Source organism: Phaseolus vulgaris, chromosome 8 (genome assembly GCF_000499845.2).
Source record: "Phaseolus vulgaris cultivar G19833 chromosome 8, P. vulgaris v2.0, whole genome shotgun sequence".
Lineage (NCBI taxonomy): Eukaryota > Viridiplantae > Streptophyta > Magnoliopsida > Fabales > Fabaceae > Phaseolus > Phaseolus vulgaris.
In genome coordinates, this window is record NC_023752.2 from 50,896,685 (window position 1) to 51,040,863 (window position 144,179).

Below are 144,179 nucleotides of genomic sequence, written 5' to 3' on the forward strand. Positions count from 1 at the left end.
AAAACGATCCTTCCTCAAGTGAAGCCAAACCCAATCGCCCTCATCAAACAACAATGCTTTTCTCCTTTTATTGGCAAGTTCAGCATACTTGCCAACCTTCTTCTCAATTCTCTTCTTGATGTCTTTATGCAAAGTTTTCACAAAAGAAGCCTTTTCATCACCATCTTTGCACAAGACATCTCCAAGAAGGGGAATAGGAAGAAGATCAAGAGGTGTTAGGGGATTAAACCCATAGACCACCTCAAAAGGAGAATGTGAGGTGGTAGAATTTACTACACGATTATATGCAAACTCAACATAGGGTAGTAAATTCTCCCACACTCTAGGATTCCCCGAAATAAAACATCTCAATAGTTGTCCTAAAGTTCTATTCACCACCTCGGTTTGACCATCAGTTTGTGGGTGGCAAGTGGTAGAAAATAAAAGCTTAGTCCCAAGCTTGCCCCACAAGGTCTTCCAAAAGTGACTCAAGAATTTAGGATCTCTATCGGACACTATAGACCTAGGAATCCCATGTAAGCGAACCACTTCTTGGAAGAAGAGGTTTGCAATGTGGCATGCATCATCCACTTTGTGGCAAGGAATAAAGTGAGCCATCTTTGAAAAACGATCCACTACCACAAAAATGGAGTCCTTTCCCTTTGATGTCTTGGGTAAGCCTAAGATGAAATCCATAGATATATCTACCCAAGGCATTGAAGGGATAGGAAGAGGAGTATATAGACCATGGGGATGCATTTTAGACTTAGCTTTGCGGCAAGCTATGCATTTATCACACAAACTATGAACATGTTTATGCATATGTGGCCAAAAGAAATGTTCATGCAACACATCCAAAGTTTTAGCAACCCCAAAATGTCCCATCAAACCCCCCTCATGAGTTTCTCTAACAAGAGATAATCTAATAGAGCATTGAGGAACACAAAGACGTTTTCCTTTAAAAAGAAAGCCATCTTGAATAAAAAAATCTTTGTGTCCTCCCTTAAGACACTCTTGATAGATGAGAGAAAAATCAAGGTCATCATGATAAAGTTCTTTAATGTGATCAAAACCAAGATATTGAGAGGTTAAAAGATTTAGCAAGGTGTATCTTCTAGAAAGAGCATCCGCCACAATATTTATTTTGCCTTGCTTGTGTTTGATCACATAAGGAAATTGCTCAAGGAATTCCACCCACTTAGCATGCCTCTTGTTAAGTTTGTTTTGGCTTTTCAAATATTTAAGAGATTCATGATCACTATGTATCACAAACTCTTTGGGAAAAAGATAGTGTTGCCAAGTAAACAAAGCCCTAACAAGTGCATATAATTCCTTATCATAGGTGGAATAATTGAGATGACTTCCCTTCAATTTCTCACTAAAATAGGCTATGGGATGGCCCTCTTGAAGGAGAACAGCCCCAATACCTATGCTTGAAGCATCACACTCAATCTCAAATGTCTTAGTGAAATTAGGAAGGGCCAAGATGGGAGCATTAGTCAATTTTTCTTTCAAAGTGTCAAAAGCATTTTGTTGTGCTTCTCCCCAATGAAAGACCACATCCTTTTTCACTATGTCATTGAGTGGTGCGGCAATGGTACCAAAGTTTGGAACAAATCTTCTATAGAAAGAAGCAAGTCCATGAAAACTTCGGACCTCATTCAAAGATTTCGGTGTAGGCCAATTTTGAATGGCCACCACCTTTGTTTTTTCCACATGGACCCCTTTACAACTCACAACAAACCCTAGGAATTCTATATGATCAAGAGCAAACATACATTTAGCAAGGTTAGCATACAAATGTTCCTTCCTAAGGGTTTCTAAAACTTGCCTAACATGCAACCTATGGTCTTTCAAAGATAAGCTATAAATGAGAATGTCATCAAAGTAAACAACAACAAACTTACCAATGAAAGGTCTAAGAACATGATGCATGAGGCGCATGAAAGTACTTGGTGCATTAGTTAGGCCAAAAGGCATGACTAACCACTCATATAAACCAAAGTTGGTCTTAAAAGTCGTCTTCCATTCATCACCCGGTTTGATACGGATTTGATTGTAGCCGCTTTTAAGATCAATCTTTGAAAATATTTTTGAACCATGTAATTCATCCAACAAATCATCTAGTCTAGGTATGGGATGCCTATACTTAATTGTTATGTTATTGATGGCCCTACAATCCGAACACATTCGCCATGTGCCATCCTTTTTTGGCACTAAGATGATAGGCATAGCACAAGGACTCATGCTATCTTGCACCCACCCTTTTTCAATCAAAGCCTCAACTTGTTGGCGAATTTCCTTGGTTTCACTTGGATTGGTCCTATATGCTGGACGGTTTGGTAAAGAAGAGCCCGGTATCAAATCAATTTGGTGTTCAATCCCTCACAAAGGTGGAAGTCCATTTGGAGGATCTTGAAACACATCTTGGAACTCTTCTACCAAATTTTCCAAGCAATGAGGACTATCAACAAGTGAATCTACTCTAAGAGTTCTAGGGATGGCTAAAAAAAGAGGATGATGAGCCACTATTGCCCTTTCAATGTCACGCCTAGACACAAGGAGTGTAGGCTTAGAACTCTTATCTTTGTTATCTTTTTTATCTTTTTCACTCTCCCTCTTTTTCTTCATGATAACTTGGTCCTCATGGACTTCTCTTGGAGAGAGAGATTTTAAAGTAACCTTGTGACCATGGAATTCAAAAGATAGTTTGTTGGTAAAGCCATCATGTAAAACTTTTCTATCAAATTGCCAAGGCCTTCCCAAAAGAACATGAGTGGCTTCCATGGGCACAACATAACATAATACCTCATCTTTGTATTTTCCAATGGAGAAATGGATGAGGACTTGTTTATTGACAATTATTTCTCCTACTTCACTAAGCCATTGTAATTTGTAGGGCTTTGTATGAGAGATAGTAGGCAATCCAAGCTTATCTACTACTCTTGTACTAGCCACATTTGCACAACTACCCCCATCCACTATCAAGGAACAAATGTTGTTTTGAATAAGACATCTTGTATGGAAAATATTTTCCCTTTGACTTTCATCAAAAGGTTGTGAAACTTGTCCAAGAAGTCTTCTCACAACTAACAAGTCCCCTTCAAGTGGACCACATGATGTGATTCCACTAGCCATATAGAGAATGATTCTTGACATTCTTAGGAATCACCTTGAGCTGGACATTATTTAGGCACTTTTCTTAGAGTTTGATCAATGTTCTAAGACAAGAACTCACCAAAAACTAGTACCAAATCCCAAACTCATTTGGATGTTCCACATATTGTCAAATTGAACCAAAAGAGATGGAGGAAAGGCAAAAACACTAATTAACAAAATAAAACAGCAAGGTACCGAATCAAAATGCTGGAATTAAAGAAGAAAAGATGAAGAACAGTCAAGAACACAAATGAACCATAACTACACATTAACAAGCTGAAATTGCCGAACCAAAACAACTAGGAAACAAGCTAAGACAAGGAAATTAACAAGAGAAGAAAGGAAGGAGAAGAGAATGCTCATGAAGATGGAAGAAAGGTTGGATGATCACACCACTAGAAGTATGGATGCTCCTAGATGAGTGTGCAAGCCGCCACTTGAGGAAACCATGATCCTTCAAGATAAGACTAGAGAAGAAGGCTCAAAAGCTCTCCAATGCTCACTCCAATTTTGAGTATAGTTTCTTTAGATAAATTCAAATCTGAAAAATACAAAGAGAGCACCTCTATTTATAGCCTAAGGTGCTGAAATATAAGCTACACAAATTCAAAAACTCCCTCCAAAAAGCTTCTAGAATTTGCGCCTAAAACAAAGCATGAGGAAGGTGTGACCTCTTCCTTCACTTTGGCACCTCCTTTTCTACTCCTACACCTATCTACTAACACACCCCCCCTAAGACTCCTAACTAAAGACTAAAAGATGCTATAACAAAAGAGGTTTCTAATGTTTCCCTCTAAGCACCTTCAACTAAAGAAATTACAAAAAGAGAAAATAAATGTCCCCTAGCTCCTAAAGCTTTGAACATGCTTCTTGTAATCCTTTGAGGTGGGCATTGACCTCCATGGGCGTCCTCCATTTGTGCCTCTACCTCTTCTTGATCTTGTTGATTGGCCTCCATGTCCTCTTGAGCTTGATCTCCTTCACAGGGGGGCTTGTGTACCGACCAGGTCATCGGGTGTGATGACGTGTCTAGCACGTGACTACGTGGGGCATGTTTAGCAGAACACGTGGACTAGAGAAGCTAGTATAGTCGCCGCTCGTGGAAGCGGCGTGCTACAGCTTACATGGTCGGTTGTCGCCGAGATTGTATGACATCGACATGTTAGACAATGGGCGACCGGGTGGTCTGACATCGCCGCGAGAAGCACATCGCCGGATTTCCTAGCAGGCTTAGTTAAGGCTGCTGGGAACTCAGAAGAGTAAGTGCAAGCGTGTAAGTCCAATAAGATGATTGTTGCGCTACCATGGGGCATGCAGGTCGGGTAGGTTAAAGGGAACAGCTTGCCCATCAGCGACAAGATTCCCAGAGTGGACATTCGCTGGTGGCAAGGTTCCCCCAGCTAGAACATGCATGCGATGTCACAGAGATGGTGCACTTTGTTGCATCAGACACTCTCCTTGTCGGGGGGTGTTCCAGAGCGTATTACGTGCTAGATTACTCCTTGAATAAGAGACTTAACCGCGCGATTGGTTACTACACAGAAATAACGTTCAAGTTACCCCAACCCAGATGGCGACATGTGTAGGGCTGGATGCTACCTGCTATCCCAGTCCAAATGATGACACATGTAGGGTTGGATACAGTGTGGAAGTGGCGCTCGAATTACCCTAGCTCAGATGATGACACGTGTAGGGCTGGATGCTACCTGCTATCCCAGCCCAGATGGTGACACGTGCAGGGTTGGATGCGAGTCACGCGTCCAAAAGCATAATGGCCTGGAAAGAGAAAAAACCTAGCTATAAAGGTAAACTTAACAGAATTTGCAGAGGTACGTTTTTCATTACGGCTCATTGCTAGGGTTGTGTGCACTTTAGTACGGCTCTACAGAGTATATTTTTCTCTAAGTTTTGGGTGTTCGTATAACTGACTTGAGCGTCGGAGCGCCACCGTGTGTTTTGCAGGTTCTGAGAGAGGCTTTCATGGTGTGGACGAGAAGGGCACGTGGCGTGAAGCTGGTGAGCAAGATCGTGACGAGGCAACGCTCTTGCGCTAGGTCAACCGGCAGGAACATAAAGTTACCTAGTTTTAGTGGGGCTAGTGACCCAAATATATATTTATGATGGGAAGCTAAAGTGGAAAAAATATTTCATGTGTATGAGGTTGAAGATGACCAAAAAGTTAAGTTAGCTTCCCTAGAATTCGTAGATTATGCCATGTAGTGGCGGCCTCAATTTGTAATGGACATTGGTTTGAACAAGAGGTCAGTCGTGGTCTCTTGGTATGATTTAAAGGAATGCATGCGCACGCGATTTGTTCCTCCTCACTATAGGAAGGAACTTTTGTTGAAGCTCCAACAACTTCAACGTGGACCTAGGAGTGTAGATGAATACTTCAAAGATTTAGAAGTAACTTTGACAAAGATTAATACGCATGAAACTAAAGAGTCAAAGATTGCTAGATTTATGAGTGGATTAAAAAGAGAAATTCAAAATGTTGGTTCACCTAGCCATCAAAGTTGAATCACAACTTTTTAAGAAAACATCTTTCAAACATACTCATAATGATGGCATCTATGACTCATCTAGGAAGGGTAAAAATAAATTTTCAAAACAAGATAATCCTTCCAAAGAATCCACCCCACAAACTTTTAAAAATCCTTCTCCTTCTAAGAATAAATCGCCAATTAAAACCTCAAGTACAAAACTTTTTAAATATTTAGGTTTTGGGCACATAGCTGCCAATTGTCCAAACAAAAGAACCATTATGGTTAAGGGGGACAAGTAGTAAGTGACCATAGTGATCAATCTTCTAGGTCTAACTCCCCTCTGATATGATTCCACTAGCAAGATGTAAATGATTCTTTGACATTTTATGGAATCAACTTGAGTTGGAGAATGAATAGGCACTTTTAATAGAATTGGATCAATGTTCTATGTTTCAAGAACTTACCAAAACTTGTACCAAATACCAAACTCACATGGAAGACCCATTTCTTGCCAATTGAACCGATTAAAAGGTGCACAAATGTAAATGAACCGAATAGAAAGCTTAAGAACAAAATTGAACCGAACAAATCAATAAGAAATGAAGAAGAACCAAATGAATTCAACCAAAAAGAAGATGAACCGAAGCATATTAAGACAAACTAAAATGCCGAATGAAAATGCTAGAAAAGGAACCTAAGACATGTTTTAGCTTCATGTGAACATGGAGATGAAATGAAAAAGAGGAAGAAGAGAGGAACTTATGAGAATGGAGAGCTTGGTTGATGGTCACGCCACTTGAAGTGTGAAGGCTCCAAGATAAGTGAACAAATGCCGCCACTTGAGAGAACCAAGGCACTCAAGATAAGATAAGTTAGAGGAGAAGACAAAGTTCTCACTTAATGTTTTTACAAAAGAGGCGTCTAATGTTTCCCTATAATTTTACCAAAGCTTCTAGAATTTCCTAGACTAAATCCTAAAGATGCTTTTACAAAAGAGGTGTCTAATGTTTCCCTCTAATCACCTTTTATTACACAAGAAACTATCAAAAGAGAAAACAATCTTCCATTATTTCCTAATTCCTTGAATTTGCTTCTTGTAAGCCTATGAGGTGGGCTATTGACTCCTTGAGCGTCTACCACTTAGGCCTCTACCTCTTCTTGTCCTTGATTATTGGCTTCCATTTCTTCTTGATCTTGATCTCCATCACCCTCCCCCTTCAAAAACCCCTTGTGAAAATGAATGTGAGATACCTTGTGAATGTGACATATTGGTGATAAGGCAAATGTTGGGGACAATTCCAAAACCATTGGATGACACCCAAAGAGAAAAATATTTTCCACACCCGCTGCCTTATCGACAACAAGTTATGTTCGATGATAATAGATGGAGGGTAGTTATGCTAATGTGGCAAGTACAAGAGTAGTGGAGAAAATTGGATTACCCACTATCTCTCATACAAAACTCTATAAACTACAATGGCTTAGTGCCAAAGGTTAAATCATGGTTACTAAACAAGTCCTCATAACTTTTGCTATAGGAAAGTATAAAGATGAGGTTTTATGTGATGTTGTGTCAATGGAAGCCACAAATATTCTATTGGGAAGGCCATGGCAATATGATAGACAAGTTTTACATGATGGTCATACCAATAAAATGTCTTTCAACTTCCAAGGGCATAAGGTTATCTTAAAACCCCTCTCTCCCAAAGAAGTTAATGAGGACCAAATTAAAATAAAAAACAAAAGAGAAAATGAAAAAGATAGAGAAAGAAAAGATAAATTGGGTCATAATATCTCACCTTACACTGCAAAAACAATCATATTGACCCGTGTCGAAACGCAAACTGCACCTCCAAGGTGTTCTTCTTCCTTATCTTTTTCATTACCTAATAAATCTAAATACTTGACATCTTGGACAAAGAAGTTTCTGGATCCAAATCAAACACCTCCTAAAGGTTCTCACCTTCTGAAAGGATTATCTTCAAAAATTCATTTCATCCCCAAACATTCTTTCCAAAAATGGCTTATATCTACAACTTACCCATATGAACTCCCAAAGCTTCATGAACATAAGTTTACTTCACATACCCCACCTCACAATATTTTATATGTGAACAAACTGACTATGTTATTTGCAAGAGTTTTATATTCGAGATCGAATTCTCTCCAACTTGGAGAGCATGATACAATCCAAGTAGCCAAGAAGGCAACCAAGGACTTAAGAAATAATTCACACTATGAGCAGTCATCTCAACAATCAAGTCAAGGTCCCACCAAATATCAGACGGACCTCACTAGAAGAAGAACTTGGCATAGACCAAAACATCAACTATTCTTTCTTCTGGTCTTCTTAAAAGACAAAAACATGTTTGTAAATAATTTTGGCTCACTTTTGGGGTCCAAATAGCAAAATAGACTAAAGTACGTTCACATCATTAAAGGAAGTGTACTTAGCGAAATGGGTTTGTACCAAGCCCACTTTTTCAAGACAAGGCACCTAGAATTAGGGTTTTTAACCTACCTTCTAGAAGTTATGCCTAAAGGTACGGTTTTGACCATGGTTAACACCCTAGGCAACCCCTCTCCCTTTCCATTTCTACCCTTCACCCATCTTGTCCATCAAGGGACCCCTTCCTATAAATAGGGTGTCTTGCCTCATGTATTTTCACCTAGATTATTTAATATAGTAAAGAAACTTTTCTTGAGTGATTAGTGAGCTTTGTCTCCTAAATTATTTGGGTCTTATCTTGAGTGTGTGAGCATTTCAAGTGGCAGCTCTTCCTTCACTTATCTTGGAGTTTCCCACCCTCCAAGTGGCGTGATCATCTTCACCATTTCACCATAAGCTTCCTTCATCTCATCTCTTTTTCCATCCTTCCTTGCGCCATTTATGTTACTTGTTATGTTCTTGTTTATGTCATTTCCTTGTGGTCATCTTCATTCACTCTTTACTTCACTTGTTCTTTAATTTCCGCCCATTCATCATAATCACCATATACTTTTGTTTTTCCTTTGTCCTCTAGAAGTGAACTTTCACACTTACTTAACCACTTGGTTAAGTTCGTGTCCAATGGGGATCTTCTTTGAGTTCTCACCTTGCATTGATAAATATCAAAATTCATAAACAAGAGCAACCACTTAAAATGTGCAATCCTAAAATCAACTCATACCATCTTCTAAAGACTTGACTTTATTTTATAACCAGTTGTTTAAACAATCGATTATTTAACAAAGCCAAATCATTAGCTACCTCATATCTTTCTTTAAAAGCATCGAGAAATTGACTATAATTTTCAAAGTTTTTAGAGGAGTTAGAACCTACACTACTCATGTTAGAAGCATCCTTAGCCATCAAACATAGATTTGCCTCCATATCTTCACTTAATGTTTGGCTTGAGGAAGAGTCATCATTCTCTTGTCATGCAATGTATTCCCTTCTTGTTTTTCCTATTTTCTCCTATTTTCTTTCAAAAGCTTTTTCTTTGTTTACAACATTTGGACATTCAATTTTGATACGTTCGTGCTTCCCACAACCAAAACAAGCATAATTTGAAGAATTAAAAACATTTTACTTCTTTCAAATATATCGTTTGAAGATCGTGCCTTGTCCTTGTTATTTTTTTCATGAACTTACCAAATTTTTTTGTCAACATGTTAAGTGTCTTAGTATCACTGCAATCATTGGATTCTTGATCAGTTTTCTGGACAACAGATTTCAAGGCATTACCTTTGACTTGTTTTTCTTCAGTTTCTTGCTTATTTAACTTCTTCATTCCTAGTTCATGCTCTATAAGTTTTCCAAACAGTGATGCAGTGGTAAAGGTGGTTAGATTCTTTGACTTAGAGATGGAAGTGACCTTTGGTTGCGATGGCATGTCTAAGCATTTGAGAATCTTGATGTTCAACTCCTATTTATCAAAGATATTGTTGAGCATGGGAGCTTTGATGTTTCAAATCCAAGATGAAGTTTGAAGCCTTGCTGCTTTTGGTTTGGGTTTAGATTAGAATGTTCAGAATCCATGTAAAGATCAGTTTTTGTCACTTGCACAAAGCTTGCCCAATCTGTTTTAAAAAACAAAGTGTTTTTCTAAGCAAAGGAAAAAATAACCGGTTGAATTATCGATATAATCATTTTTTTGTAACTTAGCTGGCTTATAGGTTTTTAAACTGTTTTTGACTTGGTTATGTAACTGGATTCAATCGATATAATCGGTTGATTGTGACTTTCTCTAACAGTTTTTTGAAAACCTGTTTTAACTGTTTTGAATGTGATCAAAATTGTTTTAGCCCATAAATGCTACCTTGAACGGTTAGTTTATGGGTGCTATAAATATATCCTTTCTTTCAAATCAAAATATACAAGTTTTACACAGATTTGAGATCAAAGAGAGATTGAGATTTGTTTTTGAAAGAAGTTTTCAAAAGGTTTGCAAGATTATTGTTAAGCTTTGCACTGGTACAAGATTTGATCATAGGACCTCCTGGTTTCTGTAATCTCAGGTGTTTTCTATTCCTTTTCAAAATTCTTGTAATTGTACTTTCATAAACTTGTAAGTGTGTGAAATCCTGCAAAGTCAGAGGATGTTCTGACTTGAGGTGTGTGGTGTTGCAATGAGGGTGAGTGGGTCTTGTGGTTTTTAAGGTCACCTCTTTGTGGTGTGTTGGTGTAATCTGGAATTCATTATTAGTGGAACTCGGAGGTTGTTCTGAGAACTGGATGTAGCTCAAGGTTGAGTGAACCAGTATAAAATTTGTTGTGTAAATCTCTCTATCTCTAACTCCTTATAATTGTTTGTGTTACTTTTTTTTCTGCTTCTGGTATAAACAACCGATTAAAACACAATTTCAATCGGTTACAAAAGAAACAATCAAGAGTATTGATCTTGAACCCTATAAGAAACACACACTCTTAATCACACAATAAAAGTTCAAAAACCGTATATGAATTTGCTATAATAGAATATAATGAAAGAATAAAGGTTTGAATACACCTGGATTTTTATAGATGAAGCAAAATAAAATTGCAAACCCAAAAAACCTTTTATACAACACAAGAATGATTTTAAAACTTTTCGATTTTTCACTCTTATGAAATTCTTAGTTTGAAAATGATCAAAACACTTCATTTTATAAGGTATTAATGATAGCAAAAATAGTATATTCATTTAATAAAAAAACTTTTATTAAAAAATCTGATTAATTAATTGATTTTTGAAATAATTGATTGTTTTCTTTTAATAGAAAAAATCAACATATTTTAAACCAAATATTTTATGGAAATAACTTGTTGATTTCGCTTTAAAAAAAACAAAACATTTTTAAATCTTTAAAAACTTTAAGTATTTTCAACTTATTGATATGATAAATCAATCTATTAAAAATAGTTACTATAATAAAAAAAAACCTTTAATAGAAGTAATTTTAACTAAATAAAACATGAAAATTGATTAAAAAATACAACAAACTTAGAAAAAAAAACTTTTCAAGGAGATAGCTTTCAAGTGACCTGGATCATAATGTAATGCAAAGTTATACATTAAAATCTAGCTAAACACACACAGATTGGATTCATCAAAGCTTCTTGGTCAACAATTAATAATAATTACACATGTTTTTTAGGCTTAATTACCTTTTTGGTTCCTACTTTAAGGGCCAAAAGTCATTTTGGTCAACTGGTTTTTTAAAAAACTATTTTCGTCCTTAGTTTTTTTTTAAATATGTAATTTGGTTTCTTATGTTAAATTCACATGAACGACATTAAGTGGTGATTATGTGCAAACATAGTGACACATTTATGAACAAACGGACTTCTCGTGTAATTTGAGTCATAGTTGGAGTCATCTTTGAATGTGCTATAAAAAAGAGAAATTCAAGTTAGAGTTTGAGTTATTTTTTAATCATGGAATCTATTTTTCCACCATTGATTTTGAACACATCACTTAACATCCATTGTCCTATTTGCTTCTTATTAAATCATCTTTTTTTCAAAAGTCTTGAAATTGGATCCTAAATCTTTACACAAACATAACCCTAAATTGAGATAACGCTATTGGTGCGGGTTTATCCTAAATTAGGAGCGACGACCACGACTCTTTGTTCTATGTATCATAGCAAAAGAGGTTGGCTCTCTAGATGCAACGGGGGGAGGCGCATGAAGGAGAATGTGATGGCGACTATGGCGATGTAGGTGAGTTTTCCTAGAGGATAGAGAAGAGGGTTTAAGATTTGTGAAATGTGTTTTCTTTAGGTGAGGGTGAAGATGAACCTCTAATTGGGGAGAATGGATGGAGGGAAGAGAAATTTGTTGGAATACAATCCTGATTACACGTGAATTCCATGGCTTCATAATTGTGCTATTATGTATGTCACATAATCACCACTTAACAGTTTTCATATGAATTTAACATAAGGAACCAAATTGTATACTTTTAAAAAAAAAATGAAATTGTTTTTATAAAAACTAGTAAACAAGAATGACTTTTGATCCTTAATGTAGGAATAAAAAAAAATCAAATATTTTTTTATTTTTATAATTATTTTTCTTACATATTTCTCCCTTAAATAGTCTCGTTAATTTTGTTTAAGTTCTAACATTTTCATTATCTCTAAAGACAAAGTGAAAGACTTTTAGTTCATTCTTACTCATTAAGTGTCAACTAAAAAATTTTATATCCAAAATTCTTTAATGGTGTTGATAACAAAATGATAGTATTTTAAGCACTTGAAGTCTAACATAGCTAGTACTAATAATTAAAAATGTTAACTTTTATCTAAAAAAATTAACAAATGTTTATTCAAGAAGTCATTTTCATAATTCTTTCGTTTTGTTTCTTAGAAAATGGTTATTTATTGTGTATCTTTTTGTACAAAAAAAGACAGAATCTTGTCACCGTCTATTATTTATTTAGTGCTCCCGAGAGGATTAATCAAAATTAGGGACATTGGCCCAATGATCTTAGCATGGCTTATAAAATGAGAGTTGCATATTTTGAAAAGCATTATAATGTTAAACGAATTTACAATAAAGTTGATTATTTATAAGTATGAAAGTACTAGGGAAACAAAACTTAGCATAAAATGGTATTTAATCTTCCTCAAATAATGTGTGAAAAACCACACCCTTGCCGCAATTCGATGAACTTGTAATTATATTATCCGATCTACCATATGGGCCATTAAATATTAACTTGAAGTGTCTACATTTGTGAGATACATGTGGTACCAAATATTAATCCTTTCACGTAGTAGCTATAGCTGTCCCCTCTTCACTTTGTAGACTTCATTTAAAACATATATACATATTCATGAAACCATAAAATCTCTGTGAAAATAAGCCAAATAACTGTTTGGGAAAAATGAAAGTATTGTCTTTTATGCTTGGTCAGCAGAAAAGGAAATGTACTTACCCTCTATTCTCACTTTTAAGGCATCACCTTATGGGACCTATCAACATGTGTTTGCATTGCAAGCATTAATTTTATGTTGACATTAAACCTTCACAACCTTAAGTAGGACCTCATCTTCAATGGGCAATTAGCAAGGACAATTACAAGCTGAATAGTTACTATAATCATTTCTAATCACACATTTCTAGTTTGCCTCACTAATTACATTTTACTTGTGCTAAACTTCTAATTTCACCAATATATATGCTAATAAACATAATTAGCTAAGTGGGTATGCACTTAAACCTAAACAACTCATTCATTATCACTTTATAATATATTTATTTCTATTATCTATACCCTAGTTTACTATATCTTAGGAAAAAATGTATATTATTCAAACCAATCTAGTTTATTAATTTGACATGTTATTAACTCTTTTTTATAAATTTAAAATATAAATACATGTATCATGTAGATACAGTTCGGTATATTGCATTATCTTTTTTTTTATCAACAAGAAAAAATAAACAAATATGAATCACTTAATGGGTGACTCAACCCTTATACAGAAAAAAAAAATGTAGGACCTCACTCCACATCAAACTCCAAAATATATACAAACATAAATAGTTCACCAAACGAAAGCAGTCTCCAACCGTGAAAAACCTTTCTTTTTTAATCCCCTATGCAAAAGGCACAACACCTTAACAAACCACGAACACAACAAAAACAAAAACAAAATACATAATATTTGCACGATACAAATACTCTTAAAAAGAATCATTTTAATCTAATGTAAGGAGTTGATGCTCCTATTGCAATGAATCCTTTTACTCCATCCAGATAGTTAGACTGTCTACAACCAATATGCAAAACACACAACTTCTTCCTTCCTAAAACAAGGTTTTAACAATACATAACAAAGTAAAGTAAGCAAAATTGTTTATAATTCATACATACCATGGGTTCCAAGCACCAGTCAAAATAAGTGAACTCTTCATCTTTTTCTTTACTAGTAATCCAAGCTCAAACTTTTCTTTGTGCCACTGCAAACACCTCTAAATGGTTTACTCTCTCATTTTTAAAGACACGCATATTTTGATGTTTCCAAATTTCACCTAGAAATTGTAATCCACACTCCTGTCCAAATTCTGGATAATGGTCATTTACCATTTGTAGGGCCAAACATCATGAAGTGTACACTAAAATCAAAATTACTCACAAACAAGCTTCCCACCCAAGACAAACACAAACCCCAAACTTTCCATACAACCTTACACTTAAAAAATAAATGTCAAATTGTCTCCTATAATTTAAAAATCACACAACCCACACAAGCTATTTTACCAGTAATAACCATATAATAAAAACAATCCATTTTAGTGTGGTGTTATTTGTATTATGCATGTTTAGTTGTAAGATTGAAAACTTATTTTTACCTTGGCATGCATGCATATCCACGCATAGAAAATCATGTGTGATGTATACTCTATAAACGGGGTGCGTTTCCTTTGTAATTAAAATTATACTTTTTTATTAGAATTGTTTAAATCATGTTATCTATTAATTTTCTTTAAAGAAATCACACTCTATTTCTTAATCAAAATATTAATATGTATTATACTTTAATATTTTCTTTAACTTGGAACTTCTGAGGAGTAGTTCAATTTACACTGAAATTTTTCGCAGCTTCGACAATTTAGTTTTAGAAAACACGCTTGTAATAAGAGTAGTTTTTGAATTATTACTATTGGCTTGAGAATTTTATTATATAAAATTAAGCATTTTTCTATGACATTTCTAACCTAAAAAAATTTATGTTATTTTTTGTAAAATAAACAGTTTAATAGTAAAGTTTATAGAAAATAAACAGTCATAAACCTATACTTATCATTGGAAAGAGGTTTATTAAATTGTATTAAAACAGATTAAAGAATATCATATATCATCCCATAAAAAAGGTATATTCTAGCTCTTTTTATCTTTATAAAAATTTAGGGTTTAATTTTTTTTTTAAATAATTTGGTCCAAACATACTAAGTAACATTTTATTTATAATTGCATAGTAAAAAATAACTGTATCACTTCAATTTAAATACTATAAACTACTTTGTTAGAGACACACATTTATTTAAAATCATCAACCATGGATGGCCAATTTCGTGCAACATTAAATCAACATTGCATTTTTTCCTTAGTGATAGAGCAGTGTCTCTTTTTGTTCATCCCTGTATTTATTTATTTATTATCTTTGGTTTGATAGAGAGAGGTGGGGGCTTGAAAACCATGGAAATTTGTGGAAGATTTGATGACTGAGATCAAATTGATTTTGTTCACAAAGTTGGTCCAATCCTTATCCAACCTGTTTTTGGTTTTATATCATTCACTCAGATGCTCCTCGACAATGCAAAGCATTGCCTCTCCAAGTAGTTTTTCATTGTTTATTTATTTTTCCTATCATAGAGAAAGATTTTCATATACATTCTTTGATCATGGCTTGCAGGCAAAGTAATATATTTTTATTTTCCCTTATAGGCCAAGCAAAATCTCATCTTAGATTTCAATCTTTACTATGAAACATTTTTTCCACCAACTAATGCTTATATCATTAAATAATGTACTGAAATATGAGCCAACAATCAAAATGATCGTGCATATTTTAATTCTTTTTTTTTTCTTTCAAGAAAGTTTAAGAAAAGGTTTGTTATTTTAAAGTTATGACAAATGACAGATTACAAACCTTGTATTCAATCAATCAATAATCTTGTATGACCAATTAACAAACAAGGTGACATGGTGTCTGAAACTTCGACCAATAGTTACCCAAGATCCCTTGTGATGCAAAATTTCACTTAAGATCCCCTGTGTTTTGTAGCCCTTTGACCACATATCATGATTTTGGATGACTAATAATGAACAACGTTAAACAAATTGAATGGTGAAAATGGAACTGAATTGGACCACAAAAACTCTATCCCACTTCCACCTAGGATGCTCAGTTTCTTGGATTCAATAAGCAAGCAATAGACACATGTGTCTGAAAGAGACTTTCGGACACAGATTTCTAACCCCTTTTGTTCTATACATCTTTGAAATTCAACTTTTTTTTTTTGCTTTCAAAAATTTCCTCAAATGACCATGGCCATGCCCAACTAATAAAACACACTTATCCCATATGCTTCGTGTCAGTGTATATGCAAAGTTCAAAGCCTATATTCTCACACTTTTTTAAATTTATTTTAGAATTAAATATGTTTTATTTTTTTATTTTTTTTTTAATTTAAACTTTAGACTCCTTGAATATTTATAATAAAAAAAATCAACATAGATGGTATTATTATAACAACCAACCATATCGATAATAAATGTCTATTGTAGTCCACACTATCAATAATTTATTTTAATAATTTTGTTACTATAAATATTCAAAAGGTCTAAATTTTAAATTAAGAATTACTAAAATTAATTTGAGAAAGAAGAAACTGAAAACATATTTAACACTTTATTTTATATTTTTTTTACAAACACCATCTTCCTAGTCTCCTTGGTTGTTTGAGATTCGAGCTTCATGCATTCACACCACAACCCCTTATTTTTTTAATCATTAACTACTTTTCTCTTAGTTTTCCGTTATCTTCTCCTACATGCCCGAGGTCTAGTCAAATGCTTCTGGTAAATTTTTCGGATAATTATAATAGTAATACAAAATCTAAACTTTAAAAGCATGCATTATATATTAAGTTAGATAATTTCTAGTGTATATGGATATCAATGCTGTGTGTGGATGCAGATGGCCACAGTTAGTTCTATACTTATAGTATGTATATATATTTGTCGTGCATGCGTGGTTGCCCACCTTATCATGTGTGTCCAAATATACGATCGTTCAATGCAAAATCACGTTTCTTCCTCACATGCCTAACAATAATTAATCAACTTGTCACGTTCCAAAATTAAGGGCAAAAAAAACCTTCAACTAAACTTGAGTTTGTCGAATATGTGAAATTGAAACCCTGAAAAAACTAGTTCAATTAGGTTACCCTTAGCCAAGTTAACAAGAGATACTTTAACATACATAAAAGTTATTTTTGTCCTGTAGTTTATTATCAATCGGGTCTATTAAAATAAACACCAAGAATATAGCTTCCGGAAAGAAAACTTCCGGGAAGAGTTAGAGAGAATTGAAATGCAATGAAAAAAGTAATAAATTAAATTGAAGATAAATATGTTGGAGATCCCACTTCGATTAGAAATTAGTGTTTAATTGTATATAAGTAGGTGCAAACCTTACCTCATTGAACTGGTTTTATAGAGTTGAGTTATGCTTAAAAACTCACTTTGTAACAAAATATATTTTTCAATTTTGTGGTGAAATTGGTTTTTCTTTTTAATTTAAATTTTATATTTTTTAAATATTTATATTGAAAACTATTAGAATGAGTTTTTATTAATTATTTTCTTCACATAACATATTGGAAATTTGTTTATCATTTAAAAATTTAACTTTAAAATACAAATATAGGTTTAAAGTTTGACTAAAAAGTAAAATTAATTTTTGGTGTGAAAGTATAAAGAAAAAAAAAATATTTAAGCCATTAAGTTGTAAGATGTTTAAAAAAGAATATCATAGGTTTATTGGTGTGAGAATTTGCACATGGTGAAGTTACTGAATTGAGTAGCCCATTATTGTGAGAGGAAATTAATAAAGAATTGATAGTGATGAAGTTAGTTTTATTGAAGAGAAGTGTGGTATTTTGTAGGAAATAGTAGAATGGTAAAAATGGTGATGGTTGGCAGATGCAATAATGGAAGAGTATTATGACAGTAGCTTGACAATGAGAAGCAGCCACAACATCCGCCGAATCATCTGTGTCTCCGGAATCACAACAAACCCTATGCTTCACTCACTATTATGTTATAAAATAACCTTATATGCCTCAACGGCAAAGTCGTACATTTTTGTCTTCATATTTTTTATATATCTCATTTCAATTTTCAATTCTTATATGTTTACTTTTTTTTTTCTTCTTCTATTTATGATCCCTTTGTGCTCACTAGAGAACCACCTATTTCAACCTAAACCCTTCAAACTATCCGTTTAACTCAACCTCTATGACTTTTTAATTTCGGATATTCTTCTAGTTTTATTCTATAAGTTGTCGACTGAACAAGTTGTGTTCATGTACTGGTTACACCCCCTCATCCATGTCGATTATTCATTTATTATTTATTGTGTCTTGTACTGAGAATGAATAAAGAGTGGAAGATTAAAATAACAAAAAAAAAATATCAAGGATAGAATGAAGTATTGTTATGGTCAAAATCTGAATAAGGTAAGAACTTATGCAACACAAAAAAGGCTTCCCAAAAAGGATCGGATTCAAGAGAAAATTTGTGTGGGAATCGGACATTAAAAGTTTTACAAACATTTATATACACCCAAATATTTTTGTAAAATAAAAAGAAGAAAATGTATATGTGCCTCCAAGCATAGTTCAACACAAGGATAAGCTAAAAAAAATAACTGCAATAAAACTCATAAATTATAAGCTTATACAATTTAATATTGAAACACATAATCACATACATCATTTGTATTAGAAGCATACACACATACATACGAATCACACATAGATCCACATAATCAAGATATTCATTAAGAAATATCTACATATGTCTTTCAGAAGACCTATAGTAAACATTCTCCACTAGAGATTTATCACCTGACCCATTTTAGAACCCTAGGTATGCAAACCTCGACTATATGTAACAAGGTGATTTCAAAGTATATCCTTATCCAGACTTCAACATCCATTTTGATTCACTCTTTCAAACTCCAACATGTGGTTTAACATTAAATAAACCTCCTTCGACTTCTCATCACTAGATATCTTAGTTTACATTACTTATATCATTAGTGAAGTTACGAAATCTATGTTATAACATAGATTTTTGCTTAATACCAAAACACAACCATGGTTTACCTATCTTCCAATGTTTGTGATCTCAAAAATCACATATCATACACAAGTATGTCATTAAAGCAATAATCATCAAAAAAACAAAATTAAATAATTTTAGCATATAACAAACATATACACAACACGTATATTTAGAGAGACAACGAAAAGATCTCTTAAAAAAGGCATTAAGCATGTTTAAGTTATAATTGTTCCATTGAGCAAGGATATCAGATGAAGTACTCATTAAAATAACTTAGATGATACATTCGCTTAAGCGTATTTGTTTCCGCTCGAGTGAGGGTATCAAATGATACTCTTACTTAAGTGACTCAAGTGTAGTCTTTGCTTGAGTGAGTATGATTTTAATGAGAAGGGTATTAGTCGAAGCACTCATTGAAGTGATTCAGACAATACATTCACTTGGTGACTCATACGAAGTCTTCTTAAGTCAACACAAAGATACTTAAAAGTAATTAGCACCCTACACGTTTCAAAATATACTTATATCTCGAGTCATAAGACTCTTCATTTCAAAACAATGATTGTACCTAAATTTCAAGACTTAATACAGATTAGAGACTCAAATTTGGACGAAAAGAGAGGCTTTAGTTCTACAATTAAAAACAAAGGTTCTAAACTTAACATGATCACGAGGAATGCCTAACACACATAACTAACGTCACTTAGCCTCTATGTGTTACAAGAAACATCATGTGCAGATGCAAATAATGTTTTTCAGTTCTACATGCAACTAAAGAACACCAAACATAGATGCAATTGATGCAATTGATGCTCTTCAATTTCAGCAAGTAAACTGTAGAACATTAGATGCAACTGCAACCGATTTTCTTCACATGTTATGGGAGAACATTAGATGCAAATACAATGGGTGTTCTTAAGTTTCTTCTAGAGAGCTTTACTCTTACATGTAACCCTAGAACTTCATACTCAAATGCAATTCAAGACCTTCAAACTTAGCGTGCAAATAAAGGTCATACTAAAAGGAATTTTACAAAAGAAAGACTTCATTTTTAAACTTTCCGATTAAGACTTAACTAAAGTAGATTCCTTTACGTTCTTGAGAGCTACAAAATTAAGTGAGAAGACGTTCAACACCTAAAGTCTCTAACGATGATCATGTTTAGTTAACGATTTTTAGAATCTTCTAGCTATTGTGAGGCGTGATCATATTCTTAAAGAACGGAGTTCAAAGAGATGAAAATAGAGAAAAAGATTAAAAAAAGAATAATTTCAAAAAACATAAAAGAAAAAAATTAATATGTAAATGAGAATAATAGAGAAAAGAAGGACCTTACAACTACATTAACTAGTTACTTGGTTTTATTTAACCTTCAAATAATTATATCCAAGTGATAGATAAACACACTTTATTTTGTTCTCACTAAATAATTTTTCGAAGGAAAATAGCTTTGAAAATTTGGAAGAAAGAAATTTAACTAAAACAATTAAATTAAAGTTCATTATAATGTATGAGGTGAGATTTTCAAGAAGTGATTTTTTCAGGGAAAATAATTAGATACTTTAGTTGGTAAACTTTGAGTCAAATATAGTTTAATTAATAGAGTTTGTAAATTCAAATAAAAATTGAAAATTTTAGAAAAAAGAATTTGCAAAGGGGTTAAATTGGGTAACTTTTGATAGTGATATTAATTGTTCAAATGTTTTAATTATTATTACCATTCACATGGAGTGGGATCCTCTCCAGGGCTATCCATCCCCTGTGCATGTTTATCTCTTAAATAGTTATGTCCATGGAGTTGTGGGTTGCAACAATAAAGTCTTAATCATAAAAAATAAAATTTCAATTCAACTACTACTATTAAAATCCTTTCTCTTAATTTCCTTAATTTATTTCTTCCTCAAGATCCTATAAATATAAGAAGCTTGGTTTTGTATTATTTTTTTAAAAGAAAATAAAGGAGAGATTCAATATTAAATAATAATAAAATATTCATATGGGCATTGGCATGGGATGGGACCAAGTGTTGCCTAGGGAAATGGGTGAGTAATGCCATTGAGTGACTCTTTTGTTTGGCACTTTTTGCAACCAAATTCTTTTGTACCTACCGTTGTTAATTAAATTAAGTTTGCATTACTCAAATTATTCAAATTGTTCAAGAAGAATGGCAGAGACAAAATCAGCTGATTCAGAAATCAAAAACATCAAAATATAAATCTTTCTTTCAAAATTAATGTATTCAATGTTAAAACTAATATAACTAGCATTTCTGGTTTCTTAAATATTGACCTAACCATTGTAAGAATTAATATACCTATTGTAACTTTTTTAACAAATATTAAGAGTTTACTTTAACCACCAGATTTTAATTTCTAATTAATTTACTTAAAATCATTGTTTCTAAAAATTTAACTCTATTATTAATTGATTAGCTTGCAGAATTTACCATTTGTGTAAGAACAGAGTATCAATGCACGCAAATAATTCTTTTTGGGCTGGTACATGACGGGTCAGTTGCAAAATTTTGAACGTGGTTGTTATTTTACACCTTTTTTACTTTATACACTCCCAATAGTTTTGAAATTTATCATGATATCTAAACCATCATTTCGCCATAGTCCTCCCTTTATAAAATCTTTTACCCTTTTATCACCTTTTTTTTTATATCTCGTCAAAATACACTAGTTTCTCTATAAAACAAAAAATTATTATTTTTCTATCAAATTTCAGACATGCAAAAATAGTGCTAAGAACAAGAAATCATGTGAGAGAACAATGAGATTAGAAGAAGAGAAGAATAATATGTTTTATCCCATATCGTTAAGAGATAAAAATAAAGTATATAAATTATTACAAATTTTATTTTATAAATTGATTTTGTAAAACTGAGTTTAACTTCTCCTCCTTTCGTCTAATGTTTATTTATAAATAAAATAATTAGTGGTAATTTTATTATGATATTGTAACGTTGAGTTAGTCGTCCACTTTTTCATATAATACTTTAATATTTATTAATTATTTTATCAATAAAATAATTATTGTTAATTTTATTAAATAAAAGTTTTTAGAAGAAGCAAGATTCACAACATTTTACAAATTGTCACTCTCATACGCCTTTTTTTTATATCTTAATTAGTTCCTGTGTTTTAAGTGTATAATTTGTTTCCCTTAAAAAATTCACATGGGATCTAATCTTTGGCGTGTGAATTATTTTCTTCCGAATTTGAGTTTTGTGAACAAAAATTATAATCATAAAAAGAAAATTTAATTGAAAGTGGATCAATGAATCAGATTTGCTTCAACGGCCATGAGAGGCAGAAAGGTCATAAAAAATCTCAAACGGATATATTATCTAATAATGACGAACATGGTCCTCTGTTATATATATATATATATATATATATATATATATATATATATATATATATATGCAAGTGCACAATTTTTAATTACTATTAGGTCAAATAAATTTGAAATGTCTCCTTAGAAGCAACTAAGACAAAAGTATAGTTGGATATCAATTCATAAGAGGGTGATAGAATGAACATGAATTTATTCAAAAACAAAGTTCGAAAAAAAATTTGAGCATGGATATAATAGTTTTGAAGAACAACAGAATTTTGTTCTTAAAATCCAAATTCTCAACATAGTTTTCACAAAATTGTTCGAAACTCGACTAATAAAAACCCAATTCTGAATTGTTTTTTTTAGGAAAAGAATTAAAAGAATTTTAAAAATGTTAATTTTAATAGTATAAATTAATGATAAAAAATTTAATGTTATATTAAAATTAGTAAATTTATTATATTACTATTATTATATTAAATATTTGAAGTTTATAACTTTTTTTCTCAGAGAAATTCCATTCTGAAATAATTGTTAGAATAATTCATTACAATAAAATTTAGAAACTAAACAAATGAATTTAAATTAATTATTTAAGTTAATACCTGAAATTTTAATTTAATTTTGAAATTAATTATGTATAAATTTATTTTTAATAATTTAACATACTATAATATAATAATAAATTTTACTTGTAAATATATTTATAGGTTTCGTATTAAATTTGTTAAAAAAGAATGTATAACACACAACAAAATATCATTAATTGGTACGATAATAACCAAAAGAAGTAAATAATTGATAATTGAATACGAAACAAATGAATAAAAAAAATATGCGTTCTATTTGCATACATATGCATCACAATCATTAAAGTTGTTTAAGTAATACAACATGATATCAATAATAGTTGAGTAAATATTCTTTATAAAAAAATAATTCAATCGTACTTTTATGATTTCTCAATAAAAAAAGTAAAGATGAAAATTCTATTTCCTCACGCTAACTTTATTAACAATAATAAGTTTCAATTAATAAAATAACAGTCACTTAAATAGTAGGTTTGTATGTTTGTGTTAAACACATGCACACTAACAGTCACTTAAATAGTAGGTTTGTATGTTTGTGTTAAACACATGCACACTAACACTCGTAGGCACGTATTAGTGAAAAGTTCAATTAAAAATATATTTATTAAATTTCTGACGATTCTAACACAATTTTAAAAAGAAAAAATACATTAATTTTTTAAAAAGTCAAATTTATTGTATAAATTTTTAGTACGATTATAAAAATAAATAACAAATCATTTTGAACCAGTCATGAAAAACATCTTTCTGCTAAAAAAAAACTCAAACATACTTGTACACATAAATATTTATTATCAAATTATATAATATATAGATTTGTGTATCTGTGTCCTACATTTTAGAGATAATACATATTTTCATGTTCGTGTCCGTGTCGTATCAATGTCTATGTCAGTGTTTGTGCTACATACAATTTTCTAACTAATAATAATTAATTAATTAATTCTTATATAACACTACTAATAGTAAAAATATTAATTTATTATTAATAACTTAAGTTATTAAATTAAAATTTAATATTAATATTTTATATCAATTAATTTTCTAAACATTATTTTAATTTAATAAATATAGGGAATTTAAAATTTTTATTTAAACTCATAAATTAATTTCACACTTTTTAATTAAATATAATACTACAAATTTTAAATAATTTGAATTAATTTACTTTAATAATTTATTTTAATATTTTTAAATTAATATTATTAAAAAAAATTATATTTCTCATAATTTTTTTTTAAGTAAAAAATTAGGTCAGGATTTTTATTCATGGGAAGTCTAATTTTAATTTTTTTACTACCATCATAATAATTAAGGATGGACAAAAATTCCAATTAGACCAAACTGTTCCAATTTATCCATTCAAAATCTATTTATGTAAATTTAGTTTTTATTTGATTTATATTTTATAATTCTCTTTCAGATCAGATTTTTATTTTGTTAATATAGATTTTAAAAATCGAAAAATCTGAATTTTTAATCTTAAAATTTATAAGATTGGACTAGGGTGATCATGGTCATGGATGAAAATCTAATCTAAATATTCCAATAAAATTTAAATTCATATTTATATTTGTTACAAATATAATTTGGATTTTTATAAATTCAAATATTTTAAATTCAAATTTATATTTTTATACTTTTATTTGTATATTGTGCTAACAAATAACACAACAAGTAATTGGTGTGAGAAGAGACATGATCTTCTACAAATTCTGAAGTACAAATTCTATACAGACGAATATCTAAACCACTAACTATATTTTCAGTTTCTAAATTAACTAATTGATGGTTGAGATTCCGCTATAGACACTACAAGAAAAAAAGGGTTTTAGTGGAGGTTATTTAGTGGAGGTTAACATCTTAGGAATTGATTTAATTAATGGAGGTTTTTTTCTAAAACCTCAACAAAATAACGGAGGTTTTTTAACCTTATTTAAATTCCAAAAGTTTATTCTAAAACTTCGGCAAAATGACAGAGGTTTTTTTAACCTTCATTAATTTCCAAAGGTTTATTTTAAAATCTCCGTAAAATAACTGAGGTTTTTTTAACCTTCGTTAATTTCCATAGGTTTATTTCAAAACCTCCGCAAAATAACGGAGATTTTTTAACCTTAGTTAATTTTCAAAGGTTTACTTTAAAACCTCTGCAAAATAGTTGAGGTTTTTTAACCTTTGTTAAGTTTCATTAATTTATTTTAAAATCTCATCAAAATAATGGAGTTTTTTAAATTTTCATTAAGTTTGAAATGTTTATTGTAAAACATCAATAAAATATTTTAAATTTTCTCAAATTTCAATAAATAAATATAATTAAAAATTTTAAAAAAAATAATTTAAAAAATAATTTAAATATATTTGATAACTAAATTCTTAAAGTTTTTGAAAGTGTAAGTTTAAACATATAAATTTTTTTAAAAATATTTTTAATTTTAAATATTTATTTAATTAAAATTAATTAATTTTTATTTATTTTATATAAATATTTTTAATAAAAAAAGAAAAATTATCTTTTTTTTAACTTTTCCAAAGATGTATTTTCAAACCTCAAGAAAATACTCACTTTTTTCAACTTTTGACTAAAAGGTTCATTATTGTTCTCCTCTTCCACAGTAGAGCTATTCTCCTCTTCCATGGTAGAGCTACTTCTCATCCTCTACAATAGAGCTTCTCCTCCTCCACCACGGACCTGCTTCTGCTGCTCCACCACGGTAATTGGTTTCTTCTTCCTTTTCTCAGTACATATTCTCTATGTAAGAAGTGTTTTCTTTCTGTTGAATCTTCCCAAATTTGTTCCTATTGTTTTTCTGGAATGTCTCTTGAATCATATCGCTGCAATCAGTGTCAGCATTCTGTTCACAAAACCTGTTTTTTGAAATACAAAAATGCTCCTCCGTGGACCTATGCTTCTATGGGCTCTGAATTTTCTGTCTGCGTGGATTGCTGGATTCCTAAACACTTGGAAATTTCTAGAAGAAGAAAAAGAAGAGTTATGGGAGATGAAAATGGTAGGATTATACTAGAGAATGGTAGTTCTAGGGTTTTGCCGGGTGGAAATCTGGCGCGGTCAATGGAGGATTTGGTTGAGGATGCAAAACGTGAGGTGGGGGAGAAGGTTGAAGCAGCCGCTAGGGCTAGAGAGGGGGCAGTGAAGAAAGCTTTGGTGGCGAGAAGGGTTGTTGAAATTGCAAAAAATGCTTTGAGTCTTGTAGCAAACGTGGAGGATGATGAGGATATGCGTCCTAGATCAAGCGAAATGATGCCTGATGAAATTGCTGAGTATCTGAAGTTTATGCATGATGGGCAACAAAGTTTGTATGAAGGATGTGGCAAGTATTCTAAACTTTCTTTCTTGCTCAAATTGTACCACATCAAATGTCTATGTAGAATGACTGACAAGGCAATGTCAATGATATTGGAGTTGTTAGCAGATGCCTTTGATTATGCTAAAATTCCATGTTCCTTCTATGAAGCTAAGAAAATCATTAATAAGCTTGGCCTTCATTACACCAAAATTGATGCTTGCCCAAATGATTGCATGTTGTACTATGGAGAAGACAAAGACAAAGAAGTTTGTAAGAAATGTAATGAATCTAGATGGAAAAGAAGAAAGAAGAACAAGACTATTGATGGTACTATGAAAAAGCAAAAGAAAGTTCCTGCTAAAGTTTTAAGATATTTTCCATTGAAGCCACGCTTACAACGAATGTTTATGTCTTCTAAAACAGCCGAGCATACTAAGGCATACTAAGGCATCCGAGGGATTCTGAAGCATGGAAGAACTTTGATCTAATGAATCCTCAATTTTCTTCAGATGCTCGAAATGTTAGACTTGGTTTGGCAGCTGATGGATTCAATCCATTCGGTGATTTGAGTACAAGTCATAGTACTTGGCCTATTGTACTCATACCCTACAATCTTCCTCCTTGGATGTGTATGAAGCAAAGTTCATTCATTCTTTCCATGATCATTCCCGGTAAAAGAGCACCAGGAAATGATATTGATGTATATTTAAGGCCATTAATTGAAGAATTAAAAGAGCTATGGAACAATGGACTTAAAACTTTTGATTCATATAGCAATGAAGTGTTTAATATGCATGCAGCTATATTGTGGACCATTAGTGATTTTCCTGGTCTTGGAACCTTATCTGGGTGGAATACACATACTGGGCTGGCTTGTCCTAGGTGTAATTTTGACACTACTCCTAAGAAGATTCAAGGTAAATTTTGTTTCATGAATCATCGACGTTGGTTAAATGCAAGACACAAATTCATATTAGCCCGCATTCATTTTGATGGAAGTGTGGAAAATAGAAATCCTCCTTTGACAATATCAGGAACAGATGTCTTAAGACAAGTTGAGAATGTCAATATCATATTTGGGAAAGAACCAGAAGTTGAGGAACTGGGGAAAAGACAACGCAAAGATCACCAAGCTATTGATGGCCCTCTACAATGGCGAAAAAAAAGTATATTTTTTGAACTTCCTTATTGGGTAAACAATTTATTGCACCATAATCTAGATGTTATGCACATTGAAAAAAATGTATGTGATAATGTGGTGTACACATTATTGAACCAAGGAAAAAAATCAAAAGATAACCTAAAGGCACGAAAGGACTTAAAAGATTGGGATGTTAGACCTGATCTTTGGCCTGATGAAAATAATAAATGTCTTCCTGCTATATATACATTGACAAAAGAAAATAAGCATACGTTTCTGACAACACTAAAGAACATCACTGTTCCAGATGGCTACTCAAGTAACATTAGTAGATGTGTTGATGTCAAACAATGTAAGCTTGGAGGATTGAAAAGTCATGATTCACATGTTTTGATGGAGCAACTTCTACCTTTAGCAATGAGAAAGACACTCCCTAAAGAAGTGTGCTATGTTTTGATTGATTTGTGTTCATTTTTTAGAAACTTATGCAGTAAAGTTTTAAAAGTGGTTGAACTTAACCAACTACAAAATAGAGTTGTTCTCACATTATGTCACATGGAGATATTATTTCCTCCTGCATTTTTTACAGTCATGGTTCATTTGATTGTGCATTTGGTGGAAGATGCCAAGCTGGGAGGACCTGTCCAGTATAGATGGATGTATCCCATTGAGAGATATTTAGGAAAGTTGAAATCTTATGTGCGTAACAAGGCACAACCAGAAGGCTCAATAGCTGAAGGCTACATGGCTGAAGAGTCTTTAACCTTTTGTTCAAAATATTTAAATGAAATTGAGATTGTATTTAATCGAATAAGGCGTGTTGATGATGAACCAGACACTATATCATCTAGTGCAAGCACTTTGTTTCCACCTGTTGGAAAACCAATTGGGTCTTTTACTTACTTCTCTTTATCAGCAAAGGAAAAGTTACAAGCACATCGTCATATATTGACTAATTGTGCCCAAGTTGACCCTTTCCTTCAGTAAGTACTTTGACTTTATAACTTATTATGATTCATCTGCAATTGAACACTAACCATGTAATTATTATTTATTTAATTTAGAGAATTTAGAGACATTATACGAAGACAATTAAGAAGTCGTACACGGTCATCCTCTGTGATAGATAAGAGGGTTCATAGAGAATTTGCAGAATGGTTTTCTCGTCGTGTATGTATAATTTATATTGTTGACTTTTGATTATATTGAATATATAGAATTGTTTTGATCATATTTTCCTCTTTTTTAGATAAGAAATGAGTTGAATGGACCTCACTCAGATGATTTAAAGTTCTTAGCTATGGGGCCAATTGATTGTGCAAAACGTTACAATGCTTACAATGTAAATGGCTTCAAGTTCCGTACATTGGAGAGAGATGAAGGACTTAAAACACAAAACAGTGGGATATTTGGTACTTTTGGGACAAGGAGTTATGCAAGTAGCATCGACAATCAAATGCAATTTGGGGGTGTGCCTTATTATGGAAAATTGGTAGACATAATTGAGATAAACTATAATGGTCGATTTTCTGTTACTTTGTTCAAATGTAAGTGGGCTAATACAACTACTTCTAGAGGGATTATGACAGATGATCTTTGATTTACACTAGTAAACTTTACACGTTTGATACACATTGGTGATAATGATGATGATGAACCATACATCCAAGCTAAAGAAGCACAAATGGTTTATTATGTAGTGGATGAATTAGCTAAAGATTGGAGCATTCCTGTGCATCTAAAGCCACGAGACTTATATGACATGGGAGAAGATAATGATGTCACTTTTCATGAATGTGAAGCATTTGTACAAAACAATTTTGAAACTTTATTTGTCAATGGAGAAGGGAGTATATCGTTAACAAGGTCCTATTTTTAATTGAACACTTGTATATTATTTTTGTTTAAATTATCATCCTTATTACTTATACATTATTGTTTATACATGCATTATATTATGATTTGTTGAATTTCTATTTAAAAATATATTATTTTTCACATGTATTCATTTAATTATTATGCAGCACCTCATGTGAATTCTCATCCCATAGAGAATAATAATAAGAAGCATCCTCCCCCACATGCACCTCATAGGTTGATTTCTACTACTAAGAACAATTCTGCACCTGAATTTCAATTTGATAATACAAATGAATTTGTCCATGAATCTACATCTGAACCTACACCAAGGTTACAATCTGATGAAGAAAGAGAAGAAAATGTGGGTATTGAGATGCAAACTGAACAATCAAAGCATGTATCACGTAAAAGATCATGGCTTGTTGATGTCATTGGTAAGCTTGAATCAATACATTGCAAACTCACATTGTATTTGTTTTTTATGTTCGTCCTCTTAAACTAACAATAATTTTGACAGATAGTGAAGGCAAAAAGGTTAGGAAACAATTAACAGCAAATGATGTTTGGTTTTTATCTGTTGGTGAGAGGATTCTTGTTAACTGGAATAACGAGAACCAACCAATTGATGACAGTGGAGCATTGTTGAATAGGTTTTTAGGTCATGTTGCAAGAAATGTTAATGCATTTCCTATTAGCTATCAAAGTTGGAGGAAGATTCCCAAAGATTACAAAGAAGATATACTTAAGAAAATCATTCAAGTAATTATTTTTGGATTTTTCGGTGTTTTAATTGATATTATATTGAAATTATCTTAAATTTACTTGTGTAATAATTTTGAAGGCTAAGTTTGAAGTTGAATCTGATGCTCATGTAAGATATATCTTCAAATCACTTAACACAAAGTGGACTGAGTATAGGCAACAACTATGGCAACAAAGAAATGATGGAACACACAATAGAGATGAAATTATTGCAATGTGTCCAGAAGTAATGAATAAAGACCATTGGGCTTCTTTTGTTGACTACCGTTTAAATTCAAGGACAAAGGTAATAAAAACTACTTTATTATTTAAAGTGTTGATTTATTTATATTTAGTTCTTTTACTACATGTATGCTTAGGAAATTGCCAAAAAGAACAAGGATAATAGAAAGAAGCAAACAGTTCCTCATACTGGTGGATCCAAGAGCATTGCACGGAAGAAAGATGAGATGGTAACTTGATTCTCCTATAATTTTTATTATATCATATATCATGATTCATATACTTTTATTACATTTTAAAGGAGAAAGAGCTTGGTCGCAAAGTTAGTAGGGGAGAAGTATGGGTAGCAACACATAAACATGCTAACGGAGAATTTGTGAATGATGGGGCAAGAGAGATTGGGGTAAGTATCATTTTTGTAAAGATGAAAACTCAACCAAATTGGATGTGAGCTTCATTTATAACTTTTTTCATTATTTGTAGGAAAAGATTCAAGCATATGAGTCAAATACATCTTCCCTCTCACATGATATATCAATTGATGATTCACTAGCTCATGCCTTTGGAAATGAAGAATATTGTGGTCGTGTTCGAGGGATGGGATTGGGACCTTGCCCTTCTCATGTGTTTGGATATACTAGAAATTCTCGCACTGGGATATCTTCAACTACTTATAGAGAATTGGAGAATCAGGTTTTTGAACATGCATTTTCTTATGTAGCAATTTTTTAATGTGTATGGTTTTCTCACTCTTTTTCATGATAAATTCTGTTTTAATATAGGTTATTGCATTAAAGTCACAATTGGATGAACAAAATAAAAGATATGAAGAACGTGAAAAAAGATATGAAGAACATGAAAAAAGATTTGAGATAATGATGATTTTTTTCTTTCAAAGTTATCAAGGTCAATTGCCTCCTGAGTTGACTATGTTCAATCGTTCATCGGTAATGTTTAAAAAATTTAAATAACTTGTTTTATTTTTCAGATTTACATTTCTAATTGTGATATATGTTTATATTGTAGGTGTCTGATCAAGGAAGTGTGCCAAAAAATTAGGAAGGCAAAACCAAAACCATAATAATAATGCACCAAACACACTCATTCAACAAATAAAGAATTCATGTGGGATTAGAACGTGATCAAAACCGATCCTGCAGTCATATACTGGTTTTATCTTGTTCATTAATGAGTTTAAACTGGTATTAATGAGTTTAAATTTTGTGGAAAAAATGAAAATTTTGCTGGATTACTTCTTATTTTGCTTTAACTTTTTTTTTTTAATTGGTGTCTTGATTCGTTCATGTGTTTGATGTTGATTTATAGTCTTTTTTAGTTTTTTTTGTTGGATTTGAAAGCTTGGTAGAGTTATGTTTAGGTGTTTTCCTTGTTTTTGTGTTGGCTAGTTTTGACAAGGTTGTTGAATCTTTCTTTTGAGTAGTGTATGAAAATGATTAAGAATGGATGAAAAACTAATTAATGTTTGTGTGGTGTGATGAAAAACTACTTTATTAATGTTGTCTTTAAGCCACATTTTTTTTCTCCAAACATTAGATTTGGAGCATGTCTCCAGGCAATGGAGAACCCAACTAATCTGGGAGGCAAATTCCTCCACATGCTCCATCACTCATAGCATATTTGCATGGCTAACCTAGTCATGTGTAGTTCACATGCCACCTTTAGGTATCTGGAAGGCCATTGCCTTCGCTACTCTTGCCAGCCTCTCTTTCGTCTATGTTCTAACTTCCTTTTCCTCCTTTCCAATTGATTGTTGTTCAAGCCTCCATTTGAACATCTTGAAATAGCATTTTTTACACATGTGCTATTTGTTTCTGATCTGTAATGGCATTTGGATTTGTCCACTCATTTTCTTTGTCACCTACAATTACTTTATTTAATGTAAAAAGTGATTTGTCTCGGTCTCCATCAATTGAATTGTGGTTTCTTGGTCATGGTTTTCATGAGCACTTGTAAGATGGTAGTAAAATACCATTAGAAAGAGTTGAACGATGGAAAAAGATTGATTCTTAGCTTTGTGCCTTGTTGTGCCATTATGTGGAACACAATATATTAGGCACTCTTAGAGCTTGTGTCACTCGTTTCAGAAGAAGGCTAAGAGTATTTTGTAAATAATATTCAACGACTTTATGACTCTGCTCATAAATTGACATCTCTTAAACAAACAAATCATGACATGACTTGTTTTATTATTGAAGTCCAATCAACTAGTAAGGAATTGAAAATGGTTTTAGATGTTGATTCTTCAGAAGAGATTAAGATGAAGTTGGATGAGTTCTATATGGTTAAGATTCTTCATGTCGTGCACCTTGATTTTGATTAAGTTTGAGTCCAAATCCTAATCGGTCAAGAAATTTCATCAATTTCAAATGGTTATAGATTTATGACCACATTTTCCATAGGTACTATCAGATGTGTTGGTTATGTACATGATATGTCATGGTTATAAGTCATTAAATTGATACAAAGTTGAGATTTATTTACTTTGGATGTGCATAAAAGGCTAAGATCTATTGTGCTGAGCCAGCTAGCTAACTTGGGTAGTCCCACCATATGTGTAACCTCTTTTTTTCTTTTTTTCTTTTTTTCAGCAAAGCTAGTTTAAATTGTTAAAGATTCTTTGTCCAGGTAAATGAATAAAAAAAAAACAAATTTCATAATTTTGAAACCTATGGTATTTTTTAAGGAGGTTCTAAAACATTTTATGGACGTTTTGAAACCCATGGTATTTTACGGGGGTTTTGAAACCTATGGTATTTTACGGAGATTTTGAAACCCATGGTATTTTACGGAGGTTTTGAAACCCATGGTATTTTGAAAGGCTTTTTCTGAGGTTTAAAAAAATCTGGGGAACACATTCCCCAGAGATGGTTTAGCGGGGAAACTACAACCTTGGGTAAATGACTTAATGGAGGTTTTAACCCTAGATAATGTAAAAATAAACCCTCGTTAAAACCATTTTTTCTTGTAGTGAGACTGATTACAAAACAATTTTGTTTTGATACCAGAAAATTAATTCTCTTTTTTAAAAATGTTTGAACGTAAGTTGATATTTTTAATTTTAAAATTTTAATATTTTGTACATAGTTTACCTATTTTATAATTCACATTGTTTAAAATACAAGATGTTACAAGTGACTATATTTAATAATCATGTTTAGAATTTGGATACGTGGGAGCCAATTTATAACCTAATATAAACAGATTTATTTGTTTAATTCACAATTGGTTAGTTTTAGAATTTTTTTTGTTTGGTTTTATTTAAAATGACATATTTTCTCACTTTCTTCATTAAAAGAAACACTCTTATCTCTTTTACTCTTAAATATTTTTCCATCCACACTTCACATGTTCTTTATTGGATAATTATATTAGACACTTTAAAAGTGAAAGAAAAATAAAAGTGTTAAAAGCTAATTTGTTCTCTTTCTTTCTTCAACTTCGTCATCCTGCCATGATGTTTATAGTACCATAAATTGTTTCCATTAATTAAATTAAAATAATGATAACTCTCCCAACCATTTTTTTAAAGCTTATGTGACTATATGAGAATTTTACCCATGACATTCATGGTTTTAAATAGTTTTAAATAAGTGTTGAAATATTTTAAACTGATTCATATTTATTTATTATTGTTGATAAAAAAATAATAATTTTAAAAAAAAATAAACAATATAAAAGTTTACAACTCATGTCACGATACAATGTTTAGTAAAGAGCAAAACACTAAGTAAAATACTAAATGAAATGTAAGCAAAAGACGAAGGAAGTCTAATTGAATGCACAAATTTCTAAATTCATAGAGAATAGAACAGAGTTTATAAAACAAGACATATATGAAGAGGTGACACACTTTATATAAAGGCATAAAAGAGCAAGACTTTAAGAGAGTATACGAAGTTTTAGACATGGAATCATCAAAATATACATTATAAAAACAATATTAAATAAAAATCAATTTTACATACGAAAAATAATTAGTTACACTAAATTAGATATTATTCTAAAGACTACAAAAATTATTGGTATCTAAAATTGTTTCTATTATTAATCAAATTTATAAACTTGTTTCTAAATTGATATCTAATTAGCTATCAAAGTTTTAATTACCAATTTTAGAATCTAAATTAATTAGTAGCTAAAATCTTGGTAGCTAATTAAATATCAATTTAGAAACTAGTTTATAAATTTTATTAATAATAGAAATTATTTTATATACCAATATATTTTTAGTCTTTATAATAGTATATAATTTAGTCAATATAGTAACTAATTATTTTTTGTCTCTAAAGTTGATTTCTATTTAATGATTTTTTTTGTGGTGACATTGATTAAATATGAAGATAATCTAAGACAAAAAAAAAACTCACAAGTTGATCCGAACGAATCTCAAAGTTGATTTTGACACAAACAAACAACCATCTCAGTTTGTATGCTCAATTTACTATTGTCAGAGTAATAGAGAAAATTTAGAGAAAACAAATTATCTTTTGCACTACAAGAAAAGTTATTAACATACAATCATGTTTTGAAAAAACTCTAACATAAGAAAAAGTGAAAGCACACGATACAAAAGTTTGATTTAGAACATCCATTAAAGGAAGTTTCCTCATTCTTGAACAAAACATGAACAAGTGAACATACACATACTACATGAATGCTACATGCACAAAGATATTTCCAAACTTCTTAAGACTTATAGAAATAGTTTGTGAGCTAAACAACTACGAAGGAGTTTCATTTTTATAAATTCTTCACTTTGTATATCTTCTCATTGAGAGCTTCCTATTTAGTCTTTCAAAACAACTTGTGTTGCATTTCTAGGATAGACATTGTGTACTCGACACTTAGCTAGAAGTAGCATTGAGTACTTGATGAAGAATGAGAGATAGAGCATCCCTTGACCAAGCCCAACCCTCCAGAATGATGACCCAGACCATGACACAAGATCCAGGGCTAGGTCAGGACCCACAACTTGGAAATGCTTCAGAGCTCATCATTCCTCAGAGGATCACCAGGAGTAGAGCTCAAACCATGGGAGCTGAGCATCAGCTAGTTTCTTTGTTTTTAATATCAGTTGAGTATGGTCCATTTAGCATAATAGGGGGTGTATTTATCATTTTAGCTTATGTCTTGTCCATTAGGGTTAAAATGTAGCCCTAGCTTCTAAAAGTTGGGACTAAAGAACAGTATTGACCTAGGTCAAACCCCTAGGTCGCCCCTCTCGTATACCTATTCTACCCCTCCCCCATATTGCCCACCAAGGCGCCCATTTCTATAAATAGGGTGTCTTACCTCATGTATCTTCACCTAGATTTTGAATATTGTAAAGAAATTATGCTTGAGTGATTAGTGAGCTTTTTGTCTCCTAAATGATTTAGGTCTTATCTAAAGTGTGTGAGCATTTCAATCGACAACTCTGTTGAATCAAGTGTGTTCAAGCTTTGAAGAATCCAAACCCTTTGAAGGTTGATGGAAGGCTGGATGTGCTTGTTGTTGCTGAGCTGTCTTTAGATAGGATCTGGGGTAGATTATTTGTATAAATCCACTCTTGATTGAATCCAAAGCTTAAGCATTCTCAAACCTTTTAAAAGAAAAGTGTTTTTCAAACTAAGTGAAAAACAATTTGTTTTGTCGAAACAACCGATTGTTTTATACTTAGGTGTTTTTAGAAAGGTTGAAAACTGTTTTTGATGGTTGACTTACTGTCAAACCAAAACAACCGATTGATTCGAGCATTCAACCGATTGTTTGTTTTGGGACCATAACAGAAAACTGTTTTGTGCTTTGACTGAGCATTAAATGATTTTATAACTGAATACGCTCCAGTTTTAAATGCTTTGACCAGTCTTTGAATGCAATAAATAGTTTGTTCAGATTATGTAACAAACAACAACTTAGTTTTAATCAAAGAAAAACATATTTGAGTTTTTTCAATGATTTTGCTTTTGAAGAGTTGGAGATTGCTTTTAAGATTGCTTGGATCAAAGAGAGTGTAAGATAGGATTTTTCATCTTGTATTGATATCAGATCTTTTCTGTAACAAGTGTAATCCTTTGTATCTTTGAAGAAACTTTGTGTGTGAAGCTGAGAAGTGTTGTGTGTTCTTGAGGTTGTCAAGATCAGCATTCTTAGTGGTGTTTCTGCTGAGCCAAAGGAAGTGTGTGTCTTGAGGGGATCAAGGTCACTTCTTTGGTGGTGTTGTAAGTAATCTAGGGTTGATTGCTTAGTGGATTCCCCAGTGGTTTCTGGGAAGACTGGATGTAGCTCTTGGTTAAGAGTGAACCAGTATAAACATGTGTGTTCAATCTCTCTATCCCTTGAACTCTTTAAATTCAATTTTATATTTGTGAACTGGTATAAACAACCGATTGTTTCTGCGAAACAACCGATTGTTTTTCTGGTGTTGTGCTTATTTGCTTTGTGTTTTTGGCAAACTGAATTCTGATTCAAGTTTTCTCGAAGTAATTTCATTCTAGACTCAAAAGTTTGCGAAAACCCTCTTTAAACCATTCACCCCCTCTCTAGTTTAAAGCCATACATTCTAACAGACTCTTCCTTCACTTATCTTGGAGTTTCTCACCCTCCAAGTGACGTGATCATCTTCACCATTTTTCACCATAAGCTTCCTTCATCCATCTATTTTTCCATCCTTCCTTGCGCCATTTATTCCTTGTTTATGTCATTTCCTTTTGGTCATCTTAATTCATCCTTTACTTTCATTGTTCTTAAATTTCGCCCCTTACATCATAATCACCTTATTTTTGTGTTTTTCTCAATGCCCTTCTGAAGTGAACCTTCACACTTACTTAACCACTTGGTTAAGTTCGTGTCCAGTGGGATCTTCTTAGGGTTCTCACCTTAAATTACTAATCTCTCAAAATCATAAAGAAGGGCAACCAATTCAAATGTGCACCTAAAATCAACTCACATCAGTACTTATACTTAATCTAAAAAATGATTTTTGTACCGACCAGTCCTCGGTCATCGACCTCAGAGGGGACCTTAGACATCGGACGTAGTAAAGATGGGCCATGTAAGGTGGGTCCCAGAAATCATATCAGTTATCAAATGAAACACCTAGATATAAGAAAGCCTGAGCCACAAGGGATCCATGCATGTGGGGTGTATGGCGCATCCGGACGTGACAAAAGTGAAGAACCCTTGGAGGCGCTAAGGCCCATTAGGGTTAGGGTTTCCAAGGGTAGCCTGCATGCATGGCACGTGAATACTTAGGGCACCCATAAAACAGATGGCCACGCAGCATTGGTGCATGAGTTGGTACCTTGGCGACCATTCTGTTAGTCGTTGCACTCTAGTAAAGGGAAGTCCTATGTGCCCGATTATGCTAAGATTGTGTAATAGTGACACAGGGACATTCTCTAAGGAACCCTAGACATGAGTAACAGAACATAGGTCAACCCTAGTTTCAACCTATATAAAGGGCACTAAGAACCCTAGCAAGGTACACGGTTTCTAAGACTGAAACTACTTTATACACTTATTGTTTCTTTGCCCCAGTACTGACTTGAGTGTTGGAGTGCAAACGGTCGTCAAGGTGCCCTTTTTCTTTGTAGGTGAGAGATTTTTCAACCAAGGAAGTTCGATCAAAGACTGTCGTTCGAGTCAACCGGCGAGAACAATTTTATATAGTCGTTATAAACCAAAAATAACAATAACAATATTTACAATCAAAGTTTTGATACTTACAATCAAATTTTGATTAGTAAAACTTTTTGCATATAGAAAAGAAAAGTAAAACTAACCTAGATTGAGGTAGACTAATATAAACTAAAGTGTTCTATATTATTTTCTATTACTCTGTTTATCTGCTTTTTATGATACCACACCATAATGAATTCAATTTCATACCATTTTCATCATACAATATCATTCAAAACGCGATCCACAATATATAAAATCTTATTTAACATAAAAAAAATAATACTTAAATACTAAACCATCAAAATCTAATATTGTTACAAGTTTAAATAATATATAAACAAACAACACAATGTATAAACACACAACATCCCTGTAAGAGAAATTGAATATTGGGACCAAGTCCTCTCCACATTCAGATCTTCTAGCCTAGAGTGTTATTTAAAAAATTAGAATTAGCTTCTCTTACCTTAATTGCTTACTTTCCAAACAACTTCTAGAACCTAAGGAAAAACAGGTAACAAAGGATCTTTAGAGCAAAAATGAACTTATTATGTTTAAAAATCTGACCAGGTAAAAATGTTTCTTAACTCGCCAGCTACAACGTTGTCCGATCAGATTTTAAAATAGATAAAAAATTGGGAGAGGAAATTAAGAAAAAAGAGAGAGAAGAGAATATGGAGAGAAAGAAAAGAAAAAGGAAAAAATGGTGGTGAGGAGCTTCTCAACACTTTTTCATATGCTATTACAAATATATATATATATATATTAATTACAATTTTTTCCAAAAAATGCATAAAAGTAATAACTTAAAAAAGAAAAGGAAAAAAAAATTATATGTTTACTTAAAATGTATAGTTTTTGTAAAAGGAAAAACTAGGTTGTACAATAATAAATTGGTATTTTTAAACTTTTGTATGATTAATAAATTTTAATAAAATTCTTAAAATAGTAAAAAAATCAAAAATATAATTAATAGAGTTAAAAAGAGAGACATAAATATTTGTATACTAATTTGATTCTAATCAAATTTACATTCAATTTTAATTATGACAATCCTAATAAAATTGTTTTATTATTTTGAACATTATATTATAATTACACTTCTTAGGTGAAATATAAAACCACTCAAGATGTATATATAGATCCTTGAAAACCTATAAGAAACGTTACAAAAAAACTATAAAGATTAAGAAAAAAATATCACCTACGGTGATATTTTAAAATGACTAAATACAAAAGATTATACGTATTTCCCATCAAATGTTTTTAAGACAAAACTCTTATCAAGGGTTTATGATCAAAAGTTTTTTCTTTGTTTTTTAAAAAGTTTTTGAAAACGAAAATATGTTTGTATACGTTCTAATTAATTTTCTTTGAAATATAAAAAAAAAAAAACTTTTTCTAGTCAAAGACAAAATAAACATGATATATAAACTAATGCTGACACAATCTAATACATGAATCACACACATCCACATATATGTAAACAAATAACATTCATAAGATAAAAGGTATACCATCGAAATCACTAGCTAAAAAATCTTCAATTTTCAAAATTCTTAATCTAACATTTTTAAGTTTGTTGTTTGATTATTTTAAAATTTAAATTATTTCACCTTCAAAATAATTAAATTATATTTTAAAAATCATATAAATAATACTATCCATAGCGATTAATAACGGGCATTGATTTTTGTAATTGTTTTCCATATGCACATTTTTTACCTCTTTACCCTTCATATTCTTATCTTCATTAACCAAATTTTCAATTTTAGTGATTTACGAGAAATGATCCATAATAAGTAGTCATAATAAGGAATTTAAATTATTATTGTAATTTAATCCCAACAATGAATAAAATTAAAATATTTTATAATTGTTTATATATATTTTATAACTGTTTATATATATATATATATATATTATTAAAAATTTACTTCGTAGTAAAAATATTATTTCAATAATAGTTTTATAGAAAAATTATATTTATTATTTTTTACTATTAGAAAATAAATGTGGACATACAAGCTTGATAACCCCTATATTTCTACTAACAATAAAGACAAATGTGTGTCCAATTCTCATTAAAATAATTAGGTAGTATTGGTACTTAATCAAAGTGAATAGTCTCCATCAATGTTGGAATAAGTCTAGAATTATTTATCATGTCTAATAAATACTTGTCTTATTTAATCTACAAATATCTTTGCAAGATAAATTGTGTAAGTTAAATATTTATTAGTATGTTATCTTATAATAAATATTTATTTTATTTTATCTTAAATTAGTATTTAACTTGTTATGTACGGAATACACATTTATTTATAAACTTAGAAATCAAATATTTTATTTAGAATGTATAATTGTTTGAAAAAATTTAAAACGTGAAACATATTTTCTTTAAACTTATGTTTAAATTGAATACGAAGAGAAACTTTTAAAATTATTCTTTTGAAAAAATAGAACTTTTATTTTTATGCTTCATTTTCTCTCCCATGAAATTAAATAAGAAAAACTTGCAAATTTCAAATGTTTTATTTTCTTCTTGTTTTCTTTTGGTCAAAATATACAGAACAAATAAAATAGCGTAATGAGCAAGGTTGTTTAAAAACATAAACTGGACCAAACTAAAACGCATAAAAAATTGCACCGCACATTAAGTTTATAATAATTGAACTATTCCCAAATTAAATTACTTAAACTAAATTTTAAATTACCACATGAAATTAAAAAAATATACTTTAAAATAACGTATCCGTTGAAAAATAATTCAAACATTTTTAAAAACAATTCATTGTTATTCAGTTTACTCGATCTGTTATATAATTTTAGGTTAGTCGAATCAATTTTTGAAATAAACTAAATTTATGCATCTTGAACGATTATTTAAACACAAGAATGAAAGAAGGCAAGGGAAGCGAATACAACAGGTAGAAGTTCCATTTTGTTCATTTCTTTTATACAAAAAAAACATCATAATCAGATATCTTCAATACTAAGCATGGCATGCAGTGCCAGGTACTTTAAAAAAACTGTCCCAGATGCACTGGAAGGCTATCTGTGATGTTGGTTTTGTTTACCATATCGAATGCTTTATGCCAAGGCCATTGCAAGTCAAGATAAGGCCCTTGTAACGATTAAGATAATCCTACATAAAAAGATGAAAGAGTTATTCTTTGTAAATAAAACATTCTTTCAAAACACAATTTCTGCTTGAAGAAAACAAACATTGCTTACAATGATATTGTAATCATATTCGTAACGCATCCCATTTATGTCATATTCTCTCCTTTTGACTGGATCACTCAAAACTGTGCAATAAAGCCAAATAGGTGTTAGATTATAACTACAGAACTCATACAGACTCATCTACTCAGCTAATAGAAATAAAGGTACAAAGATAATAGAGAATTGGAGTATATAATCAGCAAGTAGTAATATCTCATTAGATTTAAATAGGAATTCAGACAATACTCATCAGAGGGGAATTAGACTACAACAGTAATATCATATTTATAGAACCATTCACCAGCTACAATCTCAACCATGATCTATCTTCTCAGGCATCAATGGACCATCTTCCCTATTGGTCATGTGCCTATTATTAGACTATAACCAATGGCTAGGTTGGTAGAGAAACACATATGTAAGAAGGGGTAAAGCTCTCATGATCCCATCTCCCTACAAATTAAAAAATCCACCAGTTGTGTTGTCAATTCTTAATCTAACAAGCATCCCTGATAACAAGCCAAAACCCTGACAAGAAGCATCACTTTAACAAACCAAAAGAATGATACACAAATTAGAAAACTTTAGAAGGGTGGCTCATTGCATGAAGCTCCCACCAAATGGAGTTTGGAGAGGGTAAACATATGCAGCCCGGACCGCACACGTGAATTTCTAGGATTTGAGTCATCTACATCACCATCACATCGTATAAAAACTAACTATATCAATTCCGGATGTGGTAATAATCAAGTGGTAGGGTACATTGCAAATGCATTCATAAGCTTCAAACTTCAAAGCACTAGTATGCTTTCCAGTTAAAAGGAGGAGGTTTCCATAACAGGCATATAGAAATTTGAGCAAATTAGGGGTAATAAGATGAAATTGGAGATTTACATTGAGGATAAATTGTTTAACCTTATAACACACAGAAAACAAACTCAGTCAAATGAACCATTCTAGTTCTAAGCATGATTGCATATCTTATACAAGGCTAGATATTATAACAGAGCCAATCAAACTCAAGATTTACATTTGACTTCTTTAAATGAATAAGCCAAGGTAGACTAACATCTTTTCTTGTTCTTGTCAAGCTTGAGCTTCTAGTGCTCAGCTTGACTCATCTACTCCTCCAGCTTCTAGTATGGGAAAAGACAAAAAGGATTTGTTTAGAAAAATTTCTTCATGAACACTTGCAGGTGAAAAAAAATTAAAAATCATTTTAAAAAAAAGCTACCATAAGTAAACTTCGCCAAATTTATGCATAAACTAATTTTAGCTCATAGATAAATTAATTTACTTTTTTTTATGATATACAAAAAATTACTCAAAAATGTCGTATCAAGCATGTATAATCATCATATCATAAAGCAAATAACAGTTTAAAACTACAAACAACGATGGCATCCTTATCCCTAACCCTAAAAACAAATACATAGATACATACATACCCTGGTAGGCCTCGTTTATGTCTTGGAATCGCGAGGTAGTGGAATCCTGGTCTTTCTGCTTGTCCGGGTGCCACTTCTGCGCGCACAACCACACCCACATTAGCCCCAATCGGAAACCCCGGCAAAAGGAAAACGCTAATAACACAACACAACAGAACACACCAGAGCGAGACGAATGTAATTGGAGCGAATATCATCATCCGTGGCATCATAATCCACTTCCAGTATCTTATAATAATCCTGCCCGACACAACACAATACGCTGTTACAAAAACAACCCATATTCACAAAACAAAGTTTGAAGAGTTACGTTAGTGTGTGCAGCACCTTGGGTTTGGCGAGGGCGGAGAAGAATTCGAAGTTGAGATGAGAATCGGGTTCGGGTTGGTCGGATTTGGGGATGGCGTCTTCGTAATCGCTCCATTCCCACATCATGTTGTTGAGTTTGTTTGTGAGCGTTAAGAAAAGAGCTGAGAGAAACGAAGAGATAAAGTGAGTGGAAATAATTGAATCGAGTGCTTCTTTTCTTTGTCTCTGTGTGTCTCGGCGTGCCGCGTATGTCTCATTTACGCCGCTATTATCCAACAAATCAAAACTCAACTAACAAACATTCGCTACCACGACTCTTCTAGATTGAGCTTTGGAAAGTCCTCTTAAATATAGTGTTTGTGGTAGAGATATTCATCCAACAACATTTACAATCTTATAACGATGAAATATTTAAACAATTGAATTTCTGATAATCTTAACAGGATTTTAACACAATTTTTTTTTAAAAAAATACATTAATTTTTTAAAAATTTAAATTTATTATATAATTTTTTTTATAATTATAAAAATAAAGAATAAATTATTTTGGATCAGTCATAAAAAAACATCTTTTTGTTCCAAACAAATCTGAAACATAAACAAATCTAAAACCTACTTATAAACATGAATTTTTATTGTCAATTTATATAATTTATAATTATATAATATATAAATTTGTGTCTCTGTGCCCTACATTTTAGAAATTATACGTATTTATGTGTTTGTGTCTGTCTGTCTGCTCGTATCAGTGTATGTACTAAATAAATTACTATTAATTACAAATATTTTCATTTTTCAAATTCTTAAGAAATATCATTCCAAAGTCATGTACGATTTTACATAGTAACTGGACTAAATTTTAAGTTAATTTTGTTAAAAGAATTAAATTTAAATTTACTATCTAATAGAATCATAAAAAAATCTTTTATTTATGTCTAATCTCATTATGTTTAAGATACATAAGAAAAAGTAAAGTGTATTGAGAAAATCTTTATCTTTAAAATTAACTTTGTAAAAATAAACTAGACTTAAACTTATTTGTTAAAACAAAACAAAATTGCTTTCCAAAAAAAGCACATTTTTTCTCTTGCAAGCGAATGTGTAACGATTCAATGCACAATTTCACGACAAAAACCGTAAGGTTCTAGCGTCGTGACAGACATACGATATTATTTGCGACGAAACAAAACAACCAATTACGTCGCGTTCGGTTGATTTGCTGATTTTTTTTATGTTGGTCTATTTCGAAAAACAAATATCTAATTGAATAGCAGTGCAAGTGTTGTTTCGGCTCAATTTTGGGATTCTTTGAATCTCTTCTATGGCCGTTGGATGCTGCATTATGGTAAGACAGAAATTTTTATATTCTTGTAGAATAATTTTGAAGGAGATATTTTTGTGCATCTTATTTTAAAATATGGTATTTCCTTTAAAAAAAATTGGTAACCTTCTAGATGTTTTTATTTATTATTAAGATTTAATTGCACATTTTATTACATTTCGTGATATGTTATTTTAATAATTAGATATATTATTCTTAATAAAAAAAATTATGGTATGTTTATTTTTAAAAATTTAATTAGTATTTCAATCATTTGGATAACGAAAAAGGAATGTAATTAATAAAGAATACTTGGTTAATTATGACTTGTTAAGAGTAAAGAATACTCATGTTAACAAAGAGTGTTTTCTGCAAAGAATACTTAAGGGGATAGTCAGCTCTGGCTTGAACAAGAAAATACTCACTTAATCAAGGAATGACTTGTGTCAATAATACTCTAAGGGTTAGGCAAATTTGGCTATAAGCAAAAAAAAAAAAATACTCAACACATATTTTGCAGCATTAGTATGCTTATTTGAACTTGACTAATTGGCCAAGAACTGGATGTAGTTTGTGAGACATATGAATTGGCCAAAAATTGATTGGCCATTCACAATAGGCATGTATTCTTTAAGTTACCTTCATAAGTCAAATGTTTGCCAAGTGTTGTCAATTAGATGAAAGAATTACAAACTAATCTTTAGTCGGAATGGATAAGAAAAATATATAGATGAATGATTATTAATAATCATTAAAGTGTGTCTGACATGACACACCTGATGAAAGAATTTTAGTTTGTTTGTTCGACAAATCAAATCATATTCCTTATCATTGTAAATCAAAATGGTAAATTTTAAAAAATTTATAAAATTTATTTATTAAATCAGAATTCAACCCTCCCTTATTGTGATTTTTTTGTTTTTCACAGGAAGTCTAGAAAGTGTTGGAGTGGGACACAAGGTGAGTTTTATTGACGTGGTTCAATGTTTGCAATTTATACATGTGGTTCGTCCCCTTATCACCATCAATGGTCGCATGGATGTCGTCTTCATCCTCATTGCAAAGAGCGAAGACTTCATTGGGAAGAACAACAAACTCATGCTCTTGTGGTTGTTCTTGAGAGTTATTTGTATTAATATTCGTTTAGGCTAAGATGCATACCATTGAATAGTTGGGTATATGATTGAATATGGTCTTTCTTGTCCCCAAGATGTGGACGGATGGGTGCATTAAGGTTAAATGTGGGAAGGTGTTGTGATTGGTGGAATAATAATTATGATTGGTGATCATAGAGGGTTGAACTTGTGGTGAATGTTTGTAATGAAAAGATGGTGATGCAGAGTAATGTGTGGGCTATGATTGTGTTGAGTAAGATGCAAACCTTTGAAAATTTCAGATTCAATTTGTAGTTCAATGGAGTCATATATATCGAAGAACGCCTCATCATCGTCGTCCTCGATCATCTCAATGGTGATGTAATGACTTAGCCTCCATCGAGTCTAGTTGGGTAACAGAAGTGCATCGTGGTCACCCTTTCTTCTGCTTCCCTATATGAGGATGACTTCTTTCATCCCTTGTAGGGTGATGCCTCTTTTGAGGGCAACTACTTTAGGTGTTGTGGAAGTAAATGTAACTCCTTCAATGGGCATTCTTTTATTAATCTTTCATAATGCATAATGACATATATAAGCCATTTTTTACAAGAAATACAATAATGGGTGTGTAATTGAAGCGAAAAGATGGAGAAATTGAAAGCAGGAATCATGGTGAATTTCTTTGTAAGTAGGAAATGAGAACACATGGTTTGTATATATAATTGTGTTCATGCCTTTTGATATGTGTCAATGTGCATGTCTTTGGAGTGACACATTGTTTAATACATGTTAGCGATCATTCGTTTGGAGTAACAAGTGGTGTAAGATGTGTCATTGTGCATTAGTTTAGAGTGACACATGGTGTAAGACGTGTTAGTGTGCATGTCTTTGGAGTGCCAAGATGTCTAATACATGTCAATGTCTATGCATTTGGAGTGACACGTGGTGTAAGATGTGTCAACATGCATGTGTTTAGAATGACATCTGGTGCATGACATGTCAGCATGCATGGCTTTAGAGTGACACATTATGTAACATGTGTCAATGATCATGTTATTGAAGTGACATGTGGTAAAAGACGTGTCAATGTGAATGTGTTTAGAGTGACACATGGTGTATGATGTGTCAATGTGCATGGGTTTGGAGTGACACATTATGTAACACGTGTCAACGTGCATGTGATTGGAGTGACACATTGTGGAAGAGGTGTCAGTGTGTATGTGTCATCGTTCCAGGATCGCGTTCCATCAAAGCATTGTTCATGTTCGAAGTGTTAGAATTAGAGGCCCTAAACAAGAGGGGGGTGAATTGTTTATGAAAGATTTTCGCAAGTATTAAAGGTAAAGTGAAAAGATATGAAGAATTAATCAATGAAAAAATTGTTTAGCCAATTAGAAAACTTTTTAACTTGATTCCAGAAAATCAACTTGTTGTTTTCACGAAATAACCAGTTGTTTATACTAGAAAATTTGAAAACCAAAAATAAAATAGTTTAATAAGTGTAAGGATAGAGAAATTCACACAAGATGTATATATTGGTTCACTCTTAACCAAGAGCTACATCTAGTCCTCAACTAACCACTGAGAATTCACTACATAATCAAACCTAGATTACAAAACACATATCAAAAGTGATGATCTTGAACCCCTTAAGAACACACACCACTTTTGGCAAACCACACAGTTTCCAGAAACACCTTCTGAAACTGCACCACACCAGAACACACAGAAATACAATGTTCAGAGAAGAAGAGAATATAATACACCTGGGTAAATCAAAGATTAAAGTTCAGAATTACAAGACAATCCTATTCTACACTTGAGATGATCCAATAGCTTCTTGAAATCTTGAAAACTGCTTTTGATTGATCTATCTTTCTTAGTTAATGCATAAGAGCGTAAAACAACCTTTTTATACTCCAATCAAATGGTCAAAGCAGTTAAATCAAAAACCAAAAGTTGTTGGAATCATTTAAAACAAATTGGAACCACTTAACATAATTTTGTTAAGGTTTTCAGAAAAATAACCAATTGAATTCTCGAAACAACCGGTTGAATTAGTTTAACAGCAAAGTCAAAACAAAGTCTAACTTTTCAAACTCATTTTAAAAGTCACTAAGTCTCAAACAATCGGTTGAATCAAAATTTCAACAGGTTGAAATTTCACACTCTTTAGAAAACTCATTTTTTTCAAAAAGATTAAGATTAAATTAACTTTAGATCATCTTAAAGAGTTGATTAATAATTCAAAGATTACTAGAGACACGAAGAAAACCAACAACAAAGTCTTCAAGCATTCCTCTTGGATTCAGAGACATTAAAGCACCTTGTTCAACAAGAAGAACTTACATGGGAACATTGATAATTCTTTCACGCATGTTAATGGGGCAAGGTCAAAGGCTGACAATTGTCCAAAGCAACCCTGATCACTAAATTCATCATAGGATTGTGTCCCAATGAAGCATTGTTCATGTTAGGAGAACTTGTGTGGCTACGTTGACATGTCTTTCACGCGTGTCAATGGAACAGGTTCAAAGGTTGACAAGTGTCCAAAATAACCCTGAGAACTTGTGTGCCGATGTTGAGAGGTCCTTCACGCATGTTAGTAGGGTAGGTTTAAAGGTTGACAAGTGTCTATAACAACCCTAGTCACTAAACTCATCACAGGATCGCGTCCCTTCAAACAATTGTTCATGTCAAGAGAAATTGTGTGACAATGTTGGCAGGTCTTACATGCAAGTTAGTGGGGCACAATCAAAGGCTGGCAAATGTCTAAAACAACCTTTGCACTAAATTCGTCACAGGTCACACCCTATTGAAATGATTTTCATGCATGTCAAAGTAATTAGCTGACATTGACAAGTCGTTCACATATGTCAAGGGGCATGCACAAAGGATGGCAAGTGTCCAAACCAACCCAAGGCAACCATTCCCACCCCATGATGTGTACTTGTAAATGTGTGGTCCTCCCTCATACAACTACTACTAAAATTTATACCAAGCAAAATGGTTGTTGTGGAAGAACTTAATGCACATAATTCGTTTTTCATCTTTGTTCAATAAGAAGGTTGTATGCATTAAAGTTTCAGAATCCCAAATTTTGTGACATTTGTTCAATTGAAGTAGATAACTGGAAGTGATTTTATGTGCATAAATGGTAGAGAGGTTACTAACGTATTTAATTAGAAACATACGATGTTGTAAGCAAAGAATATAAGTGGTTTGTATTTCTAGTGATGAAGATGTGCACAACATGATTGGTTGGCACTCACAACTTTTGTCATACATTTTATGTCTTTGTTTGTTAAGTTGATGAGTTTAGCTAACATAAGAGCCTAGAAGAATATAAAAACAATGAGCGACCTGCAGAGGCACATATCCGACCTCCAAAAAGAAGTGGAATGACTTCAAGTCGAAGTCATCAAGGTTGGTTGGCTCTGTTCCGAGGCGACTCGATAGGCACAGGAGAAGACCAACCTCTACACCAGATTCATCAACTAGAAAGAGACATGAAGTCAAGATACCAAGAAGTTCGTCTTGGAAAGGAAGTGCTAAATCAAAACGAGGTTAACTAGAACAGAAACGTTGAAGGTTTGAAGAATGAGACAGTTGGTTCCTATGATGTGGGTTTTGAGGCTGGGTTTGAGCAAGCTGCTATTGTCCATCCTACCATTGACTTCTCTGAAGTGAACCCTTGTAATGCGGTGGTAGTTGGAAAGATAGTTAGAGACCTCTAAGACTTTTTTCTCTTTGTTTGAACTCTATATATTTTATTTGGAAATGTAGTGTATTTGTCTTGTTTGGATGTAATGTATTTGTCTTGTTTGGATTTTCGTTGTTTCTAATTTTGGGTTTATGAATTGTCAGTTGCGTATCTATTATCAATCATATTTGTGTTTTTTAGCACAATTGAAAATTTATTTAACCTTGAGTGTCTATGGGAAAATTAGAGTAACAACCTACCGTTCTTAGTTGGCAAGAAATGAAACTATGTATATTATATTTGTCCATGACTAAGTTAACTCTACCTTCTAACATACCAATCGTAATGAGAAATATAAATTTAAGTGAAATAGCTAAGTTAGGGAAATAAACCTGAGCTTCGATTGACAAGCAAATACAAGTAGGTTGGTGAAGTGGTTCAAAGTTGATCGAGAAGGTAGATTCATATATCATCTCATGCGAAATAGTAAATCCAAGTTGTCTTGGTAGGATAGGTAGATCCAAATATCATTGCAACCAAAATAAATCTGAGTTGTTTTGGTCAAAAAAATAGATCCAAATATCATTGCAACTAGAATAAATCTGAGTTGTTTTGGTCGAAAAAATGGATCTGAATATCATTGCAATCAAAATCAATTTGATTTGTTTTAGTCGGAATAGTAGATCTGAATATCATTGCAACTAGAATAAATCTGAGTTGCTTCGGTCAGAAAGTAGATCCGAATATCATTGCAACTAGAATAAGTATGAATTGTTTTGGTTGGAAAAATAAATTTGAATATCATTGCAACCAGAATAAATCTATGTTGATTTGGTTGGAATAGTAGATTCAAATATCATTGCAACCAAAATAAATATGAGTTGTTTTGGTCGAAAAAGTAGATCTAACATTGCAACCATAATAAATCTGAGTTATTTTGGTAGGAAAAGTAGATCCGAATATCATTGCAACCAAAAAATATCTTAGTTGTTTTGATCAGAATAGTAGATCTGAATATCATTGCATCTAGAATAAATATGAGTTGTTTTGGTTGAAAAATTGGATTTGAATATATCATTGCAATCAAAATCAATATGAGTTGTTTTAGTTGGAAAAATAGATCCGAATATCATTGCAACCAGAATAAATCTAAATTGTTTTGGTCGGAAAAGTATATCTGAATATCATTGGAACCATAATAAATCTAAGTTGTTTTGGTCAAAAAAATAAATTTGAATATCATTGCAACCAAAATAAATTTGAGTTGATTTGGTCGGAATAGTAGATTCAAATATCATTGCAACCACAATAAATCTGAGTTGTTTTGGTCGAAAAAGTAAATCCGAATATCATTGCAACCAGAATAAATCTGAGTTGTTTTGGTTGGAAAAGTAAATCCGGATATTATTGCAACCAGACTAAATATGAGTTGTTTTGGTCAAAATAGTATATCCGAGTTGTTTGTTCTGACCTGCCCCATGATGGACACCAAATGTTCTCGTTGAGATAATCACTAGATCGCATCCTTGCAAGCTTTGTTGATTGGTTCCAAGGGATAGAAGGGGCTCCACATGCACAAGATTGATTAGATTCTCCGATGCTCAAGTGAGTAAGAATATATTGGATAAAGTGAGTATAATGTAAAATATGAGTTGAGTTTACTCCCTGAGTTTGATGGTATATTTTGTAGTCTTCATGGCCCTGGACAATTATCATTAGTTTTCACTTGCCTTCATGAAGCATAATTAGTTTTAATGATAATATTATGTAACAAAATTCGAGTAATATGTAAATAAATCAAAATATCATGTAATAAAGTTCAAATAATATGTAATAAAATCAGAGTATCATGCAATCAGAGAGTAGCATTAATAAAATTCTAATAATATATAATAAAATCAGAGTATCTTATAATCAAAAGCATTACGTTAATAAAATCTGTATCTAGTGTGATAAATTCACTTTATTTATATTAAAAAAATCGAGACATTGTGTGGAAAAATAAGTGCATTTATTTTAATAAAATAATATATATTCAAATTAAGATTATTGGGTAGTGATAAATTTGTGGGATCTAATGAGTATATTGAATATTTTGATTAATTTCCATAAATCATGCTTTAGAAAATAATTGTGGGTCCTTCAAAAATTTCACACCTATTACATTTTATTATTGACTTTGGATCGGGTCAGTACATGTCCCGAGATCGTACAAGACTATTATTTAATTAATATTTTAAATTATTGTTTTATGAAGTAAGTAAAAAATATACACACACCTAAGTTAAATGAGTCGAGATGAGTCAACGTGATGAGTGGATGAAAGATATTTATATTAATATATTAGTAGAGAATGTTAGTACAAATTTTAGTCATATAAAGAATTAAACACAATCTCAATGATTGAGATAAACGAATATAAAGACATCATGTACTTTTTTTCTCACTCTGGTACATTTTCTGAAGTTGTACTTTTCAACAATCTTATTTCTTGAAAATAGTTTTTAAAAGTGTAACAGTTTTAAATTACACAATTAAACCCTTTATTATGTGCTCTCTGCACCAACACATAGCTTATTAACCTATTGATGCAACAGTATTTGTAAAAAAATGTGATAAAACAACATCATTATACAACAACACTCAATACTTGTTACATATTTAACATAGAGGTAAAAAATGAAGGAAAATAAAAAATATAATGATAAAACATGGAAAAAGTGTTAGTTAAGTAGTAAAAGGTTGAAAAACAAAAGATTTGTTGTTATCTTGTGAAGAAGGAAGAGGAGATGAGGAATATACTAGAGAGATAGTTATTCCCACCAACCAATAAGAAGCCACCACTCCCTTCAATATCCCAGTCAGCACACCAAGTCACCAACAGTCACACAAAGCTCCTTCTTCTTCTTCCACCTCCTCCTCCTTCTCTCCTCTCACAACATAATCATTCCACTTCAATTTCAATTCCACAAACACTTGAGAAACCAAAATCTTGAGGAAACAAAAATGACCAAAGCCCAACTAACTAACTAACTAACTAACTACCTAACCAACCCCTTCATTTCCCATGGCCTCAATCTCAGGCATTTACTCATCCTCTCCAACTCTTAAACACCAAAACCACTCCACCCCAAAACGACGCCGTACCCCTCTCCCCTCATTCCCCTCCCGCCCCAAACCTTTCCCCCCTCGCTCCCTCGCGCGTGAGGCTCCCGCGCAACTCTCCGCGAAAACAAAACCGCACGATGCGGGACTTGAGAAGGACCCACGCGTCCTATGGCACCGCTACGTGGAGTGGCTTTACCAGCACAAGGAGCTCGGCCTCTACCTGGACGTGAGCCGGGTCGGGTTCACCGACGAGTACATCCGCGAAATGGAGCCCCGCTTCCTGGCGGCGCTGCGCGCCATGGAGGACCTCGAGAAGGGCGCCATCGCGAACCCGGATGAGGGGCGTATGGTTGGCCACTACTGGCTCAGGGACTCCACGCGCGCGCCCACCGCCTTCCTCAAAAGGCAGATTGATAACACGCTGGACGCCATTTGCAGCTTCGCGAACGACGTCGTCGGCGGTAAGGTTAGTTCGATGTAGCGGTTTGTGGTTAGCTGCGTTTCGAATTTATTGCGTGTAGTGTGGTTGGTTAGAGATTGCGGTGTGGTGGTTTGCGTTTTGGCAGATTAAGCCGCCGTCGTCGCCGGAGGGGAGGTTTACGCAGATACTTTCGGTTGGGATCGGAGGCTCCGCACTTGGACCGCAGTTTGTGGCGGAGGCGCTGGCTCCGGATAATCCTCCACTCAAGGTAATACAATCCGAGCAATTAAATGAACGATTCATACTGGGAAACTTCCCTTATAATTGGATTTTTAACTCTTAACTTGTGTAATAGAGGTTGACATTAAAAGTGTACTGGCTTGGAAACTTCAGTATTGTTTGCAAAATGTACCCCTTATTTTCAAAAGTTTATAAAATAATAAATAGTGTTTGCCGTGACAATATAAAGAGTTTTAACATAGTCATCTAATCATAACCTGGCATGTAGGATAAGTTTGTTAAGTTTTACTTTTACTATTACAATGATTGCATTAAAAGTCATACCAATGATGAATTTCGATTGGTTGACAATGCATATAAATTAAACTTATATATGTTTCCACTTACAGAAAATGGAAAACATTTTATCAAATCAAACAATCTCTTAAGCTTCATTCTTTGAGGAATGTGAAGGAGGCATTGTCAAGCACATTGTTATGGGGTAAAATTGATGTTTTGGACTTTTGGCAGATAAGATTTATTGACAACACGGATCCTGCTGGAATTGATCATCAGATTGCACAACTTGGGACTGAGCTAGCTTCGACACTTGTTATAGTGATTTCGAAGGTGTGCATGGAGATTAACTCTTTTTGTTTGAATATGGTGTCAGTGGGATTTATTATTGCACGTCGCTGAATTATGAATTTTTATTTATCTTCAGAGTGGTGGTACCCCTGAGACTAGAAATGGCTTGTTAGAAGTGCAGAAAGCCTTTCGTGAAGCTGGATTGAATTTCCCAAAACAGGTTTAGTCTCAGGTTTTAATTTTCTTGAGAAATTCCTTCTAATTATTTTTGAATGGCGATGTGTTAAATATTAAGATATTTTTTTAGGTAATTTCTGTGGCTTCTATTTTCACAGATTTTCTTGCCTTGTCTACTTAACTGAGCTTCTTCAGTTATTTAAAGTTTTTTTCCACTCTCTGACGAAAGAGTGAGGTTAATAGTGTATTTGGATATGATTAGACACATGTTCCAATCCAACAAGTGCTAATGGAAAAGCTGGTCTCTCGGTGTATTGAAGTGAACAGATGTTAATGTATGTGCGAACGTAATTCCAACATGCTCTAAGTCTTCGAATTATGGAAAATCTCTTTCTATATTAACTTAATATAATATTGATTTTGAGTATTTATCTATCACAATTTTAGTTATTAGCATTGTGTTTTTCTGTCGGCATTGCTACGAATTTCTCAATGACATGGGCCCTATTTGTACATCTGTTGTCAGTTTGTGACCTCAAAAGTCATCTTCATCTGCTATTGCATGGTGTATAATGCAGGGTGTTGCTATAACACAAGAAAATTCTTTGTTGGATAATACTGCAAGAATTGAGGGCTGGTTAGCTAGATTTCCCATGTTTGACTGGGTGGGAGGTAGAACATCAGAGATGTCTGCGGTTGGTCTGCTTCCAGCAGCCCTTCAGGTAATTGGCCCTAAACAATAATAACTCATTGCTATTTTACTTTGACGATTTATATTCAACTATAACGTCTTTTGATTCAGAGCATTGACATCAGAGAAATGCTTGCTGGTGCGGCATTAATGGATGAGGCAAATAGGAGTACTGTGGTATGCATATGTTTCTTGACATTCTATCCAATGTTTTAACATTTTGAGATTACTTAGTGTTGTGCTTATTTAGATGGAGGTTTTTCCTGTATAACAACACAATTTGGGATCCTGTGTACAAAATTTTCCATCAAGGGCAACAAGTGAACAACTTTTACTTAATGCTTTGCTGTATCTATGTTAGAGTACTATTGATGCTCCATGGGCCAAATACATAAATGGTGGTGATCAAGTGTGAAATATTTGGAAATTAGCACGTAACTAGTTACCAACTAGTGAGGTGCATGTACAAAGTTTGTATTTTGCACATCAACTACATAAAACATCTTCCTGATGTGGATGAATGATTTATCATTCATTGTGATCATCCTGAGTCTGAATGAGTTATGGGTGTCTATTGGTGTTTAGGGATATTCTGTTATTTTTTGGAATTAGATCTATTCTCCACATTTTATTGGTGTTGAATCTGGCATCTGAAACCTATTGAGTGAGCAGGAGGCCATTGTTTTCTAGGATGAAACTGATATGTTAGTGAACAATTCATAAATTGATAAGCTGCTTTGGCAAGGCTGAGAAATTTGGAAAGGACCTTGTTGAAAATAAGAATAATGATAGTTGTGAAGAAGGCTCATTCATTCCAGTCCAGGGCAAGTAATTTGCTTTAAGCTGAATTTACGTGCCTGCAGTGGCTGCTTCTGTATCTCTAATACACACACACAAACACACACTTCTAGCTTATGATTACTTCATGTGGATGTGTTTTGTGAATGTTTGTCAAAGTAATGCTCTTTTTTATCATTATGGTGAAAAAGTCAATGCTATAAGCTTGTTTTAGAATAAGCATGTCTGATTTCATCCTATAACATGCTTTTGTGGTGATGCAAACTATCGTTTTCTCCTCTTGATGGTAGAGTGTTCAACAATATGTGAAGGAAGAAAAGTTGAGAACATTAATGTTGATATTGGGAATAGGAAAATCTTTAGTGAAAAATTAGAATTAGATAAGCTGGTTATATCTCCAGAAAACGGTCTTTTGAAAGCCCTTGCCTTCTTTTGAGCATAGTGTGATTAATTGTGGTAACTGGTGTGGCATTAATTATGTAGTGTCCTTGCACAAGTCCGTTTCCATCTTTGTTTCTACTTTACCATTCAGTCCGTGCAAATTTTGCTCTCTCCTCAATCATAAAGAACTCTTACTATTCGATGCTTCTATGCAGATAAGGAATAATCCTGCAGCTTTGTTGGCTTTATGTTGGTATTGGGCTACAGATGGTGTAGGATCAAAAGTATGGATCAGATAGTTTTAGTTTGTGAATGATTAGCCACTGTCTTCTCTTCTGTTTCATGCCACTATTTCTTGTTATGATTCTATCCTCCTTTTTATTACTCAGGATATGGTTATCCTTCCGTATAAGGACAGCTTGTTATTATTTAGTAGATACTTGCAGCAGTTGGTCATGGAATCTCTTGGCAAGGAGTTTGACTTGGATGGTAATCGGGTATGTGAATGTGATGTATCTAAAAGTTCTTACTACCATTATTTTGATACTTTTGTCTTGCGTTTTCTCGGAAAAACGATAGATTTTTCTTTATTCAGTTTACTTCTGCCAGTATCTAGTAAGAGCTAAACGGTCTCTTATTATCTGTAGTTTTGTAAATTGTAATCACGTAGGAAGCACACATTTCACACTTTTAGATGGAGCTCACCTGCTTTTACCATACCTGGGATATATATCACTTGATTGACACGCTGCTGATAAACTCAGTTTTTGACGATGCTTAATCTTAAAACACTTAAAATCTTCATGAATTAATGTCATCCGAATTTGATTCCACAGGTTAACCAAGGAATTAGTGTCTATGGAAATAAAGGAAGCACAGATCAGCACGCGTGAGTTTTTAATATTAGTTTAAAGTTCGTTTGGCATAATATTGGTTTGAATTGTTTAATAAATTTGACCGGAAACAGCTACATTCAGCAACTGAGGGAAGGTGTGCACAATTTTTTCGTGACATTCATTGAGGTGCTACGCGATAGACCACCTGGTCATGATTGGGAGCTTGAACCAGGTGTCACATGTGGCGACTACCTGTTTGGTATGCTACAGGTCTGACGGTGACCTATTAATCAAGCATATTTTCTGATTGTATTTGGTGGTGATTCTATTTAAATATTGATGTGGTTAGTTGTTATGTGTAGTGCTAAAATGTGAAGTTTCTACAGGGAACAAGGTCAGCCCTGTATGCCAATAACCGTGAATCTCTCACAGTCACGGTGCAAGAAGTGAACCCCAGATCAGTTGGCGCCCTAATAGCCCTTTATGAACGGGCTGTTGGAATATATGCGTCGATTGTTAACATAAATGCTTATCACCAACCTGGTAAGCTGTAAACATTTGATATCTAGTCTGTTTTAGGATTTTCTGGATCTCATAAAATATTGAAAATCATTCTTGCGTTCTCACTTGATCCGGTTGATTTGGAAGTCTGACTGATGCAAATTAAATTTTTTTATTCTTTAAGTGACTAAATTAGTGTCATCATTCTCATTTAACTGCCGCTGAATCTGATAATTAGGTGTGGAAGCTGGTAAGAAAGCCGCAGGAGAAGTATTAGCACTTCAGAAGCGGGTATTGGCAGTGCTAAATGAAGCAAGGTACGTTGTAGTGTGCTTGTAAATAGCAGACTTCTCTGCGTGAGCAAGAAATATTCGAAAATATATGACATGTGCATGTCCGGATCCTCCTGAATGATGAGTTCAGAAGAACTTAGAAGCTATGGGTGGGTATGTTAGAACCAAATTTAAACTTGTCTTTCATGAAAAAACTATCATTTTGTATAACCGAGAATTTATATGCTAATCATCATAACTAAAAGTAAAAGCATACATAAATTCATAATGATAAGGGATCAACACATTTTCTTCAGACAACCCTTGAATAATTTGTCTGTCTCTTATTGATAATTGGACCTCAAAATAGAGGAGAAGAATGTAGTGTGATCTAGAGATCTAACCTATTTATAGATAGGTAAGATTGTCCTTCGATATTTCTATTTACCCATTACAAAATAGAATTACTCTTTAATTACCAAATTAAAGGTCCCATAACCTTTACGTAATTGCCAAAAAAAAAAATACTAATTGATCACTCTTAATTTGGCATAACAGTAATCCTTGATATATTCAATATATAATGATTCATATATAACAATGTTAGGTTAAGGATCCAACAAGGTATTTTTAGATCAAGCATAGCTATTAGCTAAGGATGACAAATGAACCGTTCCCATGGGTATTTTTAGTATCAATTGTTAGTTGATACTCTGATTTGATACTTATAATTTCTTTTTTGATATTTGACATGGAAGAAAGGAAATTGTGTATCCTTTTGATATTTTATTTTTTATAAGAAAGTTATTTAATTAATATTTGGAATAATAAAGGAGCGGTACAAAACGCACGCATGTATGAGTATATCCGTGTTTCGATGGAGATGATGACAAAAAATTCATACTCCTTTAAGATAGTGATGAGTATAAGGATGAATTTTTACGTAGATAGGGATGGAATAGTCAAACCCGCACCCAGTCCGTTGCCATCCCTCTGTGTGTAGCTGTGGACCTACGATGTATCCTGGTGCTCGGCATTGGTTCCTATCATTTTGTCTACTTACGATGCAGTTGACTTGTTGTAGCAACTTTTGAAGCTTTGGATCTCTTGGTATAAATCTTTGGAATTTTTGTTATTAATCCAAGACGATAGCCCTTCTTTTGCCGCAGGATTCAGATTCCAATGTTGTGCAGGCTATATATACGCACACCATTAAAGATAATAGAAGATGATTAATATTTGGATTTCATACTAATCTTTTGTACATAGCATCCATATGCTTTACCAATGTATTGCCCAGTCAAATTTATCACTGATTGGTGTTTATCTATTTTTTTGCCTTCAGCTGCAAGGAGTCTGTCGAACCATTAACACTTGAAGAAATCGCTGACCGTTGCCATGCCCCAGAAGATGTACATACTGCTGCCCCGCCGCTTCCTTATATTAGTTTTCTTAACTTTCATTAAGAACCGCGAGTCTGATAAATTTAATAACATTTTACTTTCTGCAGATTGAAATGATTTACAAGATCATTGCTCATATGGCTGCCAACGACAGAGCTCTTATTGCTGAAGGTAACTGTGGTTCTCCACGGAGCATTAAGGTTTTTCTTGGGGAGTGTAATCTTGATGAACTGTACGCTTGAGTTAGACTAACGAAATCCTCATTCATAACGTTATAGATGTGTCCGAATACCCATCAAAAAGCAATAAATTGTATTGGTGGTTGGATCTCTCCATCTACAATGAAGATTATATTTTTTTTTTCAATTTATTTAGACGAACTTTTGGAAGGCTGGTTGAGTTTAGGTGATCTATTTGAGTCATATTTAATTTAACAGTTGAATGTATCATAGTACGAAATGGAGGATCAGGATATTAATATAAAAACAAGCAAGCTGGTCTTTATGGAACTAACTAGTGACATTTTACCAGAATTTGTCCATAAAAGCATCATGAGGAGCCTTTCTAGATACAATATTGTATGGTAGAATAATATTAGCTTATGAAGCACCAGCATTACACCGCAAAAGCACCACGTCAGTCAGGTAATGAAATACATCGTAATGTGTGATTCTACCTTCATTCCCTTCCTTTACATGTGTTGCTGACTTAGTCACAACTGCAAATCCTGTCAAATGAATTCCCAGGACCAACTTTAAAATACTTTAACACAATTAATTATAACTTAAAAAATGGGGTAAGATCACACCATTTATTTAACTTTTACAATCAATATTATATAATGTTTACACTTGCGAACGTATGCACCATTAGCCATACGTTTACAAGTTTGATAGATGTTGTACCTAATAAAGCCAACGATGAGGACAATTGAACGTAAGATGTTTCTATCAGACAATAAGCATAACAATTGGGTCGATTCAAGCCTTTTTCAATCAAATTGTCTCATTGTTTGGTCCTTCATTTTTTAATTCTTAATTATAAGTCACCTCAGACTAACCTTTCACACGCAGCTGTCAGTAGAATTTTTAAATACTCTGTTGCTTGGCTGTCTAAACGTGTTTACATTTATCCAGTTTAACGTAAAACGTCTCTCTTGTCTTTCACCTTATTTTGTGCTGAATGGATGCTCTCAGGTGTTCCACACCGCACCATGCATATAATATGACCCATATTTCTCTAACAGTAACTTTCACCATTAATACCAAATATTCATAACGGTTTATTTAATTTAATTTAAGTCTCACTATTATTTTTATTTGGAGTTGAAGTGTAAATGAAATTAAAAAGTTTGGTGAGCGCGTCCATACTTCATTTACTGGCCTAGTATGCAGCAGAAGGGAACAACCAAACCAAGCAAGTACCACACCAGAATGATAGTGCAATGATTGAATATTTGAAAATGGAAAACGTCAAATATCATAAAAAGTTTATCGTTATATTGACATTCGAAAATTTTCAAATTAAAGTCCCAGCTAACACCATTCATGGATTCTAGCCGTCACCGTTAAGCATATTCCATGTGTCTGAAAACCATGTCACCCACATTTCCCTTCAAAACTACTATCACTCAACATTCACCTTCCTAACCAACCAAATTGAGCTGATTTCTTAGTAACTTAGTAGCCAACATCATATTTTAACATAAATAAAGAAATAGGTTAGGCTAAATGTGGGACCCACCACCATGTGCTTATGCCACTTGTGGGGACCCCTTTTGCTCTTTTGCTTATTTTTCCTCACCATAACCACCAATTTTATTATTAAAGACAACACACCATAAAGTGTCCCCACTACAACGTTCGATTTTTGATTTTGTTTTGAATTAAATGTTTATAAAAACCTATTTAAAACAAATTCCTCATTGGTCAAGTCTCTTATTACTGTTCTGCTGCGCTTTATATTCCGAGAATATTTTCCTTTTTAGTCGGTCATAAATTAGTAAATAAAACACCTTTGCCATCAAGTAAACGTGTTTCACCCTTTCCTTCACTACACAATTTTATAGAATCACACATCCTATTTCTTATTAAATGAATACAAAATAAAATATTTATAAGAAAATACATCTTTTTTTTAATTCCCTATTTTGATTAAACAGTTTTAATTTTTTAATAAATACAAAATAATTTTTTTATTTAATAAAATAAGTAATTAAACAATCTCTCTTTACTTTAAAATAATTATCAAATATATTTTTAATATTACTCGTACAAAATTATATATATATATTTTAAATTCTATTAATTTTATACTTTTTAGTACTATTTTAATAAAATTAAATATATTTTTAAATTCACATTGTTTTATTATAATAAAATATACATGCATAAAATTATACATGTTTTTACAATTTTTGAACATTTTTTGACACAATAATATTAGAGAGAAAAAGACATATTATGTTTGAAATGTTATATCGTAAAAAAAATTGACATCTTTCCTATATAAAGTTTAGATTTTTTTTTACTTTAGCAATATTTATTACTTAAGGTTTCCTACGAGATAAATAAAATGCTCCAATGAATGTTATAGATTACAGAATATTTTTTTAAAATATACCATGTTTTTTTTATAAAAAACTGTCATAATTGGGTGTTGTGGAGATCATTGAAGAATAGCTCTAGTGCAGTGCAGATGCACCAAAAGGAAGAGACAATAATTTTTGAGTTTTGTGGGTCATTTCTTCTGTTCAGTCTGAGTTTGTGAGTGAGAGAGAAACCAAACCAAAGGAAGCTTTTTGAGTAAGCAAACCCTTTATTTTCTCCTCAAATCTCGCACCCCCATTACGTTTATAGTTCTATTTCTACTCTCTCTATCTAAACAGATTTCAGTCTCTCAGTAACACTTTTATTTATTTTCTTTTTCCATTTGGTACCGCCTCCTCTGCACTCAAACCCTTCTAACCTGTGTGTTGTTACATCTCAGAATGCTGTAGAATCTTCTTCTTTGTTGTAGCACCCTTTGTTTTGTTTAATCAGAAGCTTCATTGTTTTGTGTTAGGCCTTTCATTTGGAAGTGCATTCTCATCAAGGGGTTTCTATTTTAGATTTGGCTGTTAGGTTAAGATGTTCACTGAAGGTCTTGACAGGAATGCACTTCGATGGGTCAGAGAGGTGATCATCACTCTTTAATCCTCCGCCCTTTTAATTTTTATTTCTTAGCTTTTCATTATCTGAGGGCATATCCAAATGTGGTTTTGTTATTTTGGATAAAGTTTTTAAAGTTTTGATTTTTTTTTTTGAAATTTTTGTGTTGGTGTTGTGGGACACCGTTAGACTACATTCTACATTGATACTGCACAATGTCTGTAAGTTTTTTTTTTTCTCGAGGGTTTAGAGAATAGAGGGAAGTTCCATTCTTCTACTGCTCCTTGAGGTAACGTCAGTGTTTGTGAAAATTCTGATTTTTGTGTTTGTTTGGTTGGTGATTAGAAGCAAGTTCCAATCTCAAACACTGCATTGAGATCGCGCAACGATCCCATCAGTGGGATGAAGAGTGGTGTTGGCAGAGGGTTTGGGCTACCACCCCCATCAAAATTCAGGAGTGGGCATCTTCCTGCTAATGCAATCCCTGTATCAACAGCTATGCCAGGTGAGACTGGAGATAGTGCTTCAAATTCTGATAACGATGACAGCATTGGATCGGAGGGAGAAGTTTATGGGGGCAGGTACTCATTGGATTCGTCACCACAAGATCGAAGAGTTCCCAATGGTGCTGCTAGGAAATTTGGAAACTTCAATCAGAGGGAATCCCGGTATGGGAGTGATTATACATACTCAGAAGTCAGTTCTTCCAGGGAAACACTGGTTGGCAGACCTGGCACTGTGAGGGATCCTTTGATGAGGGGGCCTGCTAATGTACGGCAGAGTGGCTTCACAGAGGATGATTCATCGGATTCTGCAGCTAGCTCCGAATTCTCTACCACGCAGGTAGGAGGAAGTATCAATGGAGCTCTACCAAGAAGTAGAACTTATTTGTCTGAAGGGTATGCTTCTAGCGTGCCTTCAAGGATGAATGTGAAAAGTGCTGCAGAGAAGGTATGGAATGGTGGATATGGTATAAATTATTGAAGTGCTTGGCTGTAATGTGGCCTACAGTACTCCATAATACTGATATTTTTCCTGGTATAATTGCCAATATGATTTTTTTTATGAAACATTGGATGGTGATAAAAAGCATTGTTTATAGAACAGCAGTTTTCTAATACTGTTATTTAAGGCAGATGCTGCACTACTCACTCACTGTTGTATTGGCAAAGTGCCTCTTCTTTGTCCCTCATTATTTCCTAATATATTTTCTCATCTTTGGTTTAGGGTTTAAACCCAGTCTAATAATGTATGGCTGAAATTAGTCTAACTTCTTGAATTGTGTTACGAAATTCCCAGCATAGAAGAATATCTGATGATGAGGATGATGATATTCCCAGTGCCCCCCCATTCTCTGGTTCTACTCAAGATGTCAGACAAACACATGAGGAAATCCCCACTTCCAGAGCTCATATTTCTCCAAACAAAGCTGAATCAAGAACTTTGAAATCTATGTCTGGGGATAGGATAGAAAACCATGTTGAAAGTGGGAGCCCTGACCAATTTGTTAGGTTAGCAAGACATGAATTTTTAACCTCTTCAAAAGTACATGACTTCCTAGTCAAACAATGTGAATGTGTAACTATCCAATATTATTTAATCTGTTCTTTCTTGCAGAATTGCTACTGGCTCAGAGGCTGCTACATCTTCAAATTCACACCCACCCCGCCTTCCAACATTTCATGCAAGGTATTTCACCTTTCTTATTGTGCTCAATACTTTCTCCTTGGCTGTGGCTAATTTCTATGTAAATTCATTTCAGTGCTCTTGGGCCATGGCATGGAGTGATTGCATATGATGCTTGTGTGCGTCTTTGCCTTCATGCTTGGGCAATGCAGTGCATGGAAGCTCCTATGTTTTTGGAAAATGAATGTGCCTTACTTAGGGATTCATTTGGGTAAGTTAAGGCTTTTCCTCTACTTCTCTTTTTCCCTATTCTGCCCTCCTCTTCCCTCTCCTGTCTCTAGTGTTGTTGTATTTAGTTCTGGTAAAGATACTCTTGTTGTATTCTGTTGTGTACTATCCATTAGTATAAACAAATGGTGCTAACTCTACATATTGCAGTATATAGTATCTTGTTAAGAATCTAACACAGGTATTTATTATGTCATGCTGACTCGCCAAAACATTGAAAAAAGTTATTTTGCTTCAACCATGAAATAAGTAAACATTTTGCTTGCATGATTCCATTCGGAAAAAATGCTGGTTTAGGAATAACTAGGGAGACAACAGGAGACAGTCTTTGTCTTGTCATTAAATAAAACTTTATTTTATGAACCTAGGTCAATGAAAACCACATGTGAACACCTTTTTTTTCCAAAGCTTTTTATTACTTCTCTTGGCACTTGGTCTCATTCTTTTGGAAAGTCTATAAATAAAAACCATAAATAAGCCTTTTTCTTTGCTTTGGTACGTTTCCTTTAGCTTTTAGATAAGATTAATAATTTCTATTTCTCGGCATAAAACTAGTCTTTGTTCATAATTTATGCTGAATCATTTTTCTATTCTTTGACTGACAGTGTTGTCATAGATTCATTCGTTAAACAGTGTTATTAGTGTTAGTATAAAACTGCATTCACCTTAAATCTTAAACTTTTGGGAGAGTTGGTTCTTAACATGGCACCATAGACTCTGACCAGGTGAGCGGGACTTTGATCATTGTTGCCCTCATTCCTTTAAATAAAACTAGAACTTCGGTGTAAGGAGGGTTGGTTGTAGTATTGGCTTCAAAGTTTAAATGGCTCTATCTATCTGAGGAGTTTTTTAATTTGTTGGTCCTTGACTATTACTTTGGTTCTTATTTTTTTTTTTTTGAATATGCAGATTACGGCAGATACTATTACAGTCAGAAGATGAACTAATGGTGAAGAGCAATGCAGAGCCTTCCAGTGAGGGTATTGCTCCAAAACCCAAAAAACTTATTGGCAAGATGAAGGTGCAAGGTACATTCTCATGTTATCTTTTACTAATAAAATTATTTAACTTATCATCCCAAGTGAGTCTTTGTTGAGACATTCTTCACTTTGCAGTTCGTAAAGTCAAAATGGGCTTGGACCCTCCTACTGGCTGTAGCATGTCATCGATAATGACAAACAAAATTAAAATGGACTCTGTGCGAAACCATTTCTCCAATTTGCAATCGTCACTATCTGCTGGATGGCAAGCTCTCAGAAGAATTCAATTTGTTCCACGTTTGCCTGCAAATGGTTCCTTGGCTCGACATAGCCTGGCATATGTGCAAGCTAGTACCCGCTACATGCAGCAGGTATCTGGACTCCTGAAGGTTGGCGTAACAACTCTAAGGAATAATTCATCATCATATGAAGTTGTGCAAGGTATGTAATAAAGCAACATGCATTATAATTATTTGGTATCTCTGTGCGTCATGGTGAAAATTGTCTGAAAAAAATCTCTTCTCGATATTTCTATTATGACTGAAATATCAGACTTGTTTAACTCTAGGAAGCAATTTAGTCCAATTGAGTTTTGGCTTTCTATGAAACTAACACACTTGGCTCCTGGTGTTCTTGTGGGTACTACTTTCTCCTTGGAATTGTGTAATGGTAATGTCAAGTGATTAATATTCATGGTGTCTTTGTCTGCAGGGAATTGTTTTTTGTTTTTAAATATGTTAACATTTGCAATGTTACTATATGTAATTGCCTTGATTAATATTTTATTATAGTTGTGAGGATTTTTATGAAAGTATTGCATTTATTCATTTGCGTGTAGTTAAACAAACTCATTTTCATGTGATACATTTCAATCGTTAGTAGCTTAACATTATTACAATTGGATTGTAGCTATAGAGGTTGCATAAACGTAGGAATAGGATTGAATGGAGTCAATATAAAGTTGTCCAATTTCTACTGCGGTTTGCAATGTCACACTAACACTTGTGTTACTCCCTAATCTTATAATTAGGAAACCTCCTCTCTCTCTATCTTAACTTTTTATTACCAGGAAAAAAAAAAATTTGTGCTGTAGTCTAGCTATCAGGTATATTCCCTGTCTTGGACTAACCTTCTCAGCAGTTATAAGATAGTTCTTCGGATGTTCTCCTGTTACACCTGAGTAAAAAATTATTCCATTTTATTTAAATACTATCAGTTATTTCTGAATTTATGGATCTTTGGTTGACTTCTTTTACTTCCTTACATGCTTTATTACTTTAGTCTACGTGTTTCATGATGTTGCAGTTCTAAATGTGCCTACTTGATTCTCATTTCACTATTTTGGCTCTCATTTTTTTTTTCATTTTATTTATTTTTGTACGTATGCATGTGATCAGAGACATACTCATGTTTCTTAAGGCTGAAAAGCATAGTTGAAGATGATGCAATAAAGTTGCAGCCGGGATCTAGTGAAGTCCATATGTTGTAAGTTTTTCTTGTTTGTTTTTTCGTCTTTTCAATTTTTATAATTGTTACCTCTTGAATAAATTTCTGAATACTTGTACAGTTTTCCGGACAGCCTTGGAGATGATTTGCTTGTTGAAGTTCAAGATTCCAAGGGAAAGCATTTTGGCCGTGTTCTTGTCCAAGTGGCTACTATAGCTGATGATCCAGTAATATTATATGCTGTTTATTTCTGTTGGTGTTATTGTTGCCTGTCTTGAGTGATGATCATGTGATAGAATTTATTTTCAACTGAAACAGGCTGACAAATTACGCTGGTGGCCTATTTATCGCGAACCTGACCATGAGCTTGTGGGCAAGTTACAACTTTATATAAATTATTCAACAAGTGCAGATGATAATAGTCATCTTAAGGTTAGTTACTGTGAACAATGAGTAGTTTTTTTTGGACTTAAAGCTATAACAGAGAGAGACTCAAAATCTTGTAATCTGTTCTTAAATCATAAGCGATCATGGCTATGTAAAAAAGCCAGGATTCTTGGAACTGTTGAAATAGTAAAGATAATCATACCTCCTGGTAATGCCCAGGGCTTATTGTATAGAGATTTGAAGTTACTTTCACAATCCATGATATGTCTATAACTGAAATTTTTTTTGGCTGCCAAAATACAGTACAAGTTGATTATGTATTTTTTATTTTATTTTAAACAGTACTTAAATTCATGTCAGACATATCATTTGCATGATTTTAGTCAGATGCAGATTAAAGGCCAGTTTAGTTAAAGAAAACATTTTCTGTTTTCAAATTACAAGAAGGCCGCATTGTTTGTATGCCTGCCTGCCATGATATGTAGATATTAGACATACTTTGTTTCTTGTTTTCAATGAACTGTATATGATGGTGGTCCCTGAAAATAATGAAAACAGCAGAAGTTTTTCAAACAATGTGGGGGCCTAATATTTTCAATTCACAGGAAGGTGCCCCACTCTGCCAATCCCCTTTCCTTTGTTTTTATGTACAGAAAATGAGACAAAAAAGATATAATTATTCTGACAGAAGGAAAAATAAAAATGTTGTGTGCTTTATGTTGGAGTACTTGTATGCTTAATTATGTGTTATTCTATTTTCTTGAGTATTCTAATATAATGTGCCTCACGTATTCACATTTTAATGTCACTTGTGATCCCAGTATGGTTCTGTAGCAGAGACAGTTGCCTATGACTTAGTTATGGAAGTTGCAATGAAAATTCAGGGCTTTCAGCAACGAAACCTATTGTTGCATGGTCCGTGGAAATGGCTTTTGACTGAGTTTGCATCCTATTATGGGGTATCTGAGATATATACCAAGTTGAGGTAATGTGAGGTGGATCTGCAATTCCCCTGAATTATTTGATTTCTTTAATATGTAGTTTAGTTTCACACTTTTTCTAATTATTTTAATAATGGTGTTCACAATATTCTGTTTATATAGATATCTATCTTATGTCATGGATGTGGCGACACCAACAGCAGACTGCCTCAACTTGGTGTGTAATCTACTAGCACCTGTTACCACGAAGGGGAATGGCAAGACTTCTTTGAGTCACCAGGAGGTATCATTGACATTTAGTTATTATTCTTGTAATATAACTTCAACTAATCACTTCAATGTTTTAGATGCAGTCAATATACCTGAACTGGTTGTTTTGTTAGCATTTGTCTACTATCAAATTCAAGTTGATTTTTTTTTGTCTTGTCTTAACATGGTATGGTTTTTGTTCATATTCAGAACCGAATACTAGGAGAGACCAAGGATCAAATAGAACAGGTACTAACTCTTGTTTTTGAGAACTACAAATCACTTGACGAGTCTTCTTTCTCGGGCATCATAGAGGTTTTCAGACCAGCAACTGGCCATGCGGCACCTGCCTTGGAACCTGCTGTTAAACTTTACAAGCTTCTTCATGATATCTTATCTCCTGAGGCTCAAACTGCATTTTGTCATTATTTCCAGGTTAGATAAAATTGATATTTTATGGTAGCAATTGTTAATTGTATACTATTTCAATTTAATTGACAAATTGGTATCTTGCTAGGTTGCTGCAAAAAAGAGGTCCAAGAGGCACCTGAGTGAAACAGATGAATATATTGCACAAAATAATGAAAGCAGTTTGATGGACGGCATAGCTATGTCTACTGCTTACCAGAAGATGAAAACCCTATGTATAAATCTTAGAAATGAGATTTATACAGATATCCAGATTCATAATCAAAATATACTTCCTAGGTATTATTTGTTTCAAGGACTTCATTTTGTTGTATGTATTTTATTTTGCTATAACTTTTATGTAGGTTATGTGTATAATTTCTCATCTTTAATTGTGCCTATCTGCAAATATGTGATGTTGTGTTATGTGCATCTCTTCTAATCTTGAAACGCACCTGTATGTAGATAAACCTATGTTCTATTCAATTGATGGTTACACAGTGGATGTCTACTATTTCAGGGCTATCTTGATGGAAATAATGCAATTGCTATAAATTAGTATTAGCTTATAGCATGATAATATATCACTGTTGGGTACTATATAGCTGTATATTATTACTCTTTAACTCCAACAAGTTGTACAAATGTCCTCAGCGAAGCAATTGAAGGACTAATTGATTTTATTGTTTCCCATTTTTAACCATGATATTTGTTCTTCATTCTAATAAAAAAGACTAAATGCTGTACATTTTAAGTTCGAAAAAATTAAACCTAGTATTAAAGCTGATAGTAACTGGATAAGTTACAACCAAACTATCAAATGTAGCTTTAACTTCAACTGTTATCTTGAATCTATATTCACATGTGACAACACCCTTTCTTGTACAATGATTACTTTTGTTTTGAGCTTGACTCAGGCATTGAATCACCAGTTCAATCTCATTATTAGATGCATTTCAAACTTCATCTTCCATAGTTTTAAAGTAATTATTGTGTTAATTGATCAGATTACTATTGTATGTTAAAGGTTCTAATGTAGCTGGTTCAATATTTTCACAGCTTTGTGGACCTGCCAAATCTTTCTGCTTCCATATACAGCACAGAGCTTTGCAATAGATTACGGGCATTCCTCATATCTTGTCCACCATCAGGGCCATCATCGCCGGTAGCAGAACTTGTTATTGCAACGTCAGATTTTCAGAGAGACCTTGTAAGCTGGAGTATTGGGTAAGTGTTGCTATGCTTTAGTTGGAGAGAGTATGGCATGAATCCCTTCTAGTCAAATAATCCCTGGCTTTTTAGTCAAAGAATGAATCCTTCTGCACAGATCTAACTTGTTTTATTTCCTTAGTCCCATCAAAGGTGGAGTAGATGCAAAAGAGCTATTCCATTTGTATATTCTTGTTTGGATACAAGATAAACGGCTATCTTTGCTGGAGTCATGCAAATTAGACAAGGTACTTACATTTAAGATATATCATTAATATTGTCATATTTCATTTTGTGTCTTCAGGAAGATATTCCCTTTAGGTGAGCTAGGTCTCAAGGAACCTTTTGATAGTCTGCAGGACTTAATTATAAATGCTAAAATTAATTTTATCTGAACCACTGCATCTCTTCTGCAGTAAACTGTTGTGACAACAGGGTTTATAATCTAAATGTATTGCTGTTGCAGGTGAAATGGTCTGGAGTTAGAACACAACATTCTACTACTCCCTTTGTTGATGACATGTATGAGCGGCTGAAGGAGACATTGACAGACTATGAGGTCATCATTTGCCGCTGGCCAGAATACACCTTGGTTTTAGAGAATGTATGTATGCCAATTCTAGTTATTTATTTCCTGGTCCTTCATACTTCTTTCCCCCTTTTACCCATGAACTTCTGATGCTATCCATTCCCTTCATCTCTTCTATAAACCAATACCTATCTGAGATTTTTTTTTCAATTATTGCCTATATTAAAAAAAGGCCATGTTAGAACAGGAGTTTTTATTCCTTGGCTCTAAGTGTGTTATTGTATTTGATGGCCAAAAGTTTGATGACCGAGTTTGATTGTTTTTTGAAAAAAAATTTGGCAACAGGCCGTAGCTGATATTGAGAAGGCCATTGTGGAAGCTTTAGACAAACAATATGCAGATGTATTATCTCCTCTAAAAGAAAGCATGGCTCCTAAGAAATTCGGGCTTAAATATGTCCAAAAACTTGCCAAACGAACTACATGTGCCTATGTTGTTCCTGATGAGGTGAGTTGAATTTCTGAAAAACTGTTTTTAGTGTCTTTTGATACTTTATTTAAAATTTCTCACTTTTTCCAGCTTGGAGTTCTTTTGAATTCCTTGAAGAGAATGCTCGACTTATTGCGTCCCAGGGTTGAATCCCAGTTCAAGGCATGGGGTTCTTGCTTGCCAAATGTTGGAAATACAACACCTGGTGAGCGACTTAGTGAGGTGACAGTGATGCTGAGAGCAAAGTTCAGGAACTACGCGCAAGCTATTGTGGAGAAACTAGCGGAGAATGTTAGTAGCCTTTTGAAAGAAAATTTATGGTTCTTATTAACATAATATTTGACTTGTGTAGGTAGAGCAGTACTGCAGTCACGATTTATGCACATATCAATCAATTACAAGTTTTCCAAAACTGATTTTTTTGGCTTTTATTATGGACTAAAAACTGAGCAGATATTTATAAATTGCAAACTTGATTGACTTGCCTGTGAAGTTACTTTTTTCTTCATATTACTATCAATTTCTTGTTCCTATTTCAGAATAGTGTTAACAATAATGTATTCAAGTATCCTAATAGCATCCTCTATGTCGTTTCAGACAAAGTTACAGAATACCACAAAATTAAAAAAGATTCTTCAAGAATCGAAGGAAACTGTGGTGGAGTCTGATTTAAGAAGTAGAATGCAGCCATTGAAAGATCAGTTGGCTAGTACCATAAGTCACCTTCACAGTGTCTTTGAGACTCATGTGTTCATTGCCATCTGTAGAGGTTATTGGGATCGTATGGGACAGGTCAGTTCACTTTCATCTGGATTCTGTTGCCTTGCCTTTGAGCATCTTTTCGATTTCAGACAAATATTAATTGCATCATATTTCGTTATATTTCTTATTTAACAGGAAATTTTAAGTTTCTTGGAGAACAGAAAAGAGAATAGATCGTGGTACAAAGGCTCAAGGGTCGCTGTTTCTGTGAGTAGCTACTTAACAGCTTAACAGTTTGTTTCTGTTGCATAGTTTTAAAGTTCTGGAAGAACATTGCTCGAGATTGATTGATTTATAGTGAAAGTGCCAGAAAGGCATCCCTTTCTTGTTTCTATATGCTGCTGTACTTTGGGTTATGATTTGTGACTTGAACTAATATTGTGCAGATTCTGGATGATACGTTTGCTTCACACATACAGCAGCTTCTAGGAAATGCATTGCATGAGAAAGACCTGGAGCCACCTAGATCCATCATGGAAGTTCGTTCCATGCTTTGCAAGGATGCTCCCACTCACAAGGACAACACATTTTACTATTAGGCCAATTCTACATGTAAATATGAAGAGAGGAATACACGGGGCTAAAAAGAAAATGGGTCACCAGTTTTGTAGTAGGAGCAAGCAACTCAACTGCTCCCAGAAAGATCAGCGTGCTTTTCAATGAGGAATAGTGATTTTTTCAATACATGGTATATATACAGTAAATTACTCATTGTAATACTTGGTAGTAGTAGTAGTAGTAGGAATAATATATAAATTTATTAGTTTTTTACATTCTATCAATCAAACCTTGGTCTCTTAATTGACTTGCATTGTTTAACATCCCTATTATTCTGTTTAATAACTAAATATATTCACTAACAGAATAAAAATTCTTAACACTGTTGGTTAGTTAATTATGATAAATGTGTTGATTTTTATAATATTTTTTAGAACATATTATGGACAATTTCTGATTGATCAGCAGAATTTTACACATTAACAGTGATATGCCTTTTATATTCTATCTGAATCATTGTTTTGGTTTCGAAATACCTGGCACTACAAAGGTGACTTCTGATCACTAGGAGGTTTAATAGTATCGGGCTCATCCAAATGAGCCATTCTAGTACCAGATTATCACCTTTGGTAATTTCACGCTTTTTTTAAGTAATCACATGGTTTAGTTCTGATAACTGTAATTCCAAGGAATGATGTCGAAGTAATCTTTTCAAGGAACATGTTACTCGGACAGGAACTTTTGACAAATTTGATGTCACCTTTTGATTGTACTTGCTGCCATGTTATTCTTACAAAAAGAACTGTAAATCTAGGGGGTTTGCTTTGATATCTTAATTTTTGTTTTGGTAATTTCATCTCTTAAATTTGATTCAAGGCCTGTATTTACGTATTCTCTCTACGGAACTGCCTCGGGTCTGCATTAATTTTTATAATTTTTTATGATATTTTCATACTTTAAAAATGATTTTTGAGTCTAGTTTATCCACCATATCAATTTCAACATGGAACTCGTATCATCTTTCATATTTTCCAAAATTACTCTGTTTTAAATTTGAAAATCTGAAATTCACAAATCAAAATTTTGTTCTAGAAAAAAAAATTAAAATACAAAAAGCACATTCCGAAAGAGAAAATCCAAAACACAATTTAAAAATGCATTTTGAAAAGAGAATTTCAAAATTAAAAAATGTGTTTCAGAAATACAAAATTAAAAATCCAGAACACAAAATCCGAAAATGTATTTATGAAATTAAGAAATGTATTTTAGAAATTCAAATCTAGAAATATATTTTAGAGAAGAGATTTTGGAAGCATTTGTTTTATCCACATTTACTTTTCATTTAAGACTATTTTCAGAACATTTTTGTACTGACAGATTGACTGTAGTTGAAATTGATATGGTTGTGGGGAGAATTTGCCTTTTAATGATGGTTGGTGAGTAGAGATGAAAGTCAGAGCTAGTTTTGTCTGGTTCATTTTACCAAAAAAGTTAGGTTCAAACTTTTTATGGAAGTTAAATAGATCAGGTCATAGGTAATAGGTATTTAATTTCTCCATCATCAACGTAATTTTGATTCTTGTTTCTGGATATGGTATCCACGTGGGACTTTTATTCCATTACCAAATAAACCAAACTCACTCCGATCATGTAAGATAGCTTCATTTACCTAATGTTTTCCCTCTTTCTTTTCTCCCATCCACCCACAGTGTTAGTAATAGTTCAGTAGTGGAACAACTACGATGTGCTTACAAGATGTCAACTAAAATTCGGACAAAACGACATATTCCTTGAAATTTCAGAAAAACAATTTAGCACATTCACGACCTTTTATTCCTGCTACAAGTTGTTGATTGCCAACAAGATATCTGACTACATCAAATTTTGCTATTACATGGTTAATGTTGATATTATTTCCAAGCATACTTTCACTGAAACACCTTCTAATATAAATTTACTCTCACTCACTTGTCTAGTTATCTTACACGATCTCATTTGATCTTTATCCCCATTATCAAACATCTATCTTAAAAAAGAAACTTACTTTAATCAAACTTAATTTGAATTATGGCCGGGTTCTTAGGTACAGCTGGAGAAAGCAAGGATATGTTTCATGTTTCAGGCACAAACTGTGAATAAGAATTTGAATAACACTCGGAACATTTGAATAATGATATTTACATGATCAAAATACATTAAGATCAATTGAACTTCGGTGCACAGGGAGTGTAGAAAACCAATCTTAATTCAGCACAAGCAAATACACAACAGTCAATTTACTACAGTTCAACTTTTCTCCAAACTGCATCGGCTGATCAGAGTAGCTTTGATATAACTTGGCAAGAAGTCCAGAATGCTTTAGTTGCAACCCTTGCAATAATAGGATTTTGATATATCCTTTCATGAGAAAAAAAATGGAAGTAATCAATACAAATGAAACAATGACCTGAAAAGAGGGTAAAAGAATCACACTAATTTTTTCTGCACTTTGCTAAATAAAAAAACAAATTGACAACAGTTTAGACTCAGAATCAGTGTCCAACAAAAGTTATACTAACAGGAAGTAGCCAACTGCATAGATAAGCATCATGATCATGCAATTTCAAAGGTCTAGCATCAGCTAGGTTGAACATTAATCAATTCCTTAATATTTACAGAGAAGAGCAGGGATGTTTGGTAAAGCCACTTACCCAATGGCTGTAGCTCCCCATGATGCAACATTATAAACAACTTTGCTCCCATCCCATGCCTTTCGAAGCTTTCCCTTTTTCTTTTTCACAGAAAATGTCTTGCTCAGAGCTATAAAAACACGCCAAAAAAGTCATAAATGATAAATTCCTTCCCATTCTTTTATCTAGGTAATACTTGTCTAAAGTAGAGTACAAAACTTTATCTAGAATGAGTACGGTAGCCAAGGAGATGCTTCTACTTTCTTCCCCATTTCCCACTCAAACGTATGGAGTTGTGGACAAAACAATAAATAAGACCATATATTATGGAGGAAGCAACCAAACTCACCATCCTGGAGTTGATTTGGGGTCAAATCCTGCAAAAAAGCAAAACACAATCAGAGATCATATAATTAAGTATAAACTATTGCAGTGCTCAAATTGCAATTCAAATTATGAATAAGCGAACTAATTTTTTATCTGTAAATCACAAATCCTACCAAATTGTAAAATACGGGGACAGAAAGAAATAGGTTGAAATATAGTGCTCGATGTAATAAATTTGAATGAAAAAATGACCATAGATCTCAAGAAATGAAATTCTAAGCCACAACAGATTGCGTGAAGGCTAAATATCTATAGACTAGGAATAGAGCAATAGAATAGCCAAATACAGTGCATAGTGTGAGTAGAAGTGTAAAGCTCGTGCTTCAGAAGAATGAAAATAAAACATTTAAATAATGAAATAGGGCACATTTAATAAGCCAAATTGTGAAAGAAAAGTAAAAATTAACGAGTTTCCAACTTTTATGTGATTTGAATCTGGAATTGTAAAATTTAATAACTGTTGATAGAACAGATACATTATCTTGCAACATACTCTAACTTTCAAATGTATTCTTTATTATTAATTCAAATTTGTCAGAATGACAAAATTATAAGTCCCACTATTATTGAGCCTCTCCACATAATTTTGTAGTTTCCAATAAATTTTAAATCATAATAACAAGTGTTAGGAGGAGTGTGTTGTTAACACTCCTCTAAATATAATGTATATGCTGTTATCAATTGTAATATGACATTCTTAAAACCGCTTCAGTGGTAGAGAAATGAAAGAAAGAAACAACTATTCAATAGGGATGACTTCGACTAAAGAAGCATGAATAGATCTTTTTAAGCTTAAACTAGAAAGGAAAGCACCTACAAAGAATTAAGCAATGCAAGAGGCATATATTTTACATAATTGGGTTGCAAGAATATCCACATCCACTAAAAATAACAGAAATTGCAATATTAGAGCCAGAGACAAAAGGAAAACAATTTATTTGGAAGTAGTTGTTAACTCAATACTCATTTTGCACACTATTTTCTGATACCCAAACTTTGCCAGATACAAATTGGACATCTTCCTATAGAAAAATAATCATTAGAAACTTTAAACTTCACTATAAACCGTGGAAAGAAAAACATTTCAAAGCACCAAATACTAATGTTCACTTAAACCGCATTGTAGTAAACATACAAGACAACTTCACAAATGGTTGAGGAAAAATCCCCACAACCTTTCAGGAAGCATACAAGCCCTTTTCCATTTGTGGAATTTGCATCCTAACCGAGAAGCATATGCAGTGTCCGTTATATAGGCATATCAGAACTCAGAAGGTGCTTTTAAGTCAACAGATTTAGACTTTCACGTTTTTCAGATTATAGCAGAAGAGTAACACAATTGAGAGTAACATATACTTAGGCCATAAATTCATGGGTAATGTAGAGCGTCTGAAATAACAAATACAAGGATAACAAACCTTGGTTTGCTTGAGGGACAACAAATATGCAGCCATGAAGCACGCAATTCCTTCCACTATATCTTCTTGTTTAACAAGGACATAATCTTCTTGGTCTAAGTTAGCGTCTTCACCTTCCCAAAGATCATTTTCGCTTACAAAATCCCAAGAATTACCTTCTTCTGCCACAGACCAAGCATTTTTCATTAGCATTCTAAAAGTAAAGACCCAAACAAAAAGAGAACATTTGCACGAGTTGGTACCAGCTGCATTGAGAGAAACTGATGCCTGTGCATACTCCAACTTTTCAAGGAAGTCAGGGCATTCTACTCTAGATTTGATTAGGTCACACAACTGCATGGAGCACACAACATGCCATGCTATTAAGGAATATCCCAAATAAAAAATTAACATCCTTCTTAACAAATCATCAAGCATGCACAATACACATCGCATCAACAACAATTTACAACACAGCACTAACAATGACTACATCTAGAAGATCGAAAGGCTAGTGTCAAAACACACACAAAAAGACCTTTATTATAAATGGTTGTTTGGATTAGCACAAAAAATAGGACAATTGTATATTTGGGAAACAGTTGAAACCAACTTAACCCCACATTAGCTTCAATCCAACACTTATCTTACTAATCCGTTTAGCGCTTTGGAAAGTACCAGCGAACATTTTTTTTGCCTTTAAGACGGTAATCAAAATACGCCATTAGACTGTCGTTTTACTGTTCTTCAACAAGAAATTGAATTTCACCTATTAACCAATGTCGACCTTCAATGCAAACTTTTATTACGCTGATTATTAGGGTCAATCTTCAATTTCCATAAGAAAATGGCATAAACGGTATCTAAAAAGTGCATTTAAGTTTTGTAAAAATAAAGAAGCTTTCTCACTTCAAAAATTGAAAGTAATCGTTTATCAAAGAAACCCTCATTTTTCCTCTAACACAAGACTGAGAAGCCTTTTGTTTATTCATCACATAAGTCATACATAAAAAGGCAAGTTTTCTCCACTCGAAACGCGCAACAAAACGGTTACCCTAACGGATAGAAATTTCAAGTAATTAAGTTGGAAGGGAGAAAAAAGAGAGTAATTGCCTGATCAGTTTCTGGATCGGGGGGCGTGGAAGGATGCGATTCGTCAGAGTCTTCTTCTTCTTCCTCTTCTTGTTCTTGGTGTTGTCCATCGGAAGCATTGACGAGTTCAAGGGCTCTCTGACACTGTTCCAGCATGGCCTCAAGGGTTTTCCGCTTCACCCGAACCGGGTTCGGGTTCAGATCGAAGACCCCAACCTCCATTCCGGTTCGGAGAGGGGAACGGGTTGGTGTTTGAGCGTTGACGGTGAGGAGAGGAGAGAGAAGATAGTTATTGGTGGCGGCGTGGAAGACACGTGCCTTTTTTTCTTTTCTTAATTTTAGTAATTTTGAATTTCAATGTTAATTTTGAGGACGAGGTTGTCGGTTGTGTTTTCGAGGAGAGAAAAGAAGAACAGAAAGCAGAGCAGCCATCTGGATTGTGCTGGTCCCAATGCAATTCCTAGGGTTTCTTTCTTTTTTCCTCTTTTTTTTTCTCATGAAATTCATACTTTTATTATTTTAGAAGTATAATTAAAAAAATAACTAATCTATTTAGCAGAATTATGTACAAAATATTTTACTAAATAAATTGAGATTACATATTAAATATTATTTATTCTTGTAGGAAAATCAAGTGTTTCAAAATATATTTTTGGAAATGATAACCTTCTTGTTAAAATATGGAACGTGAGAATATGAGCTATAACACCAAATGAAAATCATGAAAATTATATGACATTCAAGTAAAAAAATATATGAATGATTTAAAGATTTAAAAAATAAGTATATGAATCATATTATATTTACAAATAAATTTTAACTTTAACTTAATCTTACAAAATTTGTTTATAAGATGAGAATTACATTCACTTATATATTGTAAAATATTTTTATATCTAATCAATGTCACATCTTCAACATACATCCTCATGTTGAGATTTTCCAACTCGTACGGCGAACTATATATTTATGGGTGGATCGATAATGATATGATATTGAGTGATCTGATAAGTTCAACAAATTCTCACCAAGATAACTTCTAGATGACTCTAATACCATATTAAAAAGTGGACTTTAAGCCTAACTCAACCTTACAAAATCGTCGAAAAATCATTGTCATTCCAGGGGTTTGTAAAAACCGTCGGTAATCCATTAGCTAGATCTTCTAGGAGAAAATCAAATTGCGGGCAACTCACTTAATGGAGGTTAAAACTGCCGAAAATACCAAAAATAACCCCCATTAATTTTATTTTATTTTGTAGTCTAATAACATAATTACAAACAACTTATTTAGGCTGATTGAAGTACATTATTTAGTACTAGCCAAAAGTCTTTAGAGATATTCTAGGTGTAAAGAAGATCTAGATATTCAAGACATGAAGTGAAGCTAGAGATGTTTAGCTAAGTTTTAGATGTTCAAGGCATGAACGATCAAGCTAAAGGTGCTTGAGGCATGAAGCCAAGATAAAGATGATCAAGGTGTGGAATCGACGAAGAGATGATCAAGGTGTGAAGTCGAGGTAGAGATGTCCAAGGTTTGAAACCATGCTAAGCATACTCAATGATTAACAAAAGAATGTAAAACGTTTAGTAATAGACAAATTAACAAGTTTTTAATCACAAGTTGATCTTGAAAAAGTAGTGTACCAATCCTTCATTTTTAAGTAAAGAAAATACAAATACGAGACAAGATAGATTTTATAATATACTAAAATGAATTAGTTTAACTATTTTCCAAATTCAAGTTATGATTGAGTTTGTAAATGTGAAGTTAAGTAGTAGTATTTTATTATGTGTATGAACATAAGTAGTTATATTTTTCCATTTGTAGGTATTTTATATGACAAATATTGATGAACATCAACATATGAAATAATATAAATATCTTGCATACATAAAGTTCAATAAAGAAGATATTCATGACTTATGTAATTATTTTGTTTACCAACTTTTATCTAGTTTTCCTTCCTTCTAAAGTCATTTGAGTGTGGTTTCACTCAAATAAGGTGAGAAAATAAAATGCATTCTAAGTTCAATCATAGAGAAGTGATTGTGCCCACTAAGGTGTGGGAGACGTGCATGTATAGAAGTCAATTTTGGTCCCATTGGTGCGTGAGAAACCCATTAGTAAAGAAAAATGTATCAAAGGTTTGAACACAAAAAATTGATTGTATCCACATTGTGTGGGAGGGGCACCATTATAAACAATAGTAAAAGAGATTCGACCACAAGGGTAAGGTTGTGCTCACATAGACGTGGGAGAAACGTTCATTTAGAAAATTGTACCAAAGATCTTACTACAAGGGTGTGACTATGTCCACATGATTGTGTGAGGCTTGCTTAAGAAGAAAATTGTACTAGAAATTTGATCACAAAAATGTGAGTCTATCCACATTGATACTGAAGATGGGCTATTAAAGGATACGGATACCAGAGTTACAGAAGGATCCTAATATTAATTGGGAGTCTTTTCTAATTATCAGTTGTTTCTCTTTATAGAAAAGAATAATTGGGTGTCTTTTCTAATTATCAGTTATTTCTCTTTATAGAGGGGAATAACCTTTATTTTATCTTTGTGTGTTATGATTCTAGTATTTAATTATTGATTCTTTCCTTCTTTAGTTAAACCCTAGAATGAGTGTACTACTTGTATATATTCAGACCATTTGTTTTGATTTGAATAATAAGAAAGAAGAGATATTCATTCTCATATCTTTTGTCTTCAGTTTACTCTTTTGTTAATCTCTGTTCTATTTTGTAATATGGTATCAGAGCTCTGATCATCAGAGCTCTGCTTGCTACATTTATTCAGAGCTGTAATGATGGCATTTTCATGTGTTCTTCTTGAATCAAAGTAGAAAATAAGGTGCGGAAGCAATGGGTGAGATGATCAAGACCCTCTTAGGAGTTGTGTTGGCCTTGTAGGTGCATGATGAGTATGGTGTTTGAGTGGTTCGGCCAGCTCAAGGGAGAAGGTGAAAGGATTGAAGTTTAGAGCCTAGATTTCTAGGAGAAGTAAAGCTTGTGCACAAAAATGGCAGCATAACCTTACTCAATTAAACTTGAAAAATACAATGAGATAGCCTTCCTATTTATAGGCTATCTTGGACGTAAATGTTAAGCTGAATTCTAAGGAAAAGAAAACCAAAATTAAATCTAAATTCTAAGCCATGTGCCATGTGCAATGACCGGCCACACAACCCTAGATTCTAGAATGTTTCCATCCAAAAGTGCTTTCTACACTATCCTATCTACTAAGTACCCCTAATGGGCCTTTATGCAACAAAGCCTTCTCTTCACAAAACCGTAGCTTGGCCCATGTATATGTGAAGCTAGACGGTCTAGGACTCTTCATAGATGCTCCTTATGTAGCCGCTCCACTTCATGGTCTAGACGCTCCTCATTATGGCTAGACGCTTCCATCATGGCTAGACGGTCTTAGTCTTGGAAGCTTGGCTTTCATAGTGTGGTGAGCTTGGGCCTTCCTCCATCACTATGTCCACATGATTGTGTGAGGCTTGCTTAGGAAGAAAATTGTACTAGAAATTTGATCACAAAAATGTGAGTCTATCCACATTGATACTGAAGATGGGCTATTAAAGGATACGGATACCAGAGTTACAGAAGGATCCTAATATTAATTGGGAGTCTTTTCTAATTATCAGTTGTTTCTCTTTATAGAAAAGAATAATTGGGTGTCTTTTCTAATTATCAGTTATTTCTCTTTATAGAGGGGAATAACCTTTATTTTATCTTTGTGTGTTATGATTCTAGTATTTAATTATTGATTCTTTCCTTCTTTAGTTAAACCCTAGAATGAGTGTACTACTTGTATATATTCAGACCATTTGTTTTGATTTGAATAATAAGAAAGAAGAGATATTCATTCTCATATCTTTTGTCTTCAGTTTACTCTTTTGTTAATCTCTGTTCTATTTTGTAATATGGTATCAGAGCTCTGATCATCAGAGCTCTGCTTGCTACATTTATTCATGGGTGAAGTTGATGATCCCTCACAAGATTTTAGTTCACCTTACCATGTTAGTTCATCAGATAATCCTTCCTTTCTTATTGTCCCTATTATTTTTGAGGGACCAAATTATCATCATTGATCTCGTTCGTTTCAAATGAGCCTAATTTCAAAGAACAAAATAGGTTTCATTGATGGAACTATAGAAGCTCCCAACAGTACCAAATCATTGTTTCCAACATGGCAGAGAGCCAATATGTTGGTTGTTTCGTGGATTCTCAAGGTTGTTTCTCAATCCATCGCGCAGAGCATCATCTGTATGGACAATGCCTTTGACATATGGAATGATTTAAAGGAAAGGTTCTCACAAGGAGATATGATTCGTATTGCTGATATCCAGGAGATGATTTCTTCTTTTAAACAAGGTGAGTTGACTGTTACAAACTATTTCACTCAATTAAAAATTATTTGGGATGAACTTGATCTTTTCTGCCCGCTATCCGCTTCTTCATGTGCCTCTAAATGCAATACTCTTGTGAATGTTTCTAAATATAAAACACAAGACCAGATTATCAAATTTCTAAGGGGGCTAAATGATAATTATTCGACTGTGAGAACTCAAATTCTATTGATGGACCCTTTGCCATCCTTGAATAAAGTTTGCTCTCTTGTTACACAACAAGAGAGACAAATATTTGGTGATCAATCCAAGGCAATGATTGCTACTAGCAAAGGAGGTTATAAAAACAATGCTACAACCTATGACAGAGGTGCTGGATACGGAAGAGGAAGCAATGGAAGAGAATATACTTCCAAAATTTGTAGTCATTGTGGAAGGACAGGGCATACCATTGATACATGCTATAAAAAGCATGGCTTTCCACCTCATTTCAAGTTTAAAAATCAGAATCATGATTAGAGTCATACTACTAATGCAGTTTTTCAAAATACAAATTTCAATAATAATGAGCAGAATCATGAAGGTTCAATGTCAGAAGTGGAGTCTCAACAAATTGGTTTTACTCCTGAGCAGTATCAAACATTGTTAGCTCTTTTACAACAGACCAAATCCAGTGGCAATGCTTCTAATCAAGTCTCTATTATTCCCTCCAATCCCTCCAATCAAACAGGTAATAATTTTATTTCTTCTTTTAGTTCTTGGATTATTGATAGTGGTGCTACTAATCACATTTGTTCATCCTTAACTTATTTCACTTCATATCATCAAATTGATCCTATTTATGTCAAATTACCAAATGGAAATCAAGTCATTGCCAATTATTCTGGAAGTGTTTTTCTCAATCAAAATCATGTCATAGACAATGTTTTGTACATTCCTTGCTTCAATTTTAATCTTCTTTCCGTAGCAAAATTAATTGATAAACTATCTTGTGTTCTTACCTTTGACTCTAATGGTTGTCACATTCAGGACAAGATAACTATGAAGATGATTGGAATCACTAAGACGCAAGATAGACTTTATATACTCAGGATCCCATCTTACCAGAAATTTCAAATTAAATCCCTTGAATGTACACACACCATCAATACTGTTAATGTCAGTGCTAGTGATCTAGAAACCCTTTGGCATTTTCGATTAGGTCATATTTCAAATAAATGTATTGATTTTATCAAGAATAAATCTCCTTTTGTTAAATATAACAAATCTTTTGTTTGTGATGTTTGTCATTTTGCAAAGCAAAAAAGACTTTCTTTTCCTATTAGTACATCTAAATCAAAAAAATGTTTTGATTTGATTCATGTAGATATTTGGGGACCATACTCAATACCATCAATTCATGGTCATAAATATTTTTTGACCATAGTTGATGACTATTCGAGGTACACATGGATTTTTCTTTTGAAACAAAAATCTGAAGTTGTTAAGGTTTTGGAAAATTTTGTTATTTTTGTTCAAACACAGTTTGAGATAACAATAAAAATAATAAGAAGTGATAATGGAACTGAATTTTTCATGACTAATTTTTTTGTCAGTAAAGGAATAATACATCAAACATCATGTGTCAATACTCCACAAAAAAATAGTATAGTTGAAAGGAAACATGGTCATTTATTAGATGTAACAAGAGCTCTTATGATACAATCTCATTTACCCAAAATTTATTGGTCATATTCTGTGATACATGCTGCGCATATTATAAACATGCTTCCCACACCTGTTTTAAACTATTCTTCTCCTCATGAAATGCTTTTCAAAACGAATGCAAATTTTAATGGATTAAATGTGTTTGGTTCTTTATGTTATGCTAGCACCTTGTCAACAAATAGAATAAAATTTGATCCAAGAGCATCAAAATGTGTTTTTATTGATTTTCAACGGGGGACAAAAGGATATATTTTGTTGAATATTCAATCAAGAGAAATTTTTGTGTCTAGGGATGTTGTCTTTTATGAACATGTTTTTCCATACCAAAGGGTTCAAGATACTAGCAATGAAACTAACAATCCCGACGTTAATGATCAAATTTTGTTTGCTGAAGATCAATCTGTCTTAAGTCAGCCATCATAAGCCATTCTTGCACCTTGTGATAATACACCTTGTGATAATGTTGAAAATAGCAGTGATAATAATTGTGAGTCACAAATTGAGGTTTCATAAGAAGATTGTTCCCATATAGACCAAAACCTCAATGAAAATCATGATATAGAACAAAGTTCTGAATCAGATCCATTTATCCGAATGAGCACAAGAATAAAAAAATCACCTGAGTATTTAAAGGATTATCATTGTAATCTTAATGTTTTCAGTACATCTTCAAGTGTTAAATATCCTTTGAATTTTGTTTTGTCTTATAGCAATTTATCACCTTCTTACAAATCTTTTGTTATGTCTCTTTCTTCACATGTTGAGCCAAACACTTATTCTGAAGCTATGAAACATGACTGTTGGAGAAAAGCTATACAATGTGAGATATCTGCTTTAGAGTCAAATCAAACTTAGGAGACTGCTCTTCTGCCTTAAAACAAAGCTGCCATAGGTTGCAAATGGGTATTCAAAATAAAATATAAGGTTGATGGAACAATTGAAAGGTATAAAGCAAGGTTAGTTGCAAAGGGATATACACAAACAGAAGGCATTGACTACCTCGATACTTTCTCTCCAGTAGCAAAGATGACCACCATAAGGTTGCTTCTTTCTTTAGCTTCTATTTATAATTGGGAATTGAAACAATTAGACATAAACAATGCCTTTTTACATGGAGATTTGAAAGAAGATGTATACATGGTTGCTCCTCCTGGATTGACTTCTATTCCACCAGGAAAAGTTTGTAAACTAAAAAAGGCTTTATATGGCATTAAGCAAGCCAGCAGAGAATGATTTGCCAAACTGTCATCATTTTTGCTTTCTATGGGATATACTCAATCTATGAATGATCGTTCCTTGTTCATTAATTCTTCTGAAGGATCTTTTACAGCATTATTAGTATATGTGGATGATATAATATTGGCAGGAAATGATAAAGAAGAGATTGTTCGAATCAAACAAGCCTTGAATCAGACATTCAAGATTAAAGATCTTGGGAATTTAAGATACTTTCTTGGTCTAGAAGTAGCAAGAAGTAAGACAGGAATAATGGTAAATCAAAGGAAATATGCATTGGAATTATTAACCGATGCAAGTCTTTTAGCCTGCAAACCTGCACCCACTCCTATTGATAATCATGAGAAATTCTCTTCTTCTGGAAGTATTCCTTTCACAGATATTCAAGCCTACAAAAGATTGATTGGAAGACTTATGTATCTCACTAACCCGACTTGACATAACATTTTCTGTGCAACAACTTTCTCAGTTTCTTGCTAAGCCTACAATTGTTCACTATAATGCAGCGATTAGAATTCTCAGATATATCAAAGGGGCTCCAAGTCTTGGTCTATTTTTCTCTTCCACTACTTCTGTTCATCTCAAAGCCTTTTGTGATAGTGATTGGGGCACCTGCAGTGATTCAAGACAATCAGTGACTGGTTTTAATGTGTATCTTGGGAATTCTCTCATATCTTGGAAATAAAAGAAGCAATGAACGATATCAAAGAGTTCTTGTGAAGCTGAATACAGGGCAATGGCCACTGTTACATGTGAATTCAATGACTAACTTATCTTCTTCAAGATTTCAAAGTTCTTTTTGAGCAACCATCTCTTTTATACTGTGACAATGACTTAGCAAGATACATTGCAACAAATCCAGTATTTCATGAGCGTACAAAACATATAGAAATAGATTGTCACGTGGTCAGGGAAAAATTAAAGAAGAGTCTCATCCATTTGCTTCCCATTTCCACCACAAAGCAACTGGCTGATATTTATACCAAAGCTTTAAGTCCTCAATCCTTTAAGAATATTTGTTCCAAGCTGGGTCTCATCAATATTTGCTCTCCAGCTTGTGGCGGGGTATTAAAGGATAAGGATACCAGAGTTACAGAAGGATCCTAATATTATTTGGGAGTCTTTTCTAATTATTAGTTGTTTCTCTTTATAGAGAAGAATAATTAGGTGTCTTTTCTAATTATCAGTTATTTCTCTTTATAGAGGGGAATAACCTTTATTTTATATTTGTGTGTTATGATTCTAGTATTTAATTATTGATTCTTTCCTTCTTTAGTTAAACCCTAGAATGAGTGTACTACTTGTATATATTCAGACCATTTGTTTTGATTTGAATAATAAGAAAGAAGAGATATTCATTCTCATATCCTTTGTCTTCAGTTTACTCTTTTGTTAATCTCTGTTCTATTTTGTAATATGGGCTTATAAAAAATATTGCACTAGAAATTTGTTCACAAGGATGTGGCTAAGTCCACATAGTTGTGGGATGTGCATTCTTCTAGAAAATTAAACCTTGCGTCCACATAAGTGTGAGAGACATGCTAATAGAAAATTGTACTAGAGTTTAATCACTTGGTTGTTGTTGCCTCCACATGAATGTCAAAAGCATGCTCATATAGATAATTTCACAAGAGGTTAAACTATAAAGGTTTAGATACTTTTACATAGGTATAAGAAACTCATTCATATAACAAATTATACAAGAGGTTCGACTATAGGGATGTAAGTATGTCTACAAGGGTATGAGAGATGTGCTCATACAGGAAATTTTGCAAAATGTTTGACCATTTAGTTGTGGTTGTGTCTACATGGGTTTGAGAGACACACTCATATAAAATTTGAACTAGAGGTTTAATCATAGGGTTATGACTACATTCAAATGAGCGTGATAAATGCACCCATATAGAAAATTGTACGAGAGATTCAATTACATAGATGTGGTTGTGTCCACGTGAGTGTGGAAGATATAGAAAATTGTACTAGATGTTTGACCACAGGTTTGTGGTTGTGTCAAATGGGTGTGAGAGACACATTCATATAGAAATTGCACCAAAAGTTTGTCCAAAATATCGTGGTTGCATCCACATAAGTGTGAAAGATGCAACCACATGGATTTGAGAAGCACATTCTTAAATAAAATTGTGACAAAGGTGTGACCACAAGATTATGGCTAATCCACGAGGTGCAAAAGGCGTATTTATAGAAAAATTGATCTTTTAGCTAAAAAATTTGAATTTTTATATTCATAAAAGATTTAGAAGTGAGTAAAGTTTTTTATTTATGTGACCAAAAAATATTTTACTTAAACTTCACATTAACTACTAAATATTTTTACTTTAATTTAAAACTGCTCTAAATGAACTATTAAAATGGGTAGAACCTTCTCACTAAGATGTGGAGTATGAAGAGATGAGTTTTGATAGATTATATTTGAATATAAAGTGAAAAATTAATATAAAAAACTCTTCAACGTTCAAGTTATAATAAAAAATATAAATAACATTAATAATATTAATAATATAAAAAGAAGTGAATATGAGATAACATTTTTTTTAATAAAGATTTTATTACATAGGTTTTTAGTAAGCCAATTGTAAATGGAATCTGAATATTCTTTAGATAATTCAGTGAGTGAGTAGATATATTCTTATTTTATATTAAATATTAATGAATGATTTTTTTAAAAATATGAATAATAAAATTGAATGTATTCATTAATTAGTAAAAGAGATTATTTTATTTATATTTGTTTTTAAAGACAATGTCATATTAAGTGTGAAAATAGCACATTTGACTTTTTTTTCACGACACTATATTGAACACAAAAAGTATTGATTTTCTGTCTTTTGGATTCTAATTACTTTCACTTTAATAAATAATATCATTCCCAAAGTATTACTCAATTAATTGAAATTACATCTTCAAAGAGTCCTATTTTTATATCAAATTCCAATGAATAATATTTTATGAAAAACATCATTAAGTATTATTAAAAAATGATATTAATTAACTATTTTAACCAACATAAAAATTGATTAAGTTTACTTATACTTAATTGCAGAAACAATGTATCGTATTTCAGATCAATATAACATTTATGGAGATTTATTTTTCGCGACAATTACCATCACATAAAAATGGTACTATTGGTTTCTGTGCCTGGATTGGTAGTTTTTTTTTTCTCCTTTTTAATCAGGGATGGGAATTGAGAAGTCAAGTTAATTTTTCAAAGTTTAAACTTAAACCTGACAAAAAGATATGGCTCTTTCTTCCTACACCTCCTTCTCGACAAAATATATATATATATATATATATATATATATATATATATTTTAAAATACTTACAATTTTTTTTTCTATTAATATTATCATATTGTAAAATTTGGAAAATATTTTTGGATTCAAAAATATCTTTTACAATCCAATTTTTTTTCCTTTAAAAAAATTCAATCCAAATTATAAAATTATAAAATCTAGAAGGTATTCTTGGATTCAAAAATATATTTTAGATTGTATAATCTATAACACCCCTTTACTATAATATGTACTTCAAATTGTACAATCTGAAAGCTAATTATGAATTCATAAATATTTTTGGAATTGTACAATTTGAAAGGTAATTTCGAATCCAGAAATACCTGAGTTTTTACAATCCATAATGTAATTTTAAAATATATTATGGTACAATGTGGAAGATATTTCCAAATCCAAAATTACCTTTCGTATTGTATAATCCGAAATACATATTATAGTAAGAGGATGTTATGGATTTTACAATCTAATATACACGAAAAGAATGAAAAAGAAATAAACAAACGAAAAATGAATGGTAAAAACATCACAAAACTTACCTTAACCATCAACATTTACCACCAACAACCACCACCACCCACTACAAGCAATTAAGACCACTTGGAAATGAAGAAGTCATCACACTCTCCACCAAAACAAAAACCCTAACATATACTCAAAAGGTAGGGGTGTGCATGGATTGGATTTTCCAAAATCCAATTTAGATCCAATCCTAATCCAAATAAATGGACTAGATTTAAAATCCATATCCAGTTTAGAGTGAATTGAATCTAGATTAAATCCACTTTGTTAATTATATTAAATTCACTTTGTCAATTACATTAAATCCATTTTGATAGGGACAAAGACTAACTTGGCTCGAACTGGGCCTAAGCCGACTCAACCTGGACGCAGACCAACTCGGCTCTACATCAGCCCCGCCCAGACGGCTCGACTTCGGCCTGGGCTCGAACGACTCGACATCAGCCTGGGCCTGAACGACTCGACATCGGCCCGGGCCTGCTCGGCTCGACATCGGCCTGGGCCCTCTCGGCTCGACATCAGCTTGGGCCCTCTCGACATCGGCCCAGGCCCGCTCGGCTCGACATCGGCACAGGCCCACTCGACTCGACATCGGCCCAGGCTTGCTCGGCTTGACATCAACCCGAGCCCGGTCGGCTCAACATCGACCTGGACCCGCTCGCCTCGACATCGATTTGGGCCCGCTTGGCTCGACACCGGCCCGACCCTGAATGACTCAAAATCGGCTCGGGCCCGCACGACTCAACATCGGCCCGAGCTCGAATGACTAGATATCGGCCCAGGCCCGCTCGGCTCGACATCGGCTCAGGTCCGCTTGGCTCGACATCAATTCGGGCCCGCTCGGCTCGACATCGGCCCAGGCCTGCTCGGCTCGACATCGGTCCGGGCCCTCTCGTCTCGACATCAGCCCAGGCCCGCTCGTCTCGACATCAGCCCGAGCTCGCTCGACTCGATATCAGCCCAAGCGACTCGACATCGGCCTGGGCGCGGACGACTCGACATTGTCCCGACTTTGCTTGGCTTGACTTTTGCACGGGCCTGCTCGGCTCGACATTGGCCCGAAATGACTCGGCTCGACTTTGGTCCGAAATGACTTGGCTTGACTTTGGTCCATATCGACTCAATTCAACTTGGGTCCGAACGATTCAGCTCGACGTGCACTTGGGTCGACTTTGCTCAACCTGGATCGGGCCAAGTCAATATTCAACCCAAAATACAATTTGGATAATCCAAAAATGTATCCAATCCATTTAATCCATATCCAATTAAATGGATTGGATTTAAAATCCAAAAATATGGATTTGGATCTGAGATAAATCCATTTAAATGGATCAAAACTAATATGAATTTGGATAATTATGGATTGGATTTTGTAATTTGGATTTTTTGCCCACTCTTATCATAAGGGTAGTGTTGGAGTTTAAAAAAAAATAGAGGTGTAGGGAGAAGGGATGGAGGTGCATAAGAATTTGAAAAAAGAAATCATACTTTGGTGCGTTCTGGTCCTGAAGCTTGGAGTCTCTTCACAACCCAATAATGGAGAGTTTTGCCGGCACAATACTGAGTTTGTGTTCAGCTCACGTATGCTATGTTTGAATATGAGTTTAAATACAGAGAATAAAATAAAAGGAAAAGAAAAAAGAATTACAAGGAAATGTTTGTTTCACATAATTTTTAGGCATTCTCGAGAATACAAAATCCATAATGTTGATTGAAAGATTATTAAAAAAAATCAAATGTATCTTTATTCTTTAAATTTTTTATTTATTTATATGATTTTTATTTTCACATTTAATACATTGTTCTTGGTCTGGATTTAATCCTACATACTCTATTTTGTAGAAATGTAGATTTATATGTGTCATTAATATTGAGATTAATGCTTGAATTCATATGTAATATATGTGCTTAAGTAAATGTTGTGGATAGCAATTGAGGGAGTGCATTGCAAATAAATGTTGTAATTCTTAGTTATATCATAATTGTATCAGATGGTGAACTTTTAGTTCAACAATTATGTAGAAAAGTTCAACAACATATCACTCACAATGACAAATTTTACTTATACTTGAAGGTAATAAATATTCTTTCTATTAGAAAAATAGGTTAATAGGTTGAATTTAACTGGGGGATGACGGTTGAATTGAACTTATTAAAATTTTGTAATCTTTCTCAATAAAGAACAATGTATTTAGTATTCTCTAAACCAATTAATCTAAGAAAGTATAGCAATTAAGATTTTTAGATGTTATATTAATTTTCCTTATATTAAAGATAAGCGTGCAATGTTATAAAGCATAGTGGAATAAGTCATCAAGATCAAAAAGAAAAACTTAGATTTATACACCTTATGAGAAAAACAAGAAATATAACACTACAATGAATCTTGAACCATACAAGATCTTTATACTCAACCTTATGAAACTATCACTAGCAAACCTTGATCACTGTGAACAAGAACACTACAAAGTACAAACAAAAGTAACCTGAGATTTAATCACCTCGACAAATTAGACTTAAAAAAATAACTTGTTTTCGTAGATGCAGCACAAGGTGATACCAAAAGAGTGAGTTGCAACACTTTAGTTCTTGATCTTTTAAAAACCTTGTAACGAAAGCTATAAGAAAAGTTGTTTAGTCATCAAATTTCTTTCTTAAAATGTATTTTTCATAATCAAAAGTTATATTTTATTTCCACTTGTTGGTTTTTAAAATAGAAACACATACTTTGCTAAATTGATATTTTTAACCATTTTAATCAATTAAAACAACACTAAATAATGTTTCACACCATTTTAATTGGTTAAATCACTTAAAACAAGATTTTTAGTGATTACGTAGTTCAATTCATTAAAATAGGAAGAAATGAGTTTTTAACAAAGGCTCCAACTTTTTTTGCCAACTAAAATCTCATTTTAATCTTGATGCAAACTCGTCTTGAATCCTTGCTTGTTTTGGAATTTATAATTTTGAATGGATTTTATGGAGGCAATGCGGAAGCTATATATGGAGGTATATGTCAAATTAGAAAGATAAATTTGAGGTGTGGAAGTAGAGGTTTAGAAGAGGTGAGACCAATTTTTAAAATTCTTAGGCTAGACAAACAAATTGATGCTAACATAGAGTCAAGTGAGACAACATTTTGACATAAACTTCTTAGTCAATTCAAGTTAAAAATTGCAAGAGATGTGCACTCCTATTTATAGGAGACTTGGATGTCTAAAATAAGTCTTTTAACTTAAAAACTCTTCATTGGCAATGTGACAAGTGGTGTCACATGTTTCGTGATCCTGTAAAATGAGAGGTTGACAAGTGTCTTCCTTTCATTTGAGATGTCTCAAATGAAAGGTTGACAAATGTCACCTCTTAATTGGCGCATTGAGAAAAAACCATGTTGACGTTCATGCTTCTCATGCCACGCCCATGTTTCTCATGTCAAGTGGTGAGTCACCTTACAATACGCACTCACTATTCTATTAGCATATAAGACCCAAAATTAAACCAAGGCCTAATACATGGCCCAAATAAAATCCTAAACTTTATAAAAATATTTAAACTAAAGTCTAACCCAAAAGGATATTGACTTGGTCTTGCTGAAGTCAATTGAGTTTTAGTCTTCTTGTAGTTTTTTGACCAAGACTATAGTATTCTTTCATGAGATCTTCTTTAAAATACTTTGTGCATTCTTTATCCTAGAGTTGTCATTTTTATTACACTTACAAAAGATAGACAAAAACTCAATTAGGCACATATGTGATAATAAATCCTTAACAATCTATGTAGCACAAATACGGATACGGACACTGACACGATACGGATACGGACATGGAGATACGTATAATCTCTAAAATGTAGGACACGGGGACACGAATCTATATATTATATAATTTTGAATTATATAAATTGAAAATAAATATTTATGTGCCACGCCCATGTTTCTCATGTCAAGTGGTGAGTCACCTTACAATACACACTCACTATTCTATTAGCATATAAGACCCAAAATTAAACCAAGGCCCAATACATGGCCCAAATAAAATCCTAAACTTTATAAAAATATTTAGGCTTCTTCTTCCTTCTCCCCCACGTTTTTCTTCCTGCACCCCCACAATTTTAAAAATTCCAACATTACCCTTGACCTAAAATTTTGAAAAGGGCACCATTCTGCATTTCCACAATCACTGATCATCTTTATCCTTAGGTATCAACTGCAATGTCAAATTTAAATAAAGTTTACTACAAAATCTAGTATAACTGTTGACCCAAACACTAAATAAAGTTTAAATATAATACCAAGCAAAACACTACAAAACCTTGACCCAATATAATTGTTGTTTACTAATTTGAGTAACACAGACACAAACAACAACTCATTATTCCGGACACATCAATCCGGTACAATACTGGATCCATAAATTCAAAAGCTTACCGGATCCTGAAATCCGGAACATTCCCAGAATCAGAATTTCGGGATTTTACCAGATCCATAAGTTTGGAATGTGAAAAAATGATTACGGAAACATAAATCCATTGAAAAAACGGATCTGTAAATCCGAAAAACAAAGAAATTTACTTACCTCTTTGTGAAGAGCACTCTAAATCACCAAAAAGGAATGTGTGAGATTGAAAGAAGAATGTTGTGGAGGTACCGCTGCTATGCTGCTGTGGGAGAGGAAGAAAAACACTGCGCAAATGAGAAAATCAACGCTGCCTTCATTTTAGGGTTTTTTCATATTAGGGATATGTTTGGAATTTTGAAAACTAATAAGGGTGATTTCGTCTTTGTATAAGAGTGTGGGGGTGCAGGAAGAAAAAAGTGGGGGTGCAGGAAGAAACTGCCAAATATTTAAACTAAAGTCCAACCCAAAAGGATATTGACTTGGTCTTGTTGAAGTCAATTGAGTTTTAGTCTTGTTGTAGTTTTTTGACCAAGACTATAGTATTCTTTCATGAGATCTTCTTTGAAATACTTTGTGCATTCTTTATCCTAGAGTTGTCATTTTTATTACACTTACAAAAGATAGACAAAAACTCAACTAGGCACATATGTGATAATAAATCCTTAACAATCTATGTAGCACAGATACGGATACGGACACTGACACGACACGGATACAGACACGGAGATACGTATAATCTCTAAAATGTAGGACACGAAGATACGTATAATCTCTAAAATGTAGGACACGGGGACATAGATCTATATATTATATAATTTTGAATTATATAAATTGAAAATAAATATTTATGTGCCACGCCCATGTTTCTCATGTCAAGTGGTGAGTCACCTTACAATACGCACTCACTATTCTATTAGCATATAAGACCCAAAATTAAACCAAGACCCAATACATGGCCCAAATAAAATCCTAAACATTATAAAAATATTTAAACTAAATTCTAACCCAAAAGGATATTGACTTGGTCTTGTTGAAGTCAATTGAGTTTTAGTCTTCTTATAGTTTTTTGACCAAGACTATAGTATTCTTTCATGAGATCTTTTTTAAAATACTTTGTGCATTCTTTATCCTAGAGTTGTCATTTTTATTACACTTACAAAAGATAGACAAAAACTCAATTAGGCACATATGTGATAATAAATCCTTAACAATCTAAGTAGCACAAATACGGATACGGACAGTGACACAACACGGATACGGACACAAAGATACGTATAATCTCTAAAATGTAGGACACGGGGACACATATCTATATATTATATAGTTTTGAATTATATAAATTGAAAATAAATATTTATGTGCAAAAGTATGTTTCAGAATCTTTTGGGAGGAGGAAGATATTTTTCATGACTGGTTCAAAAGAATTTGTTCCTTATTTTTATAATCATAATAAAAATTTATATAATAAATTTGAGTTCTTAGAAAATTATTGTATTTATACCTTTTAAAATTGTGTTAGAACCGTGCTAGAATTTTCAAAAATCCAATAAATATATTTTGAATTGAACACTTCACCGATAAGTGTCCTACGAGTGTCGACACTGATACGTGTGTCCGACACGAATACATCATTTAAGAGAAGTGTCTGAGCCTCATATCTAGGTCTTCATCCTTCTTATTTTATGGGTGTTGTGTTTGAATTGGTTTCCATCAAATCTATATTTTAAATTATTAAAATAAATTTAATTATTAAAATAAATTTAATTATTAAAATAAATTTAATTATTAAAATAAATTTAATTATTTTTAATTATTAAAATAAATTTTAAATTATTAAAATAAATATTAATATATTAAAATTTCTCAACTTTTATAAATTTTTAAAAATATTTGAAAACAATTTTAAAGCACAAAATATGAAGATCAATTATCGTTAGCTCACTCAAATCTAACTTAAATACAAAAATTACAACTCGATATAACTCAAATCTCAATGTTAAGAAAGTTTAGCTAAACTCAATTAAATACAAATGATTGGAGACATTAAATTTTCATGTACAATTCTATCACTATCAACAATTGAGTTTACTTAACATTAATGTGTTTTCTATAAAGTTTTATTGAGATTATTTTTTATGACATAAAAGAATTGTTTGGACTTGAACATGTGTTTGAGTTACGTGTGAAAGTTGGATATCCCTTATTTTGAATAAAAACGATTACTGAACACAAAATACTTTTATAACTCGTGGTTTTAACCAGAAATTCACATATATCCTAATTAGGTGAAAATGAACAACTTTATATATTTCAGGATTTTGAATGATCCACTAACTATGTGTAAATGTTAGTTCACTTTAATGATTAACAATGATAGATTATCACATAGATTGAATTACTTAGTAGTAAAAGGTTCATTGTGTGTTTGGAAATATTACTTAGAGTGTTAGTTTCATTTTAAATGGTCAAATCATTACACCATATCACAAAGTCAAATACCATTTTAAAGAATATTTACAAAGAGACTCACAAGACACACCAAGATTGTTTAATCATTGTTAAATATTATACTACAAGAAAATTTGGTATTACATACAACATCAATCCATATGTAAAACATAGTTACATACAGATTACATACAGAACAAAAAATCTCTATGTAAAATTGTTGTATTTAACTGTTATATTCCGATTCAAAATCCATATGTAATTACATATGGATAAATATGTATGTAATAACATACGGATAAATTTGTGTGTAATAGGTATGTAAAAAAAATAAATTACAGTTAGATACAAATTTTTCGTTTAGTGATACCTCTAGTGATACCGAAAACCTATTTAGATAGATCAAAATCTGATTTCAAATCAAATATTCTCAACAATCTACATTAAATCTAAAAATAAAAGTTAAAGAAAAAAAAAACAAGAAGAACCAAAATTATAGTTATTTAGACTTTTTTAGGAGAAAAATACGATTTATCCGTTTAGTGTGTTTAATAAATTTTGGTTAAACTGATTGTGAATAAAGTTGATTTGATTATTAAAACTCATTTTAAAAAATTGTGACTTAGATTTATATATTTTTATAATAAAAAAATTACTTAATTTTTAATCAATATTAATAATCAAAATTCCAACGTTAAGTTAAACATGTAAAATTTATTTTCAATCGAATTAACTTATATTTCAACTGGATTAGAAAGAGTATAAGTAGAAACCAAAGAAACACTTTATTTTTATATCTATTTTAAATATTTTAGCTATTGTTGGCTTTGGATCTAGTCACTTCTTTCTCCCTCTCTTTCATTTTTACCACTAAAGTGAATCTTATATATTGGGAAAAAAAGGCTTGAGGACATTTGTCTTGTAAATTTAGGACACCCCTCGTGGGGAATATGAAGAGAAATTTGTGGAAAGTGGGAAAAGAACACTCCCTTGGATTCCTACCTACTAACTTCACTTATTTTGTACAACTTCGGCTTTGTCTACGCTTCATTGTATGCGGAAGCAACAAAATAGCCCGTTAAAATGGGATAACAATTTCTATAACAATATAATTTAAGTAATATATTTTAATTTGCTCTTTTTTCATGCAAGTTTTTTTTGTATTTTTTTATAGTTATAGCACATTCTTTTATTTGGTTATGTGACCAAATTAAAAACGTATTACAATTATGATTCTAAATTACGGTTGCAATAGTTGATGTTGTGACTGCAATGATGTAAAATAGTATACATTATATAATCATGCATCAATTAATACATCACACGTTCTTTTTTTTTCCTCCTTCAACAGTTTACACTTAGTTAAAATAGACCATTGAAATAGAAATTTTTGTTTATGTTTTGAAGAAAAAGTGAAGTAGAACATGTAAGAGTTAACACATGCATATTTCTGTTTGTAGAAATCGATTTGTCTCTGTCCTACACGTATTTATAGATTTAGTAGTTCAGTATCCAATGGCGAGTACTAATTTTGAAACGGATTCGGATAGTGAAATATTGAATTCATTTTGTTGTTGTTTGAGTTTGTTGATATGGGTTGAAATGCTTATAAATATACAGAACACGACTCTCAAAACAACAAGTATCTATCCTATTATTTTTACGTTTATTAACTTTCTCATAAATATGGATACTTTAAGTGAGTTCTTGTTAATTTCTTTTTATATCAAGCATTTAAAAGTTTTATATTTTTATTTAAGGACATGGTTATTATCTTATCAAGTAATTTTGCTTACTTGTTCATATATGTATTAAAAATATAAGATTTTGTAACTAATATAAAATTATATTGAGATTAATATAAGATGATAAATAATTTTTATTGGTTTAATTTAAAACATTTTAGATAACAAGAGATTCTTATCGTAACCTACATCAATAGTGATGAATATGACTTTGTCATGGTAAGTGATGATGAGAAAATTATTGAAAAATGTAATGATTTCGTTATTTAACATATATTTTCAATAAAAATAATAAAAATTATTTGTTAATTTACATTAATGATAATATAATTTTATATTAATTATAAAATCTCATATTTTTTTTTTTAACATATGCAGATAAATAAGATAACATGACAATAACAACCACAACACTCCGTTAAAAAAAATTAAACCGTAAAAACTTAATAAAAAGCATTATTATTTAAATATTTAATTGAATAATTTTTTTATAAAAATTAATTAAAAATACCCAAATTTATGAAAAACTTAAAAGTTAATTAAATCATTTTTATTATAATTATTATTATTTTCAAACTCTCACCAATTTAAATCATTAAAAAATCTTCTACATATATATAGACTTTCAGTCCATCAAAGTTTATGCTCAAAATCCACCCGCTCCATCAAAGTTTACTCTTTTTTTTACAAAACTTGTCCTAAGAAGCTTTATCTTCTAGTAAAAACCTGATAATTTAAGAGTTTTTTTTTTTTTTTTTTATAAATATGAGGTTGCGAGTTATATATATTGAGTTTGGTTCCTTCCCGAAACTAAAAACAAATATGAAGATAACTATTTGCTTCTTCAAGCGGGGTTATACACTAGAATACATGCATGGATTTTAAGCAAATATATCAATGGAAGTCTTTAATCCATGCCCGTGACCGACCACATCTCATGATGCACACATCTTAGGACGTAGTCATTATTAATCTCCTCACAAAATGACCATCTTCTGAGTTCCATAGGTTTTCACTTTGTCTAATTCTCAACCATCCAATACATCTGTTTACTCAGCCATAACACCAACACTGTAAAGTTTCTTCCATTACCACTTCCAAATACCTACTTTGCCTCAATCACTCTACTAAAATCCAAAAAGTGTCTGAAACCGGAGTTTGTCTAGCTACACCCCCAATCATCAATACACCGTTTCTATCAGATTTATCTTATTTTGCAAACGTCCTAATCAACCGTTGTTTGCTAGTTGAGCAGAATATCAAACAGGTCATAAATTTAACTTTACCAAGGTACGTTTAGTTATGATGTCGTGTTTGCACCAATAAAAAATCACTAAAAAAATGGTATTAGATACCTAACATTTGCAAGAAGGACGTGAATTGCATTGGTCAAACCCACAAGAAACCGACGTGAAGAAGATGTTGTGTAGATAAGTCGACGTATGGAGGATGCAAAGAGAAAGTGAAAAGAAATATTGCATCGACTAGACCGATTCTAGTCTGGGACAAAAATAATTTGTAGTATGCGTCGGTCAAGGCCGACGCGTGACCGACGCTACGTGTGAAAAAAAATAAATAATTATTTGATACATCGGATAAGTATAATTTTTTAAATTTTTTTTATTGTATGTATATTTTTATTATATGTATAAAATTATTTATTTTAAATTTATTGAATTTATAATACTGTAATAAATATTTTAGTTTTGAATAATTTATTTTAGAGTGAAATTTAAATTTTGATATAAGTTAATTAAATTAAATTTATTTAGTTGATTAAAGTGTTTAATATTAAAATTATTTAAAGAAATTATTAGAAAAAGATTAAGAAAGAATTGAAAAAAATAGAAAAATAATAGAGTAAAGAAAAAAAATATACTTATTTCACTTTTGCAAATGTTATATAAAATATAAAATATATAAATTTAGGGATATAAATTTGAGATGAAGTATTTCATGTAAAATTTAATGGATGTATTCACTACAAATTTTTTTTTTTATTAGAATGGGACAAAAATGGATGCTAATTGTGAAAAATATACGCAAAATGGTTTTTGTTGTGGGCATAATAATGATGGTTTTTATTTCTCTCTTTCTTATTGTATTTATTCTATTTTTACCTTTTTCATTTTTTTCAATATAATTATTAAAGATATAATTATTTTAGGAACAAAATGATAAAGAAATGTTTTTCTTAGTAAAAAAGTTTTATTTATAACTTTTTCTTTTTAATTTTTACTAAGAAATTTTTTTCTTAGTAAAAACACTATTGATATCTTTTATTTAGAAAATACAAATAATTTATTAAAAATAGTCCATTTAAAAAATATTTATTAACAATTTTAATAGCAGCTAATAATATATAATTATTTCACTATTAAAAGCACTAGTTATCAATTAATAAATACATATATTAAATAAAATTATAATTTTGTAAACATACTTTATTAATATATGCAAATGGTCAATTTCCATAAATAAAAGGGGTATGATATGACATATGTTAGCAATTTTTTATAATAAATAAATTTTTTTATACTTACTCTTATAAAATGTCAAAAAGTGTCATGCAATTTTTTTTATACTGCTACTCTTATAAAACACTTCATACTGCTACTCTTATAAAGTATTGAGACATAAATTTGAAAGTGTATAAGGTTGAAAATAATACTTTATATTCCATTTAAATACTTACTTTTATTATATGTGCTGATGAGAAAAGATACATTTTAAAAAAATAGAAGACTTACACATAAAGCAAGCCAGCAACCAAACTATAAAAAGCAACCAAACTATAAAAAGAAACAAGAAGACTACTATGGTATAAAAAATTTTGGCATCATAGATATTTGTATTTTCAATTATATATAACTAACCGTTCAAGGTATACAAAATTCAGCTAGTTAAAAGTAGACAAAAGATAGCTAATTTAGTTAATCAGTGCTAATCAAATTTAATGTGCTGAGATTATTGCGTGAGTTAAAATTTAATTTTAACTAAAAAAGTGTATAATTAAAATACTAAAAGTAGGTTTGTTCTTATATCACCCTCCCCATCATGACAGAATCTCACAAAAATGGAGACAATAATAGCCATTTTTCTTCCAAATCTAGCTATTTTGCTTCCTGGAAAGTTCTTCAGCATTAAACCTCAATCTTAGGAAATGATATTTAACTAAATATAAACCTAATTCTAATTAATTAACTTATCATTTACTACTGTTTAACCAGCTTATGAATACCCAAACTAAGCAAGTGCTGACATAAACATGGTGTCATTCGAACTGTTGAACTACATGCCACCAGCAGTGTCCAAAAAAACAAAACTAATAAAAACAGAGACAAGGTCAGTGAATCCCTAAAGTAATAAAAACAGGGAATCCCTTACTGGTGGATTTTATGATTCTGGCAACAATATTAAGTTACCTTTACCACAGCTTATACAAATTATTGGGGCACCATGAGAGATGCACACAAAATTTAAGGTGTTAGGGTAAGAATCACTGAAAATCAATAACACAATGTTAGGGCAAAATTGAGAGTAGAAATCAAAAATAAAATTACACACAACACATAAAGAAAGGAATCGAGATGAAAATCTAGGGCAAAACCGCGGAGACTCCGTTTGCGTTCTCACGATGGCACGGCTACTCCATCACGGTGGCACGCTGCTCAAGCTCAAGCGTTAACGGTGACTACTCCCCTATCTGTATGAACGACAGTGGCACGTTGCTCACGCTCAAGCTGAAGGCTATGAACGACGATGACTTCTCCCGTATGAAATGCACTCCTCTGAAAAAGTGTTTAAAATTTTCTCAAAATATTCAAAACCTTAACAATTAAGAATTTTCAAATAAACAAAACTTAATTGTTTGTGTGGGCTTCACCTTCAGAATTTAATTCTTTATTTAAATTTAATTTAAAATGTTTAGCGTGGGCTAAACCTTCAAACTTTTAAATTTTTATTATTTTTATACTTTTAAGAGTGGCTGTTCCACCCACACAACTCTTTTTTATATATTTTTTTAAAGTTTGCGTGAGTATAACCCACGCTTTCTCACATTTTATTTGAATTTTGTGAATAACGAGGCTTATTTGACACTATTTAGTGTCGACCTTCGTTTTTTTTTGCAGCTAAATAAGCAAATTCTTATAGTGATTTAAAAACAAAGAAACATATTGTGATAAAATTTGAAAATAAACTTAAGAAAAGAAAAAGTCGGGTAAAACCTCAGTTTGGTAACTTTAAGAAAAATATGAATCTCATAATATTTGTAATGTATAAAGGAACAATTTATTTTGAACTCTAAAATTTCCCTTTGATGTTCATTGTGGTTCAAAAGAGGTAACTTCTCATAAATGAAGCATGAGGTCATTTTAAAGATTTATCCATAAAGTATATAATACAAACGTTAAAAGTGAGTGTAAGTGAGTAATTTATTCTTAATTGTTAGATTACTACAATACTCAAAGTGTCTCAAATTTCACCACATGTTCTATAAATGCAAATTAAATATATAACATAATTATTCTTTAATTATTGGACCTCCTTTCCCCTCTCTTATGGAGGAACATGTGAGTAATGCAGGATACCAGTGTCTTTTACAAGCGACCATTTAGGACATAACATGCAATAATTGAAATTTTTAATGTAAATATAGTAATAAAAGAAACAAACAAAAAGAAAACATGATTTCTTATACTCAGTGAATCCGACCTACAAATGAAATTGATGTTTTCCAAATGAATCACATATATAATATATAATGTAGTAAGTTTTGAGTCATGAAATGAAACATGTGCATTATGTTGGGTTTAATAGTGCCAAAGTTCAAGAGGGGGGGGGGGGGGGTGGGGGGGGGGGTGAATTGACCTTTTAAAAGTTTCTCGCAGAATCAGTATTTATCACAGTTTATAGAAAATAAATCGATTTATTTGGAAATGAACAGATTTATTTTGGCACTGTTTGTGTTTGAAAAATGTTTATACAGCCAGGTTAATCACGAGATTATGCATATTGATTTTCCAGATACACACACATTGATATTAGAAAGAAAACAGTGAATCACAAAACAACAAGCTTTTATTTTAAGCAAGTGATTAAGGTTCAATTGACACCTTGACAATTAATTGAGTAGCTTATCACAATCAATATGATCAGTGGCTTTTAACAGATTATAAATGTTCTTTTCAGAGTCAAACAGTTTTTCCAGAAACTAAGAACAACATGTAACAAGCCCAGGAAGAACAAATTTATTATTAATTGAACAAATTTATTTCTTAACAGTTTAACAGTTAAGCAGAAATTTAAGTGCAGAGATTAAGGGAGAATGAACACAAGGCAATTATACTGGTTCACTCAACTGAGCTACATCCAGTCTTCACCTAAACCAAGGTGAAATTCACTAAAACACAATTCAAACAAACACAAATCCCACTGTTCTTGAACCCTACAAGAACTTAGGTACACTTGCTGAAAAACCCTATTTCAGCATATACACTCTTCAAGAAACCCTATCAAGAAGAGTTTACAACCACACTTTTACAGAAAATGAAATGTGAAACGAATACACCTGATAGAGGATGCAAAAATCTGCCTTAAACCAGTAGAACAAATCGCTAATACTGTAGTAACACCTCTCACCAAGCTTTGGAACCAAACAAGAACAAGCACACTTATGATTTTTGAAATCTTTCAAGAACAAATGCTAATTCTTTGTAAAACCTTAATTCTCTGATGCAAAACTTGTTTTCTCAATTGTATGATCGATGTTTAAACTCAGAAACAAGTTTTCTTTTTATAGAAAACCAATTTATAACAGATTTTTGAAAAATAGTTAAAGCTGTTATAAAATGAACAGATTGAAAATAAAATGAATAGATTTATTTTCAAAAGCAGTTAGAGAATCTATTATGTGAGGAGACTTAGTCAGCCATTCTGGTGCAGGGACAAAACTGAAAAACGTTTAAGATAGACATGACACGAGAGTAAAAAAGAATTTATTCATTTACAGATGAACAAATTTATTTTTCAAAACGATAACAGAAAAAGCTTAACTATTAGAACACAGTTGTTTTGAAAGGTAGAAGACTTAGTCAAAATACTTGATGCACAAAATCTAATTTTCACAAGACTTAGCCAAGGCATCAGTTTAAAAATGAATCTATTTATTTAGAAAAGAACAGATTTATTTTTATGCAGTAAACGTGTTTTTTGTAAAACATGTGAAAAATAATTTAAGAAATTTTGTGCTTGCTCTTATCACATGGTCAGGGGTTAAGAGGGAGTTACCCAGCAAAAAGCCTACTCTTAAAGCAAAAAGAAATATACAAGAATTGAACATAAAAGTCTTCATCAAACACATGTCTTGAAGGGCAACAACCATCTTCAACAATCTCCCCCTGTTTGATGGAGACAAATCCCCATAGCTCTGTTGCTTTAAGAACCTGTACTGCACCAAATACTAAACCAGAAAAACAGAACATTGCATAACATGTAAAAATGGTTTTAAGGTGCAAAATTTAACTTCCTGTTTCAGCTAGCTTCACCTAGCATGGTGAGCTATTTTTCTCCCCCTTTGGATTCATCAAACAACATTTAAGCATAAGGGAAGATAAACCAAAAACATAACCGTAATAGTCCAAAAAATAAAGACAAATTGTTTAGCATTACAGAATTTAAAAACTGATAGAAGAAAGCATGAAAATCAAGATACTTCTAATCCTTGTAGTATAGCTCTGCAAGCTGCGTCTGAACTCCTTCAATTTGATCATCAAGGTGTTGAAACCTTGTTTGAGTAGTCTCAAAGTATGCCCTCTGTTCTGCAGTCATGACATCAAGACGATACATAACTTGCCTTTCAAACATTGACAATGATTCACCTCGGTATTCTGGAGTTTGATAGGCAACAATGGCATTCTAATGGGTTGCAACAGCTTCTTCATGCACAGATTGGGGAGCAGGTGAGCCTCCTCTGATTTCTACAGATGGAGAGCTTGTCCTTTGATTTCCAGCATGTTCAGCATATTGCTCTTGACCATATGAGTGATGGATAACATAACATGAGTGTTCTGCAGCTTGAACCGTGTCATCTTCCATGGGAACAACCTCATCTCCATCTTCATTGTTGAGGTTTGAGGCTCCACGTTCTTCTTGAGGATTCTTGCCTTTGAGAACCACCCAATTGTCCTCTATTTTGTGAAATCCCATCTTTGTGAGAGTTGAATTGTCAATCTCACTTACAGCCTTGATGGGGTCGTTTCTCTCATTTGAAGCATCAACACCAAAGAAATCAATCAATTTTGAAACAAGTATAACATAAGGAAAGCGATAATCAACCAACCTTTTGGATTTCAGCATGTGTTCATTGATAATGAAAACCCAGTTTACCTTAATTTGGTTCATGATGCAATATAGAAGGATTAAATCCTCTTCATGTAAAATAACATGATTTGTACCTCTTACGATGAGTTGTCATGCTATAATGTAGGCTACAAGACGTGGTGTTAGGTTCAAATGTTCTGCATGGAACTTGCTTATGCTCTGGGTAGGGTTCCTCATACAACTATTGTAATATTGCAGTTTATTGAATTCTTGAATCCCACTGGTGTTTCCTTTTCCTACTTTCAGTCCAACATACTTGATTCCAACCACAGAATTCCAAACATCACTTGTGATCTTCATTTTGATCCCTTTCACATAAGAGACAATGTTCTTTCCATCCAAGGTTATATTAGTGTAAAACACCTTAACTAAATCAGGATATACATTACCCGTTAATTCCAGCAGCTTTTTCAGTTTCTGGTGCTTCAGTACAGCCCTTGTTTCTGCCAATTTTTCTGATTTCAACCAGTTGAAATCCAAAACCTTGGGTATATTAATATGCTTTCTGCTTGTCTCGTGGATGTAGGCATTGATACCTTCTTCATTTCCAGCGAACCAACCTTCTAGCACACCTTGAAAGGTGCTTTGCTTGCCCTTATTTTTCTGTTTCTGTCTTGAAGAAGAAGCCATGGTTGAACCAGAATTTTATTTTGTTTCAAATGGTGAGAACCGAAAATGGATAGCCAATGTGGGTAGCAGATATTCACACAGATTTATATTGAGAAATGAATAGGTTGATATGGCAGTAATGAGTGAATATGCATGAAGATTTTATGCTCTGAATTTGTGCAGAGAATCTTTGAAAATATGCAGCAAATAGTTAAATCAAATCCTTTTGAAAAAGAGTGTTTTGCAAAGAAGTGGAAAAAAACAACCAGTTGTTTATCGTTTCAATCGGTTGTTTGACACTTAGTGGTTTTTGAAAAAGGTTTTGACAAAGCTTGAAATTGGTTGACTTGCTGCCAAACCAATTGAATCGGTTGTTTCGACAATTCAACCTGTTTTTTTTTAAATTCTTAACAGAATTTGTTAAGTTTGGTAAATCTGTTTTAATTGATTCAAAACTGATTTGGCTCCTTAATTAAATGTTTTTAACTGCCTTTTGGAGTTTTAAATAGTTAGTTTTACGCTCCTGGATGCAATGATTTGAGATTAATCTTTTGAAATAAGTTTTCTCCAAGATTTACATCAAGTTTTGATTGAACTTGTCTAAGAGTGGAATAAGACTGTTGTGTAATCTTTTGTAATAAAATTTGTATCAGGTGTGATCTTTCCTTATTCTCTCTTGATCTATATTTCTGTAAAAGAATTGTTTTTCACAGAGTTAGAGGTTGTTCTAATCTGTGGTGTGTTATATTGCCAAATGAAGTTTGTGTGTTGAGGGGTTCAAAATCACTTCTTTGGTGTTTGTGGTTTGTTATCTGTGGTTGATTACATAGTGGAATACTCAGTGGTTTCTAGGGACTAGATGTAGCTCTTGGTGTAAGAGTGAACCAATATAAATCTGTTTGTGTCATTCTCTCTTTCCCTAATCTCAATTATATATGTTTAAGTTGTTTTTATAAACTGCTAATAAAAACAACTGGTTGAATCGCATAAACAACGGGTTGATTTTATGGAAATCACCTAAAACAATTTTGTAACTTTAGCATTTTCATTGCTTTGGCTTTGATTCTTCATTGGCTTTCTCCATACCGTCAATGTTTGTGAAAAACGTTAAAAAACAATTCACCCCTCTCTTGTTTTAGGCCTACAATTCTAATAAGTTATTGTTCTAAGTTTTTTTTTTATATAATAGTATTATGATACATTTCAAGTTCTAGTACTTTTGGTTAATTTCTAATTTTTAATTTTATTTTATGGTTTATTTTAATTTCTAAGTACTATTTTATGCATTAATATTCAGTTTGACTTGAATTTATCTGAATATTTGAATGATTTGGATGGTTTTAATGAATGAAATGAAATAAATAATTATTTGCATATTTGAATGATTTGGATGGTTTTTCTGAAAGTTTTTACAGGTGAAAACAGATAGACAAATAAAAATAAACTGCATATTTTTTATTTTATGTGTTGGTTAAACCCATGCAAATCATTAATCTTTATTATTTTTCTAGCTCCCATTTTTGTGTCGGCCAGGTCCATCCATGTTTTTTTCCCAGTTTTGCTAAGCATATGGTAGTGTTTGTCTCCATGAGTGTTGAGTGTAAATACAAACCCTAAACACTTGAGAGTTGGAAACGATCAAGTGAAATTTCTATCATTCTTGATTCAACTTTTGATTTTAATCACCTCTTTGTGAGTTAAAATATAGGAATTTTCATTCACATATTTTTTATTCTTTGATTTCTTGAAATTATATCATGTATCCTTATGTGTTCTTGGAATTTGTTGTATTTATTTTGTTATTGATTGAACTATATTCCTTTTCGAGTCTATAAGGTATTTTGCCCAAGAGTGCAAAATAATAAGTGTGAGGGTATTTGATAAGCATACTTTTATTCACACTCAATAGCTTTAATCATAGATTATTGGACTATAATAATAAATAAATTCATTGTTTTAATTAAGATTCATATAATTGGGTATATTTAGGCTCAACTATTTTTTTTTAAAATTTTGTGCTTTTAGAATAATTAAACACTGATATCTCCAAGTGTGAGAGCAATTAAACACACAAAACACCAATATCTCTAAGGCCCCGTTTGGATCCAGGGGTGGTACTGTTGTTGACGACGGAAGTCACAACACCACCCCGTTTGGATCCATGCATTGTTGCGGGTGAGGGTGCAAGGAAAGAGAAAGATGAGTGAATTGTGCTTCTTCTGAAAGATGAAGAGAAAGTTGCACTGTGCAGTGCGAGTGCCAAGTCATCCACACGAAGTTCCAATGTTGCCCTTACTTTTGTGCTGGAATCAAGAAGAACAGTGGCCCTGCATGCATGCCACATGAAAGCATGAGATTCATGACTTGGCTGAGGAATCGTTTGACCATGTGAAAGTTTGAAAGGTCATCAATGAAGTGGGTGAGAGGTAGGTGTGGATGAACATTAAGGTACAATGATAAGTACTTTTTTACGTAAGATGAACATTTAACCTCACATTTCGAATGATATACTAATATGTGAGATGTATGTAGGCCAAACCATCTGCGGCAAAATGGCGTTTCACTCCCATTCGCCATTATGACCTGATGGAGGAGTTGTGGTCTAATGATAGAGCCACGGGAAGTCGGGTGAGGACAGCCCGTGACATGAATTCACCTCCTGACATGACCAATTTCAATGTCAACCTTGGGGAGAATAATATGGATTATATCCCCGAACCACCGAACTTTGAGGAGGCAGATGACTACGTCCCACGATCACCAGCTGTTGAATTCCAATCTGGTGACACTCCTTCAGACACACCATCAAACACTCCTTCTATGCCGTCTGCTGGCTTTGCAGGCACATCCTCATCCCGAGGATCAAAGAGAAAAGGCCCCACTATGTACGGCATTGATGAACAATTTGCAATGTTGAATACTAATCTTCAACAATGTGTGTCATCAATGAAGGATGGAAATGAAAATGCCTCTCAGTTGGTTAATATTGCTCGTGCACAGGCAACGACAACTCAAGATATAGCTGCCGAAATTAGACGAAGAAACGACCTATATGCTGAGCATGTACACCACCATCGACGCCATGCCTCATACCAGTACTCAGAGTCTGATATTTGGGCAATGCTCGTGGAGCTAAACATTCAAGATGAACAACTCATGGATCAATGCTATGAGTTTTTATGTGACCATCCCGAAAGAGTTAAGCAACTATTTGGGATGCCATATGAGCGTCAAATGACAAAATTGTTTGGCTTTATGACTAGGCATTGATTTCATATCTCTGCGTGGGGTTACCTTTAATTATTATTAATCTAATATTTGACTGTCTTTGTTAGTAGCTGGACATGTAATATTTGACTCTCTTTCTTAGTTATTGGGCATGTAATATTTGACTGTCTGTGTTAGTTATTGAACATCTAATATTTTGTTTTGTGAACTCCTACTTTCATTTGCAATGTAATATTTTGGTTTTTGTCATTGTTATATTATTGCTTTATGATATTATGTTAACTTCTGTTTAGTTATTTATTGTAGTAATTGCATTATAGATGGCATCATCATCCCACAAACGTAACAGAACCCGTAAGGGTAAATCTCCAGTAGAAGATGTTAACGTTCCTCCTCCACCAACGAGGATTCCAGAAGTTCTTAATTATTCAAGATACTTCAGTACCAGGCGTCAAATGGTGGTTTTTGAAAAGAACTTTCACGCAAGAGCAGTATTACCACCAAAAGTGATGCATACTCCATTTTTTGTTGGTCCAGGATTTGAATTCCAAAATCTTCTGAATTGGCAAGGTTTACAACCTTTCCTCGGAATTAATCTTCCGTATTATGAGGATTTGGTAAGGGTTTTTTATACAAATGCAAAATTCACACCTGTTGGTCACCTTGCCGTTGAGATTTGCGGCAAAATGATACACATCAAAGAAGTGGATTGGATGACCATTGCTCATCTACAGTATGACGGTCTTAAGTTAACCCCCGGGACGATCCCTGAGGAAGTGAATTTTGATCGAGCACTAGCACTATCCACCATGATTCGTGAAGATGTTGAAGGTCAAAATCTGAAAAATGTCGGTAGTCTGAACATGAATGACCGACTGTTGCATTACCCATGGGTGCATATCTTGTGCCCTCGAGGAAGCAATTATGCACTGCTGAATGAAGATATTTTCATGATGTGGTTAATCAGGAATAATGTACGCATTAATTGGCCTCATTACATAATGCAACAGATCATCAAATGTCGGGATAACAAGATGCCTCTCTCATATGCAAATTTGATAACGAGGATCTTGCAGGTGTATGACTTTGACTTGTCCAATGAACAAACAACAATGCTAGGCTGGAATCATTACTTTGGCAAAAAAAGTATGACAAAATTAAATATATTCCAGGTCAATGGCATATGGCAACTTGGTAGACCACAACATGCAAACGAAGAAGATGATGAAGAGGATGAATTGCCACCACAAGATGATGAAGGTGGTCAACCTGAGGAGGAAAACCCCACTCAAAGGGAATTGTTAAATCAAATTTTGTCCGGCATGGAAAAGATGAATACCCTATTGGACAGAATGGAGGTTACTCTGGCTGACATTCGACGTCATCAAGGCCATTGAATGTGTTATTATTATGTTATTGTCATTGTTATTTTTATTTCTAATTTTCATGTTGAACATTAATGAATTGTGTTTGTTATTTTTTACGTTGACATTGTTATTGTTAAGGTTTTATGCTACTTTTCATGCTAGTTATTTACATAATCATATTGTTTTTAATGCAACTTTTTTACCATCTTATTACTTCGACAGCATTGGTTAAGTGTCATTAATGTATGCGTATCACAACACGTCGTCATCTAGTTGTACTGGTTGTAGTGTGCAAAAACGTGATACTTTTACCCATGCTACTGGGAGCACAAGTGCCTTCGTTGATCCTATTTGTGATTGTGGACAATTTGCTGTTTTTAGAATAGCGACAACACAAAAAAATGCTGGAAAATTTTTTTGGGGTTGTCCCAACTACAAGGTAAAATTTATTCAATTAGGTTTGAAACAAACTAAAGAATGTTATTTTAAACTTATTCATTGTTCAATTTTATTGTTTTCTTCAAAACAGATTAGAAGTGGCATGGTTCTAGGCTGTAATTTTTTCAAATGGTGCATTGAAGACGTTGCCGATGAAAAAGATGAAATTATTATCATACAACGGAATAAGATATATCTTCTAGAAAACCGTTTGAAGGTCTCCACAAGAAGGATTCAAATGTTATTACTGAGAATGTCTTTTCTTTTTCTAATTAACATTATTATGTTCTTCATGTAATGACTTTATATTATATATTTTGACACCTACTTAATATTCATGTTATATTCGAAATTTCTATTTTCTTTTTAAAATATATTCATTTTGCTATTCATAATAATGAAAATTATTATTGAAATTAATTTTATATATATTTGTATATATATAACATAACATAATTTATAACATCATTTATAATATTAAAATTATGTAAATAAATTAACTTAAATAAAATATAATTCTTAATTAATAAAATGTTAAATAATATAATTATACTTTAATTTTAAATTATAATTAACTAAAATATGAAATAGGATTAATCATTATTTATTCTTTTTTATATACAAGGGTAAAATTGTAATCTCACAAACTTTACTATTCAAAATAATTTATAATATTCTTACAACTATCACATCACTCACAGTATTTGCCCGTAGAGGATGTGCCCGTAGAGCCAACAGACGGCATAGAAGGAGTGTTTGATGATGTGTCTGAAGGAGTGTCACTAGATTGGAATTGAACAGCAGGTGATCGTGGGACGTAGTCATCTGCCTCCTCAAAGTTCGGTTGTTCGGGGATATAATCCATAGTATTCTCCCCAAGGTTGACACTGAAATTGGTCATGTCAGGAGGTGAATTCATGTCACGGGCTATGCTCACCCGACTTTCCGTAGCTCTATCATTAGACCACAACTCCTCCATGAGGTCATAATGGCGAATGGGATTGAAACGCCATTTTGCCCTGATGGTTTGGCCTACATACATTTCACATATTAGTATATCATGCGAAATGTGAAGTTAAATGTAATTGTTACGTAAAAAAGTACTTATCATTGTACCTTAATCAGCTCACTCCAAACTTCGTCCTCGGCTTCAAAAAGTTTGGTGGTCTGGTTCCATGCGAAACCACTTAATCCACCAAACAAATCATGGATTTCCCTCCACCTGTCCTTCAGGCTTTTCTGCCGGTTCTTCACATTATTTTTCTTAAGACCCGATAAACCAGCCTCATTTAAAGCCATAACTATGTTAGTGTATCCTTGAGTGGTCCAGCTACCATCAATTCTACACCCTTTTCGTACCTCGTCAATCATTGCATTGAGCAAAATTAGGTTCATATCCGCTTTCCACTTGGTGAACTCTCTATAAGAACCTGATGAATATGAAGCCACATTTTTTCCGCGATCCATCTAATTACCTTAAATAAAGTTACGATGACAAACATTAAAAAATGGTAGAAAATATATTATTTCATGAAATTAATTGTTTACATAATCTTGCCACATTTCGTTTGCTATAGTGTCCCTAATATCACACCCTATCCTGTAATCATGTTCACGAGCATGGGTGGTGCTTGGTTGGACATCTTGTTCTAACAATTCATTATCTACTTCTTCAAGCAGAGACTCATCATTCTCGATCCCGCGTAGAAAGTTATGCACAATACAACAAGCTAAAACAATTTTTGTCATAGTATCCACATCATAATGTGGCTCAGTCCCACTGGCTATAATTGGAAAACGTTTTTTAAGCACCCCAAAGGTTCTCTCAATTACGTTCCTAAGTGATGAATGTCGATGATTAAACAACTCTTTTGCATTTTGTGGCCCTCTTCGCGAATATTCTTTCAAATGGTATCTCACCCCGCGATAAGGTGTTATTATATTTCGTTTTAACATAAAACCTGCATCACCAAGATAGTATTTTCCTACAAAGATTGTGGAAAACTGGGTTAGTATATATTACTACAACCTTTTAATTTTTCTGCACACCCAATCCCCTATAACTAACCTTCTGGAATAACCAAAGGATCGCCTCGTACCAAAGCATCTTTCAATATCCTTGAATCAGAGGCAGTTCCTTCCCAACCGGCTAAGACATATGTGAACTTCATGTCAAAGTCACAGGCTGCAAATATGTTTTGGGTTGGCCAATCTTTTCTCCCTCGAAAACGAGGCGCATCAGCATGTGCAACCTTAGCACGTACATGACTCCCATCTATGGCCCCTAAACAATCCTAATGTAAACAAAAATTCATAACTTTAATTAACCACAAACTAAAGAAGACATTACACATAATTTGAAGTAATGTTTTTATCAACAAACCTTAAAGTAGGGGAAAAATCGACTGTTGTTAAGGATGTGTGGTTCTACAACCGTTCCATTTGGTTGAATTAAAAATTCCCCCTCCAACCTTAAAATGACACTCAAAACATTATGAAAGTGACGGGAAACTGTTTCTCCAGACCGATGGAAAAAGAATGACACACTTCGATTCTTCACATTATGCCCAATAATGTGCAGAAATTTCGCTACTTGTTCTTCCACGGTTGATCGATATGCATCTTTAACAAGTCCAGTTCCCCGTATTCGTTCACATAATTTAATGAAAGCTTCCAGTCCCATGCGAATAATGTGACGAGATTGTTCAGTGTGAACCAAGTACTCCATCAATTCTTGTCTGCGACGCTCTTTTTGTGGTTGGGACTCACTGATACAGTTGCTTGTAGTAGGCATTGTGCGTAACAATTTCAATCCAAAAGCAATCATACAAAGAATCATGATTGATGCACCTTCATTATTTTTTTTTATTTGTTCTTCGATTTGTGAAATTAAGTTCATGTTCGCCGCAACAAGATCGTCATAAATTGCAACTGTTTCCTTAAAGTGTACCATCTCTGCCTCGTCATAATTTCTTTCCGAATTCATACCGAACGCGGTTACCGTATCGGTGTAAAAGTACACCAATACAGTTACCCTAAAACGTACTTTTAATTAATTTTAATAAAAAAATTAATCAAAATTACTATATCATTCAATAACATAATTTAATCAAACAACAAATAAAATAAAATAAAAACCTAAAATTTCTATTTCTACTTCTAAAAATATTCATTTTAAATACATAAATTTGTATCTTTGTAATAATTTATGTACAATCTAAAATAATATTAACTACAGATTATTTATTTTTATTTGGATTATGTAAACTTATTTTTCTTTGTAATAATTTATTATCAATCTAAAATAAACTTTTTCTGACTTTTTAAAGTAGTATAACATTTTTTTTTAACATTTAATTCTAACACCAATAATTTATGTGAAATACAAATTAAAAAAAAAAAAACTCAAAATATATTTCTCCTTTAAACTTTTACTGTTTTTTTAATTAATACAACATTTTTATAATGTTTTCTATTATAACATTAATAAATTATGTTTAATCTACAAAAATAAAAACCCTATCAAAATATTTTTAAAATTTTAATTCCATTTTGTCAAAAGAAAATTTAAATCTGTTTCATAAACAATTCATTTTGAAATAAATAATTATTTTCTACATTTATAATTAAAATATCAATTAAAAATAGCACTTCTAAAATATCAATTACTTTTTAAAAAACCTACAAATTAAAAAATTCTATTTCCACTTGTAAAAATATTCATTTTAAATATATTTATTTTTATCTTTCTAATAATTTATGTACAATCTAAAATAATATTAACTACAGATTATTAATTTTTATTTGGATTCTGTAAACTTATTTTTCTTTGTAATAATTTATTATCAATCTAAAATAAACTTTTTATGACTTTTTAAATTAGTATAACATTTTTTTTAACATTTAATTCTAACACCAACAATTTATGTGAAATACAGATTAAAAAAAAAACTCAAAATGATATTTCTACTTTAAACTTTTACTGTTATTTTTAATTAATACAACATTTTTATAATGTTTTTTATTATAACATTAATAAATTATGTTTAATCTACAAAACTGAAAACCCTATCAAAATATTTTTAAAATTTTGAATTCCATTCTGTCAAAATAAATTTTTTTTAAATCTGTTTCATAAACATTTCATTTTAAAATAAATAATTACTTTCTACATTTATAATTAAAATATCAATTAAAAATATCACTTCTAAAATATCAATTACTTCTTAAGAAACCTACAAATTACACATTTCACATTATTCCACTTGTAAAAATATTCATTTTAAATACATTTATTTTTTTCTTATAACAATTAAATCTTATAACAAAAATTACAAAAACATTTTTTTAATCTTTTCAACTAATAACATTAATAATTTATGTCCAATTAAAAAAAAATTAACCATACAGAATACAAATATTCATTTAAAAAAATTATCTATTCTCTTATAAACAATTAAATTAAATGTTAAAAAAAATTAACTTTGTATATTTATTATTATACAATATTTCAGTTTTCTTATACAATATTTATTAACTTTGTATATTTATTATTGTACAATATCTATTCTCTTATAAACAATATTTATCTTAAATTTTTCACTTTTCTTTAATCACAACAACATTTTTTTATTTGATTTAATTATAACATTAATAATTTTTGTTTAATATAATAAAAAAACATAAAATTTACAAATTTCTGTTTCCATTCTCTAAATAATTCATTTCATAGAAATAAATTTTTTTCTTAAATGTTAAAAAATTAATAACTATCTACGAAAATTAAAACAATAAATCAACTGAAACAATTAATTTAATTAACTAAACTCCTTAACATATTTAATTAACTATCTAGTAACTACTTAACATAATTAACTAAACTAAACTCTAAAAAAATTATATTACAACAACAGCCTTAACATAATAAACTAAAATAAATTCTAAACAAATTATATTACAAAACCATAATCATAAATATAAAACACAAATTAAATAAAATAATTTTACATAAAAAAAATTAAAACCTGAAGATAAGCACTCAACAACAGCAATAGGATGCCTTATAGGAAGATCAACACATCTGAAAATAACAGAAAACAAACAAATTAACAAACATTTCTATTTCAAAAATTCAAGAACATAATCGATTATGGCATCACTTACACAGAGAGGATAATCGATTATCAACGCATAATCGATTATGTTAGTAGGCAAAAAACAAGCATAATCGATTATCACATCCCATAATCGATTAGGACCCCTTTCACACACTTCAGATAATCGATTATGCTGCTAGGCTACAAACAAGCATAATCGATTATCCCAACACATAATCGATTAAGAGCCATTTTACACACTATACATAATCGATTATGCCTGGAAAATTTTGCAGATTACACTATAATCGATTATTTTGCCTGTGATATTTAAGCCATAATCGATTAACCGTTGAATGAAACATATAAACTCACCTCAGATGAACCCAGAGATGAACCAGATGAAGGCACAGATGAACCCAGAGATGAACACACCACTTTCAGATGAATAACCTCTACGTTAATGAAGCCCCTAACACACACTATGACTTACGAATCTCTCCAACTACACACTCTATGCTTCGCTCTCTTTGCTTAGGCTTCGCTTATCTGTGAATTGTGAATGGAGGAAGCAACGTTTATAAAGAAACCAGGAATCCCACACACCTACCTCTCACCCACTTCATTGATGAGGTTTCAAACTTTCAAATGGTCAATAGATTCCTGAACCAAGTCAGGAATCTCATGCTTTTCATTTGGCATGCATGCAGAGGCACTGTGCTTCTTGAATCCAACAAAAAAGTAAGGGCGAGATTGGAAATTCGTGGTGATGATTTGGCACTTGCACTGCACAGTGAAACTTTCTCTTCATCTTTCAGAAGAAACACCATTCACTCAACTTTCTCTTTCGCTGCACCCTCACCCGCAACAAAGCATGGAACCAAACGGGGTGGTGTTGTGACTTCCGTCGTCGACAACAGTACCACCCCTGGATCCAAACGTAGCCTAAGTGTAAAGTTGCTTCATTTATTTATTTTTCTACATTTTTTTTATCTTTTTGTATTTTTGCCTCCATATGGAAGACTAAACCATTTTTCTTGATTTCTTTGTAATTCTCCATTGAGTTCTCAAGTTTTAATCAATAAATGTTTCATTTTTCAATTATCTATAATAGTTGTTTTAATATTCTAATCTCCTGAAAAACTGGTTTTGTGAGAGGTTGTACTTGAACGTATGATTAAGAGTTTTCCTTATCTTAAATTGTGGTTTCTTAGTTAGTTTGCATTGTTCTAATTAATTTCTTGGGCACATGATTCAAGAGAGAGGAGATAAGCATGCTCATGGAGTATACACATGAAACAAATGAGTACTGATTAAACATGTAGGCGCATGCTTCACTGGTGAGCTTCAGTTGAATAAGATTGAAGCATGTTCAATCTAGTTTAGCTCTGTTGAGGATTGAGAAATGACTAATATTTACAGAACCTGTGAAGAATTCAATGGCGGAAAAACTTGGGATCAACCGCTTTTTATTTATTGTTTTAATCTCTTTTATATTTTTCGTTAAACAATCTCAACCCTTTTTTTTTATCTTTATTGTTATTTCTGACTTTTATTGCTTATAGATAGATTCTAAACACTCTGATTTTACTATTGAATTCGTTGGGAGATGACTTGGGGTCGTCTGACCATAATTATACTATCATCTCTCTAGCGTTAGACATGTCTACACTTTTAATTTGATAGTAAAACGATAACTATCCTCTTTTCTTATCTTCCCATAACACTACAGGAAAATCATGAAATAGAAACCAATCTTTAGAGACCAAAATAATTAGTTGCAATAGTAACTAAATTAGAGACCATTTTAGAAACTAAACAAATTTTTGGTTTCTAAATTAGTTTCTATTATTGTTAAATAGTTTTCAAATTGGTATCTAATTAGCAACCAAGGCTTTAGAGACCAAATTTAGAAACTAAATAATTGGTAGTTAAAACTTTGGTCGCTAATTAAATATCAATTTAGAAATTATTTAACAATAATAGAAAGTAATTAAGAAACCAATTTTCTTTACACTAGTGCAGAAATGTAAAACAACGACCCTTTATTTAGTGCGGCTTAGCGCTTAAACGCATTTGTAAAAAACGCAGTGGCATTTTTGAAATTAAATTGTTTTACAAATGCGGTTGTAGAGTATGACCGCATTTGTAAATCAATTCAAATGATTTACAAATGCGGTCTTTACTATGACCGCATTTGTAATTCAATTCAGAATGATTTACAAATGCGGTCATACTAAAGACCGCATTTGTAAATCAATTCAAATGATTTACAAATTCGGTCTTACCCTACAACCGCATTTGTAAAACAATTTTACCCTAAAAATTTGAAGTGCGCCACTAGTTTCACTTTCACTTTCACTTTCCTCTTCTCTGCTCTTCGTTTCAACGTTTTCCGCTCAGTTCAGTTTCTTCTCTCTGCGTTTTGTAAGTTTCATCACTCATTCGTTTTCGTTTTCGCATAATTCATTATTCACTTCGTTGTCATTGTCATTTTCGTTTCCTTACTTCGTTTGTGGCACTTAGGTTACTGTTCCATTGGTGTTCGGTGCTGTTTTCCTGCTCCGCCACCGCCACAGCTTCCGCCGCCGCCTTCGCCATTGTCTTCCACTCCGATCACCATCAATCTTCTTGACGACGGAAAGGTTGGTTTTGTATTTAATATTTTGAATTTCTATTTAATATTTTGTTGAATTTTTATTTAGTATTTTGAATTTTTATTTTTTTTATTATAATATATATTTAATTAATAACTAATACAACTTGGAATTTATAACTAATAACTAATAATTTATATATTTCTGTGTATTTTGAATTTTTGTTTATTATAATTTATATATAATTTAATAAATTAGTTACAAAAACAATTAATTTATATATTATTATATATAAATTTGTATTATATAATTTGTATTTTCTTAAATTTATATTATATATATATATATTTAGTTAGTTGTTAATTACATTTTAATAAAAGTTTTATGTTATGTTAGTTATTGTTACTTTTAGAATAGAATTATCGTGTTTGGATTGAGTCCGGGGGTGTTCGACCCTCGGCAAATGTGTGAGATAGAATAGAATACTAATTATTAGAAAATCCTAACTATTCCAGAATATATAATGGATCGAGGTTGGATTAATGTTGTTCGTATAAGTGATGAGTACGAAAGGGGAGTAGAGAAATTTATACAATTTGCGCAGCGTAACGCGATTATTAGTGGTCATGATGGAGCAAAGATCAGGTGTCCGTGCGTTAACTGTTTGAATGGAAGGATACTGGATGCGAATATCATGAGGGAACACCAGCTTTGTGATGGGTTTCTTCGATCTTATACAACTTGGACATGGCATGGTGAATTATTAAATTTACCACGTGTTTCCGTAACTGAAGAATATGTGGGTTCTACCATGGATGAAGCAGTACACGATGATGGAGATGATGATCGATTGGAGGACATGATTCGTGATTTGGGAGCTGAGTGTTTTGCAAAAGCTCATGGATATGAAAGTATGTCAAAAGATGCAGAGACTCCTTTGTATCCTGGATCAACTAACTTCACACGGTTGTCGGCGGTGTTAAGATTGATGAATTTGAAGGCAATAAACGGATGGACTGATAAAAGCTTCACGGAATTGCTCCAACTATTGAAGGATATGCTTCCAGAGGGAAATAGTCTACCTAATCGTAATTACGAGGCCAAAAAGATTCTTTGTCCAATGGGTATGGAGTACAAAAAGATACATGTATGTCCTAATGATTGTATATTATACCAGAAAGATTTTGAATTGTTGAAAAGTTGTCCGAGGTGTGGGTTATCACGTTATAAGTTGAAACAAAAAGATGATGATTCTATTGATGACATGGAAAAGCATGGACCCCCCAATGCAGGTTATGTGGTATCTTCCCATCATTCCAAGGATGAAGCGTTTGTTTGCAAACCCAGACGATGCTGAGAATCTTAGATGGCATGCAGATGAGAGGAAATGCGATGGCATGTACCGACATCCAGCTGATTCTATTCAATGGAAGAAATTTGATGATGACTTTCCAGAATTTGGTAAAGAATCAAGAAATATTCGACTTGGTTTAGCTACAGACGGAATGAATCCGTTTGGTAATATGAGTACAAATCACAATTCATGGCCTGTATTACTAGTTATTTACAACTTACCTCCTGGATTGTGCATGAAGCGAAAATACATGATGTTGTCTATGATGATATCCGGTCCGAAACAACCAGGGAATGATATTGATGTTTATCTAAGTCCCCTAATTGAAGATTTGAAGTTAATGTGGGACCAGGGTGTCGAAGTATTTGACGGATTTGCTAATGAAACTTTCAAGCTTCATGCCATGTTATTTTGCACCATCAATGACTTTCCGGCATATGGTAACTTATCAGGTTATAGTGTTAAGGGTCACAAAGCGTGTCCAATATGCGAAGAAGACACTGCTTCTCAACAATTGAAACATGGAAGGAAAACAATATATCTTCGGCATCGGAGGTTTCTTAGAAGTCATCATCCTTACCGGAGGTTGAAAAAAGCCTTTAATGGACACCAAGAGGGTAGTGGTCCACCAACTCCATTAACCGGTGTTAAGGTTTACGAAAAGGTAAATAACATAGACCACACCTTCGGTAAGTAAAAAAAAAAGTCATCTGTGACAAATATTTGGAAGAAGAAATCAATCTTCTTTGATCTTCCGTACTGGTCGAGGTTAGAAGTCAGACATTGTATAGATGTAATGCATGTTGAGAAGAATGTGTGTGATAGCTTAATTGGTACACTTCTTAACATTAACGGGAAGACGAAGGATGGTCTAAATGCTCGTTTAGATTTGATTGAGATTAACATACGCGACGAGTTGGTACCCATAGAAATGGGTAAGCGTACATATTTGCCCCCAGCCTGTTACACAATGTCAAAAGATGAAAAAATTAGTTTTTGTCAATGTCTAAAAGGTGTGAAAGTGCCACAAGGACATGCCTCAAATGTGAAGAGCCTAATGTCAATGCAAGATTTGAAGTTAATTGGGTTGAAGTCTCATGATTGTCATATCTTGATGCAACAGTTGTTGCCGGTAGCTATCCATGGGATCTTACCAAAAAATGTTAGACATACCATAACCCGTTTGTGCTCATTCTTATCTTCCATCTGTTGTAAAGTCATTGATCCCTCAAAACTAGATGAACTTCAAAATGAAATTGTTGTTATCTTGTGTGAATTGGAGATGTTTTTTCCTCCGTCTTTTTTTGACATCATGGTTCATCTAGTTGTGCATCTGGTAAGAGAGGTTAGATTGTGTGGACTAGTGTACTTAAGATGGATGTATCATGTTGAGCGGTATATGAAAATTTTGAAAGGTTATGTGAAAAATCATTATCGTCCAGAGGCTTCAATGATTGAAAGGTACATAGCTGAAGAAAGTATTGAATTTTGTTCAGAGTACATGACAAAAGCAAATCCAATAGGTGTTCCAGCTAATTCATGGCACCACAGGCGTTCTACAAGTAAATGTTTACGTGGTGTGAATATTGTAAGCAAATCTCGATCAGAAGTCTTGCAAGCACATTTGTACATATTGAATAACACAGATGAAGTTGTACCATACATAGAAGCTCATAAAGCCATTGTGAAGGCAAATAACCCAAGACAAGCAGAGAAATGGGTCTTGATGGAACATAATAGAACTTTCATGCCTTGGTTTAAAGACGAGGTGTTCAAGGATTCAACGGCATCAGAGACCTTGACCTGGTTGGCTGCTGGATTGAAGTTTGATGTCATTTCATGTACAGCGTACGAAGTGAATAATTGTATATTTTACATGAAGTCCATGGATGAAAAGAGTACAGTTCAAAATTCTGGTGTTACTCTTGAAGCCGAGTCAATGCAGTTTTCGACTTCGAAAGATACAAATCCAGTACTTGGATCAATGGCATACTGTGGGTTTATAGAAGAGATATGGGAGACTGACTACACTAAGTTTTCCGTTCCAGTTTTCAAGTGTAAATGGGTTGACAATAAAAGTGGGGTTAAAATTGATGATTCAGGATTCACACTAGTGGACTTTCGAAAGATAGGGTATCGAGATGAGCCATTTATAATGGTTCAACAAGCATCTCAAGTTTTCTACGTGAAAGATCCTACGTCAGAACATTGGTATGTCGTTTTACACGGCAAAAAACAAGGGGAGACCATAGATGATATTGAAAATGGTGACCCCTGTTCATTCACACCAAAGATAATTAATAAAGATGACTATGTAGTTGATGATGTACATGCAACCCATAAAGACCACAGTGAAGGAATTTACATATGAACTTTCAACCTCCATGCAACCTGTAAATAAGCATTTTTTATTTACATTTTTATGTATTATTTTTATAAGATTTTAATTCGATGCAGATTAACTAATGTTTGTTACCTAATTTTTTTAACAGAGACATGGATGACGATCAGACCCCAATCAAACCTCGATCCGGACGAAGCAGCAGAGGACCTACTAGATTGAAGCATCTCGCATTGAGACGTGCTGCTGGTGAGAAGACACGTGTTGACATTGACGTCAACACTAGAGTGACTTTAGGTTCTAAGGCAGATTAGTTTATGAGCTATCTTGGAGTTGTTTCTCGTGAGAGGCTCTCCATTATGATTAATTCATGGGATGAGGTGTCAGAGGTCGATCGGAACATGATCTGGGAGGATGTTCTGGTAAGCTTTACATTTTGATATAATGCTTTTTAATATTCATTGATTAATTTTAATTTGCTGATGTTATTTTGCAGGCAAACTTTGAAATTCCTGATGTGGAACCGCTTCGATCAAAGATTATATCCAATATCGGACTCAAATTTCGTACCTTTAAGTCAAGACTGACTTCGAGATACATTTTTGGCGACCATAAAGACAAAAATCCATGTTTAAAGTACCAACATATTGATGAAGAGACATGGCGTCTTTTTAGAGAAAGCCGTGAAAATGAGGCTTGGATGGTAAGTGAAGTAACTTTTTTGTTTATATAACATTAATAAGTTTATCTTATTTACTTCAGTTTGTTTATTTCAATTATGACAGGATCGTCGGAAGAAAGCTCAAGAGATAGCTTTGAAGAATCTTACCCCGCACGTTATGTCTCGTTCGGGGTATCGAAAACTTGAGCAAACACTGATGGTGGAAAAGGAGAAATCTCAACAGGGGACGTTGTCTGAGAATGTGGAAACAGGGGTCACTTCTCCTCCATCACCACCTTTTCGCCATGTAAAATGGAAGAGGGTCCGAATTAAAAAGTCGGGTGCACCAAGTTCTGAGCAATCCGGGGTTATAATCGAAAAAATTGTAAGTTATTTTTGTTATTTTCATTTTTTAAAATCATTAATTATATTAATGATTGAAAATATGATTTTTGTGTACTCTTGCAGGATTCCTTGGAATCCGACGGTAAATTTGTTGCTGAAGGTCGTCACGATATCCTGGTTGAAGCAATTGGACGACCTGAACACTCTGGTCGTGTTCGTGCAGCTGGACAAGGGGTCGGAATTAAACTTTATTTTGGAGTTTCAGAACGACAGCCATCCTCCTCCTTCAAGAACGAAACTCAACTGAAGACTAAGTTACGTGAAGAAATAATGGAGGAGATGAGAAAGGAGACTGATTTGATGTGGCTGGAGATGAAAAAGGAGAATGATCGAATGCGACAAGAGTTTCTATCGCAACAAGTTTGTGCTGAGCCGATTGAACCCCTTGTTAGTCCCACTCCCAAGAGCACAAAGGGGAGTTGTGCGACTCCTCCAACATCAGGGGATGATATCAATGGGCAGACAGAGGATTGTGAGCTACTGGTAGTGGGCGGCAAACTTCCTCGGGTGGTAGCACTTGGAAAAGTCTATAAAAACGCCACCACCTTACATAACGTTCCTCTCTCCCCTGATGGGGCGAAGGTAACAGTTGAAAAAGTACGATTTCCTGATGCTCGTGTTCCACTACCTTCAGATGAGGTAACCACTGTGGCCGATGCATTTCAGACATTCGTTGCCTAGCCCAGAGAGCTCATTCGATCTATGCCCGAACCTCATGTAATAATTTCGTTTCGTTATATTATTTTTTATTTATATTTATATATTACATATAATTTAATACAAATGTTGTTTATCTTGTAGAAACCTTTTCAGCCACCAAGTCCGGAAAAGAAGCGTGAGGTTCCAGTTGACGATCCTATAGCTTCCCTACGTCTCATTGCTAGTCAGATTGGCAATGATCCTTTTCCAGTTCCGTGGGATAATACATTTTTTCAAATAAACACTGAACTGCCACTGATGATTTACAACACAGATTTATCAGAATTTATATCTGGGAAACAGGAGCTCAATATAAGTATAATTCAATTTTTTATGATGTAAGTATCTTTATCTATTATTCAATTTACTTTATGTTAAATTATTATTGATTATGCTTTAACTAAAAACTTGTAGGTTTTTGCATAGAGTCTGTATCACTGAGGGGAAGGAAAATATGTATGGATTCTTAGATCCTGCATATACTAATCTCGTTGGACCAAACTCAACTGAGACTCAAGCATACATCACTAACACCCTGGAAAAAGAGGGAAAACAAATTTATTTATGCCCTTATATTAATGAGTAAGTTTAATTATATGTCATCAATTATTATTATTTCATGTTTTAAATATTTACTAACTCTTTTCATTGATCATATAGGCATCATTGGCAGTTACTTGTCTTATCAATGGTTGATAAGACTGCTGTGTGGTTTTGTTCCCTACACAAGAAGATTCCCACAAAATTTAAGGATATCATTGATATGTAAGTATAGTATAAACTTAACTTTGTATGTTACTAATTAACCATCTACTAACGAGGATTTTGTATTAACCAGTTCATTGCGTGGATATAACATCCTAAAAGGTCGATCCAGTTCAAATAATTTGAACTACATAAGAGTAAAGGTTTGTAATTTTTTTCTTTCTCTATTATCATTGTTTATCAATATACTAACATATTACTTTTTATTGAATTATAGTGTAATAAACAACCAGGAAGCTATGAGTGTGGCTATTACATTATGCAATGGATGATTACCATTATAAGACTAGGTGTTAAAACTGGTTGGAAAGAGGTACTATATATGTTAAATCATTTTTATAATTCTTGAACATATATATCTAAAAACTAATTTATGTCAACTTTGCAATGCAGTTATTCACAGAAGAAACACCAATGAATGAGGAAGGCATTTCATATGTTAGAGATTCTTGGTCCACATATTTCATTAATTTTTATAACTCTAGCATAGGTAAACAATAGTGGTTTTATTATATGTAATTTGATCACTTGTAAATGTACATTTTGATGATTTCAATTGATTACTATATTTCTGTATTTGTCTGGTTGGGTTTGATCATTATGCAGGTTATTAAAATATATGGTTTCTGCACAAAATAAACTGCACTTTAAAAAAAAACACTATTTACAAATGCGGTCTTGGTAAATGACCGCATTTGTAAATAGTGATTTATGAATGCGGATTTTACCAAGACCGCATTCATAAATCCTAAACCCCAAACCCACATCTCTCATTCAGAATAATATACAAATGCGATTACTTAAAATAACCGCATTTGTAAATGTGATTTATGAATGCGGTCCTATGACCGCATTTGTAAATGTCAGATTTACGAATGCGTGCTGATCAAATGCGGTTCTATGACCGCATTTGTAAATTGAAAATAGCCGCATTTGTTTTACATTTCTGCACTAGTATTAGTTTCTAAAATACTCTCTAATTTAGTTATTATTACAACTAATTATTTTGGTCTCTAAAAATTGGTTTCTATTTCATGATTTTCTTGTAGTGTAATCATTTTAATTAAATCAAATTAATAAAGAATTGATAACTTGGGTATTATTTTGACTCGGAATATCTAAATAAACTAAAGAATAAAATTATATGTCCCTTTTCTTATCTCCCGTAGTCATTTTAATTAAATCAAATTAATAAAGAATTGATAACTAGTAGTAAAATTATCATTTCAAAAAAGTACTATATTTGAATGTTCTTTATTATCAAATAAAGGAACCTAATAAAATTATATAATAATAATTTATTTCTTTAATTACTTCTTTAAGAGGAACGTTATATTAGTTTCTTTCTCCTTTTCTATTTTCTTTATCTTTTCTTTTACTCATATAGTAAAAAATTGAACACAATTATATGCCACTCAAAAATATATATGTAGGGTAGCGTCTACAAAAATAAAATAATGAAAAGAGAAACATGAAACAAATGTCAAACAAGATGTGTTGTAAAAACCATTTTAGAAAGTAACATTTTTGTTTTCATTCTAAACAACAACAAATAGTTTATGCAGTAATTTGGTGTTGTGCATGTATTAAAGGAGTGGAGCGTCCATGCATGCAAACTACCAACTGAACTATTACTACTACCTTCTTTTCCCCCTCCATCAACACACACCAATTATGGGTGTTAACACCATCACCACCACCCTAATTCTTTTCACTGCAACACTACTATTCTACTTCTCCACCCTAGCCATCGCCACCGACCCATGCGCTTCTGAACATGACGACTCAGGCATCGTTGTCATTCCCATCTACGGCAACTGCTCCCCTTTCAAGAATCTCTCCGACTCATGGGATACCACCATCATCGACATGGCCTCCAAGGACCCTCTCAGGGTCGAGTACTTGTTTGGCCTCGACGCGTCGCTGAGGAAAAAGCGCGTTTCCGCAGCCCCAATCGCTTCGGGGCAGGCCTTCAACATTGGAAACTATGTTGTCCGAGTCAAACTTGGCACGCCGGGTCAACTCTTTTTTATGGTCCTGGATACAAGCACCGACGAGGCTTGGGTCCCCTGTACTGGCTGCACCGGTTGTTCTTCCTCCACCACCTACTCGCCGCAAGCCTCCACCACTTATGGCGGCGCCGTGGCTTGCTACGCCCCGCGTTGCGCCCAGGCTCGTGGCTCTCTCCCTTGCCCCAACACCGGTTCCAATGCTTGCATCTTCAACCAATCCTATGCAGGTATAGGAATGACTCTTTCAGGATGATTGTTTATCAAGGTTGATTAATATTGAAGAGAATGGATTTCGCATCCATAGATATAATCAGAATTAAGTCTGAATCCTTGAACACCTACATTTTGTATAACTTGTAATATTTTCAACATTGTTTAGCTTAAGCTTCTTTTTTACAATGTTTCAAGCTTCCTTAATGATCGGATAGAAATTTGAAATCTAAGATTTTAAGAAGTTGGAAATGAATATTACTAATTAGTTGTTTGAATTTTCTTTTCTTCCTACGCAAGTTGAAATTTGTATACTTTCTAGTTTCTACCTTTTCCTTACACATTTTTTCCGTAATGCAGGCTCCACATTCTCCGCCACGCTCGTGCAAGACTCCCTCAGCTTGGCCGTAGACACTCTCCCGAGTTACGCTTTCGGGTGCGTCAATTCCGTCTCCGGAGGCTCAATCCCGGACCAAGGCCTGTTGGGCTTGGGCCGCGGGCCCTTGTCCCTACTTACCCAATCGTGGTCACGCTACTCCGGCGTCTTCTCCTACTGTCTCCCCAGTTTCAAATCATTTTACTTTTCCGGGTCCCTCAAACTCGGGCCCACGGGCCAGCCCAGACGTATCCGCTCCACCCCACTTCTTCGAAACCCTCGCCGGCCATCACTCTACTACGTGAACCTAACGGGAGTGACAGTGGGCCGGGTTCAGGTCCCATTACCCACCGAGTATCTCGCATTTGACCCGAACAGAGGATCCGGAACCATCATAGATTCGGGTACGGTCATAACCCGATTCGTGCAACCGGTTTACAACGCAATCAGGGATGAGTTCAGAAACCAGGTGAAGGGACCGTTCGTTAGCATAGGGTCATTCGACACGTGCTTTGTGAAGACCTACGAGACGCTGGCACCGTTGATCAAGTTTCGGTTCACGGGATTGGACCTCACTCTGCCCTACGAGAACACCCTCATACATAGCACCTACGGCGCTGTGGCGTGCCTGGCTATGGCAGCGGCTCCCAACAACGTGAACTCGGTGCTCAACGTCATCGCCAACTACCAGCAACAGAACCTTAGGATTCTGTTCGACACAGTTAATAATAGGGTTGGCATAGCTCGTGAGCTTTGTAACTAGCTATATCGTATTTTTTTGTTACTATATCTTGGTACAACGTTTGTTTGTTTGGTTGTGTTCGTAGGTTGCTTTGCTTTTTTTACGTTGTTCAAATGGGTGTGGTGAATAAGTCTTGTGGGCACTGACTTGGTTTTTGGAGTATTTTTCAAAAATAAAGATGTGTTGTGGAAGCTCGTGTTTGTCGTTTTGTATTGTGCATGTATTTAAGGTTAATTACAATGGATGTAACCTAAGAAGACGAACACAACGAGCATATTTTGAAGAGTATATATACTTAATAACCCAAAAGAAATCTTTATAACTCCACTCCGACATTTTATCTAACAATCAAGTTTCCCTTTTGACACTCTAATTAAAAAACAATTATCCTACCACCATTTTTTAGAATAAAATATTATAATAAAATAACGTTTTTTTTATGTGAAGTAAATGGAACTGGTGTCAAGATATCATTCCTTTTTTTTTTATCTAATTAACCCTTTGTATATGGATAATGTTCCTATCGGAAATGAATTCGGGGAGTGTAACTTGACAAGGACAGGATGATTTTCAGGGAACGAGCTTTCAGTTGGTCTTTGATGAGAGGGAGAGATCCACCTGAAAATGACTCTCTGATGCTTAAGTCAGTAGGAGCACAAAGATAGTAAGCTCTTAACAATATGAGAGTTAAGAATACAAGATAAGATAATACGTACTTCCTGGAAAATGGGTATTTATAGATAGATTTATTAGGTGGTGCCTCTGAGTTAATGGTTACGAGTCCTTTGGATTGGCCATATAACTACTATTCATTGCTCCATAAATAGCCGCTAATCATTTAAGGCTCATTGATTAGATCGTTTTGCTCATGATGTTAGGGAAGACATGTAGTCGCCCCGAGCTCTTAGACGTTCCCGACCTTAAGACGGGTAGGTACACAAGTTTTCCAGCTTGGAAGCCAAAGTGATCATCGGGTGATCAGGAGGAAAAGGGTTTATGAGATACTTGATGACTCTTTTACGACAAGTATACTGAGTTAGAAGTAATAATTTGTGCCTAAGGTATGGATATCGAATCCACAAGGAACATTTATTTAAAATCATAATAGTAATATTCATTAAGTATAATAGTATGTACAATAATTTGATTTGACTTGATATTGACAATAGTTTGCATGAAAATTAAATAAAAGCAAAGTAAAGAGTTGTTGATTCAATTGGAAAATTGGGATTGAGGTTCATCCTTCTTACTCTTTTGTATTTTGAAAAGCATAGTAATATTCTATCATTTGATTGATATTAATGCCCATATAAAATTCATTTATATCAATTTCTCGCATATAAAATTATTACGAGAGTCTCCTAAATATCAATGCTTTAATATTATGACACCACCATGTCACATGTACTTGAACATGAATATGATTTATTTTATATTTTTAAATATTATTATATATATTCTTACTACCTTTGATTAAAATGTTATATAATATTATGAAATGTGTGCACTAAGTGGTGTTTTCATATGTCTTAAAATTTGTAGCAATGGTTTCATCTTCATCAATTAAAAGATATAGAAGTATTAGGCAAAGTAAAGGAAAAACCTTGACAACTGCTAGTGGAGTTCCTTATACAAAGCTCCTAGGTATTGAGGATGTCTTAAATCAAACGCGTTTATTCAACAAGTATGATAAGATAATTAAGTATGAGAAGAAGTTTTACACCAGGATAGTTTTGACACCTAAGATTGTGAATTTCCCGTTCTTTACATAGTTAGGGATATACTTTCACCATCATTTACATTTTCAAGGTTTAAAATTTTTTTTCATATAAAATGTTTTATTCCAACCTGAAGATAAAAAAGACTCAGTAACCTCTATATGTAGGTAGTTTGAATATTAATGACAGATTATTGCATTATGTATTCATGAATATATTGGGTCTGTGGGTCAACCATTTTGCTCAATTAATGCATGAAGATATTTTTATGTTATGGGTCATGAAAATTAATGTATTGATAAATTGACCTCATTACATCATGCAACACATGATCAAATGCAGGGACAACAACCTGACTCTTCCATACAACATTATGATTTCTCAAATCATGGCTCACAATGTCGTAGACTTATTCATCGATGCATTTGTGGAACTAGGCGGTCAAACTATTTTGATCCAAAAACATTGAATAAGTTAAATATCATTCAAGTCAAAAGTCAAAGGTGTCTGGAAACAAGGTAAAATGAACCAAGATGATGAACAAGACGACCTAAGATCCACCAATACCCAATGACCATGTTGAAGACATTGCATGTCAACCCTCAGTCTCCCATGATGCTCAAATGGTTTCATAAATTTGGGGTGGTATTCATGAGTTGCCACAAGGATTAAATACTTTGAACATTAATGTATAGAAATGTTTAATTTGAGAGGGTTCATCAAAGTATTGACCAACTCCAATAAAGATTTGATGACTTCCAAGACTTTTTCGAATGATAGTTGTCATTATATGATTGTTGTTTTTATTCTTCTAATTATATTAATTTAACTCTCCTTTTCCATTGTATTGTACGATTATATGTTTAATATTAATTAAGCGTTGATTTTTTACACTAATTTTGGTATATTTTATTAAGTTTTATTAAATTTACAATTTTGCTTAAACCTTTTACAATTATTTCTATTCCAATTTTATTTAATTTTATCAAAATCCATTTTGAATTTTTTTTTCCTTTATCCACAATGTTAGATAATTCGTAATGTTTTCAATTGAGTTCATGGACCATAGTGGGTATGATGTTTTAATCACATGTCATTTATGAATAAGAAATCATATTTTATTTTAAATTAATTTTAATCATAAGGAAAAAATTATAATCATGTAATTTTATCAATTAATTTTTTTTATCAATCACACCTATCACATCATTCATGATCTTTCATAAAATTTTCCTTCATCTTCCTTCATTTTTCATTTTATTTTTCCTAATTCAAACAACCTCAATTTTCACTCTATTTCCTCTTACATTCATCATTTTTCAATCCCCCAAATTCATCATTCAATCCAAACAAAATATAACTAACCAAATGATATCTAAAGTGATTACACTCTTTCCTTTGCAAAGTCATCTTATAATTGAGCTATACTAACGTAAAGAGTTCATATTTGTAAACAACTTATATTTGTTGCTAGAAAAATATAGAGTTTGTATACACAATTTTGGGTTTAATATACAAAGTATTGGATGAAAGTACTTCATTTTTTATTTTCATTTTATCATATAAATAAAATATTGTATGTTATTTTCTATTAGTACATATAAGAAATATAACTAATATTAAATATAATATGTATATGTTGTTGATCAAGAGTGATCAAAGGCTTTGAAGAATCAAAATCCAAGTGTTTGATGTAAGGCTCATGTTGCTGCCGTGTTTAGGATAGGATCTCGGTAGTTTAATTGTGTAATCTGTTGAACCAAGTGGTGTTCAAGCTTTGAAGAATCCAAACCCTTTGAAGGATGTTGAAGGCTAATTTGTGCTTGTTGTTGTTGAGTTGTCTTAGATAGGATCTGGGGTAGATTGTTTATGTAATCCACTCTTGATTGAATCCAAAGCATAGGCGTTCTCAATCTTTTTAAAGAAAAGTGTTTTTTAAACTAAGTGAAAAACAACCTGTTGTTTTGTCGAAACAACCGATTGTTTTATACTTAGGTGTTTTTAGAAAAGATTGAAAACTGTTTTTATGGTTGACTTGCTGTCAAAACCAAAACAACCGATTGATTCGTAGAAACAACCGATTGTTTGTTTTGATACCATAACAAAAAACTGTGTTATGCTTTGACTGAGCATTAAATGTTTTTTCAACTGTTTACGCTCCAGTTTTTAATGCTTTGACCAATCCTTAAATGCAATGAATAGTTTGTGAAGATTTGATAACAAACAACATCTTTGAATATATTCAGAAAAACATATTTGAGTTTTTAAGAACTTACACAAGATTTTGAGATTTTCAAAGAGTTGAGATTGCTTAGAGATAGAGATTGATCAAAGAGTGTTAGATAGGATTTCTGCTTGTATTGATTTCAGAATTGCTTTTGTAACAAGTGTAATCCTTGTATCTGTTGAACAAGAATCTTTGTGTGTTTGCTGAGAAGTGTTGTGTGTTCTTGAGGGGATCAAGATCAACATTCTTAGTGTTGGTGTGTTGGCCAAGAGAAGTGTGTGTCTTGAGGGGATCAAGGTCACTTTCTTGGTTGTGTTGTAAGTGATATAGGTTTGATTACTTAGTGGTGTTCCTCAGTGGTTTATGAGAAGACTGGATGTAGCTCTGGGTTTAGAGTGAACCAGTATAAATCTCTGTGTGCATTTTCTCTATCCCTTAACTCTTTAAATTCAGTTCTGATATTTGTAAACTGGTATAAACAACTGATTGTTTCTGCGAAACAACCGATTGTTTTTCTGGTGCTGTGCTTTTAGCTTTGTGTTTTAAAAAACTGATTTCTTAATCAAGATATTCTCGAAGTAATTTCATTCAAGGCTTAAAAGTTTTCAAAATCCCTCTTTAAACCATTCACCCCCCCTCTAGTTTAAAGCCTTACATTCTAACATAATCCACTCTTTGTTGAATCTAAAGCTAATGTGTTTTAAAACCTTTTTGAATTTAAGTGTTTTTCAAACTAAGTGAAAAACAACTTGTTGTTTTGTCAAAACAACCGATTGTTTTACTCTTAGGAGTTTTTTAAAAGGTTGAAAACTGTTTTGGTTGGTGGACTTGCTGTCACACCAAAACAATCGATTGTTTCGTAGTTTCAATCGATTGTTTCTTTGAAAATCCTAATAGAATTCTATTTTGTTAGTTGAGTGTGCTTTAAATGATTTCCAACTAAATACGCTCCTCTAGTAAATGCTTTGACCAATCTTTGAAAGATATAAATAGTTTGTTTATGTTTTATAACAAACAAGAAAAAAACAGATTTGAGTTTTTCAGTTGTGAAAGATTGCTTTCAAGTTTTGAACATTCACATCAAACTTTGGGTTTTCTCAAGAGAGAGTGGAATAGGATTACATTTGTATTGATTTCAGATTGTTCTGTAAACAAGTGTAATTTGTTCTGAATATTTTGTAAATTCTGGTGTTATTGCCAAGGAGTGTTGTGTGCTCTTGAGGTTGTCAAGATCCACATTCTTGTTGTGTGTTGTGCCAAAGAGAGTGTGTTTCTTGAAGGGTTCAAGGTCACTTCTTTGGTGGTTTGTGTGTAATCTGTTTTGATTGTTTAGTGGATTGCCTAGTGACTTTTGGGGACTGGATGTAGCTCTTGGTTTAAGAGTGAACCAGTATAAACTGTTTGTGTATCTCTTTCTTCCCTTAAAGTCCTTTAAATTCAGTTGTTATTACTTTGTTGGTATAAACAACCGATTGTTTTTCTGGTGCTTTGCTGTTTTGTACTAAATATCTTGGCTAACTGAATTTCTGATTGAGTTTCATACAAAGAATTTTGTTCTAGCTGAAAAAGTTTTCCAAAATCCCTTTTAAACAATTCACCCCCCTCTCGTTTAAGGCCATATATTCTAACAATTGGCATCAAAAGCTTGGTACTTGAAAAATACTCAAGTTTGATCATAAAATCTTTTTTCAAATGGCTGAAAAACTACCTTTTGGGAAAGGTGCCTCAATTAACAGGCCACCTCTGTTTTGTGGTTTGAATTATCAATTATGAAAAGTTAGAATGAAAATCTTTGTTGAATCTCTTGATAAAGGAATTTGGGATGCAATTGAAAATGGCTCTTTTATTCCTAAATTTGAAAAGGATGGATCTTCCATTAAAAAACCTTGGTCCCAATGGACTGATGCTGAGAATAAAAAGGCCAAGTTTGATTGTATTGCCAAGAATATCATAACATCTGCTTTGAATTTGGATGATTTTTTCAGGATATCACAATGTTCATCGGCCAAGGAAATGTGAGACACTTTGGAAGTCACCCATGAAGGAACAAATGATGTGAAGAGAGCAAAGAAACATACTCTAATACAAGAGTATGAGATGTTCAGAATGTTTAAGGGAGAATCTATTGCTGAAGTGCAAAAGAGGTTCACTCACATCATCAACCATCTAATGAGCCTTGGGAAAACCTTTGATAAAGAAGAACTAAACATCAAGATTCTCAAGTGCCTTGATAGATCTTGACAACCTAAGGTAACAACAATTTCTGAATCAAAAGATTTGACATCCTTGACAACGGCTTCATTGTTTGGTAAGCTTAGAGAACATGAGTTAGAGATGAATAGACTTAATGTTCAAGAAAGTGAAGACAAGCATGTGAGAAGCATTGCCTTGAAAGTTGCCAAACACAAAAGCAAACAAGATTCAAGTGATGAAAGTGAGGAAGAAAACCTTAGCTTGTTGTCCAAAAAGTTTAGTAAGTTCTTGAAAAGAAATCGCAACAAAGAAGCCAACAAAGAAAGGTATGGAAACAAGAAAACTAGTGATTTCAATTCTAACCATTATACTTGCTTTGGTTGTGGTGAACAAGGGCATATAAAAGCTTATTGCCCAAATAAAGAAAGCAATGAAAAGAAGTCAAGCTACAAGGAAAAGAAGGGAAAATAAAAAAGAGCATATATTGCTTGGGATGAAAATGAAGTCTCCTCATCAAGTGAAGATGAAAAAGCCAACATATGCTTAATTGCAGAAGGAGATGATGATTCAAGCAGCTCAAGCACTGTAAGTTCATGTGCTTCCCTAAGTGCTGAAAATTATAGTCAATTACTTGAAGCTTTTAAAGAAACTCATGAAGAAGCTAACCGATTGGCTCTCTCAAACAACCAATTAAAAGGGTTGAATAACTGGCTTGAGAAAAGGGTCAAGACACTTGAAGAAGAACTGGAAAAATCAAAAGATGATTTTGAAATCTTGAAAAGCATTGCAAAAACTCTTCTCATGTGTGTGACTCTCTTGTTTGTGAAAATTGTGAAAATCTTGAAAAGAAGGTTCATTATCTTGTTAGAATTGTGGATAAGCTTTCAAAGGATAAATCCAACTTTGAGAATGTCTTGGCATCTCAAAATTGTGTTTTTGGAAGAGCTGGATTAGGTTTCAATCCACAGAACAAGCAAGATAAGTTTTCAAAGTCTTTTTCAAAACTGCCAGGAAAACAATCGATTGTTAAGTCGAAACAACCGGTTGTTACATGCTTTTATTGCATGAAAAGAGGTCATTCAGTCAAATTCTGTAAAATAAGGAAATATTATATTCCCAGAGGTTTCATGAAATGGATTCCCAAAGGTTGTGAGGTTTCAAATGACAAAAATAAATCAAATGGACCCACATTTGTAAGGGGACCAAATCTTGTTGCTTGAATTAATTTTGATGCAAGGATACTAGAGAAACATGAAGTCCTGAGTTATCTGATCAAGTTCTTGGAAGAAAAGAAATGTGAATGGAACTGAATTAAGGGTGTGTACTAGTCCAAGTTGTTTCAAAAGCTAAAAGAAGCATTCTTGATCACAAACAATGACTCATTGAAGGGACTTCATAAAAGGATAAGACCTTCCTTGTCTTTGCTTTTTAATTACTAATTCATGATTAATTTCTCCTTTTTCAAATGAGAAATTACATCTGTTTTGAACCTTTCTCAGTTTATGCTTGAAATTCACATTTTGTTAAAATGCTGCAGAAAAACAACCGATTGTTTCCTCGAAACAACCGATTATTTCTCCTTTGACGACACTGTGAAGAATTGATTTAATTTCGCTATACATTATGTCTGTTGCAGATCTCAATCATAAAGGGATCTTGAGTCAATAAAGCAGTCTTGAAAGCCTGATTTGGTTATGGAGGAAGTTACAAGTTGTCATAAAGGAATATATTCCATATCTTGGAAAATTCAAGAGCCTTTATGTCTAGTCAAAGGTCACATGTGCTGACCATGTGTTTTTCTACTTTATACTGATGTTTTTTGTGCAGAGCTTGGACCAGTTTCCTATTTTGAAGACTGAAACCCACTATCACCAAATGATCAAAGAAGGTTTATGCTTTGCTATAAAATCTGCTGCAGCTGTTTTCCTTCACAAAAACAACCCATTGGCTCCTCTCTTGCAACATCTCTTTCTCTCCTTGTGTGTGTGCCTTTGTCTCATTCTGCTTTCATGGATTCCACTCCACCTACATCCAAGAGGATAAAAACAAGGGCTATGAGGTCAGGAGGAAGGCTTGAGGGCTAGTTTTCAGGAGATAATGAATTAATTGAGAGGTATCGCTTTGAGACAAGTACACAAGTGATCAACAATCCAAAATTTGTCTCCTTTGATTGGTTGAAAAGCCAAAAGCTGGACAATGTGAGAAGGCTTCTCAAGGAACAACTACTAAAGAGGTTCTTGGAGATGAAGGGGAACATATATCCGGATCTAATTCGGGTGTTCTAGTCAAACTTAAAGTTTGAAGGAAACAATCTTGTTTCACATGTTAAGGGTGTAGACATGGAGATTACCTATGAAGCATGGGCTGCTGTAACTGGTTTGAAGTATGCTAGTCTTAGAATCAATAAAGGAAACATTGGTGTTGTGGAAGATTTCAACAAGATTCAATACTACAAAAGTTGTTTGAAGAATCCACAAGTTCAGTTGGAGGATTGAAATTAGATGAGAGGGTGTTGGCTCTCATTGTCACTTGGATTCTAACTCCAAGGGGGACCAACCATTTTGTTTTAACAGAAGAAGATTATGTCTATATCTATTGCATCATGAAGAAAGTTAAGATCAATTGGATTCATATCATCAAAGAGCATATGCAAAAGTCCATGAGGTTAAGTGACTACCATTACCCCTATGCTGTTTTAATTTCTAAATTTCTACTCTATTTTGAAGTGAATCTTGAAGATGAAACCTCTAAGTTGGTAAAATCAACACAAGTGAACAATGGTTCACTAAGCAAAATGGCTTTCACCAAGATCAATGGAAGATGGGTAAGCAAAGATGGTGATCATGGTGATTCCTCGAGTGCTGCAGCTGCTGATTTTAATGAAGAAGATCAAGTTGTTGATATGAATATTCATAATGAAGAACAACCTGCAACTGACTTTGATGTTGGAACAAGTGTTGAACATTAAGGGGGTGGGATTCCCTCAATGTCTTCATTTGAGAGATACATGGTAGATAAACTTGATGGTTTTGCTGAAAATCAAAGAAATGTCCATGATCTTTGTGTTACAAATTTCCAGAACATTGACAACAGATTCCAGAGCATGGACACTCACTTTCAGAACCGTGATGAACAGATTGAAGCTGTTCAGAATCAGATCTTTGAGCTGCAATATGGCAAAGATGACTGAAGAAAAACAACCAATTGAATGCTCGGGACAACCGATTGTTTTTGCTCTGTGGAAACTTTACTGCTCTTTCTTTTCATATTCTGTTTTTATCTGGAACAATTTCTATTTTATCTCTTCCTAAAGTCTATTTTGTGAAGACAAATAGGGGGAGAATTTTGTGTTGTGTTGTCTAAAACTCTGCAAATTCTATGTGCTTAAGTGTTTTTTATTCTGCTGCTACTGCTGATGTTTTATAGTTTGAATGTGGTTTACCTTTTTGGCTGGTTTTCTCTGCTGTATTGGTTATGCAGAAAATAAGCTAAATGTGTTATTCTAATCTGCTGCTATAAATGTTGTGTATTGCTTAAGCTTTGTTTTGCAAGAACTGCTTCAGATTCAAACAAAGTCCAACACAAGCAACCAGGGATTTGTCTTCATCAAATAGGGGGAGATTGTTGATCAAGAATGATCAAAGGCTTTGAAGAATCCAAATTCAGGTGTTTGATGCAAGACTGATGTTGCTGTTGTGTTTAGGATATGATCTGGGTAGTTTAATTGTGTAATCCACTCTTTGTTGAATATAAATCTAATGTGTTTTAAAACCTTTTTGAATTTAAGTGTTTTTCAAACTAAGTGAAAACAACATGTTGTTTTGTCGAAACAACCGATTGTTTTACTCTTAGGAGTTTTTTAAAAGGTTGAAAACTGTTTTGGTTGGTTGACTTGCTATCACACCAAAACAATTGATTGTTTTGTAGTTTCAATCGATTGTGTCTTTGAAAATCCTAACAGAATTCTGTTTTGTTAGTTGAGTGTGCTTTAAATGATTTTCAATTGAATACGTTCCTCTATTAAATGCTCTGACCATTGAAAGATATAAATAGTTTGTTTATGTTTTATAACAAACAAGAAAAAAACAGATTTGAGTTTTTCAGTTGTGAAAGATTGCTTTCAAGTTTTGAACATTCACATCAAGCTTTGGGTTTTCTCAAGAGAGAGTGAAATAGGATTACATTTGTATTGATTTCAGATTGTTTTGTAAACAAGTGTAATTCGTTCTGAATATTTTGTAAATTCTGGTGTTATTGCCAAGGAGTGTTGTGTGCTCTTGAGGTTGTCAAGATCCACATTCTTGGTGTGTATTGTGCCAAAGAGAGTGTGTTTCTTGAAGGGTTCAAGGTCACTTCTTTGGTGGTTTGTGTGTAATCTGTTTTGATTGTTTAGTGGATTGCCTAGTGACTTATGGGGACTGGATGTAACTCTTGGTTTAAGAGTGAACCAGTATAAACTGTTTGTGTATCTCTTTCTTCCCTTAAACTCCTTTAAATTCAATTGTTATTGCTTTGCTGGTATAAACAACTGATTGTTTCAAAGAAACAACCGATTTTTTTTCTGGTGTTTTGCTGTTTTGTGCTCAATATCTTGGCTAACTGAATTTCTGATTGAGTTTCATACAAAGGATTTTGTTTTAACTGAAAAAGTTTTCAAAAATCTCTCTTAAACATTTCACCTCCTCTCGTTTAAGGTCATATATTCTAACATATGTACTATTCGGTCGCGTTCGGGTCCCGACCTGATCACTTAAACGCATTTATTCAACCCACTTATCTTAGAACCAATAGATAGAGTTAGGAAACAATTTTTCATTGTTTCTATAATACTAATTTATTTAAACTATTATTATAATTTTAGATGAGATTATTGTATTATTATTATTTTATACTTAATCATTAATTTAGATACATATCATAAATGAATAATTTTTATTAAATTATAACACTTTATTTTAGGAGTGAGTTTTTAACTTGCAAGTCGATATGCTAGTCTCTAAAAAATTTTCAGGTCGTGTAGATGTTTTCAATTCGTTGATCTGATTTGATTCATTCTATCTAATCCATTAAATTGACGAGACAGGATTGACTTACCTGTCATCTCATTTTTCTCTTAAGATTAAAAGTTAAAATTAAAAATAATTTAAAAATTAAATTTTTATATTATATTATTTAAAGAATGTAAATATGTAATAATATTGTAATTTAATAATAATATTTATAAATTATATTTGAATTATTTAAATATTATAATGAACGTAATAATTATTTCAATTTATTTAATTAAAGACATTAATTAATTAAAAATATTTATATCATCAAGTATGTCTATATATATATAATATTATAACAAAATTTAAAAAAATAATTTTAAAAGAAAATAAAATAGGAAAAAAAACTAGTATGTCTTTACTAGGATCAATATTTGCAACTTGCTTTATTATAATGGATAAGTTCACCTTACTCTATTTTTGACAAGTTAAACGAATTATCCATTTTATCAATAATGATATTATTATTATAATATTTACATTTAGTTAAAAAATTAAGCAATAATAATAAGTAAGTTCAAAGTTTAACTCATTTACAAAATTAGCTTATAAGATAAAGATTATAAAATAAAGATTGTATCATTTATATATTATAATATAATTAAGTTTATATAAGATTTTTAACGCACTCCATCACATTTACATCTCAAACATGAAGTAGATATAAATGGTATAAAAAGAGCTAAATAACATAATAGTTCCAGAAAAATTGATTAGGATAGGTTTTGAAGGATTTTGATAGCATAATCTTAGTAAGTGAATTTAAGTTTAACATTTATTTATTTATTTTAAATAGTTTTGGGTTTTTAAATTAAAATCTTTGAAGGAACTGTAGTCAAATTTATTTATCAAAAAAGCATCCGTGACTTTGTTTTGATGCAAGGTAAGTTAATAACTCTACATCTATTTCCATGAGCCAGTGGCTTTAACGTCACACGCATATATCCTTTTCATGAAACTTCATTGATCAAAATTTGTAAGAAACCTCTTGTGTTAAAAGGGAGAGTTTTACTTGTAACAAAGTGAACTTTAAATGTAATAATGTCAAGTAGATTTATGGCACCCATGGCGGGGAATCTACATGAAGTAATTTGTGTAAACTGGGAAATGAATATTATTATTGGATGATGTAAACACTCACTCAACATCAATAATATGACAATTTATTTTAAAATATAAAATAATTTGAAAATATTATTATTTTATTAAGTGTCTCAAGGTTTTCTTGTATCTCTTGCATGATAGTGTTGGCTTTTATTTTTCATTTTGCTACAATGCACTAAAACCGATGTAGCCATCGATCAATTATAATGTTCCCTTGGATTCTGCTAGTTGTGTAGAAGTTCAGTTGTCTACGCCTCGTTGAACACGGAAGCACGAAAATGGCTCATTAAAAGGGACAACACTAATGTCCAAAACATAAAGCGACAACACCGACCAACTTTTGTTTTAATTCCTGTTAAATTAATTTCTATTTATAGTTTTTTTCTTAATCAAATTAATAACATCATAAAGTATAGTTACATTTGAGTGCTACCAACCCTATTGGTAGACAATCATTGAAGGGATTGGAAGAAGACGAACTTTAACTAGAATTACACAATATGTAGAAATTTAAATTTACATTTGGAGTTTTATATTTAAGAATAAAAGTTATTTTAAGTAATCTTGATTGTAATATGATTTTTTGATTTTGATTAACTTGATTTGATGCAAAATTATATGGGTAAAAAAACAAAATGGAAATGATTACTTGGCTTTCCATAATGCACGTTGATCCTTACAAAACTGAAAATGAGGGTCCATGCATGCAAGGATTTTGTGGAAATAAATGTATGCCCGTGACCGACCACATCTCATGCACGAGCCATCCAAGGACAAAATATGAAGTGATGTTCATTTATTAATCTCTCCTACAAACTCACCACAAGTCCCTTTCTAAGTTCTAAAGATTCCTGTCCCTTGTCTAATTTTTATCCGTTATATATATATATATATATATATATATATTTATAAAGATGTGAGGTATAGGAAAAGATGGAATAAGATACATAAACTAAATATAATGCTATAGGTTTGATGCATGTTATATAATATTATTGCGTTTTTTTTCCTATATTTGACGTGCATATAATAATAGAATAATGATTACTAAAAATTTATTAAATAAAAATTAATTTTAGATAAAAAAATAATTAATTATTATATTAACTAAATAAAATACTATTTTAGAGATAAAAAAATTATTGGTATCTAAATTAGTTTTTATTATTAGTAAACATCTAATTAACTAATAAGATTTTAGATATCAATTATTTGTATTCTAAAATTCGAAGCTAATTAGACATTTGTTTAGACACTATTTATTAATAATATAAATAATATCAATAAATTTTTAGTATATAAAATAATATCTAATTTAATAATAACTTTTTTTTATAGTGTTTTAGTATCTATATATAACAATACAATAAAATCATGAAATATAAACCAATTTTTATATACCAAAATAATTAGTTGCAATAGTAACTAAATTAGAGACCATTTTAGAAACTAAAAAAAAATGTTTTCTAAATTAGTTTCTATTATTATTAAATAGTTTCTAAATTGGTATCTAATTAGCAACCAAGGATTTTGCTATCAAATTTAGAAACTAAATAATTGGTAGTTAAAACATTGGTTGCTAATTAGATACCAATTTAGAAACTATTTAACAATAATAGAAACTAATTTAGAAACTAATCTTTTTTTTAATTTCTAAAATGGTCTCTAATTTAATTACTATTGCAATTTATTATTTTGGTGTCTAAAAATTGGTTTCTAGATTTTCTTGTAGTGTAATATCAAGTTTCTTCAAGAATAATTTTAAAAGTTATTATTCATTTTAACCTTTCATAAAAAAATAGTATGATTAAAGATTAATTACTAATTAGAATAATTGAATTCAAAAATATTTGTAGACTTTGTTTAGATTAATGAGTAGATTTGAGAGAGTAAAAATAGATGGAGATGACGAGAAAAAGAGTGAAAATTTGAGTTGTTTGACTTACCAAAGAAAGAGTAAAAAATGAATAATTTAATTGATAAAAGGAATATTTCCAACAATATTTATATAATTTTTTTATAAGTAAACACAATATAGTGGTTTTTTAACATAAACTTTAATTTCTTAAATACTATATTAAATTATTTAATATGAGTAATGTGATATTTTAATTACAATATTTTTTTTACTTGGGGAAACTCTACCATCACATCTTTCCGTGAAATGCTTTTGTGGAAAATATAGCTAAAAAAACATTCTACAAATGTTAGCTTTCTAAAATAAACTAAATATAAAAAATATTTTCATAAAATTGGAAAGTTCCATTATACTAAAAGTCTCCCTAAAATAATTTGGCACAAGTTCCATATCATATATATATATATATATATATATATATATATTGGTCCAGAGTGTTCAGAATTCAGCATTCGGTGATTGGATCTCGGTGCATAACATATGCAGGTTAGCTCGGCTTTTGGGTTAGTATATATAGCGGGCTATGTAATTAACCTCCAGCTATATGAGTAAGTTTGTTTTTGTATAATTAGGGTAATCCTTCGCATGTAAGGCCTGGACGTTTAATGAAAGGTAATTATGGATCTAGGGGTGCGCTTAGTGCGTATGGAGTCTAGGTCGAGTAAGTGTTCTCTTTTTAAACCTAAGCCCATGTGTTTTAGGGCACATAGTGGTTAGGTTGCATGTAAAACAGCATAGCACCACAGAAAAGAGGCCTACGCAAACAGACCGAACTCTTGATGTTGGTGCATGAGTTGGTTATTTTGTTATTATTTTATGCATTCCTTGGAGGAAAGATTCCGTTTTGTTGCAGTACTAACAAAGTATGCCCCTGAACATGATATTTTCCTGTTGAGTATGCTTTCATTCGAGATTAGATTCTCGTGATGGAAACATGTTACAAGAGGTAAGCTACAAAAGGGGCTTGAGACCCAAGGTTAAGGTACGTTGTTTCTAAGACTAAAACTTACTACTTTTTAAACTCTTATAAGCCCTGTATTGACTTGATTGTTAGAGTGCAATCAACAGGCAGGGTCCCCTCTGTTTCAACGGAGTCACGTTTCAGTGCAACAAGATGCAGAACAGATTCCAAAAGAGACAGACGGAGCTAGAGCTTGTTACCAAAGTCAACCGGCAAGAGAGTCAACCGATAAGAACATTTGACGCCCACCATGGAGCCCGATAAAACCAAATCCCACCCACAGTTGTGCTCGAGTTTCTAGACGTAATGAGGAATACAAGGTAAGGTCCATTGGGATCTGAAGGGAATGACAACCCCACCATACAACAACTTATGGAAACTGTGAGTGCTCTCTAGGAGGTGATGACAAAATATAAGGTTGAACACAAGAGACTCAAGGTGGAAGCCCGAGGTGATGGCGGAAATAGATGCATCTTGAGCAAACAATGACGAGTTACGCAAGACCAATGAGGAATTGCATAGGAGTCTACAACAGCTTGACAGACGTTCCGCAGGGGAGCAAGGCCCAATTGTCCAATTAAGGGCTCGCCCCAAACCATTTTTGCAGGTGATTATGGACGTTGTCATACCAGCCAATTACATAACACCCAAGATTACTTTCATAGGTGTAGAAGATCCCGAGAGTCACTTTAAAGCGAATGCCGAGATGATCATCGCGGGAGGAACCGACGCCATACATTGCAAGATGTTCATGGGTACACTCACAAACATGCCATTACAGTGGTTTGTTGGCCTTCCTGATTGCCACTTAACCTCCTTCGACTAGTTTTCCGAATTGTTCAGGGAACAATTCATTGTTAACCAAGCTCAACCGCTAGTCCCTTTCGACCTTTTTGGTGTAAAGCAAAGACAAGGAGAACCTTTGAAGGATTCCTTGAACAGGTTTGGGCGTTTACAGTAAGGCTCCAAACCTAGGACGAGGCCTTGATGGTCCACGCCTTTGGACAGAGGGTCATGTCAGGACAGTTCAGCGATTCGATGATTATAAATCCAGCAAGGACGTTTGGGGAGATACGACGACAAGCTGTCACTCACATCGTTGCAGAAGAGCGGCATCTGTAAACCGTGACAGTTGCACCCAGGGCAAGCCAAGCCAAAGAGGGTAGTCGAGCTCAGCCTCTGAGGTCCATGAAGTCGTGACGAAGAAGAGGTTAGACGCACGACGAGCACCCTACACACTCAAAAAGAACCAACCCAGGACGAAGGCGAGGGACGACCTTCCTTTCCAGTCAAAGTTCCGGATAACTTACAAGGAGCTATTGGGTAATGCTAGGGATGGTGGAAATATTGATGTTCCCCCCGAAATCTGACAGGAACTTAGGGTCGCGCAAGGAGGCCTGGTGTGAGTTCCACAAGGGGTTTGGACATGTAGTAGAACATTGTATAACCATGGGTTACCAACTAGCAGGCTTGATAAAAGATAGATTCTTGAAGGAGTATCTAGAAAGGAGCCAGGAAGGGTCGAAGGAAAAGATTACTTTAGCAGACCAAGGACATGAGGTACCCGTCCACGGTGAGCTGAACACCATCTCGAGAGGATTTTCAGGAGGGGGGTGTTCCTCCTCTAAGCGTAAGAAGTATGCGAGAAAGGTGATGATAGTAGAGGTGTGAGGGTCTGACCAGCCAGTCGAGCGCGACTTATGCTTCACCAGTGCTGATTTGGGGGACGTGGTCCCACACGAGGATGATGCAGTAGTGATCTCCGTCATCACCATGGGAAGAAGAGTGCACCGAGTTCTCGTTGACTAGTGGAGCTCAACTGATGTGATGTTTTGGGTAACTTGTAATAACTTGCAGTTGTCACCTGACCAGTTGAGACCATATGATGGTTGCTTGTTTGGCTTTGTTGGAGATCAGGTGGAGGTGCAGGGACATGTGGAGCTGAGGACGACCTTATCAGATGGTGTCTCATCTCGCACGATCAGTATCAGGTATTTAGTGGTTAATGTTGTTTCGACCTATAAATTACTTTTGGGAAGACCCTCTTTGAACAGGTTACGCACGGTGACCTCTACGAGGCACATGAATATGAAGTTACCCTCTTTTGAGGGAGGGGT

The 144,179-nt window shown here is 32.9% G+C and overlaps 10 protein-coding genes across 13 annotated transcripts; 6 read left to right on the plus strand and 4 right to left on the minus strand.

Annotated features, from left to right (window-relative positions):
- The first annotated feature begins 26,682 nt into the window (after positions 1-26,682).
- LOC137825311 (uncharacterized) lies at positions 26,683-29,197 on the plus strand. Its single transcript, XM_068630985.1, has 3 exons — positions 26,683-28,319; positions 28,401-28,506; positions 28,586-29,197. Exons 1-3 carry the CDS (start codon positions 26,683-26,685, stop codon positions 28,934-28,936), a joined length of 2,094 nt encoding a protein of 697 aa, XP_068487086.1. The 3' UTR covers positions 28,937-29,197.
- Positions 29,198-30,011: 814 nt separating this feature from the next.
- LOC137826009 (uncharacterized) lies at positions 30,012-31,423 on the plus strand. Its single transcript, XM_068631848.1, has 6 exons — positions 30,012-30,244; positions 30,318-30,410; positions 30,482-30,583; positions 30,664-30,873; positions 30,963-31,127; positions 31,207-31,423. Exons 1-6 carry the CDS (start codon positions 30,173-30,175, stop codon positions 31,237-31,239), a joined length of 675 nt encoding a protein of 224 aa, XP_068487949.1. The 5' UTR covers positions 30,012-30,172; the 3' UTR covers positions 31,240-31,423.
- A 9,362-nt stretch (positions 31,424-40,785) lies between these two features.
- LOC137823581 (chaperone protein dnaJ 15) lies at positions 40,786-45,949 on the minus strand. Of its 2 annotated transcripts, XM_068628782.1 has the most exons (6): positions 45,551-45,949; positions 42,867-43,009; positions 42,702-42,779; positions 42,540-42,615; positions 41,101-41,174; positions 40,786-41,011 (listed from the first exon to the last, which is right to left on the minus strand). In XM_068628782.1, exons 1-6 carry the CDS (start codon positions 45,630-45,632, stop codon positions 40,940-40,942), a joined length of 525 nt encoding a protein of 174 aa, XP_068484883.1. In that variant the 5' UTR covers positions 45,633-45,949; the 3' UTR covers positions 40,786-40,939. The 2 variants fall into 2 exon arrangements, with proteins under 2 accessions (XP_068484883.1, XP_068484884.1); XM_068628783.1 differs by lacking the exons at positions 40,786-41,011; positions 41,101-41,174 and adding an exon at positions 41,313-41,544 and having other exon boundaries at positions 45,551-45,784.
- Positions 45,950-51,726: 5,777 nt separating this feature from the next.
- Positions 51,727-58,750, plus strand: LOC137823582 (glucose-6-phosphate isomerase 1, chloroplastic-like). The gene is made up of 14 exons (XM_068628784.1): positions 51,727-52,540; positions 52,641-52,763; positions 53,246-53,344; positions 53,439-53,522; positions 54,058-54,201; positions 54,282-54,347; positions 55,565-55,633; positions 55,739-55,846; positions 56,186-56,238; positions 56,317-56,455; positions 56,572-56,728; positions 56,925-57,003; positions 58,304-58,370; positions 58,469-58,750. Exons 1-14 carry the CDS (start codon positions 52,034-52,036, stop codon positions 58,601-58,603), a joined length of 1,830 nt encoding a protein of 609 aa, XP_068484885.1. The 5' UTR covers positions 51,727-52,033; the 3' UTR covers positions 58,604-58,750.
- Positions 58,751-61,018: 2,268 nt separating this feature from the next.
- On the plus strand, positions 61,019-71,625 carry LOC137826916 (uncharacterized). Of its 3 annotated transcripts, none has more exons than XM_068633069.1 (23): positions 61,019-61,165; positions 61,425-61,537; positions 61,856-62,461; positions 62,810-63,021; positions 63,128-63,199; positions 63,273-63,407; positions 64,334-64,452; positions 64,540-64,845; positions 65,802-65,889; positions 65,972-66,077; positions 66,169-66,282; positions 67,059-67,222; positions 67,341-67,461; positions 67,638-67,862; positions 67,945-68,135; positions 68,895-69,062; positions 69,187-69,292; positions 69,511-69,648; positions 69,919-70,080; positions 70,153-70,353; positions 70,660-70,854; positions 70,960-71,031; positions 71,211-71,625. In XM_068633069.1, the coding sequence occupies exons 2-23, from the start codon at positions 61,490-61,492 to the stop codon at positions 71,361-71,363; spliced, it is 3,702 nt and encodes a 1,233-aa protein (XP_068489170.1). In that variant the 5' UTR covers positions 61,019-61,165; positions 61,425-61,489; the 3' UTR covers positions 71,364-71,625. The 3 variants fall into 3 exon arrangements, with proteins under 3 accessions (XP_068489170.1, XP_068489173.1, XP_068489172.1); XM_068633072.1 differs by lacking the exon at positions 61,019-61,165 and adding an exon at positions 61,210-61,330; XM_068633071.1 differs by lacking the exon at positions 61,019-61,165 and having other exon boundaries at positions 61,241-61,537.
- Positions 71,626-73,452: 1,827 nt separating this feature from the next.
- Positions 73,453-77,339, minus strand: LOC137826917 (uncharacterized). Its single transcript, XM_068633073.1, has 6 exons — positions 76,889-77,339; positions 76,039-76,129; positions 75,797-75,957; positions 74,341-74,368; positions 74,013-74,121; positions 73,453-73,719 (listed from the first exon to the last, which is right to left on the minus strand). Exons 1-6 carry the CDS (start codon positions 77,087-77,089, stop codon positions 73,638-73,640), a joined length of 672 nt encoding a protein of 223 aa, XP_068489174.1. The 5' UTR covers positions 77,090-77,339; the 3' UTR covers positions 73,453-73,637.
- Positions 77,340-80,994: 3,655 nt separating this feature from the next.
- LOC137825312 (uncharacterized) lies at positions 80,995-81,756 on the plus strand. Its single transcript, XM_068630986.1, has one exon. It carries the CDS (start codon positions 80,995-80,997, stop codon positions 81,754-81,756), a length of 762 nt encoding a protein of 253 aa, XP_068487087.1.
- A 28,567-nt stretch (positions 81,757-110,323) lies between these two features.
- Positions 110,324-111,099, minus strand: LOC137825313 (uncharacterized). Its single transcript, XM_068630987.1, has 2 exons — positions 110,763-111,099; positions 110,324-110,664 (listed from the first exon to the last, which is right to left on the minus strand). Exons 1-2 carry the CDS (start codon positions 111,097-111,099, stop codon positions 110,324-110,326), a joined length of 678 nt encoding a protein of 225 aa, XP_068487088.1.
- A 69-nt stretch (positions 111,100-111,168) lies between these two features.
- LOC137825314 (uncharacterized) lies at positions 111,169-112,426 on the minus strand. The gene is made up of 3 exons (XM_068630988.1): positions 112,016-112,426; positions 111,701-111,926; positions 111,169-111,617 (listed from the first exon to the last, which is right to left on the minus strand). The coding sequence occupies exons 1-3, from the start codon at positions 112,424-112,426 to the stop codon at positions 111,169-111,171; spliced, it is 1,086 nt and encodes a 361-aa protein (XP_068487089.1).
- Positions 112,427-125,153: 12,727 nt separating this feature from the next.
- Positions 125,154-127,081, plus strand: LOC137826714 (aspartyl protease AED3-like). The gene is made up of 2 exons (XM_068632802.1): positions 125,154-125,789; positions 126,133-127,081. Exons 1-2 carry the CDS (start codon positions 125,156-125,158, stop codon positions 126,909-126,911), a joined length of 1,413 nt encoding a protein of 470 aa, XP_068488903.1. The 5' UTR covers positions 125,154-125,155; the 3' UTR covers positions 126,912-127,081.
- The last annotated feature ends 17,098 nt before the right edge of the window (positions 127,082-144,179 follow it).

Bases quoted from the DNA above. Each gene is read 5' to 3' on its own strand.
- LOC137823581 (XM_068628782.1), bottom strand. From the start codon at position 45,632: ATGATCGAGGACGACGATGATGAGGCGTTCTTCGATATATATGACTCC. The intron at 43,010-45,550 runs GTTTGCATCTTA...CGTTTCTCTCAG, and splicing joins TGAATCTGAAATTTTCAAAG to CTCTTTTCTTAACGCTCACA. The intron at 42,780-42,866 runs GTGCTGCACACA...TGTGTCGGGCAG, and splicing joins CCGCCCTCGCCAAACCCAAG to GATTATTATAAGATACTGGA.
- LOC137826009 (XM_068631848.1), top strand. From the start codon at position 30,173: ATGTGTCCAGAAGTAATGAATAAAGACCATTGGGCTTCTTTTGTTGAC. The intron at 30,874-30,962 runs GTTTTTGAACAT...GTTTTAATATAG, and splicing joins ATAGAGAATTGGAGAATCAG to GTTATTGCATTAAAGTCACA. The intron at 31,128-31,206 runs GTAATGTTTAAA...TTTATATTGTAG, and splicing joins CTATGTTCAATCGTTCATCG to GTGTCTGATCAAGGAAGTGT.
- LOC137825314 (XM_068630988.1), bottom strand. From the start codon at position 112,426: ATGCCTACTACAAGCAACTGTATCAGTGAGTCCCAACCACAAAAAGAG. The intron at 111,927-112,015 runs GTTTGTTGATAA...TGTTTACATTAG, and splicing joins GATTTTTCCCCTACTTTAAG to GATTGTTTAGGGGCCATAGA. The intron at 111,618-111,700 runs GTTAGTTATAGG...CAATCTTTGTAG, and splicing joins TCCTTTGGTTATTCCAGAAG to GAAAATACTATCTTGGTGAT.
- LOC137826714 (XM_068632802.1), top strand. From the start codon at position 125,156: ATGCATGCAAACTACCAACTGAACTATTACTACTACCTTCTTTTCCCC. The intron at 125,790-126,132 runs GTATAGGAATGA...TCCGTAATGCAG, and splicing joins CTTCAACCAATCCTATGCAG to GCTCCACATTCTCCGCCACG.
- LOC137825311 (XM_068630985.1), top strand. From the start codon at position 26,683: ATGAATCCTCAATTTTCTTCAGATGCTCGAAATGTTAGACTTGGTTTG. The intron at 28,320-28,400 runs GTAAGTACTTTG...TATTTAATTTAG, and splicing joins CAAGTTGACCCTTTCCTTCA to AGAATTTAGAGACATTATAC. The intron at 28,507-28,585 runs GTATGTATAATT...CCTCTTTTTTAG, and splicing joins CAGAATGGTTTTCTCGTCGT to ATAAGAAATGAGTTGAATGG.
- LOC137825313 (XM_068630987.1), bottom strand. From the start codon at position 111,099: ATGGATCGCGGAAAAAATGTGGCTTCATATTCATCAGGTTCTTATAGA. The intron at 110,665-110,762 runs GTGAGCTGATTA...AAATGTATGTAG, and splicing joins AGCCGAGGACGAAGTTTGGA to GCCAAACCATCAGGGCAAAA.
- LOC137826916 (XM_068633069.1), top strand. From the start codon at position 61,490: ATGTTCACTGAAGGTCTTGACAGGAATGCACTTCGATGGGTCAGAGAG. The intron at 66,078-66,168 runs GTAATATTATAT...CAACTGAAACAG, and splicing joins CTACTATAGCTGATGATCCA to GCTGACAAATTACGCTGGTG. The intron at 69,649-69,918 runs GTATGTATGCCA...ATTTGGCAACAG, and splicing joins ACACCTTGGTTTTAGAGAAT to GCCGTAGCTGATATTGAGAA.
- LOC137825312 (XM_068630986.1), top strand. From the start codon at position 80,995: ATGAGCCTAATTTCAAAGAACAAAATAGGTTTCATTGATGGAACTATA.
- LOC137823582 (XM_068628784.1), top strand. From the start codon at position 52,034: ATGGCCTCAATCTCAGGCATTTACTCATCCTCTCCAACTCTTAAACAC. The intron at 54,202-54,281 runs GTAATTGGCCCT...CTTTTGATTCAG, and splicing joins TGCTTCCAGCAGCCCTTCAG to AGCATTGACATCAGAGAAAT. The intron at 56,729-56,924 runs GTAAGCTGTAAA...TCTGATAATTAG, and splicing joins AAATGCTTATCACCAACCTG to GTGTGGAAGCTGGTAAGAAA.
- LOC137826917 (XM_068633073.1), bottom strand. From the start codon at position 77,089: ATGGAGGTTGGGGTCTTCGATCTGAACCCGAACCCGGTTCGGGTGAAG. The intron at 75,958-76,038 runs GTACCAACTCGT...GGTCTGTGGCAG, and splicing joins AGTTTCTCTCAATGCAGCTG to AAGAAGGTAATTCTTGGGAT. The intron at 74,122-74,340 runs GTGAGTTTGGTT...GTGTTTTTATAG, and splicing joins CCCAAATCAACTCCAGGATG to CTCTGAGCAAGACATTTTCT.